Source organism: Musca vetustissima, unplaced genomic scaffold (genome assembly GCF_032173495.1).
Source record: "Musca vetustissima isolate MV318-11 ecotype Yass unplaced genomic scaffold, APGP_CSIRO_Mvet_v1 utg32568, whole genome shotgun sequence".
Taxonomy (NCBI): domain Eukaryota; kingdom Metazoa; phylum Arthropoda; class Insecta; order Diptera; family Muscidae; genus Musca; species Musca vetustissima.
In genome coordinates this window covers 44771-180644 of record NW_026879532.1, presented here as the reverse complement: position 1 = coordinate 180644, position 135874 = coordinate 44771, and the positions used below count along the sequence as shown (strand labels likewise).

At 32.9% G+C, this 135874-nt stretch overlaps 5 protein-coding genes across 5 annotated transcripts; 3 read left to right on the top strand and 2 right to left on the bottom strand.

Moving 5' to 3' along the window:
* Window positions 1-28413: 28413 nt before the first annotated feature.
* On the bottom strand, window positions 28414-30360 carry LOC133324444 (uncharacterized). Its single transcript, XM_061533286.1, has 2 exons — window positions 30282-30360; window positions 28414-29132 (listed from the first exon to the last, which is right to left on the bottom strand). Exons 1-2 carry the CDS (start codon window positions 30358-30360, stop codon window positions 28414-28416), a joined length of 798 nt encoding a protein of 265 aa, XP_061389270.1.
* A 5843-nt stretch (window positions 30361-36203) lies between these two features.
* LOC133324439 (uncharacterized) lies at window positions 36204-38149 on the bottom strand. Its single transcript, XM_061533282.1, has 2 exons — window positions 38046-38149; window positions 36204-36912 (listed from the first exon to the last, which is right to left on the bottom strand). The coding sequence occupies exons 1-2, from the start codon at window positions 38113-38115 to the stop codon at window positions 36206-36208; spliced, it is 777 nt and encodes a 258-aa protein (XP_061389266.1). The 5' UTR covers window positions 38116-38149; the 3' UTR covers window positions 36204-36205.
* A 19055-nt stretch (window positions 38150-57204) lies between these two features.
* Window positions 57205-63067, top strand: LOC133324443 (uncharacterized). Its single transcript, XM_061533285.1, has 3 exons — window positions 57205-57307; window positions 62238-62403; window positions 62488-63067. Exons 1-3 carry the CDS (start codon window positions 57205-57207, stop codon window positions 63065-63067), a joined length of 849 nt encoding a protein of 282 aa, XP_061389269.1.
* Window positions 63068-66003: 2936 nt separating this feature from the next.
* On the top strand, window positions 66004-68233 carry LOC133324441 (uncharacterized). Its single transcript, XM_061533284.1, has 3 exons — window positions 66004-66151; window positions 66213-66366; window positions 67639-68233. The coding sequence occupies exons 1-3, from the start codon at window positions 66004-66006 to the stop codon at window positions 68231-68233; spliced, it is 897 nt and encodes a 298-aa protein (XP_061389268.1).
* Window positions 68234-73281: 5048 nt separating this feature from the next.
* LOC133324438 (uncharacterized) lies at window positions 73282-74156 on the top strand. The gene is made up of 2 exons (XM_061533281.1): window positions 73282-73535; window positions 73601-74156. The coding sequence occupies exons 1-2, from the start codon at window positions 73282-73284 to the stop codon at window positions 74154-74156; spliced, it is 810 nt and encodes a 269-aa protein (XP_061389265.1).
* Window positions 74157-135874: the final 61718 nt, after the last annotated feature.

Below are 135874 nucleotides of genomic sequence, written 5' to 3'. Positions count from 1 at the left end.
TTTAAAAATCCACGCCTAATACGACCTTTGAAAAAATATTCCTTTAAAAATCCACGCCTAATACGACCTTTGAAAAAATATTCCTTTAAAAATCCACGCCAAATACGATTTTTAAAAAAATATTCCTTTAAAAATCCACGCTAAATACGACCTTTGAAAAAAATATTCCTTTAAAAATCCACGCCTACTACGACCTTTGAAAAAATATTCCTTTAAAAATCCACGCCTAATACGACCTTTGAAAAAATATTCCTTTAAAAATCTACGCCTAATATAGCCATTGAAAAAAATATTCCTTTAAAAATCCACGCCTAATATAGCCATTGAAAAAATATTCCTTTAAAAATCCACGCCTAATATTGCGCTTGAAAAAATATTGTTAGTCCTTGAAAAAAATTCCTTTAAAAATTCCTGACCAGACACATAGTTGGCGGTATTAACATTTAATGTACAATAAACTCCAATCGTCAGAAGAAAGGTGATATCAGAACGGATTTTTATGTGCTATGTACCATCTAAAGACATTAAAAACCAGTGAGCAGAGCAGTGTAGTCGGACGGGGCCGACCACGGATGTTCATTCCGAGTCTGGGCAATATATCGTGATATTTGCTAAATCTATTCGATCCGATATTCGGCCTATTATTGGCATCGACTCAAAAAACACAAAAATTAAGTTTTCGGTCCACTTCATCCCAATATTATAAGGCGTGGTCCTTGGCCATAACTGGAACCTCATGCAAAATTTAAAAGCGATCAGCGCTATATTTCCGCCCTCTAGTGTGGTAATGTGTTACTAAATAATATCTGAATACGCACATTTTTAAGTGTAACTCCCACATCCAAGAACATACGACAATATAATTGGTATCAATTTAAAGTTCAAGCACTCCTCATGGATATACTATCAACTTCTCGGGTCTATGTCCTTCAGGAGTAAATATATACGCTATATAATACAAATTTGTAATTGTTCACACAAAAGTTAGGGTCCTTACCTGTGGCCTGTACCGTGTTTACAAATTATAATGGACAGACGGACGGCGGACACACATGTCTAGATCGACTCAGCTAGTCGAGATATACGGTATACTTAAAGGTGGGTCTAGGGCCAATATTTCGCGGCGTTGCAAACTATTGGGCTCTTTGAAATATTACAGTCAGTTCGGATTGTAGTAACAATATAAATATCAATGACTTGATACATTAAAAAGGTTTAATGAATTCATCTCTATTCTAGTCAATTGCGAAAAAAATAATTCATTCTAGTACAATGGTGCGTATGAGAATGGTCAGCACGTATACGTCATTAACAAATATTGCCTATTTTTAGGAGTGAATATTGAAAAGTTTTGACGTACCATAGCAATTTTTTTCTTTGAATCGAAATAGACTAAGTTTTGGTTATAAAATATTTCTCGACGAATTGTTCATCTTATTCGGTATTCTGTTGACGTCTGAGAACATGAAATTGTCGCTGATGGCAAGTCTGAAATAATTCGGGGTCTAAATACGATTTTTGTATATTGTCCATCTTTTGAAATGGACTATTCATCGGCGTAGTCATAAAAGCCGAGTCCGACCTTTGTATCATTCAACGATAATCTACCAAAGTAAAGTAAAATGAGAAATTTCTTTGTGCTATACCACCATATATCACGATTAAAATGTTCCCTTAGGCAGATTCTGATTTTGCTCGTCCAGCTGACATTAGGGACCTACATAAAGTGTATCACGTAAACTAAAAAAAATACGTAAAGTGATGGGAGCTGCGAATCCATGTTTTAGGCATCCATCCTTCACAATGAACAAAGTCCTAGAAATTACATTATGGAAGCAATCCCAAAATAGCAGATAAAATTCTGCATAGAACCTGCAGACTTTTCATTGTAAGACGTATCAACCGGTCATTGAGGAAACAGGTATCCTCAGAGGCTGTCTGTTTGGCAGTACGCTTTCAACCGTTATAGAAACACTTCACTACTACTTCAACAAACAAGGCCTCAATTTCATCACGAGTAATGCGTATTTTAGAATAAATTCTAGCATACAGCAAAGAACTTCTAAAATTACAACCCATATGTAGAAGTTCATCCTATATAAGTCCTAAATAATGATATTTTTATTGAGAATCTCATGGAAATGATATGATACGTATGAGTGTGGTCATAACTCATACGCCCCATACCCATAAGGGAAAATTAATAATATTTCAATCCCCCCATCAAAGGAAGCACATTTTGTCTGCATTTTATACATTTCATAAAATATACATCAACTTCATTATATCTTCGTATTCATGTCTTAAGATCATTTGTAAAAGAAAAAAACTTAAAAAGGAAAACTTAGTAACATAATATACTGAAGACAATATTCTTACAAGACATACCACCTTCTCACACCGACTATACAAAAAATCGTCTTATTATCCATCAATATTGTAAGAAGACATTTTTATTTTCCGAAAAAAATAAATAAAAAAGAACGGCGAACACATCTGATAAAATGAACTGAACATTATCCATATAGAGATTATAGTGTCTACGGTATTGTACCATGGCTCAAATGCAAGAAGAAGACATATTCCTGCCCCAAAAAATAAAAAAGATCAACAAGACAGATGGTAAATAGAAAATCGTTGAATACACTTAAGCAAATAAAATTGTGTGTGTCTGTATATGTGTGTGAGTGTGTAATAGTCAATCACCGTTTACGTGATTTAAATTTGCTTTTCCATTATATCAACAACATATAGATACGGTATGTAGACAATGGAGTATAACACATAAGCTATACGCCTCCGCCACCACCACCACCTTCACCACAATCAAAGTGCAAATCTTTGCTCATCTCATAGCCATTTGTCAGAATTATTCATCATTCATATCCATTGAACAGATATTTAACAATTGTTGCTTGTGTGGGCGGCACACACACAGTAAAGTTTGCTGGTGCCTAAGTGAAGAGATTCAAAGGACTAGCCTCAAACAATAACATGCACACGTATGCGGTGTGTTTGTAGATGTGGAAGCATTAAGCAAATGAAATTGTTGCATATGTGTGTACGCTGGATTGAAGATAACGTATGCGATTTTATTAAATACTGATTTTGCATTGAGTGCACCGGAGTTGTGATGAATTCTTCTCCAAAATTTTGTGATATTTCTCAGTAATTCCTAAATATATGCAATATTTTATTAAGACGTATAAGTGTTGACAGTAGTCATACGCACCGATGCACTTTTGCCTTTAATAACTGTTCCTTCGATACCGATTTATAGAATGTTATTTTTTAAAGTATCTAAACCGCTGTGGATCGAAAATCCCGAACACAAGTAACTTTTAACCAGTGAAAAATTGTTAAGTTCGGCCGGGTCGAACTTTGGATACCCTCCACCATAGTTATACTGACAGATATATGCAATGAAAATATAGGGAACATACCAAAAAGTGGGCATATACCGATAATTCTACAAACCGATCTATGTAAACCATTATGTACACCAAATACAAACTTCAGCAATTTTTAATGGAGATTTTTCCTAAAATCTGTAAGATCCAAAAAGTGGACTGATACCGATAACGCATGGTAGAGCATAAAATCCTCAAACTACTGTAATTTAGATTACAAAGTTATATGAGGGTATGCCTACAGGGGGATCAATATTGATTACATGGTGTAGGAAATAGTAAATATTTGGGGATATCATTATATGAGGGCTATGCCTAATTAATGACCGGTATATGCCAATTTTGAACCCAATATTTTAATTGTTTATCTCAATTCTTTCCTTCAGGAGGTATCACTATATTGAGGAGTTGCCTGAATATCTGCCGATATATTTCATTATAGTCATGTTTGAGTTTTTTTTATCACAATATCTTTAGAAGGCGGAATGGTTACAACAGATGGCTAAATAGTCCTTGTAGGGTAAAAATTGACTATTCCCTGTAACGACTACCCAACCGCAATACACGGAACAAATTAGATAACTATTTTAAATATAAAAAAGGGGGTTATATGGGGGCTACTCCTAAAAACGGATGAATATTAATAATTTTTGGTCGGGAGATTTTTTACCATATACGACTGCAAAATACCAAATTTCAGCGAATTCGATTGAAAAACGCGCTCAAGAACCTAAAAATATCGAAAATTGGTGGTACCCTTATATGGGGGCTATCCGAAAATATGGACCTATATTTATAATTTTTTGTTGAGAGATTTGCTACCCAATAAGAACTCAAATTACTAAATTACAGCCAATTCAGTGAAAAAATCCGGTCAAAACCCCCCAAAAACTGGAAATTGGGAGGTACCCTTAAATGGGGGCTACCAGAAAAAGTGGACCTATATTTATAATTTTCAGTGGGGAAATTTGGTACCCAATACGAACCCCATGTACCAAATTTCAGTGAATTCGGTTGAAAACAGCGCTCAAGAACCCTAAAATACCGAAAATTGGGATGTACCCTTATATGGGGCTACCCGAAAAAATTGACTTATATTTATAATTTTTAGTATAGAGATTTGCTACTCAATAAGAACTCAAAGTACCGAATTTCAGCGAATTCGGTCGAAAAATACGATCAAACCCCGCAAAATACCGCAAAATTAGGGGTACCCTTATATGTGGGCTATCCGAAAATATGGACCCATATTTATAATTTTTAGTGGAGAGATTTGCTACCCAATAAGAACTCAATGTACCAAATTTCAGCGAATTCAGTTGAAAAACGCGCTCAAGAACCTTAAAATACCGAAAATTGGGGGATACCCTTATATGGGAGCCCATCCGATAAAGCCCATCTTCGAACTTGTCCTGCCTGCAGACAAAAGACAAATCTTTGCAAAATTTCAGCACCCTATCTCAATTCCTTCAGAAGATAGCGTGATTACAACAGACGGACAGGCGGACGGACGGACATAGCTAGATCGTCTTAGAATTTTACCCTGATCAAGAATATATATACTTTATAGGGTCGGAAATGGATATTTCGTTGAGTTACAAACGGAATGACAAAATTAATATACCCTCCATACTATGGTGGAGGGTATAAAAATATAATATCAGAAGGGTCCTATTCAAAATTAATGTATGTCTTCTGACGTATAAGTACGGATAACAATCATACGCTTCAGTGTACCTGTATGTATTAATATAGTATTCTGAATGTATTAATACAATTTGTGACAATCATATCAAGGTATACAAACTTTTGGAGCAAACAGTTGGTAACAAAAGTTACCTCATTTCCGCAGAAAAATTACCACAAATCGAACTCGTATCAAATGGGCATTATCCAGGTGAATGGCGCACATATTGGAATATAGCGAAATCTGGAGATGATCAAGGACAATCGCCGGTTTTTGCATTGAAATATAGCAAATAATAAAACATGACTTCAATCCTCAACTAAAAAGACAGTCAATCGATCCGATTTCGATTTCAAAAGAAGGAAAACGAAACATTCTGATCTATGTTGCCTGTATTCGGCAATGGGTATATGTCGTATTCGCTTTAAGAACGCACTTCCTAAATGGGTTTAACAAAATAGTGTTAGGGTTGTCGAAAAGGGGTATGTTTGTTCCATACCATGACAAATTCTAGAAGTGTTTAAATCCTACTACACAAATGGCATCGAAAAGCCCAGAGGGTCATGGACTCCCTTCGAAACGAAGAAAATTCGACATAAGCCGGAAATTTTTTTAATGCTACTGCTTCCTACACTAACAAATTTTTAACATTTTTAAAACAATGACTATTACCTGGCATTATTAAAATTCTTTTAACTCCCAAATATAGACAAATGTCGAGTATAAGTGCTGACCATAATCATTCGCACCATTGCACTTGTGTATTCGATTTTTTTCTTCCAAAGTGCTATATTTAGAACTTCTAATTCACTTTACCCAAATTGTAATAAAATCTGATTTATAGTTTTAAAACAATGACTATTATTTCTTATCACCTGGCATTATTAAAATTCTTTTAACTCCCAAATATAGACAAATGTCGCGTATAAGTGCTGGCCATACTCATACGCACCATTGCACTTGTGCATTGAATTTTTTATTCCAGTTTGCCATATTTAGAACTTCTAATTCACTCTACCCAAATTGTGATAAAATCTTTTTTAAATTTTTAAAATATATCCGCCATAAAGTATTCTATAGATAGAAGAAAAAGACTCCTAATAAAATCTTCTGAAGAATACGCGATATGGTTTTCTATAGACATTATGTGCTGATGGCAAAAATTAATGAATAGGAAATTAATTAATGAATCGAATTGTCTCCGCATTCATTGTATTCTCCAGATGTGACCTTCATTGATTACTTCCTGTTCGTAGGTTTTATAAAAGATTATTGTTTAAAAACATTTCATAACATTTCATTTTTAAAAAGTGAATTTTTCAGGTCTATCTATGCGTAATTTGCTAATAAAATATTCATATGGTCTGTCATAGTGCTTATTTATTAACCGTCCATTAAAGCGTGGTTTATAAGATTTCCCGAGGTATATTTTTCAAAGATCTGCATCATATTCGAGACTTCTCAGAGTTCTTCTATATATTAATTTCCTTTCAACTGGCCTTCTATACAAAAATTGTCTTTGGGTTTGGAGAAAAACTTCTAATATATCTTCAATAAATGGAAGGCCTGGTCTTCCAGAAATGGAATTTAAACTTTTTTATGTATTGAGGACCCTTTATGAAAACTTCTTATTTTTGGATAAGAATTTTTTGCTAACAAATTTAAAAAAAAGTATTGCCAATTTTTAGGTCCCTTATTATCTGTATCTTCCTATTACCTTCCCTTCATTTCGTTTTTGGGGTGTTAACATGCAAACTAATTTGCCGAAACGTCCATTAGCTGCTTGACCTCTTCAAGATAAGTTAAATATCCATGACATGTTGAAAATTTGTTACAATTAACACACACATACACACAATAAACTCAACGCCTAAATGTAGGCAACTAACTGTTGAAATTATAGTAAATTTGCACCGCTTTGTTTGGCAGGTAGCCAGCGCAACTAAACGAAATGAATATCAAATTAACAGAACCCAAAAATTGTGTTGAACATGCAAAAGTATGTTTGAATAGTAATTTAAAGGCCTAGAAGTACATGTTCGGTAGGTAAATAGGACTTTTTTATTTTTTATAGGTGGTCTATGTAATTTTTCTAACACCCACCCCCTTTTTTGTTGTTGGCAAACTTGTTGCGAACATTGAAACCTTTTTCGGGAAATTAATGCTGTGTTGGTGTGGGAAGAAAAACTAGTTGCCTAACATGTGTTTCGCTTTCTAAATGCCTAAAAATATGCAATGTTGTTTTTTTTTCACTTAGGGGTAAGTGCTAAAAAGCATGCTCGGCTTTTTTCGGTTTGTTTGATAAACAAAGTTGAAAAAGTGTGCCATCGAATAAAATGGATTTCCCAAAATCTCAACGAATATTTGGAAACTAAAAGCAAGCCATTTGCAGCTTAATTGGTGGAAATGTATTTTGTTTTCACAATTACCAGAAAAAAATCGAGTTTAAGGCGTCTATTTTTTAAAGAATATGTTTTCAATTGTCCAACAAAGGTGTGGAGTTTTAAATAAGTTTTTTTTAACTACCTATAAAGGGCGTGGATTTTTAAGAATATTTTTTCAAAGTTTTTTAAAGAATATTTTTTCAAAGGCCTCTACAAGGCGTGGATTTTTGATTTTTTAAACAATTTTTTTTTTTTAATTTATAAGGCGTGGATTTATTAAAGAATATTTTTCAAAGGCCTCTACAAGGCGTGGATTTATTAAAATTTTAAAATATTTTTTAAATAATATTTTTTGGAGGCCTATATAAGGCGTGCATTTTGTAAAGAATATTTATTGAAGACCTATATAAGGCGTGGATTTATTAAAGAATATTTTAGAATATTAAAGAATATTTTAGAATATTAAAGAATATTTTTCGTAGGCCTATATAAGGCGTGTTTTTTTAAAGAATATTTTTCGGGGGCCATTGTACGGCGTGGATTTTTAAAGAATATTTTTCGGAGGCCTATATAAGGCGTAGATTTTTATAGAATATTTTTCTGAGGCCTATATAAGGCGTGGATATATTAAAGAATATTTTTCGGAGGCCTATATAAGGCGTGTATTTTTTGAAAAATATTTTTTGGAGGCCTATATAAGACGTCTATTTTTTGAAAAATATTTTTTGGAGGCCTATATAAATCGTGGATTTTTTAAAGAACATTTTTTGGAGGCCAATATAAGGCGTGGATTTATAAAAGAATATTTTTCAAGGGCCAACTGAGGCGTGGATTTATTAAAGAATATTTATCGGAGGCCTATATGGGGCGTGGTTTTATTAAAGAATATTTTTCGGAGGCCTATGTAAGGCGTGGATTTATTAAAGAATATTTTTCGGAGGCCTATAAAGGTGTGGATCTTTTAAAGAATATTTTTCGGAGGCCTATAAAGGTGTGGATCTTTTAAAGAATATTTTTCGGAGGCCTATATAAATCGTGGATTTTTAAAGAACATTATTTGGAGGCCAATATAAGGCGTGGATTTATAAAAGAATATTTTTTGGAGGCCTGGATTTATTAAAAAATATTTTTCGGAGGCCTATATAAGGCGTGGATTTATTAAAGAATATTTTTCGGAGGCCTATATAAGGCGTGAATTTTTTAAAGAATATTTTTAGGAGACCTATATAAGGCGCGAATTTTTTAAAGATTATTTTTCTAAAGTCTATTTCTCTTTACGGGTCCAACAAGACGTGGATTTATTAAAGAATATTTTTCGGAGGCCTATATAAGGCGTGAATTTTTTAAAGAATATTTTTAGGAGACCTATATAAGGCGCGAATTTTTTAAAGATTATTTTTCTAAAGTCTATTTCTCTTTACGGGTCCAACAAGACGTGGATTTTTATTAAGAATATACTTTAATCCAATAGCTTGAACTTATGATTAAAAAAATCCCGCAAAACTTTCGTTCGCCTCCCTTGCGGACAACAGAAAGAGAAATCTGTCTTTCTTTCGAGCCATAAATTTAAATTAATATTATCACACAATGGCCTCGACTTAACTGTAACTATGGCCTCGTGGCCTAACGCACAGACCGATTTATAGGGGGAAAAAGTTTTGTGTTAAAAAAAGCTAACATGATCTCTGAGTTTTATTCTCAAATTTTTCTTAGAGGAGGGAGCGGGGTTTTGTTGAAATAAATATTCATTTTAGATACAATGTCGCTGAAAAGTTCAGCTTCGTCGTCTGCCACCAAACAAGACTATAACAATTGTATAACAACTTCTTCTCACAGCGGCGAGGACACCGTGTTGTGTGTGTTGAACGTTCTCCAACTTATATCCTTGAAGCAGACAATTTTAAGCGCCGGAAATCTGTCTGACTCATACACATGCAAAGTCCTGGTTTTTTGTTGTCCTGTTTGTTTCTGTTCTTATTTTGAGACAGGCGGCATTCATTCATATGCTCTGCCAACAGCTTCCTCTTCTTTTTCCCAGTTTTGTTCCCGATTTTGGGTGAATGGAAATCGTAGTCGTCGTATTTCTTTTGTTGGCTAGCGAGCGAACAAATGAAGGAAAAAAAAACATATTCTGGCAAATATTGTAGCATTGAGGCCAAGGAAAAGTGATATATAAAACTGAATGTAAACGAATCTTGGAGGGTAGAACCAGCTTAGTTTTCAATGTATTTCAAGGAACAAAAATTTGCAAAGAAAATGAGTAGGATGTATTCTACTTTGTTCAGATTTTATTTTCTCGAAAGATTATATTTTATATTTCGTTTTTATTATCATATCAAGGGATTATATTTCAAACCAAAGTCTACATTACGTAGAGAAAATAATAAATATTGGCGACTTTAAAATATATCAAATTTTATGGAAAGGAATTTAAAGAAACTTTGAAAATATCCTTTGAAAAATCTACGTCCTTATAGACCTTAGAATAACATTATTTTAAAAATAGACGCCTTTTATAGACATTAGAAAAATATTCTTTAAGACATTTTATAGACTTTAGAAAAATATTTTTAAGACATTTTATAGACCTTAGAAAAATATTTCTTTAAAAAATCCACGCCTCATTGGGGCCATAGAAAAATATTTCTTTAAAAAATCCACGCCTCATTGGGGCCATAGAAAAATATTTCTTTAAAAAATCCACGCCTCCTATAGAGCTTAGAAAAATCTTCTTTCAAAAATCCACGCCTCCTATAGACCTTAGAAAAATATTTCTTTAAAAAATCCACGCCTCCTATAGAGCTTAGAAAAATCTTCTTTCAAAAATCCAGGCCTCCTATAGACCTTAGAAAAATATTCTTTTAAAAATCTACGCCTCTTATAGACCTTAGACCTTAGAAAAATATTTCTTTAAAAAATCCACGCCTCCTATAGAGCTTAGAAAAGTATTATTTAAAAAAAACACGCCACTTATAGAACTTAGAAAAATATTCTTTAAAAAATCTACGCCTCTTATAGGCCTTAGAAAAATATTTCTTTAAAAAATCCACGCCTCTTATAGGCCTTAGAAAAATATTTCTTTAAAAAATCCACGCCTCTTAAGCCCCTAGAAAAATCCACGCCTTAGAAAAAATATTTCTTTAAAAAATCCACGCCTCTTATAGGCCTTAGAAAAATATTTCTTTAAAAAATCCACGCCTCTTATAGGCCTTAGAAAAATATTTCTTTAAAAAATCCACGCCTCTTATAGGCCTTAGAAAAATATTTCTTTAAACAATCCACGCCTCTTATAGGCCTTAGAAAAATATTTCTTTAAAAAATCCACGCCTCCTATAGAGCTTCGAAAAATCTTCTTTCAAAAATCCACGCCTCCTATAGACCTTAGAAAAATATTATTTTAAAAATCTACGCCTCTTATAGACCTTAGAAAAATATTTCTTTAAAAAATGCACGCCTCTTATAGGCCTTAGAAAAATATTTCTTTAAAAAATCCACGCCTCCTATAGAGCTTCGAAAAATCTTCTTTCAAAAATCCACGCCTCCTATAGACCTTAGAAAAATATTCTTTTAAAAATCTACGCCTCTTATAGACCTTAGAAAAATATTCTTTTAAAAATCTACGCCTCTTATAGGTTTTAGTAAAATATTCTATAAAAAATCCGCTCCTAAAAAATCCTTTGTATCAATTAAACTGCAAAAGGCTGCTTTTAGTTTCCGAATATTTTTTTTCATATTGTTGAAATCCGCTTTTCATTTGATGGACCATTTTCAACTTTGTTTATTAAAAAATCTGAAACACGCATTGCTTGCTTTACGGCACTTATCCGTAACTGAAAAAATAAGAGTGCATACTTTTAGGCACTTAGAAAAACGGAACACATGTTACGGAACTAGTTCTCACCTGCATCACCAAAAAACTACAATATACTCAGCATTAATTTCCTGAAAACTGGTTTCGATGTTCGCAACAATTTTGCCAACTACAAAAAATGGTTTGCGAAAAATTTACATGGACCACCAGCCTTAAATTGCAATATTAATCCAACTCACCCACCCAAAATGTACTTAGAGTCCTGTAAATTACTATTCAAACATACTTTTGCATATTCAACACCATTTTTGGAGGCTTTTTGGGTCCTGTTAATTTGATATTCATTTCGTTTAGTTCGCTGGCTACCTGCCAAACAAGAAAGGGGGTAAGTTTATTATAATTTATATAGTTCGTTGCCTACATTTAGGCGTTGAGTACATTTTCTTTCTATGTGTGTTTAAATTGTAACAAATTCCCAACATGTCACGGATATTTAACTTGTCTTGAAGAGGTCAAGCTGCTAATGGTCCTTTTAGTTTGCATTTTGAGAAATAAAAGAAGGGTCAAATCGATAAAAGATGACCTGACAACGTTAAAAGTATTTCGAATTCCGCTAAAAGCCTATTTTTAAATTAATGCTTCCTTACTTTATGACTGTCGGTGGGGCCAATAAATAATTCGGTTAATAAAAATCAGCAGAAAACAATAGGGGAGTATTAAAATAAAGGCTTTTTATTGCAAATAAATTTAGCGTATACGTTGTGACATAAATCATACGCCCTCAAAAAATACATTTGTACCAATTAAGCTGTAAATCGCTGCTTGCAGTTTTAAAATTTTTTTAGGTTTTTGTAATCCGCTTTCCATTTGATGGACCATTTTTCAAATTTGTTTATTAAAAAAATCTGAAACACATATTACTTGCTTTTTGGCACTTATCCGTAACTGAAAAAATAAGAGTACATACTTTTAGGCACTTAGAAAAACGGAACACATGTTACGGAACTAGTTCTCACCTGCATCGCCAAAAAAACTACAATATACTCAGCATTAATTTCCTGAAAATTGGTTTCGATGTTCGCAACAAGTTTGCCAACAACAAAAAAGGGGTGGGTGGGAAAATTTGTATGGACCACCTACCACCAGCCTTAAATTGCAATATAAATAACAAAAATCCAACTCACCTACCCAAAATGTACTTCGAGTCCTGTCCTATTCAAACATACTTTTGCATATTCGGAGGCTATTTGGGTCCTGTTAATTTAATATTCATTTTGTTTAGTTCGCTGGCTACCTGCCAAACAAGAAAACGGGTAAATTTACGTTGCCTAAATTTAGGCGTTGTGTTCATTTTCCTTTTATGTGTGTGTTAATTGTAACAAAATTTCAACATGTCATGGATATTTAACTTATCTTGAAGAGGTCAAGCTGCTGATGGTCCTTTCAGCAAATTAGTTTGCATTTTGAGAAATAAAAGAAGGGTCAAATCGATAAAAGATGACCTAAAGGTGAAAAAGCCACTTCCTTTTAACCCTGTAACTTCACTGACAAGGTTTCAAAGTATTTCCAATTCCGCTAAAAGGCTATTTTGAAATTCATGGTTCCTTACTTTATGACTGTCGGTGGGGCCAAAAAATAATTCGGTTAATAAAAATCAGCAGAAAATATTAAGAAAGTTCTGAAATAAAGCCGTTTCATTGAAAATAAATTTAGCGTATACGTTGTGACATCAATCATACGCCCTTGTGGTGGCAAGGGAATTAAATAATATCAATCATACGTTACGGGGTATGAAAGATATATTAATATTTAAAATGTATTTTTGAAGCTCTTACATGTCATACATTTTTTCAAGAAATATTTTTCAAGCTATCACAAGGCGTAGATTTTTTAAAGAAATATTTTTCAAGCTATCACAAGGCGTAGATACTTTAAGGAAATATTTTTGAAGCTATCAGAAGGCGTAGATTTTTTTAAAGAAATATCTTTCATGCTATCACAAGGCGTAGATTTTTTAAAGAAATATTTTTCATGCTATCACAAGGCGTAGATTTTTTAAAGAAATATCTTTCAAGCTATCACAAGGCGTAGATTTTTAAAAAAAATATTTTTGAAGCTATCACAAGGCGTAGATTTTTTTAAAGAAATATTTTTGAAGCTATCACAAGGCGTAGATTTTTTTAAAGAAATATTTTTCAAGCTATCACAAGGCGTAGATTTTTTAAAGAAATATTTTTCAAGCTATCACAAGGCGTAGATTTTTTAAAGATATATTTTTTAAGCTATCACAAGGCGTAGATTATGTAAAGATATATTTTTTAAGCTATCACAAGGCGTAGATTATGTAAAGATATATTTTTTAAGCTATCACAAGGCGTAGATTATGTAAAGATATATTTTTTAAGCTATCACAAGGCGTAGATTATGTAAAGATATATTTTTTAAGCTATCACAAGGCGTAGATTATGTAAAGATATATTTTTTAAGCTATCACAAGGCGTAGATTATGTAAAGATATATTTTTTAAGCTATCACAAGGCGTAGATTCTTTAAAGAAATATTTTTCAAGCTATCACAAGGCGTAGATTTTTTAAAGAAATATTTTTCAAGCTATCACAAGGCGTAGATTTTTTAAAGAAATATTTTTCAAGCTATCACAAGGCGTAGATTTTTTAAAGAAATATTTTTCAAGCTATCACAAGGCGTAGATTTTTTAAAGAAATATTTTTCAAGCTATCACAAGGCGTAGATTTTTTAAAGAAATATTTTTCAAGCTATCACAAGGCGTAGATTTTTTAAAGAAATATTTTTCAAGCTATCACAAGGCGTAGATTTTTTAAAGAAATATTTTTCAAGCTATCACAAGGCGTAGATTTTTTAAAGAAATATTTTTCAAGCTATCACAAGGCGTAGATTTTTTAAAAATCAGAAATATTTTTCAAAGCTATAAAGGCGTAGATTTTTTAAAGAAATATTTTTCAAGTATCACAAGGCGTAGATTTTTTAAAGAAATATTTTTCAAGCTATCACAAGGCGTAGATTTTTTAAAAATATTTTTCAAGCTATCACAAGGCGTAGATTTTTTAAAGAAATATTTTTCAAGCTATCACAAGGCGTAGATTTTTTAAAGAAATATTTTTCAAGCTATCACAAGGCGTAGATTTTTTAAAGAAATATTTTTCAAGCTATCACAAGGCGTAGATTTTTTAAAGAAATATTTTTCAAGCTATCACAAGGCGTAGATTTTTTAAAGAAATATTTTTCAAGCTATCACAAGGCGTATATTTTTTAAAGAATATTTTTTCAAGGACTATCACAAGGCGTATATTTTTTAAAGAAATATTTTTCAAGCTATCACAAGGCGTAGATTTTTTAAAGAAATATTTTTCAAGCTATCACAAGGCGTAGATTTTTTAAAGAAATATTTTTCAAGCTATCACAAGGCGTAGATTTTTTAAAGAAATATTTTTTAAGGTATCACAAGGCGAAGATTTTATAAAGAAATTTCTTTCAAGCCATCACAAGGCGTAGATTTTTTAAAGAAATATTTTTCAAGCCATCACAAGGCGTAGATTTTTTAAAGAAATATTTTTCAAGCTATCACAAGGCGTAGATTTTTTTAAAGAAATATTTTTCAAGCTATCACAAGGCGTAGATTTTTTAAAGAAATATTTTTCAAGCTATCACAAGGCGTAGATTTTTTAAAGAAATATTTTTCAAGCTATCACAAGGCGTAGATTTTTTAAAGAAATATTTTTCAAGCTATCACAAGGCGTAGATTTTTTAAAGAAATATTTTTCAAGCCACCACAAGGCGTAGATTTTTTTAAAGAAATATCTTTAAGTGAAAAATTAATTCAGTTAAAAAAGGAAATACAAAAATCAATAGGTTTGTATTGAAAATAAATTTGCGTATACGTTGTGTCATCAATCATACGCACTGGTGGTGAAAATAAATTAAAATAATTGAGACACCACAGTCTGCAAAGAAAAACTTAGTTTCGGTATATAAAAAAATATTTATGAAGTTTTTGTATTTTAAAAATATCTTTAAAGCCATCTTAAATTCCTACCTTTCGCACTCTCACCTACAGAAGGTCGAATTGCCTCTCCAGACAATTTTTTTCTGTTCATTCTGAAATTTATTACTGTATTTCCTTGACTCAACAAAGTCAAGTGCAATACTTAAGAAAAATTATATTTCTTAATGGGATATGTTGAGACTCAATGTGGATGCAGTTTTCTTTCTAGATTTTTCTTCTCTGCAATTTTTTCTTTTTTACGTCCAAAATAAGAAACAAATATTCCAAAAAACTGCCTTAAGTAGAATGAGTTTTTTGTTCTATAAAATTTATGAGATTTTTTTCTTCATACCTTACAAAGGTAGTTCTTTAGTTAGGCAAAGGCTAATATATTTTGACGTTTTATAGATACGTTCAAGCATAGTTTTGCTGATTTTGGCAGATAGTTTTTTTGCAATTTTTATTGTTGGCTCTCTTTTTTGGTCTCCTTAAAGTTTGTCAAATGATTTGTGAGTTGGTAATTTTTTTCCAGGAGTTGCTTGCTTCTTGCTGGCAATAAAAAATTGCAATTGACATTTCAATTGCTTTGTGCAGCCAATTGGCTGAAGACAGACGAGATAAGAACAAAGTATGTCTAAGGACATTGAAACAAATTCCAAGACGATGTCCAAACCAACAAAAGATGTAATGGAGAACCTTAAACACATAACTCAATGGCCTTGTAAAATATTTTCACATTAATTGAAATTTTGTAATTCACCTTTCAAAAATGTAAATAATTTCCGCAAAGCACTTTTACGCGTCGGTTCACTTCATTGGCAAGTGTGGAATGATTTTTTTTGCTGTTTCCGCCAAGAAGCCATTGTAATTCAATGATGCTAACTTTAATGGCTGTCAGTGGGACCAATAAATAATTCGGGTTATAAAGAGCATCAGAAAATGTTGATGAAGTATTAAAATAAGTGGTTTTTGTTGAAAATGGAATTTGACGTATACGTTGTGACATCAATTATACGCCCTTGTTGCTATATGGCAATTCAACTAATATCAATCATACGCTACGTGTTTGCAGGGAGATATTAATTTACATTTGATTTTGGCTCGAAACACAAAATGACAAATATTCTTTAAAATAATATATTTTTATATCACCCTTGAAAAAAATATTCCTTTAAAAATCCACGCCTTATATAGCCCTTGAAAAAAATATTCCTTTAAAAATCCACGCCTTATATAGCCCTTGAAAAAAATATTCCTTTAAAAATCCACGCCTTATATAGCCCTTGAAAAAAATATTCCTTTAAAAATCCACGCCTTATATAGCCCTTGAAAAAAATATTCCTTTAAAAATCCACGCCTTATATAGCCCTTGAAAAAAATATTCTTCTTTAAAAAATCCACGCCTTATATAGCCCTTTAAAAATCCACGCCTTGAAAAAAATATTCCTTTAAAAATCCACGCCTTATATAGCCCTTGAAAAAAAATATTCCTTTAAAAATCCACGCCTTTTATAGCCCTTGAAAAAAATATTCCTTTAAAAATCCGTCGGTTATAGACCTTGAAAAAATATTCCTTTAAAAATCCACGCCTAATATAGCCCTTAAGAAAATATTCGTTAAAAATCCACATAGCCCTTGAAAAAAAATATTCCTTTAAAAAGCCCAGGCCTTTTTGGTCCTTAGAACTTTTTTCTTTACTCCTTAAAGACCTTCCGAACTTTATTTTTCCCTTAAAGTATTTCAATATTGCTTTGGCAATACCATTTATTTTTATTTCCTGCGTGTATTTTGGACTAGAAATGGAAATTGTTGTTTGCATTTCACTTTCTTCGTTTGTCCCGGTCCCGGTTCGCTTGCTTCAATTGCCTGTGTCATATACCAAAGTGCGGATGGCGAACGTAGTGGTATGCTTTTCAATATCCGGCCTATATAAATTTCCGTTACTGCCCATCCGCCAACTGCTAACCAATTTTCATGGGTGGAGATTGTTTGTATTTTGCACTGGAATATTTTCCTGTTTTGTCTTATGTTAATGCTAATCAGAAATCCAATTGAATTTTATTGTAATGGTGGTGGTACTGGTCATTCGGTAAGTAGGTTGAAGGAGGTGGTGGATTAGAAATTGCAAAATAATCCTATAAATGGCGTCAATAGAAACGTAATGTCTTGTAAGATGGAGGAAAATTACCTCTTATGTGGGGTTATTCTGGTAAATAGGAAAACATATTGTGGGGTGTTTCGAAGGGTGGATGCTAGCTTCTTAAGAAACTTTTTTTTAGGTATTTGTACTAGATTTTTTTTTAATTTGTAAATGTGTACCAAGTCCAGGCCGGCCAAGGTAAATTTTTAACCCATACCCATTTTTTTCTTTATAAAATTCTCCCACGATTTTTTATTTTTAATATTTGTTCACCCACCACCTGCTGTCCAATGACTATTACATTATAATCACCTATTTGTAATTCAAACCACTTAAGAACTGTTAGCCAATTTGGCACGTTTTTGCCATATTATTATGGCTGATGGTGGCGGGTGGGGGACATTAAGCAATTCCAACCATGTCATTTTATCTACCTATCCATTCATGCAGTTAACTGTCAAGTTGATTGAATAAGTTTCCTTTCATGTGTTTTTTCTTGTCCTGCTGATTCCATTCGGGAGCTGTAGTTACAAATTCATTTTACAGCTTTTACATTATGCTTTAAGAACAGAATTTTTATGTAGTAACGGAATTTTATATTAGCCATATTGATGACTATTAACTGGCGCAAAATAAAAGGTAGCATCAATGAATTTTAAATTTCAAAAGAATACGTTTGTTTAAAGTGAGTTTTTAATGGTTATTTGAGAAAAGAGAATAATTCCCTTTAAATTTTGATTATAAGTTACCACAACTCTCCTTTTAAGTTCTTAAAAATATATTTTTTTAATGTTCTTAAAAATGTTCCCTTAAAACCTCTACTCATTTGAAATAACTTTAAAAAATTGTGTTTACCGATCTTCAAAAGTCCAAGAGTGCGGATGATTGTTATCAATTAATTGTAACCACAAGGGCGTATGATAGACATCACATCGTATACGTCATAAAGCTTACAAGAGTTTTTTAAAAGTATTTCTATACAAATCTTTGCCCTTTGAATGCCCTTAAAAATATATGTTAAGTTATCTTTTATCATTTCCAAATCTATCGGTTTCCAAAATATTTATATTATAAAATAAGGGAGATCTTCATAAATATATATATTTTTTTTTAATTTCTGTGTCATGTGGAACCTTCAAAAATATGTAAAATATTTTAAAAAACTTCTATGTCCATTTGATCCTTGCATTCCTACTACTCTTTTTGACGTCTTGAAACATATTTTTGAAAATATATACGTGTTAATGTGTTAATCACATTTTTTAATTCTTCGCTTTTATATGACCTTTAAAAATATTTTTAAAAAATGCAGCTTAAAAATAAAATATTAAAAATATTTTTTTTTAACAAATCTACAAACATAAAAATATATATTTTTAAAGTATAAAAATTGCCTTTAAAAGTAATTTTGTAAATCAGCCTGTGTTGCGTATGATTGATATTATTTGAATTTATTGTAACCGCAAGGGCGTATGATTGGTGTCAAAACGTATACGCTATGAAGAGACTCAATTTGTTTTTAAATCTAAGTTTTGCATAGGGACTAAAAAAATCATTTAAAAAAAAACTACGCTTTGCTGTTTAGAGGCTCAGGAAATATTTTTTCAGAGGCTATATTAGGCCTGAATTTTTAAAGGAATATTTTTTCAAAGGCTACATTGGTTGTAGATTATTTTCAAAGGCTTTATTAGGCGTGAATTTTTTAAATCATTACTTTGTCAGGGACTATATTAGGCGTGGATTTTTTAAAGGAATATTTTTTCAGGGGCTATATTGGGCGTGGATGTTAAAAGGAATATTTTTCAGGGGCTATATTAGGCGTGGATGTTAAAAGGAATATTTTTCAGGGGCTATATTAGGCGTGGATGTTAAAAGGAATATTTTTCAGGGGCTATATTAGGCGTGGATGTTAAAAGGAATATTTTTCAGGGGCTATATTAGGCGTGGATGTTAAAAGGAATATTTGTCAAGCCGCCATTAAGAAATAAATTTAATACGTGATATGCTATTAATAAAAAAATCTCATCATTCATTTCACTTTTTCTCCTGTATTTTTTATTGAATATGACATTAATTGAAATATAAATTATATCATTGCAATCTGCAATTAATCAAATGCAATTTTACTCTTATTAATAGTCAACAACAGCAACATCACTCATACGCCCAAATCGAATTTGTTTAATGAATACCCCAAACACACACTCATACATACATACGAACGACCCAGTGTCAACCATGGCATATAAATCATTAATTCTATATTGTGACACTCTCACAAAAACGACGATGTTCCATTCAATTAATTTTTCAAAATTCGTATTTAATTAATATTGAGTATGGTGAATATGAGCCGTGAAGAAGGAGGGAGCTTAATGGCCTGAAGTGGACGACGTGATGATTTGCTTTGTTCTGGGATAGCTTGGTTACTTAGAAATTGAATTCAATTAAAATGATAAAATCATAAGAGGCCATTCAATTTGATTATAAGGATGTATGCGAACGAAAATGGATATTAGTAATTTTAATTTGAATATGTGGTCGTTGTTGGAGGTGTTGTAAGGAAATATTTCGAAATATGCAATTAACTTAATTGAAATAATGACAACCGAATGGGGCAGTACTAAAGAATGGGAGAATGTTAAATAAATATAGAAAAATCATGTTAATTCACCACCTAAAAGTATGCATTAAGAATATTGTGGTGTATACTTTTAGGCGCCATAATAAACGAATTATGGATTTTTGACGACATAAGCTTTGCAAGTAGTATTTAATAGTATTTTTTTAAAGGGTTATCAGAGGCGTGGATTTTTAAATAGTATTTTTTTAAGGCTTATCAGAGGCGTGGATTTTTAAATAGTATTTTTTTAAAGGATTATCAGAGGCGTGGATTTTTAAATAGTATTTTTTTAAAGGATTATCAGAGGCGTGGATTTTTAAATAGTATTTTTTAAAGGATTATCAGAGGCGTGGATTTTTAAATAGTATTTTTTTAAAGGATTATCAGAGGCGTGGATTTTTAAATAGTATTTTTTTAAAGGATTATCAGAGGCGTGGATTTTTAAATAGTATTTTTTTAAAGGATTATCAGAGGCGTGGATTTTTAAATAGTATTTTTTTAAAGGATTATCAAAGGCGTGGATTTTTAATAGTATTTTCTTAAAGGATTATCAGAGGCGTGGATTTTTAAATAGTATTTTTTTAAAGGATTATCAGAGGCGTGGATTTTTAAATAGTATTTTTTTAAAGGATTATCAGAGGCGTGGATTTTTAAATAGTATTTTTTTAAAGGATTATCAGAGGCGTGGATTTTTAAATAGTATTTTTTTAAAGGATTATCAGAGGCGTGGATTTTTAAATAGTATTTTTTTAAAGGATTATCAGAGGCGTGGATTTTTAAATAGTATTTTTTTAAAGGATTATCAGAGGCGTGGATTTTTAAATAGTATTTTCTTAAAGGATTATCAGAGGCGTGGATTTTTAAATAGTATTTTCTTAAAGGATTATCAGAGGCGTGGATTTTTAAATAGTATTTTTTTAAAGGATTGATTGTCTGTTTTTTTGGTTTTTTAAATAGTATTTTTAAATCTCCATCGACTCCCATTTTGTGCTCCTGTCCAAAAAAATAGCGTTTTAATAATTTAAGGATACACCATTTAGGAGGTCACATTTAATGCATTCTGGCAGCTTGCATCAACGTTAATATTCTTCCGCGTTGTGGCCCTGATGTCTTTATAAAACTGTATAAGTGGTTTTTCTTATTTAATTGCAGTTAAGATAGAATTCCTTAACAGCATCAGAAAAATTTAGCGGGAATGCTGAGAAGACTACAAGTCAACAGTGTATTTTCTGTGTAAAGGGTGTAAAAATAACAACCGAACAGCAAAGACATTGTTGAGTTATTAAGGATGCATCTTCATTTTGGAAGGTAAACTAAATTTACCCTATGGCACTACCTCACTTCTCAGGATGCATCCACCCTGTCGTGTAGTTCCCAATTTAAATAATAAATTGCAAATTTTCGGTAGAACAAATTCTTATTTTTTTTCCTACTCGCTACTTCCTTTTAATGATATTGCTTAAAATGATATTATACTTGATTAAACATTTGCAAAGAATGTTTTTTTTATTTTATAAAAAATAACTTTTCTTTGTTGCCATTGTATTCTTTTGATGAAATTCTGTTGCTCTGGATATGTGTTTTTGGCATGTAAACAGAGAAAAAAATGTTTTTCTTTGTTACAATTTCTTATCTGCAATGATATTTTGTAGTTGTAGCATGTCCTAATTTTTTAGTTAGTTAAAATGATGTGAAGGGTCAAAGAAATGCAACTGATGTAGATTATTATAGAAATGAATGTTCAAGTACAATCAATGTAACTGATTGATGACATAACGTATACGCCATGAGTAGCAGATTGTCGGTAATAAACTGAAGGATAATTGTCATTATATTTGCAACACTCCGAATTGTTGGTACTCATATATAAAAAATTATATATTTTCTGAAAAATGTCCATGTAGAAAAGTGGATTTGTTCAATTAATATTTTTTTCGAAAAACTATCACTAATTCAAGCTTGGAATTTTATAGAACATGTTTGCAAGGAATTATGACTGATTTATGCGTAAATTTTGTGCATGGTTTATCAGTGATTATTATTTATTCTCTTGATTCATTCTTAAGGAATATTCTTCGAGGGACTATCATCAGGTTATGCCTGAATTTCTAAAGATATATTCTAGAAGAACTATAAATAATTACAGGGTAAAATTTTAAAGCAATATTTTCTTCAAGGATAAAGTCTACCATTGATTATAGCGTTATATTGAATACATGTATTTTATTCGCTTTTGTGGTCAGTTTTTTGTAATTAAAGAAATGTTCTTTTCTATGGCGGGCATGATTTCTGGCCACTGGAACTTCCGAATTCAAAAATTCTAACGGCATTCGAAAGAGTACATATTTGACTCTGGTATGAACTAGGATAATTAAAATCGCACAAAAACTCACAAAATGGCGGATCTATGAAATTTGATTTTTTGAAAATTCACTATTATTGACCACAAACCAAAATCTTCACCGATTACACGATAAATCGATAACTAATTAATCCGATCGAATTATTAGTTTTGAGCTTTCGTGCCACCATACGCAAAAACACTGTTTCAAGAAAAAAAAACGGTTAAAAATTTGAGAAGTCGTCTATATCTACAAGAGTTGTGGAGGGTTTCACTTTTTATAGGGACATTCTTGAATTAGTGCGGGATTGAAACAAATAAGAAACAAATTCAATTTTTTGGGGGAGAAGGGGTAATTTCCCATTAAGGAATATTTTTCGATCATCATATGTTTTACAGTTTGGGATGTTGTTCAAGACTGAAACCTCAATCAGGTGTTCCTTCGTGCTCTCGCTACCCAACGTTCACCTTCTAAGTCGATTTATGCATGTCCGTCCGTCAGTTTGTCCATGTTAAATTTTAAACAAATTACAGGTCGCATTTATGATCCGAATTGGATGAAAGTTGGCATAGGTCACTTATTTGGCCCAAGGACGAACCCTATTGAAATTGAGAAAAATCAGTTCAGATTTCGATATAGCTCCCATATATAGTTTCGTCCGATTTTCAGTAAATGATGCAACAAAGCTCCAAAATATTGCCTATTGAACCAAAATGTTGCATAACGTACTGAAGTTAGTATAACCTACTGTGTGGAAAGTTTCGCTGAAATCAGTTTATATTTAGATAAAGATGCCATATATAGTTTCGTCCGATTTTCAGTAAATGGGGCACCAAAGCTCCAAAATATGGCCGATTTGCACAAAATTTTGCAGAACGTTCTGAAGTTAGTATAACCTACGATTCCGATTTAGATATAGCTCCAATATATAGTATATATATATATATATATTATCGTCCGATTTTATGTCAATAATGAACCAAGGACCCAAAATATGGCCTGTAGGCATACAATTTTGAGCAACGTCCTAAAGATAGTTTAGCTTCCATATATATTTGTGTCCGATGTGGAGTAAATATTGCACCAAGGACTCAAAATATGGCCGATATGCTCAAAAGGTACTGATGTTAGTATAACATTCAACGTTCGGTTCGGATTTGGATATAGCTTTCATATATATTTTTGCCCGATTTAAAGCAAATGGTGCACCAAACTCCTCATTTTGTCAAATTGATAAAAAAATTGCACAAAGTACAAAAATGACTTTACTACTTTCCTTACTGGTTTTAAATTGACGAAGCTCTCAATTCCTTGATTGCTTTAATTTGATTTCATTCCAAGAGGAAACCCCCTCACTTCATGAATACCGCGACTCTGGATGGCGATGTACAATTTACTATATGTCACTCTCCTATGAAGACCATTAGATCAGACCATTTCCTTGGTACCATTGTGTAAGATTGCGTACACACACTATTTTTACTGTCCGATTCCGTATTGTCCGAATTTTCTGGATTTTTAAGCTATTGATAGCGGTTTAATATTCGAAAATTTGTGTTTTGCTAAATGATGTCTATATTATTATTGAGAATCGGTCGATTATTAGGTATAGCTTTAATAAATATTTGGACTGATTTCACGTAAAGTGAGAACCAAAGACGTTTGCATTGTATATTTAACTTTATCCGATTTCACGTAAATGGTATATATAACAGTCAAACTCCCGTTTTCCGAATGACACGAATTTTATTTAAGGGGACTCCCCCATTCTCGGGTTAAAAAATTTTAATTAATTTGAATCTAACTAATTCAAGAATGTCCCTACAAAATTTCAAGTGAAAATCTCAAGAACTCTCGAAGATATAGCCGATTTATTGTGTCAGCATCAAGTGACGGCTAAAGGGCTTCTCGAACTTTAAACGCGTTTTTCTCTTTTGCGAATGGCGGGCACGATAACTCAAAAACTAATAACCCAATCGATTCCAAAGTTTTACACGTTTCTCTGTGAGTGTATAGCTATCGTAAGAACTAGGATAAAGCCAATCGGTGAAGATCTTCCTTATTTTTTAACTTGGTTTTTGGTCAAAAATCGGCAATTTTCCAAAAATATTTTTTCAAAGGTCCGCTATTTTGTTAATTTTAGAGCGAAGTCAATAATCCTAGTTCATACGAGAGCCAGACATGTACTCTTTCTAACACCGTTGGAATTTTCGGATTCCGATGTTCCAGTGATTTTAGAGCGAAGTCAATAATCCTAGTTCATACGAGAGCCAGACATGTACTCTTTCTAACACCGATGTTCCAGTGAGGAGTTATCATGCCCGCCATAAAAATAAGGACTTTTCTTTAATTACAAAAAACAACAACAAAACAATAACAAAAAATTTTGTAAATTATTTTTCGTCCTTTTTAAATCTTCAAATATATATGTGCAAAGTTACAAACCCTAACAAGCATTGGTATTGATTTACCAGCCCATTCAAAATCTTGAAAAATTAAAATCAAGAAGGGGGGGGGGGGGGGTTCCCTTAAAGAGTATTTTTCAAGATAAGATAATCGCTTTGCAGGTCAAAGCGTCCTGCGTTACTCAAGCGGAACAGTTGTCTCATAACCATTTTTGCCCAAAAAAGCAAGCTTTTTGTCTACGAGAACCCACATGGTCGATTGTTGTTTATTTTCACGCTAATACTCATAGATCCATGATTCGTTAGCTGCGACCATCTCATAAATGCCCTTTGAAGGACGACGATAATATATTTTTTTAAAATTTTTTCGCACCAATTACGCGGTCTTTCTCAAACCTACGTTTTTGGCCGTCATAGAACGTCGGCCGCTATTTATTAAACCAGTCTTTCACATACAAAGACTTAAGTTTATCGATGTACTCTTACCCTGATAATCCACATCAATCCAGTTTTCCGGTAAACAGGTAATTTATTGTTGTAATCCCTTCCTGTTGCCGTTATCACCCATTAAGAAATGTTGACTAATTTATTAATTTTCTCTGTTTATTTCAGGTATGTACCCGCTTAAATCCATACTCTGTGAGATGCTCTAATTGCAGTAAGTAAATTTGAAAATTTTCGATTGGTGTACATCTATAAATTAAATTTCCACTATGTCCAACATTCCACAATAATAAACCAATATTTCTCACGGTGTACAAACTTATAGGATTTCCATATTAAATAATTTCGACGAACCCTGTCATTAGACTTTTCTTTCTCATCTTTCCTATCTACATCCTGTGTTTAATTGAAATTTTCGGGGTGTTTTTCAAATACCTTTTGGGAAAATTACATAATAAGGGAAATTTGGTTAGGCATTGTTTGCTACACTCTGTTTTGTAATACTGTGTGTGTTCGTGAATTAGGCAAACAAATCAACCACCATGTGTCACACCCTGTGTTTACGTCAAATCCGCCGTCTTAGTTACTGTAAATATATGTTTAATTCGGTTCGTGTCTATGATAATATAACATTTGTCATTCTTTTCTCGGCTACACCCTGTGTTTGCACGTGAATTTGTGTGGGTCATTGTTCACCTTCATCCTGTGTTTGTGTTTATAAACAATTCGACATAACACCCTGTTACAACTCGGTTCACAAAATGTCTACTTTGAAAATATGAAAAAGAAGAGCAAATGTGGTAAGTATCAAAATTATTATATAGATGGTAGTGCGGTATTAATTTTATTTATTATATCAACGATTTCATTTTAAATTTTCACATATTCTTTAAAAAAAGTTCGAAGACTTTGTGGTTATTTGAACAATTATTCTTTAAAAAAAAACATAGAATTGGTCCGTTAGAAAAAATATTTCTAACAAAATACTCACCATTTTATGGTCTTTTTAAAAAACATTCTTTGAAAAATCCAAGCCTTTTGTGGTCCTTAAAAATGAATTCTTTAACAAATGCATGCCTTGTTGGTCCTTTGAAAAAATAAACTTTAAAATCCACGCTTTAAAATATATTATTAAAAATCCACGCCTTTTTCGGCTCTAGAAAAAATATTCTTTAAAAAACACATGTCTTGATATACATCAGAAAAAAAGAATTCTTTATAAAATACACGTCTTGATAGGCCCATAGATCTTTCTGAGAATTTTTCTCTCAAACACTCCAAGAGCTGCCTCATCTGCTTGCGTAAGTACCCATGCTTCAGATCCATATAACAGCACGGGTAGTATCAGCGTCTTGTAGAATGTGAGTTTGGTCTGGCGAGAGGCGGCTTTACTTTTGAGTTGCCTGCTCAGACCAAAGTAGCATCAGTTGGTCGACACTATCCTTCTCCGAATTTCAAAACTGATGTCATTAATTTTATTTATGGTGGTACCAAGGTATATAAAATGATTGACTAACTCGATGCTGTAGTTCTCAAGTTCCACAGTTGGTCCGAGTCTACTGGACGTCTTGCGCGTTGATACCATCGGCTTGGTCTTCTCGCCGTTTACTGCCAGACCCACTTTGGCAGACTCCTTCTCAATTTGTTCAAAGGTAGCTGTTACCGCTCTCAATGTTTAACCCATTATGTCGATGTCATCGGCGTAGGCGAGTAACATGTGTTGCTTGGTGTACAGAGTGTCATTTCTGTTCAATTTTGCCTCTCGTATGACCTTTTCCAGCAGGATGTTAAAAAGATCACACGACAAACTATCACCTTGTCTGAATCCTCGTTCAGTATTAAAGGGCTCCGAGAGATCCTTTCCGACTTTAACTGCTGATCTTGTGCCTGTTAAAGTTATCCTGCAGAGCCGAATTAATTTTGCAGGACTGCCAAACGCAGACATTGCTTTATACACCTTTGAACGGATAGGGATGTCGAATGCGGCTTTATAGTCGACGAATAGGTGGAATGTGTCGATGTGTTTTTCGTAGGGCTTTCCAGGATTTGGCGCAGAGTGAAAAGCTGGTCAATGGTGGATTTGCCAGGTCTGAGGCCACATTGGTATGGTCCAATAACGTCATTGACCACTGGCTTCAGTCGTTCACACAGCACACTGGATATCGCTTTATATACGATGGGAAGGAGACTTATTCCTCTATAGTTGGCACATATCGTCTTGTCTCCTTTTTTGTGCACGGGACACAGGATGCTGAGGTTCCAATCATAGGGCATACATTCTTCTAGCCAAATTGTACTAATCAGCTGGTGCATGCTCCTTACCAGCATCTGACCACCAGTCTTGAATAGTTCGGCTTGTAACCCATCGGCACCTGCTGCTTTATTATCCACGCCTTCATAGGCCTTCGAAAAAATATTCTTTCGGCCCTAGAAAATATATTCTTTAAAAAATTCTCGACTTCTTTAAAAAAATTCACGCCTTCATAGGATTTAGAAAAAATATTCTTTCGGCCCCGAAAAAATATTCTTTGAAAAAAATCCACGCCTCCATAGGCCTTGGAAAACATTCTTTCGGCCCTAGAAAAAATATTCTTTAAAAAATCCACGTCTTGTAGAGATCTTTGATAAAATATTCTTTAAAAAATCCACGCCTTGTAGAGATCTTTGATAAAATATTCTTTAAAAAATCCACGCCTTGTAGAGATCTTTGATAAAATATTCTTTAAAAAATCCACGCCTTGTAGAGATCTTTGATAAAATATTCTTTAAAAAATCCACGTCCATGCCTTGATAGGCCTTAGAAAAAATATTCTTAAAAATATCAATCGTTATCGGATGGATGAATATTTTCTTATTTTTTTCACGTCATATTTTTCAAAGAATGTGATTTATTTTTGAGATTATTTTATTATCTTCGATTTGACATCCACTTGTAATTCCACTGTTTATCGATTGTTTTAATTTTTGGGTGGTACCACCCCGCAATGATTTAACTACCTTTATCAGAACATTGTTTGCTATTTTTAATAATCTGCATGATAATTCAAGTGATTTATTGAAAGACAATTCAATAGTTTTGGTTTTAACATTTATTTGTTATTTCAATTTTTTTTTTTTGATAATAAAACATTCCGAACAATTTAAATTTAATCTTCCTCTGGTGGAACACATGGTACCTTTTCAACGGATTCACCATTGCCACCGCTACCGCCGCCACCACCAACCATACCCAAAATATCACCCAAGGTCATATCAGCAATCATTTCGTTAACAGCTGGTACCAAATAGCCATTGGTCAAGAGGGCAACATTTTCGGTATTATCGTTGATGGCCAAATAGACCCACTCCTCAATGACTTGATTCAATTTCCTGTTGATAATAGGGATCTTGGAGAGACCGCTAATTTCAGACTTAACCTCACCAACAGAAATGTACAAATCGAAATAATTCAATTTGATGGAACCACCCAAAATGCCCATGGAGTATTTGAAGCCACCACGGATGTTGAGATCCTTCAAAGCGAATTTGGCCTTGCCTTTACGGGTCATTTTAACACCGCTAACTTTAGTGGTCATGACATAATCGGTTTCCAAATACACATGATTCCAGTTAAATTCAAAGGTACCCTTACGCAACAAGGCTTGGATTCTCAATTGCACAATGTCGAAATCATTCAAACCGTATAGACGGAAATCGTTAATTTCACCAATGGCCATCAGGGCATCGGAATCAATGTTCAATTCCTTGTGAGCAATTTTCAAGGGAGCCAATGGTGGAATACCCAAACCGGGGAAACCGCATGGCATTTGTTCTTTGGCAGCTTCAATGGCATCGACAATTTGACTGGAAATGGAACGATCTTGGGCTGAAAAGAGAAAAAAATTGAATTTTTAGTAGTAATTTTAAAAAATAATTTCAAAAAATATTTAAAAAAATATGTTTTAAAATCCAAGTCTGCATTTTTCAAAAAATATTTTTTGTAAGAATCATCAAGCGTGGATTAAAAAAAAAAATCTCAGTACAATCAAGCGTGAATTTAAAAAAAAAATATTTTTTCTAAGGACTATCAGGCATGAATTTATAAGAAAATAATTTTTCTTAGGACCACCAAATGTGGAGTTTTTGAAAGAATATTTTTTCTAAGAACCACCAGGTGTGGATATTTTGAAGAATATTTTTTCTAAGGACCACCCAGCGTGGATTTTTGAAAGAATATTTTTTCTAAGGACCACCAAGTGTGGATTTTTTGAAGAATATTTTTTCTAAGGACCACCAAGTGTGGATTTTTTGAAGAATATTTTATAAGGATACCCAGTGTGGATATTTTTAAGACAATTCAGAGGTTCACGCTTGTTGACATTTGAAAAAATATTCTTTCAAAAATCCAAGCCTTGTAGGACCTTTTAAAAAATATTCTTTAAAAAATCCACGCCTTGTTGGTCCCTTGAAAAAATATTCTTTAAAAAATCCACGCATTGTTGGACCTTTTAAAAATATTCTTTCAAAAATCCACGCCTTGTTGGACCTTTGAAAAAATATTCTTTAAGAAAGCCACGCCTTGTAGAGGCCTTAAAGATATTCTGCAATAAAGCCACGGCTTCTAGAGGCCTAAGAATTTTTTTTTTAAAAAGCCACGCCTTCTAGAGGCCTTAGAAGAAATATTCTTTAAAAATCCAATCCTTGAAGAGGCCTTAGAAAATATTATTTAATAAAACCACGCCTTGTTGGACCTTTAAAAATATTGTTTAAAAAATCCTCGGTTTAATGGGAATATACGCCATGCATGTCCTGAAGAAGGTATAAAGAGGTTCTGTTAACCTTTAAAAGACTTTAATTTCCCATAAAGCTTCGAATTTTCATATTTATATTTTCTTCGAAATATTTTTATTAACAACCACACCCACATTTCAATACAGCCTTCTTATAACGAGCCTCTTCTTGACTTTTTTTATTCCAAAAACCATTCACCCATTATATCACCATTTGTTATGCGATTATCCGATTAAACACTTACCAGCAACGGCTACTTCCAAAATTTCTTTTTGACCCAATGCCAAGGGCATTAAAGCCAATAACACCAAAAAGTACTTCATGTTTTTCTCGAAAAAATGTCAGGTGTTTACCTCACGAATTTAGTGAAAAAACTAAACTAGAAAATTAACTGCTGTTAGAATTTTATAAAAAAAAAAAATCAATACAAATTTCAAATCTATTGATGGATTAGCCAAAAAGGTATGGCAATAAATAAATAGTCAAAATAGTAAAAATGTCGATAATGTTTATGATAAGGAGTTAATTTTCCTTTCTTCGAATGTGATAAGATTAAAATTTCAAGAATGTATTTTACACTCTTATACGTGATGTATAATACTTAAAATATAAAAAGATGAGTGTTGGTAAAGGCAAATTTTTCAACAATTTATTAAACTATATTAATATTTATCCAAAAGTAATTGGAACCAGAACTATCAAGCTACATGCGTCAATTAATATTAATTACATTTACCTCATAGGTATAGCTACATCATGAAAGTGTATTTTATTTTGCGCCCCAAAGTATGCATACTATTTTTAATAATACAATCGTAAATTGAAATATAGATGGAGCTCGTCATAACGTATAATAAAATATTGGGTATTGTTTTATCCAAAGCTTTTCATATTAAATGTTATTAATTGGCATATTTGAGTCCCTAGATTATCTTATGACTTGATAATACAACTCATTCCGTCCCATACTAAAACTCCAAAATTCAGTTTCCATGCTTGCCCCTAAAAGTATGCCCTGTACACATAGAAATTAATAAGAAATATTTTACTGAACTATAGATGGAGCTCGTTATACGGAACAATACAATACTATAATTTTTTATAGCTTCGCAAATGACCTCTCTCGCATATACAAAACCTGAATATCAGAAACCTCTATGTAAAATATCAATATTACACATTCAGATATTTAAATTTGTTGCAGATAAACATGTCGGTTAATTTTTACGAGGCTCATCTTTAAAGATATATTTAGATGTCGTATTATTGATACTTCTTATTTGCTTCCTTACTTATTTTTAGTAAAATTTGTTGCTTTTTTCCAAACAATAAAACAATATTCTAGTTTTTAGTTCCCAAAAGTTTGCACTGAACGATTGTGGGAAAAAATGTTCTCGGAAAATGTAATTTGGGAAATCAGATGAATGATAATTGATTTTGATTAATTGCTTTTACGATATCTATAACTCTATATGAAAGATGTTCCGTAGATTTATATTGATTGCTTACGATGAATTAAAAATATCTACTGAAACATCCGACCTCTTAATTTTGTTTGGAATGAATTCCATTGTATACTTTATAATAGACTTTAAATATATAAAAAACATATACAAAGTTATAATTAAAATAATTTAAATAAATTTTAGCCGCCACTGCAACATGAAATTAAACAATCCATAATTTTGATCCTAGAAGTATGCACATAAACACTAATAAGGAATAGGAAGGAATTGAACTATAGATGGATATATGACATATAATAATGTATTGCGCATTCAAATTGTACTGAGTTTTAAATGGTATGTTATTATCTAGCACATTCCAGCGATGTATATAAAGAGAATGCACAAAGACATTATGTTTCTGTATATGAATAAGAACTTTTTATATTTTCTAAAATGTGCATAATTTGGACAAGGTAAACACGGTTTTACACGTACGCTCTGCGAAATTTAATATTAGGCTTTCTGATTTTGTCCAAATGTCCTTCCTATATTTACCCGTTAGAGTTTCCTTAGTTTTTGTTAGAAGCTATCTATTGTTTCATTATATAAAAAAAAAAACATTTATACACAAATGTCGTTTGTAACAAATGGAGATAAAAAACTGTAATCGGTTGTCAAAAACAACCCAGAGACTTCTATACTTCATTTGGCTGATAATAATTGTTCGTTTGGATTCGCTTTTTAAATGAAATGAAAATATATTTTAAAACGTTATCAATAAATTAAAGTCATCTATAAATCAATCACTATACTTTTGTAAAATATTTGTAGGGTATATTTTTAGGCGCTGTGGTTTTTACTTTGCTTAATACAACTGTAAAATTTGAGTTTTTTTTTTTTGAAAATGCACTATATATTCAAATATATTTTTATAAGGAGCGCCATCTATATCTCATTATTAAATCAAACTAATTCATATTGTTTTCACGTTATAACTAACGTCATCTATACTTCAATTACAATTATTGGGAAAAATACGTTTAAGCATATGGTGTATTTTTGAAATCAAGATTAATCCACCTGTGGATTTTAAATACAGTAAAAATTCGTTAATCCGGATAATTGATTGCAGACCCAAATCCGGATTACGGAGATTTCCGGATTATCGAGTTTTTTTCCAAATGTTTTAAATATGTATTAAATTAGTGTTATTTTAAATAGTTTTTTGTTTTTATTAAAAAAGAAATTCACCGCATTTATTGTTATTCTTTCATTACACATTTTTCTTCCAGGAGCATTTTTCATGAACTAATGTTTTTTTTCCGGAAGCATTTTATAAAACAGTGCTGATTCATCAGCATTATAAATTTGAGATGCAAGTAGTTCTTCTGATTGGATAATCTCTTTTAATTTTATGCGAAATGAGGGCAAATGATCTGGACGACTGGATAATTTTTCACCGCATATTTTAAGACCGCAGATTGAAAACCTTTTCTTAAAATTTTGAAACCAACCGGAGCTTGCCGAAAACCCCTTTTCTGCTCCATATTTTTCAACAAACATTGTCTTTGCCTTTTCGCAAATGATTTGTTTGGAAATGGGTAACTGTTTTTCCCGTTGCTTCTGAAACCAATAATATAGAAATTGTTCGAATTCTTCATATTCGCCATATTTAAGAGTTTTGCGTTTTTGTAATAACTTTCGATTAGAAGTCTTTGCAAATGTGAAAGGTGTTGTAAGTTTGAATAATATAAGAAACATTTACTCACTTTTTAATCTTTTCACTTTTCTTTTTAATATCTGAAATTGTAGAAGTGCCTATTCCAAATTTGTCAGCTAATATTTTTCCACTAACTTCTCTATTAAGTTCTTCAACAATTTTCACTTTATCTAAAATAGATAATGTTTTGTGTGACCTCTTTACTGAAGGCATCGTGCAAAACTACTGAACTGAAAGAAATATGCAACAACAAAACATTCGCTGCTCATAATTCTAACTGTATTTTCATGGCATGCTACGACTTCAATAAAAAAGCTAAATAAATAATGTTTGAACACAATCCGGATTATCAAGTTGCAAACAATCCGGATTATAGGATACGCAATGAATTGTGAAATGCAGTCCGGATTACCGAATAATCCGGATTAGCGAGGTCCGGATTATCGAGTTTATACTGTAATTAGTTTTTATGACTATCCCGACGTAGATTTTTTAATTAGTGTAACTTCGGATAATGTGGACCACCATTTTCTTTTTTTCATATTGTGGGCGTAACAACGGTAAAAATAAAAACAAATTGTTTTCACAACATAGTAGATTTGTTGGCTAAATATATTCCAGGTCAAACATTATATATATTTGTCTATAAAAATGTTGTTGCATTCTTTTTCAAAAAACTCTAAACTGCGAATAAAAATAACTTGGCGGGTAATGTGGACCAGTATGTGTGGGTATTGAGGATCAATAAGTTAAAGGTAGGTTGTGGTTTGGTTGTGATAAATTTCAATTTATAGCCCCAACTTAAGGTTACCGCCCCATTTGCGATATTTTGAAGGTTTCATTATCCTTCATAATTCATCCGAGGCACCTGTAATTTCGCATATCGAGTTTTCAGAGGATATAATAACTCCTCGCATATTAAAAGCGCCCATGTTTCGAAATCGTCCTCATAAAAAGGACCCATTGACATTGAATATTTTTATTTAAAAAAATATCTGCTTCAAAAATAAATGAAAATTAAAAATTGCCGTTTGTAATTGCAGGTAACCGTATATTTTTGTTAAAGAAAACAAAACCACATAACTTCTTTATATTCGAGAAAAACAAATTGTTCGGCTACTGTGCAAAAACGTTCGACTATTGTGCTAAAAAATGTTAAAATCACACTTTTACAGTCAGAGCTACATTTCCTACTACTACATTTTCAACATTGCAATTATTTATTAAAAATCAAGTTTGATGTTTGTTTTCACTAATTAGGAAAGGCGACATTTTCATATTTCAAGTATTTCCTTAGATATGGGGGGTGGCCCACATTTGACACATAGTCCACATTACCCGAAGTTACTCTAATATGATTTCTACTCATTTGGTGCAATCGAACTTTACATTTACAACATTTTTCTCCATGAATTGCCATGAGTTATTTTATTTTATTGTTACTGTTCCTTATTGCATCCTTCGAAATTACTCCGTTTAACTGAAAAACGGTACTGCCATCTATTTGTCAATAGCTCAATCGATTTCAAACACAAGTGGAAACACAATGACGTTAAGGACAATACATATATCTAATTTTTACTAAATATGTTAACATTTTATTTATTAAAATTCCCTAGATTGGTAAAGGCAAAGCCGAAGTATATGGTGCAAATTTATACAGTCGACTCCGCTTTGCTGTAATTCGCGAAATATGACATATTGAAACTCTTCTAATTTCTTTGTTTAATGATGTCAATATAATTATCAATATATCGTTTTATGTCTCCAATAGGTACTACAAATTTTAAAATCTGCAAAGTATTCTAGAATATTCGGTATATACAGAGTTGTATCCAAAACAGTAGTTGCAGCCGATGGTTCCAAGGTTTCAAACCCTATCGGAGAAGGAAAAATTCTTTCAAAGTCTTTTTGGATATTTCTAAAAAGAGGAATTAAAAAAATCGCTGACATTCTAAAAAACCCAACCTCAGTATCATCAACATGAGGATAATATTAAATAGGAAAGGCAGCAGATGTCAGGAGGCACCCAGAGGAAAATGGCAACACTAAATAAGTTAAGACCCAAATCACTGCATAAAACTAAAGGAGGCGTTGTTTCTAGGTTACGATAAGTGGCAATACCACTTAAAGTGCTGAATAAGTAAAGACCCAAGCCACTGCACAAAATACAAGGAGACGTTGTTTCTAGGCTACGATAGATGGCAGCCCCATCACTTAAGATAGGTTATAGTACATCAATTATCTAACTCAAAATAATAAATTTTTTACCAATACGTACCGTTGTACCGTATTAATTAAAAAGGCTTGTTAAACTATTTGTAAAATGTTACTAATGATTTTTCAATAATAAATCTTGAATTAATTTTTACTAAGAAACAAAAAGTACCAAAAATAGTACTGTTTCCATGGATTAAAGATTCGAGTGGGCACTTATTGATGCACATGTTTTTAGAAATGTAAAATAATAAGAAATCATTTCGAAATGGTTTTCCTTTTATTCCAAATGGTTTCAAAAATAGTACATTTTTTTAAATCCGGCAAAAAAAAAAAACATTTCGAATGAGTAATTTTCAAGAATTACAAACCGAATTCCTTTAGTAAAGATGTATTTTAAAAATTAAATTAATGATGGTACGAAAAATATCCATTTGGTGTCGTACCGGTGCAAATGGTACCAAAATAGTACTATTTATAAAATCTTATGTAAAAATTTAAAAAAAATTTAACATTTCCTAAGATTTTAAGTTTTGTAGGCCATATTTCGATATGAATTATTTTTTATTATTTTTCTAAATCTTTTGAGATTTTTTCATCAGTTTTTTTTTTTTATCCTTCAATAATCTCTTCTTCAATAAGTAAATTTATTTTCCAAAATATTAAGTTTTTTTTCGATTAATTTTTTTCAAGTCTTTTATTCATTTCTTCATCATTATTTCAATTCAAACAAAACAATAATGAAAAACACAAATATTTGTCTAACAAAGGAGGCAACAAAATTTAGTTATCAGCTGGGGGGATACATTCAACCTTTTCACCACCTTCACCACCACCAATACCACCAACCAAATCGGCCAATTTGACTTCTTCCAAAACACCGTTAACCATGGGCAAAGCCATAGCTTCAATGGTTTCGGTGATCAAATCTTCATTTTCGTTGATAGCCAATTCAACAGCTTCTTCCAAAATGTCGTTCATCTTGTGGTTGACAACACCTTCACCCAAAATACCTTCAATATCGGATTCAACTTCACCAATGTGGGTGCGGACTTCCAAGGTCTTCAACTTCAATTTGCCAGACAAAACACCCAAAGAGTATTTCATGGTACCCCAGATTTGCATATCCTTGATGGCGAATTTAGCTGGGCCAGCACCGACCATGTTAATGGTGAAACCGAATTTCTTCAACATAACGGAGAAATCGTACAAGGTATCAACATTGACATTGTTGAAGATGAAACGGAAGGTAACCTTGCTGGTAATGGCATTGACTTTCATTTCAGCGATATCGAAATCGTTCAAGCCATTCAAACGGAAGTTATCGACGGAACCGACCAAACGGAGAGCAGGGGTATCAATGTTGACATCTTGGTGGGCGATTTTCAAGGGAGCCAATGGTGGGATGCCCAAATCGGGGAAACCGCATGGCATTTGATCGCGGACACCTTCAATGACATCGACAACGGTGCTGGAAATGGAACGATCAGCTGGAATTGGGAGAAAGGGAAGGGAATTTTAATTAAATGGTGATTTACTTGAAAATTTTGACATATTTGGAGTTAATTTTTCAAAAAATTTCAGAGATTTTTTTGGTCCCGGGAACTTTGGGAACATTTTCCTGGAAATTTAATATTTTGTAATTGATCTAAATTATTTTTTTAAATACTTTATTTTAGACTTTTCGGAAAAAATAGGGGGAAAGGTGAAAATTTCTCACGAAAAAATTAGGGAAAAATTTCAAGATATAAAATACTTCGGGCAAGTAATCTTAATTTGAATCCAAATATTTTTTTTAGTTTATCATTCCCGAATTCCACCGCGAATTTTATTAAAATTCCCCAGGGATTTTTTATGAATTTCCCCGGAATGGAATTTCAATGAAAGTCGATAACCGATTGTTCCTAACTCGTGAATAAAATCCCTTCAATTTAGGGAAAACTTTCCCCTGAAAAAAATAGGAATTTTTGAAAATCTCTCAGTGTTATGAAATCGATTCGAATTCGAAGTAAATATCCGAAATTAAAGAAAATAATCGATTATTGAAATAATTTTACAAAAGAAAAAAAATGGGAGAAAATTTTCCAACGAAAAATATTTTTGGGACAATTTTCCCAAGAAGAATATTTTTGGGGAAATTTTTCCCAAGAAAAATATTTTTGGGAAAATATTCAAAAGAAAAATATTTTGCGAAAAAAAATAATTTGGGAATTAAAACCCGAAGAAAAATGTTAAACTGCTGTGAGAAAAAAAATGTTTGTGAAAAAATTCCCGAGGAAAATATTTATTGGGGAAACAATTCCCCGGGGGAAAAAATTGGGAAAAATTGCCTAAGACTTTTTTCTATATTATGACACAGAATGTGGATATTTTGAGTTTTAAAGAATCAGTTTACAATTTCACAAAATATTTCACATGGGAAAAATTCTTAGGAATTTTTGTCATAAAAACAAAAATCATTTTTCATAAATCGGATATTGTTTTTTCTTTTGAGAAGTTTGTGAGATAAATCTCGAAGTTTTCGCGGGAAAAATCTGGAGAATTTCGCGGAGAAAAATCTCGGGAAAATGTATTTTCTCTTGTTACCAAAAAATTTATTTAATTTTTTCGCTCTCAAACTTACCGAAGGGATCGGCCACTTGAGCGGCAGCAGCAAAGGCAACTAAGGCCAAGAAAGCAACAGCGGTTTTCATTCTGAATGAATTTCTATATTTTGTATGAACTGTTCGTGAAACTTACAGTTAGAATACTGCTTTATTACCAATCAGCTACTGGGCTTTTATAGAATGCCATCTAAAAAAACAAGAAGCCAATACCAATTTAGATAAGAAAAATTGCACGGCTAACCAAAAATAAGTCAAACGAAATTTTTAATTCAGCTAAAATCTTATCTATCGAATGTTATTTTCCTTCTTCAATACTTTTTTCGTTCTTACATTTTTTTTTTTTTTTTTGATTTTGTTATTTTAAATACGATCAACGATCATTCTCCTCACTATCTCTGCCGATTGCCTGAACGATAGAATTATTAATTGTTTTACATTTTTACCAGCAATTCAAAAAAGAAATCATAAATCTCTTGTATGCGGACAATAAGTGCCTTAAGTGGGGGGTATTGTTTTTTGATTATATGGTGGCAAAGATTTTATTGGCCCCCTATTTTGTTTTTGTCGCTTTGTGATTGTTCTGTTATACTTGACAATTTTACTGTGATGTTTTGAAAATTGCACAGGAATTGTTGTTATCGATGTTGTATGTGTTATTATTCTAATAACGTTGACGCATTTTTATTATTATTTTATAATCCTTGAGATTTTAATAATTCTTACCCCCCATATCACCAGAATATAGATTAACCATATTTTGATTTATTTTTACCAAAACACGCAGAAGAATTTATATTGACGTATTTAAATTTGTCAATATTTAATCAGATTTTAAAAAAGGGTTAGTAATTGCTTTACCCGATTTTTCTAGATTTTGTTGTAGAGATTTCCATGGACTTTCTATGGGTGATCTAAAGAAAGGGAATATCATAGATTCCATATAGATACAAAACCTTTTCGGAATAAAATGTTTTATGGAAAGACCATCTTTAGGCTTTCTATAGATAAATGACAATATTTAGGACTTCTGAGATAAGAAGAATTCTGTAGATCACCCACAGACAAAATGTTATTAAATTTATGGATTGAACCCCATCAGAAGAAGATCTTTCTGGAAAGGAGAACCTTCCAAAGATAGAAAACCTTCTATAATATTTCCACTTCTTCCAGAAAGCTATGAACAACGAACATTGTTAGAGTTCGGCTAGATTTCAAGAAGCGGCTCGATTTTATTTGTTCCTTTTTGGAACTAGTTCTCTCACTGCATATAGTTACGACCCATAGATAGTTCATTTGAGTATCTCTCTCATAGTCCTTTTTTTAATCACACAAATATTATAAAAATAGTGGTGTGTATAAATATGTTAGCCACAGATCGCTTAATTTGGAGTAGGTTTGTCCTACGACAGCATTAATATGGTTGTTTCAGCTTAATGATTTGTTGAGGACTACTCCAAGATTTTTGGCCCAGTTCGATTTTTTCGTTGTTAAGAAGAATGTCAATATGCTGGAATGATATATTTCTGTTTTTGTAAATGATGAAACATTTTGATTTAAGCGGATTCAGCAATAGGCCATTAGCTTTAACCTACTCGCATAATCGTGAAAGATCATAATTAAGAATTTCTACACACTGACATACATATATTGTTTAGGGACCTACTCAATAATACTTGCACATCATCGGCGTACATGTGTGCTTGACTATGGTGAAGTTTATCAGGAAGATGGTTCGCGTATAAGGAGAAGAGGAGCGGACCTATGATGGATCCTTGGGGACTCTTTTTTTAAATGCCTAGGTTTAGAAGTCAAGGTTCCAGTGTAAACTGGCTGACATCTATTTGAAAGATAGAACATAATTAGTTCGGTAGAAGTAGTGGACAAATTAAAAAAGACGAAGTTAAAAACACAAGTTTTGTTGGTCGATGGTATCAAGATGGTATCAGCTTTTGAATGACCGATTAATACAAGGCAACCTATCTTATTTTCGTCAATATCGCATCTTATGGACTCTGAAAATTCTATAAGAGCAGTGGTGCAGCTGTGCCCCGCACGAAAACCAAATTGAACATTACTAAGCAGAGAGTATCTTTGAAGATACTCGGACATTTGTTTCTGCTCGATTTTTTCAAATATTTTTGAAAGGAAGCACAAAATTGCAATTGGACGAAATTCCGTATTTGACTTTTGTATAGGTATAATTTTTGCGACTTAGAAATGTGCTGAAAATGAGTATGGACTTAAAATATATGTTATGTATGGCAGTAAACAATAGAGCAGTATTCGTACAAACTTAGGGTCAATTCCATCGGGGCCAATGGCGTTAGATGTAACTTTTTTAAAGCTGTTAAGAACTTCATAATTCATAACGCTGTGGAATTCAAAATTCCCATCATTAACAAGGTCAACTAATGTCCCTGAGTTAAATCCATAGTAGGACGGGTCAGTGTCTAAGAAGAAGGTACGTTAATAAACTTTTCATTAAGTTAGTCCACATCGCCATGATACGTTTCAGGAGCCGAACATTTTCCTAGACCAATATCACTGATAACTTTCCATTTAGTTTTTGAGTCTGACCTAAATGTTGTGTAATAATATTAAATATTGCGACTATTTATTCATCTTCTGGCGGGACGGAAAACATCATAAAGCTCTGGCGTTTTAAATCGCTTCCACCTAGATTAAGCTGTATCCCTTGGCAAACTAGTTCAAGGATCGATGTTCTAGTTCCTTTTCTAGAATAGAACTAGTTCAGTCATTGTACATAGTTCATTTTCCTGGATAATTCATTTGCTCACAAAGTTCGCTCATAGTTTAGATATGTTTTTTAATCTCTCTCATTCGTCGTTCTCTTGGTTTCTTTGCTCACGTAGTTTCGATAGTCCTGGCGGGACGGAAAACTTCATAAGGCTCTGGCGTTTTAAATCGCTTCCACCTAGAGTAAGTTGCATCCCTTGGCTAACTAGTTCACGGGTCGATGTTCTAGTTACTTTCCTAGAATGGAACTAGTTCATTCATTGTACATAGTTCCTTTTCCTAGATAATGCATTTGCTCACACAGTTCGCTCATAGTTTAGATATGTTTTTTGAATCTCTCTCATTCGTCGTTCTCATGTTTTCTTTGTTCACGTAGTTTCGATAGTTCCGTAGTGATTGGTAAATGAACAACGTAAAGAAATTGGCAAGTGAATTGACGAGTTTTATATAATTAAAACTATTTTGTTCAATTGAATCTAACTCTTTCGTCGTTAATTTTTTTCTTGCTCTCATTGTTCCGAGTCTTAGTTGGTGAAATTTCTTCTCTTTCATTCGTAGTTCTTTCTCGCTCAAATAGTACCTTGTTGATTCGTTTGTTGAATAATGAAAAAGAAAGGAATGGAACTAGTTCTTTAATAGATTTGCTTCGCTTCATTCATTCCTAAATAGTCCATATTACAGTCTCTATTTCTAGCAAATTCATTGATGAACGTATGTATCGATTTATTTATCTTGTTCAAATTGGACAATTTTGTTCACAAAACGGATGTGGTTTCTTTCGTTACTTCTGCATTAAAGGAACTAGTTCTTTAATATAGCGCCTTCGCTCATACATTTTCTAGATAGTTAAATTGACTGTTCCAATAGTTCACGAAACAAATGCACAGTTCACGGAGCAGATCGATCTTTCTCCTTTTGTTTAGAAGGTAACTAGTTCCTAAATATAGTTCCTTTCTTCAGATTACCTTTATAAACTGGACCTAGTTCCGCTAGTTCCTTTTTCGGAATATATGCAATGAATTAGTTCGTTCTTTAGCGACTCAACTGTAAACCTTGTGAGGATTAAGGCATAATTACATAAAATAGAATTGGGCGATATTGTTAACGGAGCGTTTCGATCTTTATCGATCCTTTTCTTGAATGGAACTAGTTCCGAAATAGGAACGAGATAAAATAAAAGAACTACATAAAGAAAGGAAACTATTCCAGTCGTTCCTTTCACGGTATAGTTTGAAGGAACTAGTCCCTTCCGAAACGTCCCAACTTAAGGCTTTGTACAGATTAAATATTTGACGAAGTAATCGATAAATTACAATTTTTTTGCTTCACAATAGATCTTAATTTCAAAGAAAATTTCTTAGCAGCTAAATTTCATATCCCAGATTACGAAGAAATAATATCAGAGAGCAACTTCTTTAAAAAAAAATACTTAGAAAATCTGTGCCATTTTAAAGTAAAAGGGTAATATTGGATTCATCGAGGAAAAAATTAAATTTCATTTTGGCATTTGTTACAGGTTCTACAAGGTTAAGACACTAATAAGACATCGCAGATAATTTTAAATATTCCAGATTTGTCAGACTGAGAAATCCATTTGTAAGTTAAAGGATTATTGTGGATTCGTCCAGGAAAAAGTTAAACTTCATGTCATTCGTTACAGGTTATACAACGCTAACTCTCAAATACGACTTCGCAGATAATTTTAAATGTTCTAGATTCCGAACAAATAATAACAGATAAGTGACTACAAAGAGCAAGATTCTGAAGAAATTGCTTAGTAAGTTTTACATATTTTTAATTTGAAGGGTAATAATGGATTTATCTAGAGCGCCAACCACTGCACAAAATTCAAGGACCCGTTGTTTCTAGGTAACCATAGATGGCAGCCCATCACCTGGGACATTATCTACTTAACTAGAATAAAATATAATATTCTAATAACATATTTTTATTGATTCTTTGATTGATTTGTAAGGGTTTTTGGTTTCTTTATGGTGAAGGATATACAAATTTTAATCCAATCGAATTAAACGACTTTTTCATTTGTATTAGATACGAATAAATTGAAATATTTTAATAATCATGAAGTTATCGTCAGTACCTCCTTAGATGCATGTTATCATCATCGTATTCAATAACAAGCAGACAAAAAGACATTTGGTTGTCCAAAAACATTTCTTTTCAATTACCAGATTAGTATTTTTGTTTTAATTTCCTCTATCTTTGGAAAGCTATTTAAAATACCAAGTCAGCAAGAATATTTTTTTAAAATATAAGTATCCTCTTCAAAATAATCAGCTTCAAAAAACATGTTTCATTTATAGATAATGGCAATTCTTTTGTCATATAATAAGTAATTAAATTGGAGATTATCAAAATATATGAATTTGTTATTATTTTATTTAAACGGAACAACAATAGTTATGTTTGACATTAATATTCTAAAAATATACCACATTTTTCAAATTGGTAACCAGGAATGGAATATTGGGAATTTCCAAAAGATATAAGAATTGGAAATCATTCCATAGTTTCCACTACTATCAGAAACATTATTGTGGATTCTTTTAAAGTTCGTCATCGATATTTTTCAAACTGAAGTAGATTTTAACAAATAGATTTTATGAATATTTTCATAAACAATCATAAGCGTGGACTTTCAATTTTCATAAATAAATATGAGCATGGATTATTTTCAAGAATATTTTTCATAAAGAAAATCATTATCGTAAATTTCTAAGAATTTATGAATGCATAGGAATTTCCTACTTATGCAATCATGAATTAAATTTTTCAGGAATATTTATCATAAATAGTCCGTAGCGTGGAATATTTAGGAATAATTTTCATTGAAAAAAGCCAATCGGCTGTCTTCAGAGTATTTTTAAAAGACAATCATGAGCAATGATTCCTATGAGTATTTTTCATAGAATCTCAGGATTGTGGACTTTTTATGAATATTATTGATAAAAAATCGTTCACTAGATGTTAAAGAATAAATTGTATAGTCTATTAACATTATAAGAATATTATTCATTGCAAATTATGAACGTGAATTTTATAAGAACTTTTTTATATAAATTTCCATATTTCAAATATTTTTTCATATAAAATCATGATCTTTGATTATTTTAAGAATATTTTTCGTAGACAATCATGAACATTGTTTTTTTTCAGGAATATTTTTCGTAGACAGTCCTGAGCGTGGATTATTTAGGAATACTTTTCATAGACTATATTAATAAGAATTTAAGATTTATACGAATATTTTTATAAGAATTTATGCTTTATACGAATATTTTTCATAGACTATTGTGAGTGTGGACTTTTTAGGAATATTGTTCATAGACAATTGTGAGCGTACATTGACAATACTTTTCATAGACAATCATTAGCTAGATTTTGTGTAAGAATATTATTCATGGATAATCATGAGCGTGGATTATTTTATGAATATGTGTCATAAACAATAGGAATATTGATCTTTAAGGATATTATTTGTAGACACTAGTGAGTTTGATTATGAATATTTTTCATAGACAAGCGTGAGCGTGTATTTTTTTAAGAATATTTTCATATACATTAATTTTTATACCCTCCACCATAGTATGGAGGATATTAATTTTGTCCTTCCGTTTGTAACTCATCGAAATATTCATTTCCGACCCAGTATATATATTCTTGATTAGGGTAAAAGTCTAAGACGATCTAGCCCTGTCCGTCCGTCTGTTGTAATCACGCTATCTCCTGAAGGAAGTGAGATAGGGTGCATAGGTTTGTCTTTTGTCTGCAGGCAGGTCAAGTTCGAAGATGGGATATATCGGTCCACGTTTAGGCATAGCTCCCAAATAACAGAGGATTTTGATCGTATTTTCCCACCGAATTGGCTGTAATTTTGTATTTTGAGTTCTTAATACCAGAAGCAGTGGACCGATATTCCCCATTTTCGAACTTGAACTAATTTTGGAAGAAATAAAAAGATGGGCAAAGTTTGGATAAAATCAAAATTTTTCGAAACAAATTTGGTCCAAAGAAATATGGTGTTCAGGACCAATATTTAGAACCATAATCGGTTTGTAGAAATGTCAGTATAGGTAACTTTTTGGTATGTTGGCTATATTTTTATTTCAAGTACCTGTCAGTATATCTATGGTGGAGGGTATCCAAAGTTCGGCCCGGCCGAACTTAACGCTTGTTCACTTGTTTATGAATACTTTTCATAGACTATTAAGAGCATGGGTTATATTTAATAGTTTTCATAAACAATCCTAACCGTGGTTTTTTTTAGGAATGTTTTTAGTGGACCACCATAGGCGTGGATTTTTTAAAACATATTTTTAATGACCTTTTTTTGTACTTCGACTTTTTAAAGAAATTTTTTTTTCAAGGACTATCACAGACATGGATTTTTTAAAGCATATTTCGTCATGGACTGGTAATCCATAGCCTTGGATTTTTTAAAGAATATTTTTTTATGGACCAAAGTTGGGACTTTAAAAAAATATTTTTTTATGGACTAAAATGGGTCTGAATTTTTTAAGGATTTTTTTCACGGCCTAAAATAAGTCTGGATTTTTTTGTGAATATTTTTTCACGGAGTAAAATTAGTCTGGTTACTTTTTCACGGACTAAATTTTTTTAATGAATATTTTTTTTTAATTCCTAGATAATCAAGGACATCAACCATTGTACAAAATTCAGGGAGGAGGTAACGATAGATGGCAGCCCTATGTCCTAAAAGAGACCACTAGTGTGGATTCTTAAAAAATATGTATATATATATTTTATTCATGGTCTAACATGAGTCGGGATTTTTAAAAATATTTTTTCATGAATTAAAATAAGTTTGAATTTGTTAAAAATTGTTTTTTTCATGGACTATTTTGAAAACGAAAAATATGTCAATGTGATTTTCGAATATTTGTGAAATGGGGTTTACAACCCTCTTCAGATGAAATGAATCCGAAGACCTCTGACATTCTAATAACCAACATTAAAATAACAAAAATAGGAATGCGAGGATATAGCGCCCCCTAGAGGAAAATGACAACGGACGAAAACACTACATAAAATTAAAAAATATATTTTTTGTGTCTGGAATTTTTAAAAAATAATTTTCCAAACTCGCCGTCTTGGCATGATAATAAAAAAGTTAGGATTTTGTAAATTTAGCGCGACCCAGAGGAGAATGACAACACTAACTAAGCTAGAACGACAACCACCCACAAAATTTAAGGAGACGTTGTTTCTAGGCCACGGTAGATGGCAGCCATATCTTCTAGGAAATACTACAACAGATCGCCTACATAAGCGATGAATTTTTTTAAGAATATTTTTCATGGAATGCTATAATTGTGGATATTTTTAAATAATATATTTTTCATGAACCACATAAAGCGCGGATTTAAAATAGGAATACAAAGATTTAGTGGATACGAGGAAAATGACAACACTGAATAAGCATGATTATAGAAAGTAATACAATAACCGGGAACGATGGCAATCCATTGTGCAAAACTTTTGCTTCCAAGAGGAGAGAACAGAAAAAAACCTAAATAGTAGGCTATGTGACCTTTCAATATCACCGAGTTTTATACAGTGAGTGTAATAAATATTTTGCCTCAATAAAAATTTGAAAAAATTCCAATTTATACGCCTAAAGCCAGCAAACTAAAGATGTAAAATGAATTATGTATAATGGAGTACATTTGTGGACATATTTAGATAGTACTTCTGCAAGAATCACAGCGAAAGACCTATTGGTCTCGAAGATATCGGCCGAAATATATAACAATCCAAAAATGTTTATCACAAAAAAGTATTTTGCTTTTTAATATTATCTTAGAAAACATTTTTACATAGAACACGTTTGGTCTTTTTGTGGTTACCATTGCTGGTAACGACATACTATAAGCGATTTGGCAACGATTCCAATAAACCACGGCATTTTTTCGCGAGTATTTTCTCACATTTACGTTCAATACATTCTCCAGCAACATTTCATTCAATATTTGGTAATTTCTCGTCCTAATCTCAAAATCAGAGTATTAAATATAGTCGTCGCGGCTTCAAAACATCCCAAATATGTTAAGAATAATAAAAAGGAGTTTTTACAAAATATATCGCGAGGACAGGACCGTAAAAACTATTAAAACCAAAATCCGACAAACAAATTATTTAAAAAAATATCGCGAGACCCCATTTTTCTAACTTCGAAAACTTTATGGCTCATTTTTACTGATCTAGGAAGCAAAATATACGATGAAATTAGCAATAAGGAGGTCAGATTCAAATATATGGACGGTTTCCTGGGAATAGAAATACATCTTATTTCGAAAATAAATACATCGACCCGTTTATTCCCTACTGCATTTTATTCGCAACTGATGGTGTTAATCGGAGATAAAATATAGAATGCGTATTCGCCACCAGCAACCACAGTTTTTCAAAAGACAATAGGATTTGACGAATAATGATGTTTTCTCCCAACTTCATGTATTGGTTTTTATTACTATTGCTTTAGAGCTGTTCATATCTTTGAATCTGACCCCCTTATTGGTATTTACATTGCATATATTGGTTCCTAGATCAATATTACTGGACCATACAAATTTCGAAGTCAGAAAAATTGGGTTTCGCGAATTTTTTTTTAAATAATTTGTTTGTCGGATTTTGGTTTTTATAGTTTTTAAGGTTCTGTCTCGCGTTATATTTTGCAAAAACTCTTCTCTATTATTCTAAACATATTTGGGCTGTTTTGAAGCGGCAATGACTATGTTTAATACTCTCATCTTAAGATTAGGACGAGAAAATACCAAATATTAAATGAAATACTGATGGAGAATGTATTGAATGTAAATGTGAGAAAATACCCACGAAAAAATGCCGTGATGTAATGGAATCGTGGTTAAATCGCTTATAGTATGTGGTTAACCGCAATTGTAACTATAAAAAAACCAAACGTGTTCAATGTAAAAATTTTTTCTAAAATAATAATAAAAAGCAAAATACTTTTTTGTGATAAACATTTTTGGATTATTATATATTTCGGCCGATATCTTCGAATCCAATAGGTTTTTCGCTGTGATTCTTGCAGAAATACGATCTAAATATGTCCACAAATGTACTCCATCACACATAATTCATTTTACATCTTTAGTTTGCTGGCTTCAGACGTATATATTGGATTTTTTTCAAATTTTTATTGAGGCAAAATACTTTTTACACTCACTGTATATATATTTTTTCAACTTTTTATATTTTGATTTCAAACTATTGCCACCTGCAACTGTCACCTGCAAAATAAAATATCGTCCTACATTTTGTTTGATTGTTTGATTGATTTGTAACACGTTCTAGAAAACCAATTAACACCCACTTGAAATTGTCCAGGTGTTACTTCTACCAAAATTTATATCACGCCAGAAAAACATCAGATAAAATCATAAATCACCGAACTTCAAACATTCGATGATGGCAATACTTCTAAATACATTTGCCGATGGTGTATCGGGCAATTTATTGATAACTATTTAATTGACCCATAAAAATGGATGGTAAAATATTTTTGAAAATAAAAATCTTATCAATTTTACAAGTCAATGTAACGCCATTGTCCAAAAAATCACAGCAATACAAACATATGGAAAAATTTGTAAACGATAATTTTGACATTAATTGAAGGCTAATTGTAGTATGATGGGTGGTCTGTTTTTGGAACAGTGAACAGATTGACTAATTTATTTTATTGAATTCTGTAGCGTTGTAGTGTTTTGAAACTTAGGAATTTTATTAAATTCATTTGAAACCCTTATCCATTTTATTGTTCGTTTCTATTTTTCGTATTTTTAGAAACCTCTTTAAGATTTCTAAATTTACTGCGAAATATGTGCAATCGTGTGGTTGAAATATTTATTATTTTATTACCAACTTTAAAACTGCTACTCGATTTTTGAATTTTACTGCAGCTCCATATCTCACCCCGTCACAACACCAATAAAGATTTTAGCATTCTAGACGTTTCGTCTGGACTTATTTCATAAAAAATGCTTCTGCATGTAGGCAATTGACCCTTAAAAATCGGCTAAGGTACAGGCAAACTTTTGACATATATTTCAAAGAGTTATGAGGTTTAAAGTTTACAGATATTTCTGTCAAATGTAAATAGGATACGAGGAGGGACAATATCGTTTCTCTTCTACTACACGAAACACAAATTGAGGCAGTCCTAGTTGATTTTTTTAAGAATATTTTATTCGTGGTCTAAAGTCTGGACTTTTGCATGAACCATGGTTTAGTGCTGTGGATTGTATGCCAATTTTTTGAAAAGGGTTTGTGGGCCTGACATTCTTCTAATCAAGGTCGGCTTCAATACATAAGGATAACCCAAAATATAAATATCAGGAGAAGGCGCTACCCAGTGGAAAATGGCAACACTAAATAATCAAGGTCAGCAACCACTGCAAAGCATTTGCGGAGCGTGGTTTCCATGTAACGGCAGATGACAGCCCCATCACCTGGAATATTCTACAGAATACTAATCATATATATTGTATGCCAATTTTTTGAAAATGGGTTTCGGGCCTGACATTCTTCTAACCAAGATCGGCTTCAACACGTAAGGATAATAAATATCAAGAGAAGGCGCTACCCAGTGGAAAATGCCAACACTAAATAATCAAGGTCAGCAACCACTGCAAATCATTTGTAGAGCGTGGTTTCCATGTAACGGCCCCATCATATGAAATATACTACAGAATACTAATCATCTACTTTGCCGTGAAAATTATTCGAATTCTGAAGACAGACTTATTTAATAAATAATATTTTTGAATAATTATTTTTTTAATATCGTATATATACATACATGCCCTCATATATCTATTGCAAACATTATTATATATATTATATTTACGAAACAATTAAAATGCCTAACTATAATTAAAATCGACTTGTAGATATTTATATTTTAATATATTACAAGTCGTGAACAAGTTTCCTATATTTCTTTCTAAAGTCTGGACTTTTTCATGAACCATGGTTTAGTGCTGTGGATGATTGTATGCCAATTTTTTGAAAATGCTTTGCGGGCCTGACATTCTTCTGACCAAGATCGGCTTCAATACATAGGGATAACCCAAAATTTAAATATCAGGAGAAGGCGCTACCAAGTGGAAAATGGCAACACTAAATAATCAAGGTCAGCAACCACTGCAAATCACTTGTGGAGCGTGGTTTCCATGTAAAGGCAGATGGAAGCCCCATCATCTGGAATATACTACAGAATACTAATCATATACTTTGCGAGGAAATTATTCGAATTCTGAAGACAGACTTATTTAATAAATAATATTTTTGAATAATTATTTTTTTAATATCGTATATATATACATACATGCCCTCATATATTTATTGCAAAATTATTGTATCCGCATTTTACGAAACAATTAAAATGCCTACCTATAATTAAAATCGAATTGTAAATATTTATATTTTATATTTTAATATATTACATCGTGAACAAGTTTCCTATATTTTTTCGACATAATTACATATTTACTGCATTAAAGCACACTTAGTTGTCAGTGGTAACACAATTATATTAACATGTTCAATAAAAATTGTATAATATTTTTCCTATGCGGTAAGTATTTAATATAATCAAACAATACCATAAAAAATATTACTTTCATCACATAAGACTTTCTGAGGAAATATATTTAAAAAAATGAATAAAAATAAAAATAAATGTGTTTGTTTAAATATTTCATAATCTTTTTAGGAAATTAGACTTGTTAAAATTCGTAGAAAAAAAAATTGAAATTTAGCTTTGAAATTTCTTTAAAGAAATATATTTTCACAAAATTCTACATTTTAAAAATCCTTTATAATTCTTATACTGTGATATTTCATAAAAATATATATTTTTAAAAATTGAAATACATTTTTTAAACACGCTGTGATTATTATTAAAAAAATATTTTCTGGACAGTAGTATTTTTTGAAAAATTATATGATTCAACCAGTATAATCGAAAGTATAGGCGGACGGCGCCTACCATATTATTTTATACACAAACGAGCTTAAATTTAATATTAGTTGGGCAAATCCCGTTCCCCGTATTAAACTTATGATGTTCGGGTTTAATTGTGGTCTCTAGAAAACCAAAAAAAGCATCTGAACACCACAAAAAAATTATAGGCTTTGTCCTTGATAATCACCGGAACTTCATGTCAAAATTACAAAATGATCTGCGCGACTTTTCAGCCTCTCAACATTCTACTAGGGAGTTGTAACCAACTTGGCACCGCTTCCGCATTCATTCGATGTGGCTTTTTTGTGACTAGTTATGTTCAGCCTTTATAGCTTGCCCCCCAAGTCCGCAGTTTTTTTCTTTTTATCTGTGTAGATAATTTTGTTTTTCTTTTTTTTTTTTGTTAAATGGTCTGCTACACTTTTTCCCATATTCATTCCCTTTCCAAAAATTTGATTTTTTTATTTTTCTGCTTTTCCATTTTCCCAAATCCGGTATGAGCTATGTAGTCATCCTTCTCCAACTTCCTACCCATCAGTTCCAGAAAAGGTTCGTTTGTCACAAATTCTTTCACTATGATTTCTATGCGAATCATATCCGCTATTCACAGAACATCCGGCCCTAACATAGTGCGTTTGAGCTCACTCGAAAATACATATCCTAACTCCGTTTGTGCGTGGCTGATTCCAAACCATGAAACTGTAACCCGAATTTCGTATCATGGCATTACGAAGTCGACTCAGTGCCTCGTTTCTGCGTCTTGACTATATTACAGCAACTAGGAAAGTTTTACCCGGCTTATTCACCTTAAAGATACCGTAACGTAACTGATGTTCTATAAATCGGGACGGAGGATTGATTCATGCTCTCCCCCGGAAGTTACATGTACTCAACTGAAATCTAAGGATCTTCATTTCATATAGTGGAACATCAAAATCTTGACCTAATACCTTAAGCAAGCAGACTATTAAATTCGGTTTTCACGACAAGGATGTCATGGAAAACGATAAGTCTCCTCTATACACATTTTTTTCTCACTGACAGAACGAAATCAACCATTTCTTGAAATGCTGCCACTGTTGATTTCCCTGTACGGAATCCATACTTCGGCTTATAACTACAGTCGAAATTGTTTATAACGACAACATTTATAACAACATATTGGTTATACACAGAAAAACTGTTAATGAAAATTATCATAATATCATTCATAGTTTATTGTATTCATATTTTAGATGTACCTCGCTTAGAATACAAGTAAAAATGGTTATCATGAGAAAATTAATATTTTCTCCAAAAATTTCAAATATTTAATTAATATCAAAATGTTGTCCATACTTCGCTCTACTTTACCTCTATTTGCACTCTTTTTCCACTCTCTCTCTCTCTCTCTCTCTTGGCAATAAGAAATGTATTCCTCCCAAAATTATTATTCGGATGGATTTTGTTTTGGTGTCGTCACTTGATGGTTATTAGTTTCTCAACCATTTGTTTGTCTAGTTTAGCATTCGATTGTTCGTTTATTTCATACACTGCTACCTCTGCTTTGGTGTTATAAAATTCGCATATGTATTTTCCAAATTATTTCGATATAATTGCCAAACATAATATAACAAACAAATGTTGATATGAGCAACAAGCACTGTTGTAATGATGCAGTACAGGAACATGTAAGTTCTGCCTATTATTTGATATCGTTTATAACGACATTTTAGCTTATAGCAAAATTTACATTATAAAATATGTATTCCATATTTACTCCTGAAGAACATGGGCCGCAATCGACAGAGCCGCAATTTGACAGAGTTTAAATTGATACCATTATATGGCTGTATGTACTCGAATATAGGAGTTCGGATAATTTTTTGGTGTTCGGATAATATTTGGACCGAAAATGTAATATTGTCTGTTTTTGTAGTAGCTCATTTAGGAACGGCTGTTTTGATAATTATCGGCAAATATTCACCCGGTCAAATCAACCAATAACTTTCTGTGTAAACTTTCAAAATTTACTTTCTAAGCCATAAATGTTCACCACGGCATAAAGAGATTCGGAAAATATGTCAGGGTAAGAAAGAGGAGCTGTTGACCTCTAATCTGGCGAAATGTTGTCAGGATAGGAATATAAATCCGCAGAAAGTTATTGTTGCGTGGTAACCAATAACTTTCTGTGTAAAATTTCAAAATTTACTTTCTAAGCCATAAATGTTCACCACGGCATAACGAGATTCGGAAAATATGCCAGGGCAAGAAAGAGGAGCTGTTGACATCTAATCTGTCGAAATGTTGTCAGGATAGGAATATAAATCCGCAGAAAGTTGTAGTGGCGTGGTATTTGTGTAGGTTATAGTATGGTTGGCCCCGTCCGACTAGGCTGGTTTCCGCTTATTGAGAAAATAATAAATATTATTAACTAAATCGACTCCGAATTGTCTAAAACTAATTTGCTTCAAAGACCCTAGGACAATACCTTCTATTTAAAACATTGTTTAAATGCTCAAATATATATATTTTAAAATCTATGAAAAAAAAACGCTATGCCATGGTAAACTTTTGGCAGAAAGATTTAACATACAATGAGAACCAAATTGATACCAATTTGTTTCCAAAATTCCCTTATATATGGTCTATCCTAAAAAGTAGGCCCATATCGACAATTTTTGGCAATTTTTTCCTTAAACATGTCATTCGTTTGTTACAATGGAACAAAAGTATGTAAATCGACTTCAAACAAATATCAATAGGTCATCCGTTGGGATAGGTCTGTACTTCTAGAAAACCCAACTACGTTATTCTATGCTCAATTTTGTACGTTGTTCAAAATTTGATGTCTATCTAACAAATATGAGGAGTTTGATGCACAATTTACTTATATATGGATGCTATATACTTGTCACAGATTAGGTTATGCTAATTTCAGTACGTTTTGTTCCTATCAGCCATATATTGGTTCATTGGTGCGTCAATTAATTAAAATCAATCTATAATATAAAGGAGCTATATATAAATCTCAACCGATTTCCATTAAACTTGGCACACGCTATGCAACATAAGAACTTGGTACATTATTTAGATTAAATCGGACGAAAATCATTCCACACATCATTCCATCATCAATTCAGAACGTTATGCCAAATTTTGTGCAAATCGAAGGATACATGTGGTGCACCATTTACATTAAATCGGACGAAACTATATGGGAACTATATCTAAATCTGGACCGACTTTCATGAAACTTGGCAAACATCACTCTAGGCTCAATTCAGTACGTTATGCAAAATTTCGTGCAAATCGAAAGATATATAGGGACTTTGGTGCACAATTTACATGAAATCGGACGAAACTATATATAGGAGCTATATCTAAATCTGAACCGATTTTCACGAAACTTGGCCGACATCACTCTAGGCTCAATTCAGTACGTTATGCCAAATTTCGTACAAATCCAAAGATATAGGGATTTTGGTGCACCATTTACCTGAACTCGGATGAAACTATATATGGGAGCTATATCTAAATCTGGACCGATTTTCACGAAATTTTGCAGACATCATTCTAGGCCCAATTCAGTACGTTATACCAAATTTTGTGCAAATCGAAAGTTATTTAAGAACTTTGGTGCACCATTCACCTTAAATCGGACGAAAATATATATGGGAGCTATATCTAAATCTGAACCGATTTTTCCCAATTTCAATAGGGTTCGTCCTTGGGCCAAACAAATGAGCTGTGCCAAATTTCATACAATTCGGATCATAAATGCGACCTGTACTTTGCTCACAAAAATACATGGACAGACAGACGGACGGACGGACATGCTTAAATCGACTTAAAAAGTGATTCTATGCATATTCTCAAAAGGAACCATGGGTCTATCTCGTTTCCTTTTGCCTGTTACAAACATATGCCTGTTACAAACATATGCCCGAAGATAGATATTATAAAAATTTGGTTAATATTTGATAATTCTTGGTATAGATATTTGCTAACCAATGTGAATTCAAAATACTAAATAATAGGCAATTATATTGAAAAACGTGGCAAATACCGACTGGACCAATATTCATAATTTTTGTTAAAAAAATCAATAGAAACTCTAAGTACAATCAATTTGGTTAAAAATGTACCAAGTAGCCCCTAAAATACCGAACACTTGTCCGATTTTCAATAACAAACATCCTAGGCGTAATAAACATGTATATTCAAAATTTCAAAGCGATCTCTTCAGTATCACGAGCTCTATCGTGATTTCCATAGACGGATAGGCGGAGTGGTAGAAGAACATGACCAAATCGGCATAGATTTTGATTTTATGGGGATCGGAAGTGAATATTTCGTGGTGTGACAAAAGGAATGACAAATTTAATAGTATTTAATTTTGATAAAAGTATTCTTTAACCAGTGAGCGGAGCAGTATAGTCGGACAAGGCCGACCATACGATACCCTACACAACTACCACAGAACTTAAATTTTCTGCGGATGTTTATTCCGAGCCTGGGAAATATTTCGTGATATTTGCACCCTATTGCCCGATTAGAGGTAAACAGCTCCTCTTCCTCACACTGACATATTTTCCGAATATTACGAGTATTCAGTACAGCTATTGTCCAGATTCCCTTCACCGTGGGTTGTGTTGTGCTGTTCGGCTTTCATTTGTGATCTATAGATCGACTAGAAAATAACACAAAAAATTAAGTTTTCGGTCCACTTCATTCCAAAATTATTATCTCATCATCACCGAAAATTATAGTCGTTGTCCTTGACCATAACTGGAACCTCATGGAACATTTTAAAGCGATTAGCGATATAGTTCCGCTCTCTAGGGTGATAATGGGTTATTAAATAATATACGAATACGGAGATACCTGTAAATATTTAGATGTAACTACCACATCCGAGCACATACAACAATATAATTGGTATTAATGTAAAGGTCAACCACTTCTCTTGGATATAATATCAACTTCTCAGGTCTATGTCCTTCAGGGGTAAATATATACGCTATAGAATACAAATTTTGTAATTTTTCACACAAAAGTCAGGGTCCATTTAACCCGCTAAATATTGACCGAACAGGCATGCTTATTCTTTGGCCCGATCCCCTTCTCCATGCAAAATTTCACGATGTTCGGGACATTATTGTGGCCTCTGGAGCGCCCAGAAAAAAATGGCCAGAACCTATCCTACATGCAAAATTTCGTGAAGATTGGTCCATAACTGTGGCCTGTATCGTGTTTACAAATTATAATGGACAGACGGACGGACGGACACACATGTCTAGATCGACTCAGCTAGTCGAGATATGACGATCGGTATACTTAAAGGTGGGTCTAGGACCAATATTTCGCGGCGTTACAAACTTTTGGGCCTTCACAAAGCTATAATACCCTGACAACATAGTTGTGTAGGGTATAAAAACGGAAGCCTTGAAAAAGATATGTTATTATTGTTCAAGGCCTTGGATAATCCACGCTTGTAATGGTTTCATCTATCTTCCAAAAATGATATATTTTAAAACATCTCGGTATATGGCTGTTTCGAAAAATATACTTTAGAAAGTCCGCCCTTAATTTTTAAATTTAAAAAAATATTCCCTAATATTATTTTGTTACTACTTAAATATTTTTTTTACATCTTAGATAAATTGTTATTTTTAGTTATTAGTTTTTGAAATTAGATTAGTATTTTTCACAAATTAAAATGTATTCACTTGTTTCTGGATCCTTCAAGAAATAACTTGATATGCTGGCTGACGAGGGTGGAAAGTTTTAGCTGTTTTAAATGTGTTGTTAACTGCAACTATCTATTTCCTGGATCGGCGACGTGATAAAAATTCAAATTCAATAATCTATGACCCCCACAAAAACAACCTTCAAACTTGATCCGCAAATATTGTTTTTTTTTCGATTTATTTCTAAAATAAATAAAACAAAGTGCATTTTATCAGCAATATGAATATTTTTTACGCAGAGTCAATGCAAAATCCTTTATGATCCAGATTTTATAGTTGATTATCTGATTTTGATTATTCGCAAGAATTTAAAAAATAGAATCGAGCGTGCACAGATAAGCTTGTTTGTTGTACTCTTTTGGGCTAGAAGTCAACAAGTCTAAAATAAATCATTTAATCAAAATGCTTGTATTTTTATAGATCATAAATTTAAAAATAAATTGACTTTTATAATGTCTAAGTACACCAGCAGTTAGCGGGGGGTACTTCATTTGATGGATAAGAATATGTCAAAGTGGACACTAATCGCACAGCTGGCCGTCTACCGGGTATATAAACCATGCAATGCACCACAAATGACAGCTATCAAAATTGTAAATTTTTGGTGCGCACTTCTAACAAATTGTAATCCTTGTATTCTATTTCATTTCGAAAATGAAATTTTTTGTCGTCTTTGTGGCCTTGTTGGCCTGCGTTGCAGCCTACGAAGTCGAATTCTTAACCGAAGAACAATGGGACCAATTCATGAACGATGAGAGTGAGTAGTAGTAAATTTTCTGTGTGATTTGTGAATGAATATATTGTCAGATATTGATTTTTTAATTATATACCGAAAGAAAAACAAGAAGAAATGTGGCGACACTTGAAAATCGTAGTGCTGTAATAAATTTTTATTAAAAAAAAAACGTTTGAGATAATTGTTTTGGGAATCAAAAACTTTGTTAAGAAGTGTTAAAATAGTAAATAATAGTATGTTCAAGTTATTGTTTATTATTGAGTTAAGGAAGGTTTTCGAGAAAATGTCGAATGTTAAGTATGAGAGAATATTCATCAAAGTGCCTACCCATCCTGACTTTGAACATTTTTTTTTTGGTAGTACAGCCAAAAATATATAATTTGTATCTTTATTAAAACTCAAGATCTAAAACCTTGTTAGGGCTCATTTTTGCAAAAATATTCCGAAATAATCCCCTCCTTTCATCTAGCATAATTTTCGTCCTTCAGCTCGAATACAAGGTATACACCACCAAAGCGTCTATAAAGAATCCGTACATCCGTTATCTCATAAAGTGAAGGACATAGTGTCCTACACTCATCTAAAGAGACTATATTGCTTCAGCTCGTCGACTCATAATACGTTCATGACATTGCAGCTCGCCAGTAAGTCTTCTATAGAGACTCTCAATGTACCTATTTTCTGTCCTTAGCTCGAATGTACCTATTATATATCCTATTGCAGGAGGACTATATAGACTGAATTAAAAAAAAATCAATATCATCTCGCTTTGAAGTAATTACTATCATACATCTGTATATAAAGACTATATTATCTAATCTTGCCTATAAAGGTCGCCAGTCGAATATGCGTCGTATTTCCGATTTTCTATAGATACTCTCTTCAGCTTGTCTATAGAATTCCTGCTTAAGCTTACCTCACTTCTATTGTTCTCGCCTAGATATACTTTCTTTTTAACTATAAAGACTTACTGGTCCTTCAGATTATTCATAAATTCCTCTGACCCTGATCCTTAGCTCCCTTCAGCTCGTCGAAGGGTTTCCTACTTAAGTTCACCTATAAAAAACACTCCATTAATTTTTTGTATTCTGATCTCCATGGTACAATTAATCCTTGGCTTCAGCTCGTATTTTGATATCGAGTTCTTACTTAAGGTCACCTGTAAAAAATCACTGTATTTAACTTGGAAACTACCTTCTATTTTGGTCTCCTCTGATCCTTCACGTCATTTATAAATAGCTCTGACTCTTCTTCTCATCTACAAAGAATTTATAGCTCCCTTTAGAGATTGTCTTTGTCGTTCTATCGTCTATATCCTGCTTAAGTTCGCCCATTAAAAGTCACTGCATTCAGATCTTCTATAGAGACACCTTCCGATTCAGGTCCGGTTTCAACGCATATATAAATGTTCCCTTGCCCTTCACATAACTTGTAAATACTTCTTCTGTCCTATCAACTCATCTACAAAGAACCCTTAGCTACCTTCAGGGATCGTACATATAAACTTCCTGCTTTCAGTTTTTCAACAAATAATCTTTGGCTCCAGTTTTTATGTATATAGTATTTCTGCTTAAATTCGTCCATAACGAGTTACTGCCTTCGACTCTGCTATAGAAATTCCTTCCTATTCTGGTAGCTGGGATCGGTTCCCTTTTTTTACTCGTCTGTAAAGACTCCCTGGCTCTTCATATCTTTAGAAATATCTCTAAACATACCGCACATCTACAAAGGATACCTGGCTCCCGCCAGCTCACCAATGTAGACTTCCAGTTTTATGCAGATTTAAAAATAATCCTTTAAATATTTGTTTGGCCCAATTCGTCTATGAAGGTTTCCTGCCTTTATCTCGTTAATAATTTCAATCTATCTTGTGGCAACTTAAAGGTTCATTAGTCCTACAAATGTATCTCTAAAAAAAGTAGAAGCTTTGTCATGGAAAATAGACGCAAGAAATCACAATAAAGTTGAGTTGTTACGGAACAAATCTTATCGATTGTTCCTAGTTCCTTTTCGTTCACCTAGTTCCAATCGTTCATGTAGATCATCCAGTTCATTGGCCGAATTAACAGATGTGTATCAATGAGCGATGGAACTATGGAACTAAATGAATAAAGTAGTTCATTTTGCAGAAAGGAACTAAAAAAAACGGAACCGCTTCCTACAAATCGCTGCTTTTCGTCCTGACAATATTATGACGAATTTGTATTACCACTACTTTAAGATAATATTTAAAAATTATTCCATTCGTACAGACTGCCAAAAACATGTAGTTTATTAGAAATTAGTTGTTCCACAGACAACTAGTTCAAAGGGGCTATTCCGCAAAAGGAAATTTTAGTATCAAATCTGTTTTTTTTTCGCTCCTTTGCTCCACATTTTCTTTGAAATAGTTTCCTTCTTATGGTTTTGTTCAGTATAAATTAAATCAGCTGATATTTAATATTAGTTGGCAATTCGATCATATTGCCAACTATCAAATTATTTAATTTGTATTCCCAAAAATCCATTAACTTCAGCTCATTTTCGCAAATTCATGAGAAAAGTGTAATCCTTCAGATCTCTGTTTGATGCTTTAATTAGTTGGTAACGTGTTCGTATTGCCACCTATTCATATATTTAATTGGGGAATAAATCATGTTGCTCCACTTTGCCAACTCGTTATTAGTTTCTTAATACTTGCCAACTATCAACATAAATGGTGTTCGAGGATTGAGTTATATTTATTATCGACAGAAGTATACATGCTTCAAATTGTCTATTCTCAAATGTTTCCTTCTTCAAATTTCTATAAATTCAATTGCTAGATGTTATCCCTTGCATTTCTCTCTTACTGTTTATATAATGATCTGTAGACAGAAAATTAGTGAAGTTGGCAATACCATAATAAAGCATTTCTTTTTAAACACATTAATAGTTTCACAATATTTGCCAACTATCTACACAAGTTGTGTCCGGAAATTTTGTGTTATAAAGAAAAGTTTCTAGATAGAATAAAATCCTGTAACCTGTCCGAACCTTGACACGTTTGAATTTAGTTCGTAGATACAATTTCGCAACAATAGTCGACATAAATACAACTTATCAAGTACAACTTGATGAGCCGCTTAACCAACGGCGAAACGCGTCGCATAGTGGTGGGAATGTAGTATCTCTCTGGCTTTCCTTTTCATTGCAACTCCGATCATGTAGCTCATCTAGAAAGAGAAATCAATAAAAAACATTTACATGAATGATCCTTCGCCCTAAAAAGGCATAACAACAAAACTCAAAAAATTCAGCTTGAGCCCGGCTGGGATTTAAACCCTGGTTCCCATGGCATGGCATCTGTTGATGTCCGACGCCTTAGCGTTCAAAGCCACCTCCTTATCTTCCTAAGGTTGCACAATATGCAGTTGTATACCATTGAAGAAAAATATTGTAGTCGGTATGGAAAAAAGTCCGTCACTACAAGAAAAATCTGCTCTGAAAAGGAATGTTCTGGTGTGATACCAAATGTCCGAACCTTGACACGATTGAATTTAATTCGTAGATGCAATTTCGCAACAATAGTAGACATAAATACAACTTATCAAGTAAAGACATTTGTAAGCCACATTGCCCAATATGCCTGATGAGCCGCTTAACCAACGGCTAAACGCGTCGCATAGTGGTGGGAATGTAGTATCTCTCTGGTTTTCCTTTTCATTGCAACTCCGATCATCTAGCTCATCTCGAACGAGAAATTAATAAAATCCTGGATGTTATCTATCCAAATCATTTCGTAAAAAGATTTTCTGTGAATTGTTTGATCCGCAAAACTGTTGGCAATATCAAAGCTAAGCTTTAGGTTGCCAACTCTTTGCTATAACTCAAAAAATTAAGCTTGAGCCCGGTTGGCATCTGTTGATGTTTATCGTATGATAAACAAGATTAGCTTTCGAAAGGTAAAATAAAATGGAATGTGAATTCTATGTCGATATCAAAAATATATATTTAAATAAAGTCTAGGATTCGAATATATATGATTTTAGTTATGTGTTTAATTAAGGGAACACTTTGGCTTAGCTTACTAAAAACTGTAACTAAAAAAATTAATTTTAATTTAATTTTTCCCAAAAAATTATTGAAATTGATCGGTAACGCATAGTATGAAAATATCTAATTTAGTTGGTAACGCAATTCAAGGCTTGCCAACTAACTTTTCAAAACTATAGTTTCCTTACAATCAATATGTATCTACAACATAAACTTCGTCTTGCCAACTTCTTAGTAATAATTGAATTCGATTTACCAACCTAAAACATATTCATATTGGTCTAAAACAGGGATGCACACGGTGAGAGGATGGCAATTTGTAAATGTATTTGTTAGACTAGTACACAAAGCTAAAGCGGTCCACACACGTCAAACATGTGCTTTCCATCGGTGTGAATGAAATTAAAAGAATTTAATTAAATTACAAAGTTCGGTCTTTTTTACGTCGTCACCATCGCTGTCCATCTTCAATCTTTAAAAATCAAATTCGAAAGGAAGTTTTATTGATTCTTTTGTGGTCTAGGAGCACACCACCATAGACATGTTTACTCGTTGAAGTCTCAACGACGACTAAACAAATGAGAATCCGTGTGAGTTGAGCTGACCGCTAGAGTGCAAGGACGTGCATCCCTGGTCTAAAAGCTGAATATTTAAGGATTTGGAATTATATTGAGCAAAATGCGACTTGTTGTCACGAATATAAAGTTAGGTTGGGAATACCATTTCATTTAGCGCCAATCCCGTAGTTTGTTTGTGAGACGGCTGATGGCTCTCTAACCTACAAACTGAGAATTGACAATCAGTACAATATCTACGAGAAAAATTTTCCGAAGTTATTTCAATGGTCGCCCATTTTCCCGTTTGACAATATTCTTCACTTCGTAGCTTCATTACCTAACCATTAGTTCCATCTACTAATACCATATTATTCCTATAGCCATTGATGTCGAAACCAAAGGTTTAATCTTAAACTCTCAAGCCAAGAAGGCCGTTAGGAATTTCGTGAATCAAATGCCCTGCGGTTGGCCTGAATATGGTATTCCTCCATTGGCTCCCTATACCAATCCCGATTTGGAAATCCATGTTGTTCAATCCTTTGTTGAGTAAGTCAAAACTTTAAGGGATTTCTTTAATCACTACTAATATTTTTTCTTCTTTCTCTCTCTTTCCCTCTCTCTTGTCTATAGTTCCATTGTTCAAGCCCTTAAATTCCGTTTCGATGGTTTGGATGATATGGAAATCAAAAAATTGAAGGTCTCCTACACTTTCAATAAGAAAGTCAAGTTCCATTTCAATTTCAAGGAATTGAAGGCTAAGGCTTCCGTCCTCAACACCGACACCTTTGTTGATTTGATGAGAGAATTGGGTATCTCGGTGCGTTATGAAGGTTCCGGTCCCATGGAATTCGCTTTGGAAAATCTATCGCTTCAGGGTCAATTCAAATATAAGATGCCCTTCATTTTCGGTTCGATTAAAATTTACAAATTCGAATGTACTGTGACGTTGGGTGGTGTCCGCTCCAACATTGGTGGCATTTTGGGTAATGGCCGTATCAATGAATTTGTCAATGACCAAATCGATTATTTGGTTCCCGCAATTATTAACGGTAACCAGCGCAAGATTAGCGATACCATTGAACAGGTTATTGTACCACGTGTCAATCAAATGATGAAGGGTAAGAAAATCTGGAGCATGCTCGGTATGTTGTCCAACAGCAAGAGGAAGTGTAATCCAACTCCAGCTCCATTCTTGGAAGAGAATTATTAAAAGGTCAATAGACACAACAAATGTTAAAAAATGGATTTTAATAAAGATGTGATATAACGAAAAAAAACTTTGCTGAATTGTGTTAATAAATTTAGTTATTGGGTATTTTTATTGAAAAAATATTTTTATAGGGCGAGTTTTTAAAACTACTTGACTGAATTGAGTACTTTTATATAATTAAATTTGCAGAACTTATTTATAGCTTTTTTTATAAAATACTTAGCTGAATTGATTTTTTCCAAATTCCTGCTATTCCTAAATTTAAATTTCATATTAATGAGATGGCTTAATCGATATTTTGCATAGAAATATGTAGCTGAATTAATATTTTCTAAAGAAAATGTTAGCTGAATTAAAATATATTTAAAGAAATTCGATACTTTTGATAGCAAATGTTAGCTGAATTTGTTTAACTCACAGAAATGTTAGCTAAAAATGAAAAAATTAATTTTCCATAAAAAAAGTTTGCTGAACTCAGTAATTTCAAAGCTGAATTGGTTATTTCCACAGCAAAACCTTGTTGTTGAATACTTTTTCCTAGAGAATCATTTGCTAAATTTAATTTTGTAAATACTTACGTTTGCTGAATACAAATGTTCCACACAAATTTTGCTAAATTTGATATTTTTCTTTGGCGAATATTTGCTGAATTGTCTTTTCTATATATAAGGAATTCTAAAAAAAACATTTTGCTGAATTGATTTTTATTAATGATGGTTTGCTGAATTGACAGAAACTTTTGGTTAAATCGCTGAATTGTCGTTATATATGATTAAAGTGTGCTGAATTCACTTTTTTCGAATTATATTTTAGGTTATATTGCTGAATTGTCTTTTTGAAGTGGGTTATTTTAGAAAAATTTAGCTGAATTAACATTTTTCTCAAAAGAATGCCTGCTGAATTGTGTGTATATGTGGAAAAATATCAATTCGTTCTACCAAATTATTTAAAAGAAAATGTTTGCTGATTTTATATTTTTTCGAAAGAAATGCTAGGTTATGCTGCTGAATTGTCTTTATCTAATATATACGTATGCTGAATTAAATTTATTCTATAGAAAAAAAATTTCTGAAGTAGTTTATTTAAAAAAAAAATTGGCTGAATTTATTTTTTTTTAATAGAACGCCTTCCGGTTTGAGTTTATATGTGAAAAAATATCAATTCGTTCTACCAAATAGTTATTTCATAATTTAAAATTTTGTCTGAATTGATGTTTTTCAATAAAAAAAATACTTGCTGAATTATCATTTTCGATATATCAGGTTGTTTTATTTATGAAAACCTTTGGCTGAATTGCTTTTTTAAAATAAAATTATTGCTGAATTTATATTTTTTGGAAATTTTCAGATAAAATTACTTTTCACATAAAAACTTTATCTGAATAGAATTTTTTATGGATTCTTTTTCTTCGAAATATACATTTGTTACATTAACATATTTTAAAACTTGTTGAATTGAATTATAGTAAAGTAAAAAGCTAGCTGAATAGATTTTTTTAGAAAACATTTCAAAATTTGTATTTTTAGAAAAAAATAACTTTGCTGAATTGCTTTGAATTAATTTGTTCATACAATAAAATGTAAAAATTGAATTTTTGAAAGACAGAAATGTTGCTGAATTTAAATTTTACTACAAAATGTAGCTGGATTATTTTGAACTACAGAACGTGGTAGCTGAATAAGTAGAAAAACATGTAAACTAAAATAACTTTTCCACAAAAAAATAAAATAAATAAACGGTGAATTTCCTTTATGAAAATATTATTTTGCTGAATTTAACTTTGCAATTGATTTTTTTTCATTAGAAAAATTATATTATTATATAATTATATTATATAATGCAAAATCTGAATTGAATTTTTCTAACGAAAAAAATGTTGCTGAATCAAAATGTTTGTAGAAAAATTCTGCTGAATTATTTTGAACTGCTGAAAGTGTTGGCTGAATAAGTAGAAAAACATGTAAAATAAAATTATGTTAAAAATTAAATTTGCTGAATTGAATTACAGTACAGGAAACGTTAGCTGAATTGATTTTTTTCATTAGAAAAAAATATCTAAAGTTGTATTATTATAACACTAAATTTTCTGAATTGATTTATATTGACTTTTTCAATCAAAATATTTTTTTTTAGAAAAAGCTAACCGAATGATTTTTAGTAGATAATGGAAAAGAAATAGTTGGCATTGAAAATTTTCAAAGTAAATGTTTGCTGAACTGAAATTCTTCAAAGAAAAAGTTAGCTGAATTATTATTTTTGATATTGTATTGCTTAACGAATCCATAAAAAGTGGCTGAATTACACTTCTCTGCAGAATAACTGTTCGGAATTATTTAAAAAGGGATTTTTTTTTTATAAAAATTTTAGCTGAATTTCTCTTTACCCACAGTTTTCGAAATTCCAATCAAAATTATCAAGTAAACTTCAACTGTGAATTGTAGTTCCAAATCCTTAAAGAAAATAACTGAAAAAATCAGACCATCGTATTCAAATATTTCCAAAGATAAGACCTCTATACATCACGATTTATTTATTCTTTCCTCCATATAGCTAAGAAGGCATGTCATTCACCTACCAACAAAATGTTCGTTGCGGTTGTTTTTTTTTCAAACACTTGCTACCGAATAATAATGACCAATACAAATCAATAGATAAGCTACCACTTTTGCTATATCTTTCTGAACAACTTGATAATTTATTAGTACCCCCCTATATAATTTGCAATATTAATAGAAAAAAAGAAAAATCAAAACTTTTTTGTGACGATTGCAAAGCCGATAAGATTTGACTATTTTTTTCGGGCTCGAAGGTATGCCAGAGAAAAGAAATCGGTCGACCTCTTCTATAAAAGCCAATGTTATGGCCAAAAAGAAAACAGTTCTCGAGTAGCATTTCATTGGAAAAGTTACTATTAGAAAATAATTTAAATTTTAATCATGCGTTTCTTATTGGTTTTGGCTTTTGCCACGGTTGCCTTGGCCGGCACCGTATTGCCCCAACAGGGTCTACGCCCCTTGGCCGAGATGGCTGATAGTGATGGTGAAATTGATTTCTTGGCTGAGAATCAAGATGGTACCGTTGAAAGTAAGTTTTGAGGAAATTTTTGTTTGTGAAGATTTTTATATTAATGTTTTCCGAATTTTAGTCGCTCCCAGCTTCATTGTCTCCTGGCAAGTACGTCGCATGATCCGTAAAATCCAAAAGCAAATGCCTTGTGGCTGGCCCCAATACGGTATTCCCCCACTAGCTCCCTTGAAGGTTCGCGAAGCTGAAATTGAATTGAAAAAGGGTATCTTTGAGTAAGTATCACAAAAAAAAAAAAAAAAAAACAATCGGCATGAAAAGCTTAGAGGATAAAGAGAGAGAATATTTCAATAACCCACAAAGCTTTGAGGAGAATTTTGAATGCTTTTTGAGTGTGAAAAAATATCATAAGAAAAGAGAAATATTTTGAGTATAAGCAGAGCTTTGAAGTGAAAATTTTTTGAAAAGCTTTTTTTCAATTAAAAAGCTTTCTGAACTTTCAAGTGACAAAATTGAGTAAACACAATTAAAAAATTACAACTTTTTACAAATAGTATACATTCAAAGATTTTAATAATATTTTTAGTTTCCAATGCTTCAATACAGAATTGTTTTCAATGTCTCAGAACTTTTATCTAACCAAGCTTTCATGTGAAATTCAATATTGAATATTTAAAAGCTTTTTTGAACCGATCTAAATCTTCTTTTTGAGTAATTTTTGTTCCATCCGTTCACAAAGCTTTAATGCGATGTTTTCCCATGCTCTAGGCATTTTTGGTTAACTAAGCTTTTAATTAAAAATTCATTTTGATTTTGAATTGTGAATTTTAAAGCTTTTTAGACCAAAATTAACAAATATGAGAGATTTTTAATTCATAGCTTTATTAAGCTTTTTATACACTTTTTACGAATAACTTCCTCTTAGGATGATTTTTTAATCTTTCAGAACTTTTGATAGCCAAGCTTTCAAGGGATATTAAACTTTACATGTGTTCAAATTAGAGTTTTTTAAGCTAAGAGCTTTTATAAAGCTTTTTTTTAATTTTCTCTCCCAATCTGTTGTCAAAGCTCTTTTATGAAACAGTTTCCAAAATTTTATGTTAAATTTTTATAAAATAAAAAAGCCTCCATTATCTTTACGCTTAACAAGATTTCAAGCTTTAAAGTTTTTGTATCATCATACAAAAATTTAATCAATAAGAGCTTTATTAAGGAAATGCTTTTCTAAATATTGTTTATTAACACAATCCTTTTAAAAAGTTTTTAAAATATGTTTCCAACGACTTAATTCGGATTTTCCCAAGATTTCCGCACTGTGTTGCTAATAAGCTTTTTGGATAAATTATTTAATTTTCAAAGCTTAATTTGGCAATATTTTTTAAAAGTATGACTCAGATCATGAATAGCTCCTTTTAAGATTTTTTAAGATTTCTCTTAACTCCAATAGAAAAGCTTTCATTATACTAACTTTCTAACAGCTTTTTCAAACTATTTCCCCCCATCAACACCTGAACTAACTTCACTGCTTTTTATTTTTAACCCTTTAGAACTATCGATAAGGTCTTCAAATTCCGCATTGACGGTTTGGATAAATTCGTTATTCAACAATTCAAATTGAACGTCATCAAGTCCAAGATCACCTTCGATTTCTTGTTCAAGGATATTGTTACTTCCGCCTCGAAATATGATACCAACAGCATTTTGGATGCTATGCGTCAATTGGGTCTTTCCGTTCAATACGAAGGTGAAGGTACTTTGGACTTTGGTTTGAAGAATTTGCGTATTGCCGGTACCATCAAATACAAAATTCCAATCTTGTGGGGCTCCATCAAGATCACCTCCATGAAGACTCAAGTTTCTTTGGGCGCTTGCACTTCGGAAATTACCGGTTTCATGGGTAATGGCGCTGTCAACCGTATGATCAATCGTCAAATTGAAAATGTCGTCGAAATGGGCATCAATAACAACCAAGAAGCCATCTCCGATATGATCGAAGAAACCCTTGTCCCCAAGGTCAACAAGATGTTGAAGGGTAACGATTTCTGGACCATCATCGATATGATCTTCTCGAGCACCGAAGGCGAACAAGAAGATGATCCTATTGTTGTTAACTGTGTTCCTCCTCAAGATCCCTGGGCTTAAGCGTTACGACAATAATTTGGAATATTGAAGTGGATTTTTGTGGTATTTTTCTTTTCAATATTTGGAAGAGAGAAAAATTTACTATGAAATGAAATATAAAGTCCAGTATTAGTGAAAGAAAAAAGTTGTTAATGTGTTTTTATTTTATTAGTTCTTCTAATATTTATTTTCAATTGAACACAGGTTATAATTGCTCTGTTACCAAACCTGCAAGATTCTATTATTGACAGTCGATCTCAGAATTACATCAGATATTTTGCAGAACATTCGGAAAATAAACGGATAAAAACAAAACTAACATTTCTCAAACCTCATATAAATTGGACACATTTAGAAAACTGCGTAAAAAAATCCCAGAGGGAGGGGAGGACGAGGGAAAGAGAATGTAAATCGGCAATATTTAAAATGGTTTATTTCATTGGGGACCCTATATAAAAAATTATAAACAACATTTGGTGTAAAATATTTGGAGGTCAAAAAATATCGTATTGTGGACCCTAGATTGAAGGTTATGTTCTAGAAAAATATTCCACATTCCATGTGACATAAGAAACATTTCTCCCCCAGATAACGAGCTCGATTTTGTGTCACAGTGTAATCAACAATGTCATGTCTATGCTGATTTGGTCCTTGAAATACATGAAATGATCCGAACTGCAAGAATTTCATCCAGCATCATCGTTATTGATAAGGCTCATTTCCACCTTGGTGGCTCTGTCAAGAATCAAAATTGTCTTATTTGGGGCTCGGAAGTCTCTCCATCCTCGTCGTGGTATTGTTCTGCGTATTTTATCACCCGGCGGGGTCATTTTACCTTACTATCTTGGAAATAAGATTGGACTGGCAATAATGGAGTATGATTATTAATTTTTTATGGTCTGAAGTGGTTGGTATTGATCTGAACAGCGGCTACTTTCAACAAGATGCCGTTACATAGTACCCAAGCAACGAAAGCGTGACTATATTTATAGACTTTATATCTCGAAGAGGTGATCACAATTGACCACCTGTGAAATCCTTCAACCACTCTGTACAAAAAAGCACGGATGCTTGTAGATTACTACAATGCTTTATTGCCACAACTTTACTTTACCGACGGTTTCAATTCGCTATCTGATTTAAATCGAACTCACTGCCTTTTCATGCTCTCCTATTTATACTTTACGTTTCGGATGGTTTCAATTCGAGATCTGATTTACTACTAGATCACTGCCTTGCTATTCTCTCCTATGTATACTTCGTTGAATCTCGGCACCGAGATTTCTCGACGAACACGGATCCATACAGATTACGATTACAACAATGCTTTATTGGCACAATTTTATTGCACAGATTTACGTTTCGTATTCTTTCAATTCGCTCTCTGATTTACAACTACGTTCCATCTCGTCACAGATGTTTCTCGACAATCTAGTAAAATGTCGATTACTAAGAATTTACCAGTGCAACGTGATCATAGAGCGAATAACATGCCCATATTTTGACCAAGTTCCGAACATTTTACAACTAACTCACTCCCTTACCATGCTCTCCTATTTATACTTCGTTCCATCTCACCACAAATGTTTCTCGACAATCTAGTAAAATATCGATTACTAAGAATTTACCAGTGCAACGTGACCATGCCTATGTTTTAACATTTAAGGTATTTTCAAAGTTCTAGGCGCATTTTCTAACAGAAGTAGCTGTAATTGGGCATTCCGTGCTTTTTATAGGTTCTAGCTAAATTTATTCAGTAGACTTGATATATGTAAGCAGGTTAGATATCCTCCTGGTAGACAATTTACATTATTTAGCTTGTTTTGTTATTGTTTTTCTAATTTGAATGCTAACCTCATGGTGAGAAGGCTATATAAATTTGCACCGATCGAACTTGTCGACGTTTTAACTTGTTTTGAAGTCTTCTTTTGGTATCGCACTCCGCCTCTCCCCTCACTTGGTGGTTATTAGTTTTGCAACCGTTGACTACTGTTTCTCTTGCTGCACTCACACGGTTGTGGTTAATGTGGAGATAATGCATAATCTTTCTCCAGAATATAGAAAACAGTCTTAATGAAGGAATTCTGAAATGCATCGGTGAATTATATTCGATCAATACTTTTCCGGTGAGGGGGGGGGGTTAATATGATTTCCAAATCATATTACATTTATTGGTAAATATACACTTTTAATAAAATATCCTAATATCTCCGTAGTTTTTTTCTCGACATAAAATCCCATCGGATGATTATAACCACAATTCTGCCATAAAATTTCTAGTAAAGAGAGAGCACTCACAAAGATTTACCCATTCCAGAAATTTTAAAGAATCTATAGAGGTTTACTCTTTCTACAATTCAGGCCAATGGCAATGTGTCACAATGTGCAGAATATAGAAAAAATACGAGTTTCGGAAAGGCATCGATCAATACTATTCGACTAATTTTTTGAAGTAATTAGAAATGGATCGACAGACATTTTTAATTGCTGATGAGGACTATGGTTTCCAAATTAAATGTGTTGGTAAAAATACCCTCGTACCGAAATATCCAAAATTCTTCTTCAAAATTCTTTTTTCTTTTCGACTACATTCCCGTCGGATGATAATAAATAAAAAATTTTGTAATACCTGTTATAAAAATTATAGTGGACGGAGAATATCCACTAAGGTATTTACTTCCCACTTGAAAAAAATGTATGCCAATAACTCCGAATATTTGTTCTTCTCGATTATTATAATAAATAAAATTTTTGTTGCTCAAAATACTTTGAACAGAATTTTGTGTTACAGAAGATTTGATCATTATAAGATATGATTTTATGGCGCACACGATGTAAAAATTCTCCACAGATCAAATTCTAAGCAAGAGTTGTTTAAGTTGTACATAAGGATAAATATTTTACTATAAAATCAGTGCCTAACAACCATTCAACATGAATGGTCGGAAGAACCGTGTCTCATTTATTTCTTATACATATGACCTTCGGCTGTCTGTATATTTCTTTAACATTTTTGGTCCTTCGAATAACTGAATTTTCCCTCACGCATAGTAAGAGACTCAGTAGAATCAGCGAAGGAGTCATTTTAAGCTATTGGCTTAGAATAAAAAATACAATAGCAATTTTGAGAAAGGAGCTGAAGAATTGTTAGAGATTTTCTATTGCACAAGGTGAACAGTTTTTTTTTATTTATTAAAGTAAGATGGAGAAAGAGTTAGATTTTTTACATAGAGTCTTTGGAAAAAAACTTGATGAGAAGGAGAGGAAGTACTGGCGATTTAATCGAGACGCCTAGCAGTTAAAAGCCATATGTTCCTATTTAACGAAACAATACCCTTCCGGACAGTCTACCAACAAATGGGTAACTGTTATTAAAGACAAGTTGGAAGAAATGAAACATCTTGCATCTGATATTAAGGATGAAGAAATAAATTCGGAATTGAAGCGGGTTACTCAATGGCGTGAAAGGATTATAAAATAAAGTTGAGGGCATCATGCGGGATTATCTGGACTTCTTAAATCCGATCTTCACCAAGAACCCCAAAATATATGATTTTGTTTTGGAGGAAATCTACAATGAAGCCGTCTATGTAATTAGCCAATGTGACGACGCGAGACATGTTTTGTCTGGCATGACTAAAAACACAGCGCTAATTGAAATTGAGTTTTTGAAGAAATTGTATATATAGCTCACTCTATTGCTTCCAAAAGATGCAGCTGTGTAGTTATATTCAAATTAAATAGAATGTTCCAAATATATTTCGATATAAGAAAGGAGCTGAAGGAAGTAGAGGAAACCTTCCAATACCTGACATGAAATTTCTAGTAGAGGAATAGTACTAACAATTTGTTTATCCAAAGGTTTACACTTTCCAAAAATACCAAGAAAACTTCAAGACTTGATGAGAAGAAGATAAAGTACAGGGGAATTTAATCGAAACGCCCATGAGTATAAACGCCATATGGTCATATTTAAGGAAAAATGCCCTTCCGGCCAGAAGGTCTACTAAATGAATGGGTAAATATTAATAAAGATAAGTTGGAAGAAATGAAGCAACTTCCATCTGAGCTAGAGAATGAAGAAATAAATTCGGAACTAAAGCGGATTACTCAAAGGTTTGAAAGCATTATAAAAGAAAGTGGATGACATCAAGCGAGATTATATGGACTTCTATTTTCCGATCTTCGCCTAGAACGCCAAAATGTATGATTTTGCTATGGAGGAAATGTACAATGAAGCCGACTATATGATTAGCTGATGTGACGACAGTGCTAATTGAAATGGAGTCTTTGAAGAAGTCATAGATGGAGCTTACTCTATGGCTTCCAAAAGATGGAGGGGTGGAGTTCTCTGAAGATATATTTTTCAAATTAAATAGAATGCTCCAAATATATTTCGATATAAGGAAGGAGCTGAAGGAAGTAGTGGAAATCTTCCAATACCTGTCATAAAATTTCTAGTAGAGGAAGAATACCAGCAATTTGTTTATCCAAAGGTTTACACTTTCCAAAAATACCAAGAAAACTACAAGCAATTACATTTTTAGAAGAAGAATTAGTGTCCCCAAAAATTTCCTATATGCGAACTCTTTCACAGACTATTATTTTTTATTAAACTAAGTTTGAATCAATTCCAATTACAGGAAACTTCTATTAAGAGTCTTTCGAATTTCCAATAAATATTCTAATTGTAATATCTTTCAATTTTCCTACCATGAGTCCCGTTTTTCTACTAAGAGCACCATCAATATCCAGTTAAGTTTCCAATTGGAATTCCCTTCATTGTTCCAATAAATTAAATTTTCTGGCAGTAATCACATACCAAGTTATGTTGCCTACTTTTAGGCGTTTCGAAATTAAAAGCACAGTTTGAGAACGATTGCATATCTTTTGATTACTAATCCTTATCTGTTTAGTAAAAACAAAAATAACAAATAAATCTAATCATAAATAAAAAAACACCTGTATTGTCATAAAATCAATCAACTATTTTTAAGTTAATGCCAAAATTCACAGAAACAATTGTGTCTCGGTCGCATTAAATATCGTTTGTCCGAAAACAAGAAAGAATGTTGAACATTTCCAAATTTTTAATATTTGCCATTACGGTGGGCATCTGTCTAAACAATTGTCAAGCCTATCGTTTGATTGATGACACCAAATTAGCACCTGAGGGACGCACGAAATTCGATGATGATTTAAGAGAATTTATGGAATTTGTTAAATTGCAAATGCAATGTGGCTATGCACCAGCTGGAATACCACCCATGGCACCATATCAGCAAGAGTTTGCCGAGTTCGATATGCAGGGTGGGGGATGGAGGTGAGTGAGATAGGAAAAATAAAAATAATAATTCCAAATAAATAATTTAAAATTTAATTCTCCAGTCTCAAAGGCAACATGACAAATTTAAAAATATCTGGCCTCAATGAATTCGACATCATCGATCTGAATTGGAATAATGTGTTGCAAAAAATCAAATTTGATTTTAAATTCCCCTCAATTTTATTCCATAGTTCCGAGTATAAACTAAATGCTCGAACAAGTGCTTTGGGTCCATCAATGGGTTTCCATGGCAATGGCGTCTTCAGTTTGGAATTAATAAATCTGCGTGCCAGTGGTAGTTTTAAATTGCGCCCCAATTTATCTGGTGGAGTTAGTGTAAAAAGTTTTAACGTTAAACTTGAATTGGAATCATCCAAGTCGAAGACTACCGGCATCATGGGTGGCAGTTTGATTTATAATAAACTTTTCAATTCATGGGTTGAGGAATTTATCGCCTTGACATTTGAAGAAGATAATTCGGAAGGTGTTAGTAATTTTGTGGAGGGATTGGTGGTACCTCCTTTAAATGCTGCTTTGAAAAATATCTCATTGGTGGAATTGCTTGCATTGATTTCCGGGCTCGTTAAGGATGTTGTACCAACGGAACCTTTTTGTTAAAAAGTAAAAAAAAGTTATATATTTTTTGATTTAATAAATAAAAAAAAAACAACATGGAGTACGAAGTGTTTTTTTTTTAAATATGGTACCCCTTCTATTGGAGATCGGTTAGAGCTGAAGCTCTAAATATTTGTTTGTGATTTTTTATCGATAATGAATGGGATTTCTCTGTTAAAACTATTGTACAAAAAAGTGTATTAAATATAATAGTATTGGATTTTGTTGTGGATTGGTCTGTGATAAAGGAAATGCTGTATAAAATCAATTGTCAAAAACTTTAAACAATATAGTAGAAAATGGTCTTAAAAACACCACACACAAATGTACCAGTGGTTTAAGATATAGAATATTGCTGGAGAAAATTTTGGTATTGGGTTTTGTCCGTGATAAAGAAATTGCTGTAAAAGATAACAGTTTCTTCTTATATGTAGTACAAATAATTAAACAAGGAGGTAATTTCGGATAAACGGAATATTGTACACCCTCCACCATGATGTGGTATGCATTCAAAATTTTTTAAAATAGGTCGTGACCTTTATAAAAAAAACTAAATCATTGTAAATTGTCTGTTTATTTGGGAAAATTTAAGAATATCACGATTAGAAATCCACAAGGATCCAAAAATAAGAACATCTATATTCGAATTTTTGGGAAAAACGAACTTCTGATGAATTCCTACATTCCGTTTTTTTCGGAAACTCCCGAACAGGGGTCCCCTATAGGCTGACAATAATTCTTTCCTAAGTGATAGACTACACTTTGAGCTTTCCAAAATGGTGTTATTTGTGACATTATCTGTTTTGGATCCAATACAAATACTTGCAAGGAAATTCATAAATCGAAGGATTTAGATAACCCCATCACTCAATAGATGGGTATTTTTAATACCGTCTACCTATTTTGTATTAATCGGTTCGGTAGAACCGGGTACCCGGGTCAAATAACCGGGTAACCGGATAAGAGTAATAATACTTTTCTTTTAAAAAAATGTCAAAAAAAAAACCTGATCGATTTTACTAAACTAGTGTTGTTCCGTTCAATACTGAATATTTTCTACAAAGATCTTTGTTCACTCTCGAAGAACCCTTAATACCCAATTACATCCACTTCGATGGAAAACGCGACAAAAACCATCAATAATTTATCCATTGTCATACATCGAAATTATTTCGAAAAAAATTGTTCGTCCTCCCTACTTTCACTTTGATGAGAAAATGCTGCTAGAACATTGAAAATACTGAAAATGGGGATCTATACCGAACCGTGGACCGACATTCACAATTTTTAGACTAACCGATGATCAAAAATCCCCAAAATAACGAAGGTGGTTTCAAAAGAATACCCCGAAGTGATTTTTTTTTTTTAAATGTTTGTCTGAAATCAAAGTTTAGTTATAATTTTTTAGTCATATACTCGCAAATTTGGCCGAATTCGATTCACACATTCGATTCACACATTACGGTGTTATCCCCCATATAAAGGTACAGTCGTTTTTCAACCGAATTTGCCGAAATTTGGTACATTGTGTTCTTATTGGGTGCCAAATCTCTCCACTAAAAAATATAAATATACATCCACTTTTTCTGATAGCCCACTAAGTTTCGATATTTTGGGGTTCTTGAACGCGTTTTCAACCAAATTTCTCCACTAAAAATTATAAATATTGGTCCATTTTTTTCTGGTAGCCCCTATATAACAGTACCCCTAATTTACCAAATCTCGTCACTAAAAATTATAAATATTAGTCCATTTTTTCTGGTAGCCCCTATATAACGGTACATCCAATTTCGGTATTTCCGGGTTCTTGAGCGCGTTTTTCAACCGAATTCGCTGAATTGAGTACCAAATCTCTCCACAAAAAAAAAATATATAAGTATAGGCCGTATTTTCCTTGTAGCCCCCATATAAGGGCACCAATAATTTTCGGTATTTTGGGGTTTTTAAGTGCGTTTTCCAACCGAATGCGCTGAAATTTAGTATTTTGTAGTCGTACTTGGTAACAAATCTCGAACCCTATTGAAATTGGGAAAAATCGGTTCAGATTTAGATATTGCTCCCATATATATTTTCGTCCGATTTAATGTAAATAACCCACCAAAGTCCCTATATTTCATTCGATTTGCACGAAATTTGGCACAGCGTAATGAATTAGGTATAGAATGATGTGTGTTAAGTTTCCTGAAAATAGGTTCAGATTTAGCTATAGCTCCCATATATATTTTCGTCTGATTTAATGTAAATGGTGAACCAAAAGGTTCTATATATCTTTCGATTTGCACGAAATTTGGCACAGCGTAATGAATTAGGACTGGAATGATGTGTGTTAAGTTTCTTGAAAATCGCTTCAGCGTAATGAATCAGGTCTAGAATGATGTGTGTTAAGTTTCTTGAAAATCGGTTCAGATTTAGATATAGCTCCCATATATATTTTCGTCTGATTTAATGTAAATGGTCCACTAAAGTCCCTATATATCATTCGATTTGCACGAAATTTGGCACAGCGTAATGAGTTAGGTCTAGAACGATGTGTGTTAAGTTTTGCGAAAATTGGTTCAGATTTGCATATAGCTCCCATATATATATATATTCTCGTCCGTGTTCATTTTACTGGTCCTTTAAAAATGCGACGTCTGCTAGGATTCATCTGTTGAATATACCCAAAGTGGTGAAGGGTATCATTCCTTATTGGTTTATATTAAAATAGTTAACTGCTTTGTTCCGCATTTTGTGGTTGTCTATAGGCGCATTCTACCATATTATTCTACCATCTACCATATTCTGTACTCGAAATTGTCAGTTTATACCCTACAAAGTATGGAATTCTAAGTCGATTTAGCCATCTGATGTAATCACTCTACCTTCGAAGGATATCGAGATAAAAACCTAGAACGTTAGTTCCGAGAATGAACTATATCGAACTACCACAAATAACTTTGCCCTGTAAATGTCTGTATTTTGATTTTATACACATGTTGTCGGTATAGGTCACTTTTTGGTATGTTCCATATATCCTCCATATATTTTTGGCAGTAACATAATGTTTCTGGTCGTCAGTAGTTTACAATAAATCTCGTTTCTGGAGGTTAACATATTCCAAGATCATTCGAAATAGAATAGTTCCACGTGGGATTGGAACTGTAATTTCAAGTAACTGTCAACATACCTATGATGGAGGATAACCAAAGTTCGGCCCGGCCGAACTTAACAACTTTTCACGTTTACCTTATTTTCGAAAAATGGTTACATTTGTCTGATGCTAAAATATTTGAATATTTAAATTAACGTTAATTATAAAAGTGTTTATTTTGGTGGCTTGGATTAAAAAACATGGATGCCACTAAATCGAAAATTTGGGGAAAAAATTGTAATATATTCCTGATGTGTGTTCTGAAAATCTGATGAACTATAACTCCCTCTATTTTGGCTGCTGTTTATATGAAATCGCGACGTAGTGCGTCCCCATGATAGGAGGTATGAGAGTAAAACACTTCAAGCCTAAAAATAAAAATATGTATGCTATTATGATTAGACCTCGGATTTTTGCATATTTTTTATGCTTTATCCGATTGGACTCAAATTTTGTATTTAGGCGTTTCATGCTTTAATTGATCGATATTTGGGGTCATGTCAAAAATATGCAAAAAATATGCAAAAAATATGCAAAATATATGCAAAAAATATGCAAAATATATGCAAAAAATATGCAAAATATGCAAAAAATATGCAAAATATGCAAAATATGCAAAAAATATGCAAAATATGCAAAATATATGCAAAATATGCAAAAAATATGCAAAATATGCAAAATATATGCAAAATATGCAAAAAATATGCAAAATATGCTAGGTCGATATGCAATAAATATGCAAAATATATGCATAAAATATGCAAAATATATGCTAAAATATGCAAAATATGCAAAAAATATGCACGGTATGCTAGGTCGATATGCGATAAATATGCAAAATATATGCAAAAAAATATGCACGGTATGCTAGGTCGATATGCTATAAATATACAAAAATATGCAAAATATGCAAAAATATGCAAAATATATGCAAACATATGCAAAATATGCAAAATATGCAAAATATATGCAAAATATGCAAAAATATGCAAAATATGCAAAAATATGCAAAATATGCAAAAATATGCAAAATATATGCAAAATATGCAAAATATATGCAAAATATGCAAAATATGCAAAAATATGCAAAATATGCGAAATATGCAAAAATATGCAAAATATGCAAAATATGCAAAATATATGCAAAATATGCAAAAATATGCAAAATATATGCAAAATATATGCAAAATATGCAAAATATGCAAAATATGCAAAAATATGCAAAATATGCAAACATATGCAAAATATGCAAAAATATTCAAAATATATGCAAAATATGCACAAATATGCAAAATATATGCAAAATATGCAAAATATATGCAAAATATGCAAAATATGCAAAAATATGCAAAAATATGCAAAATATGCAAAATATGTGCAAATATGAGCAACATATTTCACATATGCAATCATTTTAATCAAAAAAAAAATTTCAGGTTAGTTTTCGAATTTGTGTGCTTTCTTTATTTTTAACCTATAGAAATCTAATTGTGTATGTATGCGTTTCATGGTTCAACTGTTAGATTTTTGGGGCATTATGAAAAATTTGCTAAATATATGTATAAAACATGCAAACATATATAACTATTATATGGCGATATACTAAAACGTGGACCGATATATCCCATTTCCAATACCAAACATCCTAGGAGTAATAATAATATATGTGCAAAATTTCAAAGTTCTATCTTTAATATTGCGACCTAGCATACCGTGCATATATTTTGCATATGTTTGCATATTTCTGCATATTTTGCATATATTTTGCATTTTTTGCATATTTTGCATATGATTGCATATTTTGCATATTTTTGCATATATTTTGCATATTTTTGCATATTTTGCATATATTTTGCATATTTTGCATACTTTGCATATATTTTGCATATATTTTGCATATTTTTCCATATTTTGCATATATTTTGCATATGTTTGCATATTTTGCATATATTTTGCATATTTTTGCATATGTTTGCATATATTTTGCATATTTTTGACTATTTTGCATATTTTTGCATATTTTGCATATTTTTGCATATTTATAGCATATCGACCTAGCATACCGTGCATATTTTTTGCATATATTTTGCATATTTATCGCATATCGACCTAGCATACCGTGCATATTTTTTGCATATTTTGCATATTTTTGCATATTTTAGCATATATTTTGCATATTTTATGCATATATTTTGCATATTTATTGCATATCGACCTAGCATATTTTGCATATTTTTTGCATATTTTGCATATATTTTGCATATTTTGCATATTTTTTGCATATTTTGCATATATTTTGCATATTTTGCATATTTTTTGCATATTTTGCATATTTTTTGCATATTTTGCATATTTTTTGCATATCTCGTGCATATGCAAAATATGCAAAAAATTAAAAAATATGAACCCTTCAAATAATTCTAAATCCTTTGAAACGAATTTGTGTCCAATCAGAATTTCGATATCTTCATTATTAAAAAATATGCAAATATGCAAAATCCGAGGTCTAATTATGATGTACCAAATGTATATGACAGCGGATTTTTCCATAACAATGTTAGAAACATTCTTTGTCCCTTGGGTCATTAGAAGTCAAATAAAATATTTGAAAATTTAATTATTTCAGAATTTTAATATAAATATATTTACCAAAAATTATTAATATCGGCACACAAGTTTAGGTATATCGTTACTTTCCTCAAATTTTTGATAGTTTAAGGTTTGAATAACATCATACCAATAATTCTCAATTTTGAATTATTGTACATAACACACATTTCCAAAGTAACGATAATATGCAAGTACTTCTTATATGGCAGTGATCGATCCTAAATAGCCGAACATAACACCAGATTTTAATAAAATAAATTAACATTCTTTTAAAATTTAAATAATAATTGGATATAAATACAAGTTATTAACATACGAACTTTGTAAAACAACATAGTCCAATATGCCTGATGACCAGCATAACCAACGGCGAAACGTGTCGCAATATGGTGGGTGCGTAAGTTCTTTCACTGGCTTTCCTTTGTATTACAAAACTTCGATCACTAAGCACGACCCAACTGACTTAAATAATAAAATTATTTTCAATGTATTTATCTATTTATGTCTTAATAATTTCGATTTTCTATTAATTTATTTTTCTTATTTTTCTTCCAGGTATGTAACCCGATTTTGTAAAAAAAATATTCAATTTTGTCCTTTGTAAGTACCAATCCAAAAAAATGTATTCACTTCCCTCCCTTTGGCATGTGTTTCAATTCCAGTGACTTTGTACCAAAACCAAAATAGATCTATCAAAATATTTTTGTAATAATTGACGAGCAAGAGAAAAAATAATAAAAAACAAAACAACAAAATTGATCCTTGGCGGTTGCCAATATTAAATCTCTACTTCCTGGCTAACAATCTATCTTCATTCAGGGCACCCCCAGCAACGAAACTCCGCTACATCATAAATCATAATTAAAAAGATTTAATCGGCTTAAAGCCAAACTGTGCGCTCGGTTATGGCATACGTTTTATGTTTTCATTTTTTTCAGATTTTTTTCTAACCTTGTCCAGGGTATTTGTATCCTTGCGGGCTGGGTGACTGGTAATATGTGGACACGAGCAAACAAAACAAAAAAATCTTGGCTTAGAAATCCACGCACATGCTCACATAGAGACAGTCACCCAGCCAGCCAGCAGAAGACTCAATTATTGTGTAGTGTAGCAAATAAGACAGACAGCAGCAGGACATCTTAATTTTAACACTCTTCAACAAGGACAACAGAAAAACAAACAACAGGCGAAAGAAAGACTGCAGGCCAGCAGAATATAGATTCCAACAAACACCAGACAAACAACGAAATCCTCACACTTAATATCGGCTTTTGGTTTAGAGTTAATAATTTTTTGCTAGATATGGTCCTAAACACACACACACCAACACACTCACAGATATGTGTGTACATTGCACACACTTTGCAATTCATAATCACACACACTCTCAAATACTCACACACATAATACCAACCATTGCCAGTCAATGACAATCAATATTGAGGCACGTCTCCTGCCCGGCAGGATACCTTATTGTAAGGCCGGTCATTGTGCCGTCTTTGTGTGTTAAACTCTAACACGAGCCCTTTTTATTCACAGCAGGACATCTACGGGTGGTCTGCAGTCAAGCGAAATGTCTATGTCCTAATGCTCGGCTATAGCCGATGAACAGACTAAACTCTGTGTGGATTCTTATGGCGGTGGTGGTGCTGTGACAGATTTGTGTGTGACAGTCTGCCATGATTATGTCCACATTTGACACTCTGAATGCCCTGAATGTCCTGGACGCTTTTTGTTTCCTTACTTTTTTGTTGATAACCGATTGTGTTGTTCCGTCCAGCATCATCATAATCAGCCACATGAGTTCTTCTTCTCTTCATATATTAGATGCCACACATAGTTGTTGTTTTAATTGCGATTGCTTGTTGTGCATTGCATTGTTAACCGGGGCGAACACATCTCGAATTTTATGTTGCACCAGAACTTCTCTAATGCGCTCATCTCGAAGCCTTTTGTGCAATTTTTTTTTGACATCTGTTACAGGCTTCTGCGAGGTATCGGCCTGGCTGGACATTTAGTTATACAAAATTTGTTTTTGCAATATTTTTTTTGTTGTTCATATGTACTTTTTGTTATCACCTATGGCGAGCCAATCAGTCCAGGTCTACGTAAATCCGTTCCTGGATGGCGAGAGTGACAATTTTTGCTGGAAATTTTCAAGCATTTAATAATGAGGTGTTAATGTGTGATTTTCATAAAATCCTCCTCGTGTGCTCAGATGTTGTCTATCTCTCCCTATTGACCACATGTGGTTGGGAAGGGGTTACTCCTACCATTAGCAGAGTGAAACTAATCGAAAAAAGATGATAACTAAGTATAATAACATTATGATGGAAATTAAAAAGAAATAGTTGAAAGGAATTACTCCAAAGTATCTTTAAAACATAATAATTTTGAGAAGAAATGTTTCGAAATGAAGTTTTAAGCAGTGAGATGTTAATGTTCCGATACTTTGAATTTAAATTCAGTCAATTTACGAAATTGATATTTTTGATAAAAAAATAGGTCTGCAAGAGTCGGGCGGAAAGATCACTTGATAACCTACATAACTACCTCGGGACAAATCAATGATTTTACAAAGCTCCTTGAAAAAAATTATGTTAAAAATCCAAACTTATGTGGGTCCTTGAAAACCTGTTGTATAAATATTGCATGCTTATTCACGTTTATGTAATTACTTAAACATATTTTTTTTTAAATCAACGTTTCTATGTTTAAAAAATTGAAGCTTTTGTGGGTCCTTAAAAGTTCTTTTTAAAAAATCGATGATTATGTGGGTCCTTAAAAAATTTGTTTAAAAAAATCCACCATATGAAAACATGTAGTTTGAAAAATCCACGCTTATGTGGGTCTTTGAAAATTTTTTATTTAAAAAATCCATGCTTATGTGGTCCCTGAGAATTTTTTATTTAAAAAATGCAAGCTGAAGTGGGTGCTTTCAAAAATCCAGGCTTATGTGAGTCCTTGAAACAATTTTGTTTAAAAAATCCAAGTTTATGTGCGTCCTTGAAAAAATCCTCGCAAGAATTTTTAAAAACACCAAGCTTAAGTGGGTCCTTGTACATTTTTGTTTAAAAAATCCAAGCTTATTTTGTTTATTGAAAACCCATTTTTTGTACGAAACCTGTATTCCCTCCACCATGTTGTCGTAGTCTGCAGTTATCTGCATGTGGGTTGTTGATGTTTGAAGAAAATCAAATACAACATTACAGACAATCAGAATAGGAAATTGGACTAGGAACTTCAATACAAAAAAATATGCGCGACCTTTTGGTGTGAAAATGCGACTAAAACCTTCAATATTCTACATCCATTTCGGTGGGGAAAACCGACTTAAACTTTCAAAATACCGAAGATAGTGGTCGAACATTTATTTTGGCCACAATGAACCCAAAATCTCAAATTACAGCCATTTTGTGGGTAAAATAGGGTTTAAATACCACCATCACAAAATTTCGGAAATTATACTTTTTATCATCTAGAAACCAAGATTGTCAAATTACAACCATGTGAATGGGAAAATGCGACAAATTCCTATAAAATAATAAAAATGTAGCGGAGAATATGCCAAAGCATTGACATAATTTTTTATGAACTATAGGACTTTATTTTATATAATGTCTCTCATTGAAGTCCTGTTCTGTATTTGCAAAAAATTCTAGTAGTCGATTTTCAAAATCCGCCCTTGATACCAATTTTTTTTTATCATAAAATAACATCGAAAAACTGGTAAGTATTCCCTCAACGAGAACCATTAATGTCAAACTACAGCCCCTTGATGCGGCTAAATTATTCCAAACGCCCGAAATGGGACGGAATTTTAATGTGGGACTATGCCAAACTTAGACAAATTTTAGTTACATTATTCACCCTCCAAAAAGTCTCGGTTTTCTTAAAATATTTTTATCACCCCCATAACACACTTGCACCCATTTTGGGAGGTTTCATAAAAAATGTTATCACTCCCATAACCCACCTGCACCCACTTTGGGAGGTTACATGGGGTCTGCCCCATATGTGGGAGCTCTGCTACATTTTATCTTCCACGAATCCATTATGACAATTTTCTACTGCTTATGATGGGACAACTTTAAATCGGAGGACATGGAGGCAGATTGTCAAAATTCGGAATACGAAATTACACTTAATTTGGTATGAAAATTCGGTTCAAAAAAAATATGAAAATTGGCCGGGGCCTTTATATGTAAATGGTACACTAAACTCCCAAAAATTGTCCGATCGAGGCAAGATTTTGCACAACGTACTGAATTCAGCCCAGTTTGATCTCCGTGAAGTTTCATTCATAAATAGAGATAAAATTGTGGACAGCGATCTGTGCTGCAGCATACAGATTTTCATATAGCCCCACATACATTATTTTGCTCGATTTCTTACAAAAGGTACACAAAAGAATCCGATTGACATGCAATTTTTCATAGATTTCCGAATGATATGTGCAAATATCTATGTAGATCACACATTTAGTTTCGCCCCAGTTCTGTTCTATCTACAGGATATTGTATATATTAGCATCTCTTGTATGTATCCAAAGTGGTGAAGGGTATCATATCCGTCTTTTGAACTTACCTTACTGGGTTTTTTAAGTCGAAAGGGGCTTCTTGTAGAAGACCATACATTCCACTGAAAAATTTTAAATTTGTGAAGATCACAAGAATTATCAAAAAGAAACCCAAGACTTCTTATGGAGACGTATGATTTTTTGTTAATAGACGACCAAAGTGTATTCCTCTAGAGGCCCAAAAGTCTTCTTGTAGAGGATTTCATGATATTCTTATAGAATATATTATTGTACAGGACCAACACATGAAAATACACTTTTATAGTAGATCAGATGTCTCCTTATAGAAAACCAATGCAACTTTTTATATGAGACAAGGGTTGTCTTATTAAAGGTATTGTATTAGATCATTTTGTCTTGTAATGAAGCTCAAAGGTTCTTCTTGTAAGACAAATTTAAAATATCGAAGGACCTTCCTATAAAATACCAAGAATATTGTTATTTAAGACAATTTCCGTATAGAATTACATAACTTCTTGCCGGACACCGAAAATGACTTCATATGGATTTATAAAATTTTTCACCTAGAAAATTAACCAAACCTCATAATCCCATTAATGATCAAAAATTTGTTATCATATGAGACCAACGATTTTTCCATAGATGACAAAATACTATCACATCCTTGATTTTCTTAAATTTTTATAGAAACTTAAAACTACATTTAAAAATGTAAAAGGCAAATGCGTTTACATTTTCCTTTCATTTTATATAACACACTTTCACCTTTAGTTAACACCATACATACACACACATCCTTCATGAAGAAGGACCATCTTTAGAAAAAAACTGTTTGTAAATATTTGTATGACATCATTCAATGGCTTTTTTGTTTTTTCTTCCTCTATAAAAAATGCTAATTACTGCCATCCTACATACAACAACTTCTTTAAGAATGACTATTTTTTTATTAGCAGACATATTTTTACAACAACTAATAAAAAAGGGTGTTAAAATTGAGGTTAAGACAAGCGGGTCATATGTAAAGAAAAACACAGTATTACAAGATGGACTCAATTTTAAGATATCACAACATCGTAAACTGAAAGGCTGTGGGGTGGTTGTGAGATTCCGCAGCCTCAACATAGGTATACACAAAATGCAAAATTTTCTATAGAATGCAAAGTAACAGCCAACCACCCAACCTACCATACAAAACTATTTATGAAGACATTAATGATGTCATAAATTTATTTTTCGGAAAATAATAAAATTTTCTTAGAAAATTTATGGACTATTTTGAATAGCAGGAGCAGCAGACCACACGTAAAATATAACTATTTTTGTTGATGATAGAAAATAAATATTAATAATTTCTGAATTGAAAACCCCAAACATAATGGAAATAAATAATAAAAGGACAATCGATAATAGTTGGAGATCAATACCACAAAGGATGTCCTTATGGGAAATGAAGGAAACAAAAGATATCCACTTAAGTTTTGGTTTATAAAACGGCATTTTGAAGGTTTCTTTGAGGTGCTGAGAAAGTCATAAACATTTATGAAAAATCCATTATTATTAATAGTGGCACATAAAAATTCATAAAACTGCAAACAAACAAAAGGACCTTGAAAATATCTCCTAACCAATTCCTCTTCAAAGAAAAAAATCTCTCACAAAAGTACTTGTCTTAGTTTGACACATCATAAAGAAACAAAACATGTTAATGAATATCACCACAGGATATTAGCAACAAGGTCACAAGGAAAAAATATGAATACAAAAAATTCGATTTTCTTGTTGCCATTCTTATAATTTTCCATAACATTTTGCAAGGTGTAATGGAATCACGTAACAATTCCATTTTTTGACTTTTACTCATAAATTGCAAATGAAATGTGGCAAAACGAATCCTTCTTCTTTTGAAATATTCTTTTCTGTGACCCAAAACAGACCTCCTGCATACTTTTCCCTTTCGTTAGAGTTTTAACTAAAAACAGGAGGATAATGGTTGGACAATACAGATGTCTTCTTCTAGTAGCCAGTTTTTGTTATAATTTCTAAAAGATGATATTATTTTTTCTAATAATCACAATTACACTGTGCTACAAAATAACAAAAATTTTTTTTCAGGGGTTCTATTGTACCAATTCAGTTTAGTTGGAGTCCCTGGATCACGAAAATACCTTTGGTTTTTCTGGGTCACTTCGAAAATTAATTTTATAACGGTAAATATGGAGAAAAACGTAGTTTCATGGATTTTCCATTTGAAACTTAAATAACTTATTTACTTTATAACGGATTTATACTATTCTTTTTTTCTTTCGAAGAGTACAATATGCATAGAATCAATACAAAAATGTGTATAAGTCATTCATTTTTTAACCGATTTTTTTGATTTTTATCATTTTCGAAAGCTAATTTAATTTCCCCGTAATATAATAAAACTTATATGACTTGATATCACTTTATGCGTATTTTTTCACATTTCAACCGCTGTAACTCAGCCAATCCTCAACCGATTTACCAAATATATATCTTGTTTGAAAGGAAAAATTGTACTCTTCGAAAGAAAAAAAAAAGAATAGTATAAATCCGTTATAAAGTAAATAAGTTATTTAAGTTTCAAATGGAAAATCCATGAAACCGCGTTTTTCTCTATATTTACCGTTATAAAATTAATTTTCGAAGTGACCCAGAAAAACCAAAGGTATTTTCGTGGTCCAGGGACTTCAACTAAACAGAATTGGTACATTAGAACCCCTGAAAAATTTTCGTGTCGCACAGTGTTATTAATCAATAGAATAGCTGTATAGACGATGTGTCCTGTAAGAGGATGTGATTACATTGTGTGATTGTGTTTCTTTTATATGTGGCAAAAGGATTCTTAAATTTATTGATCATAATTTAGTTAGGTTTCATTGTTTCGGGCCTATTGTCTTTATTTAGGTTTCTTTGAAGAATTTTTTGTAGAGTTTTGGAATGAGTCATCAAAAGTCCGGGTGGGGTTAAATTATTAACGGCTAGTTACTAAAATCGGTAACGTTTGGAGATTTTCTTTATACGAACTAGTTAAGTGTTTTATTAATCAGTTCTAGAAGTTAAGGAGATATGATTATTTCTTAGAAGTATATTTGGCTGTATTTATTCTCTTTGTAAAGCGGAAGCATTTCGGAATTCAGAAGAGCTTTAATACAGTTTTGATATTTTAATTTTTTTAATTTGATATTTTTATAGTGGTTAATCCTAGTAAATCCGAAATTTGTCCATCAAGGTCTGAAGAGTTTGAAATAAAATGTTGTCCCTCTTGATTAGAAAAGAAAATCTATGAAGTGGCCACTAGAAGAATTATAGTCAATTATGTCAGGCACTTATATATTCTTTATAAGAATATTTAACAGCTGTTAAATGAATGCCTTTACGAAATTCCCAACACATAGAATTTAACAACGAAACACACATTATCTCGACGGATTAAATACAGTATCATGTTTTGTTTGTATCAATGAAAAATATAATTACGACTTGATATAGGAACTATCACAACGGTTATCATAAAATTGGGTTATTAAATTAAATAGTCTAAAAAATATTCTATGGCTTATATATTTATTAATGAAGAACATAGACCCCACAAGTTGAGCAGTGGTTGACCATTGAATTGGGTCAAATCAATCAAGACCTTTCAATGTAAAACGCACATTATGACGTAGAATTCACCCCGGAAATTAAGACACGGAATATATACCAGGGTAAGAAAGAGGAGATGTTGACCTCTAATCGGACAAATACAGCGCAATAATTCCGGGGAAAGCGCAATCGATCCGCAGAAAATATGAGTTCTGTTGTAGTTGTGTAGCCTATCGGCCTCGACCGACTATACTGCCCCGATCACTGGTTGTAAATCATTTTGTAGATGCCCTGTGTGGTTACAAATAAACAACCAAAAGTCATTGAAAATTGTGGAATATTAAAAAGTTGGGCCTGACTGACTATATGATACCTACAGCAATTTGGGTATATATCTGAGGATCTAAATTGTACCCTACATGACATAGGACTGTAAATCAAAACTTTACACTCGTCATTGAAGCTCAATTTGCAATATGAACAATTTCGTGGAAATAGGACTAACTTTGAGTATTTGGTAAAAAAATTTTATGAAATTGGGAGAAAATATATGTAGAAGCTAAATATAAATAGGAACCGGTTAAAACGAATTTTTTTATCGCAAAATTTTTTAGATGAAATCGAACGAAAATATCTAAATCTGAACCGATTGCAATAAAACTTAAAACACACCATTCGAAACTCTATACGCGTAAATCGAAAATATATTTGGTCACCAAATCGGACGGAAATATATATGGGATCTATATCAAAATATGAACCAATTGCCACGAAACTAAACACATGTCATTTTAAACTCAATTTTGCAAAATTTTGTCTGAATCCTGGGAGTTTAGTGCATCATTACATCAAATCGTACAAAAATACATTGTGAGCTATTTTTAGATATAGCTAAACCGATTTATTCCAAACATCATATACGTCAATTTGTACTTAATTTTATCTCAATCGGTCAAACATTGTGACGTGGGTGAACAATCGGACAAACCTATATATGGGAGGAATTGGAAACACCTATATTTGGGAGCTATATTTCAATCTGAACCAATTTGCTCAATAGGTAATGTAATATGTAAGCAGTGTAGCCCATTTAGCATTTTTAGTTCTAGATTTAGCACTTTCTAAACTCGTTTAGCATCACTTTTTTAGCATTTTTATTTTTTCGGACATTTTTTTAAATTTTTGGTTTTATTCCAAAAAATTGTCGTTTTTGGATTACATATTGACGCATTGAAATTTCCTTAAGTTTCACGTTATGAGTTTGATTTTCCGATATTTAAAGTGTCAGTATATATGTAACCAAGTAAAAAATGATTAAAGTTCGCCGGGCACATGTCAAAAGTAAAATGAAATTTAAAAAATCGGTTCTAAAAGCTTTAAAGTACGTCAATAAGAAGTAACCTTTTTTATGGGGGATATCCCGAAACATAGAAACATTTTCTCGTACATTTGTTCTATCCTACAAGAATGCGTCTAAAACCTTTACAATACCGAAAATAGGGCGGCATTTTAATATAAGGGCTATTTGAAAATCGTAACCTAAATTGATAATTTACCCAAAACCTCTCAGTGTGAAATTATGGTGGGTAAATGTGGTTATAACTTTCAAGGTGCCGAAAATTGGGTGGTACCGTTATAACAAAATCGTATACTATTTTTTTATTTCAGAAGAAAATTCCCAAAATGCCGAATAATGGGGGCACCTATCTCTGGGGTCCACCCTGAAATATGGAGCAATATTAATAATTTTTTGTAAAGAGATTTTCGGCCAAATGAAAATCAAAAATATAAATATGGAGTCACTTCGTTTGAAAAACGTACCTAAAGTCACCAAAATACCGAATAATGGAGGTGGCGGTACTACTCTGAAATATGGACCCATAATACGAAATATTGGATCCATAATTTTTGCAAGGGATAAGATTTTCTCCTCATGAAGATTGCAAAATACCAAAATAATTAAAAAACGTGCAATAGATCTTTAAAACATCGACCATTGTTAATCTTTTGATTGTTAATATTATATTATAGGAATTTCGGTTGAAAATGTTTGTAATATCCTCAAAATATAAGATATGGGGTAACATTATATTGGAGCTATCTTAAAACTAAAGTAGACCAATCAGTTTACCAAATTACAGCCAATTCGTTCGAAAAAACGGGCCCAGACTGCCCAAAATGCTGAAAACTTTGGTGTACACCGAAAATGAGGCCAATATTTATAATTCTTTGAAGAGAGATTGGTTACCCAATCCAAAATGCCAATACCAAAATTTAGGGGTAATGCTATAAGGGTACTACACTGAATTTTGGATCAATGTTAATAATTATTGGTATATAGATTTGGTACTCAGTAGGAATTCAAAACCCTATTTCGGTTGAAAAATTTACTGAAAATTAGAAAAATATTAAAACGTGAACATATTTGGGCCACATTCGAACTTGACCTGTCTGCAGACAAAATATAACTATACAGGATCTTGTCGATTAATTCGTGATAACCCTAATGTCCATATTATGTTTAGGATCTCAAATGAGTTATGTCTTGAGGATTTTAGAAACGTTTTCCAATCAAATTGGTTGTAATTAGGCACTTTGTGTACGAAATCTCCACACTCAAAAGTATCAATAACTGTCCACCTTTTTGGGTATAATGGTACCGCCAAAATATGCGGTAGCCAATTAAATTCGGTACCAAATCTTCCTGCCAAAACTTATCAATAAGTGTCCAATTTAGGTAGCTTCTATAAATAACCCAAAATGTTCGGTATTTTGAGGGTTTGGGTGCACTTTTCACCCGAATTCGCTGTGATTTGGTATTTTGTAAAAAATTTGCCTACCAAAAATTATTAATATTAGCCTACTTTTGGGGATAGTCCGGGTTTTGGGGTTGCCCCCATATAGGCATATTTCTCCATAGTAGTCAGATTATACCCTACAAAGTATGGAATTCTAAGACCATTTAGCCCTCTGTTGTAATCATTCTACCTTCGGTATTTTTAATATTTAGATACAAAACTAATACATTTGGTTCGAAATTGAATTCGAATTTAAGTTTTTTGAACAAATTGTTTAAATTTGCACTTTGTGTACATTATGGCTTACAACAAGCGATAGATAAAATAGTCGGTATAGGTCCACTTTTTGGTAAGTTCCTTATATTTTCATTTGAAGTTACTGTCTGTATATCTATGATGGAGGGTATCCAAAGTTCGGCCCGACCGAACGTTTTGTGTTTGAAGATACAAATGTCCTGTTTATTTTTTGGTATCAAGTATTGAAGTTCCTACCAAATATTCCAATCTGAGTTTATATAATTTTGGACATTACTTTTGGAACATGAACCATTTACTACCACACAATGCAATAACATATTTCCCATGTAAAGGTACCGACCGTTTTAACGAATTTTTTAATGCAAACCATGTAGTGGAGGTTATAAAAAGTTTTGAATTGGACGAACAAATATTCTTTGCCTTAATAATTTTTGGAACGAAAATTGATTTTCCCACACATTAATCCAATACAAATTAATAACAAATTGCTCGAGTTATAATTTAAAGTTCGTGAAATATCAATAATTTGTCATGGCTAGCAAGCAATTTAATATATTTTCGCAATACCTATGATATTCTTGAGCAATAAATAAATCCTTTTGCGTTAACCGTGAAAAATTGAATTTTTATTCTCATAATTTTCGTCGAGGTAACATTTTATTTTAATTAGCGTGCAATTTTTTTGCAATAAAAGTTAATGTTTGGCAACAGGAAAAATATGTTTCACCTCCAATTTTTTATACAACAAAAAAGATAGTCGTGTAGGGTAGGTATCCTACCCCTCATATAAAAAGGGGTAGTATGTTTGCAAAAAATTAAAAAAAAAACAATATTTATGATAATGGCCAACCAAATTATAAATAAAAAATTTTATGACATACGCCAAGGGGGAAAATATCATAATGTGGTTTCAATTTATGAATGGTCACCCTGAGGAGCATGAATGAATGAAAGGAATTGTTGAATCAAAGCTAATGTGTTAAACATGAAATTTAACATAGATTACATACACATTTAACAAAGGACAACAAAAGGATAATAAAAAATTATTATGAATAAAAAGAAAATTCGAACATTATGCCAAAGGTTTTCAAAACAAATGTCGTAGTAAATCATCATAAGGAAATGAGAACAAATTATTACATACATGAATTATTTTAAATTACAAGACAAGGAAACTAATGTTTGAAACCCCTTTTTATAATTACAAAATTTGTTACAATTGTTAGGTAAAGATTTCGGCTTTTCATGTCCTATATGTCCTGTAGAATATTCGATTTTTTTCTGTTAATCCATTTTTAGTACAACTTAATTTTTCCAACATTATTTTTTGTCTTACCTTTATCACTCAACCCAAACGGTAATCATTTTTGACAGTTTTTTTTCTGAAACTGTTTTGAAGATGCTACCGCCACCGAAATCCTTACCTTTAAGGAATCCCAATCGAAAAAGAAGTAACTACCAACATCAATTTGTAGCACCCCACTCCCCCTTCATCCCTGCAAAGGAACAATCAAGCAACAGTATTCGTGATTCTATTTTTTTTTCTTTCATAAGATTTTCATTTTGACATGATTGCCTTTCCTTCCCTTTGGATCCTTAATAAAAGGGCACTGTGCTGCCAAAGGATATATGAAGTGATGCGTAATTTCCTTACATTTTTTCTCGATTCATTCATTCTTTCATCCATTCCTCCTCAACAACATTCAACAGCCGTTTTGTTCTTCTTTTTTGCGTTGTCTTAATTCCGAAACATATGCGCCACATCATTTCTTTGCGCAACGCATTTACTGCGAAATAAGTACGGTGGGTCTTTGTTTTTTTCACAGATCACTGATGCCGAAAAATTGCGCCATTTACAAGAAAATTGTCTTCGGAGTAGACACATGCAAAAAATAGAAAAGAGCAATTGTTATAAATCAGGCCAGTAAGCAAATGTTTCGCAAATCGAAGGATGAAAGTGTGTGAAAATCCGATGGAATAAGGAGGCAGAAAAGGGAAAATAAAATTTTAAGATTTGGCAGGAGGATACTCGAAATAGTTTAATAACGACAGTGTCCAAAATAGTAGAACATTTTCAGATCTTTTTTTTAATATTCCTTATATCGATAATGGTTTATAGTGCCCAATTTCATTAGTCCATTGGCCGTCTTTATAAGCGATTTCGTATATCTAACATTGTAATTAAAGTCCTACAGGCAAGAAATTTTTAATAAAGGTCCTTGTGGTAACTGGCATAGCCTCCAAAAAAAGCTCCACTCATTTTGAAAGTGTACAAAATTAGCTGTAATTTGACTTTTTCGTTCTCAGAGGATAAAAACCCTTCATCTGAGAAAATTGCAATATATGTCAAAATTTTGACATAGCTCATATAAGTTGCTGTCCCCATTTTTTTTTTTTTTTTTTTTTGTAGATTAAAGATTACGCCCATTTTCGGGGTTTCCAGAATTGACATTCCGGGTTTTTGAATGATGGATCTCTGCAGAGAATGTTCGAAATAGAACTACGTTTTGGTATAGCACTCAATCTTTGCCGAAAAAAGGTGCCACCCAATTGTCTGTACTTTGTAGATTTTAGCCGCATTTGTTCACCAACGTGACAGTAATTTGACGTTCCTGATTACTGATTCCTATTCCCAGAAAATTTTCAATACTGAACTGTTCGGCCGGCAGGTACTTTAAATGAAAATATGGGGAACGCAACAAAAAGTGGACTTATACCAAAAATTCTACAAACCGATTTAAGTAAACCATAAGGTACACCAAATACCAATTCCAGCTATTTTTTTAAATGGAGATTTTTCATAAAAACCCCAAAAGTGGACCTATATTGACGACGAATTGGAACAAGTGTATAAAATCCCAAAAATACTGCAATTTAGAGGGCATAGTTATGTGAAGCCATCACCGTACGAAGGTTTTCTGGGGGTTGCTCATTCAATATCTAAACTGTCATTGCTGAAAAAAATTGTATCAGTTCGTCCCTGGAGGCTATATCTAAAACGGGACCGATATTGATTACATATGGAATTACCCAATATTTGTAGTTGTCATTATAAGAGGTGCTATGCCTAATTGAAGACTGTTATATCTCAATTTCGAAACTAACATTTTTGGGTCGCAATACCTTCCTTTACGTTAAATATTAAAAATACCGAAAATCGGTAGGTATCGGTATTATATAAGGACTGTTCCAAAATGCGGGACGATATAGTTCATTCTCAAACCTTAGAACCAAACGCAAAACGCTGAACAAATCAGTTAACTATCTTAATATAAACAAGTGAAAAAGCCTCATGTTCGGCCGGGCCGAACTTTGGATACCCTCCACCATAGATATACTGACAGGTACTTGAAATGAAAATATAGGAAAAAATACCAAAAAGTGGACCTATACCGACATTTCTACAAACCCATTTGGTAACCATAATACAAATTTCAGAAATTTTTAATGGATAATTATACCCTCAGCCTTATGACTAATAAGGGTGTATACACTTTGACACGATGAAAATGTGCATCATCGAAATATTGGTTCTAGACCCCATGTTTCTTTGGACCAAATCCGTTTCAGAAAATTTTAATTTCATCCAAATTTTGCCCATCTTATTATTTCTTCTATACTTAGTTCAAGTTCGAAGATGGGGAATGTCGGTCCATTCCTCTGGTACCTCACACACAGGGACTAGGCTTAAATGCGGTTTATAGTTCATTATCGAACCTTACGTTCTAATTTTTATCTCGCTATCCTCCGAAGGTGAAATGATTGCAACAGAGTCTTAGAACCAAACTCAAAACGCGGAACAAATCAGACAACTATTTTAATATAAAAAGGGGGTTATATGGGGACTATCCCTAAAAGGGGGGTGAATATTAATAATTTTTGGTAGGAAAATTTGTTACCATATACGACTACAAATTTCCTCGAATTCGGTGGAAAAACGTGCTCAAGAACCTCAAAATATCGAAAATTGGGGGTACCCTTATATGGAGGCTACCAGAAAAAATGGATATTTATAATTTTTAGTGGAGTTAATTAGTACCCAATAAGAGCCCAATTTACCAAATTTCAGCGAATTCGGTTGAAAAAAGCGCTCAAGAACCCCAAAATACCGAACATTGGGGGGTACCCTTATATGGGAGCTATGCCTAAACGTGGATCGATATAGCCCAACTTCGAACTTGACCTGCCTGAAGACAAAAGACGACTCTATGCAAAATTTTCGTGATCTATCTCAATTCGTTTTGACGCTAGAGCGATTACAACAGACGGACATGCTTAATCTTAGTCTTGGAATTTTACGCTGATCAATAATATATATACTTTATAGAGTCGGAAATAATTATTTCGATGAGTTAAAAACGGAAAAACAAAATTAATGTACCCTCCATACTTTGGTGGAGGGTATAAAAAGGGTTTATATGGGGAATACACATGAAAGGTGGCGAATATTAATAGTAATAATTTTTGGGAGGGAGATTGTTACCATATACGACTACAAAAAACCAACTTACAAAGAATTCGGTTAAAAAACGCACTCAAGAACCCCAAAATACCTTAAAATCAGACAACTATTTTAATATAAAAAGGGGGTTATATGGGGACTATCCCTAAAAGGGGGGTGAATATTAATAATTTTTGGTAGGAAAATTTGTTACCATATACGACTACAAATTTCCTCGAATTCGGTGGAAAAACGTGCTCAAGAACCTCAAAATATCGAAAATTGGGGGTACCCTTATATGGAGGCTACCAGAAAAAATGGATATTTATAATTTTTAGTGGAGTTAATTAGTACCCAATAAGAGCCCAATTTACCAAATTTCAGCGAATTCGGTTGAAAAAAGCGCTCAAGAACCCCAAAATACCGAACATTGGGGGGTACCCTTATATGGGAGCTATGCCTAAACGTGGATCGATATAGCCCAACTTCGAACTTGACCTGCCTGAAGACAAAAGACGACTCTATGCAAAATTTTCGTGATCTATCTCAATTCGTTTTGACGCTAGAGCGATTACAACAGACGGACATGCTTAATCTTAGTCTTGGAATTTTACGCTGATCAATAATATATATACTTTATAGAGTCGGAAATAATTATTTCGATGAGTTAAAAACGGAAAAACAAAATTAATGTACCCTCCATACTTTGGTGGAGGGTATAAAAAGGGTTTATATGGGGAATACACATGAAAGGTGGCGAATATTAATAGTAATAATTTTTGGGAGGGAGATTGTTACCATATACGACTACAAAAAACCAACTTACAAAGAATTCGGTTAAAAAACGCACTCAAGAACCCCAAAATACCTTAAAATCAGACAACTATTTTAATATAAAAAGGGGGTTATATGGGGACTATCCCTAAAAGGGGGGTGAATATTAATAATTTTTGGTAGGAAAATTTGTTACCATATACGACTACAAATTTCCTCGAATTCGGTGGAAAAACGTGCTCAAGAACCTCAAAATATCGAAAATTGGGGGTACCCTTATATGGAGGCTACCAGAAAAAATGGATATTTATAATTTTTAGTGGAGTTAATTAGTACCCAATAAGAGCCCAATTTACCAAATTTCAGCGAATTCGGTTGAAAAAAGCGCTCAAGAACCCCAAAATACCGAACATTGGGGGGTACCCTTATATGGGAGCTATGCCTAAACGTGGATCGATATAGCCCAACTTCGAACTTGACCTGCCTGAAGACAAAAGACGACTCTATGCAAAATTTTCGTGATCTATCTCAATTCGTTTTGACGCTAGAGCGATTACAACAGACGGACATGCTTAATCTTAGTCTTGGAATTTTACGCTGATCAATAATATATATACTTTATAGAGTCGGAAATAATTATTTCGATGAGTTAAAAACGGAAAAACAAAATTAATGTACCCTCCATACTTTGGTGGAGGGTATAAAAAGGGTTTATATGGGGAATACACATGAAAGGTGGCGAATATTAATAGTAATAATTTTTGGGAGGGAGATTGTTACCATATACGACTACAAAAAACCAACTTACAAAGAATTCGGTTAAAAAACGCACTCAAGAACCCCAAAATACCTTAAATTGGGGGATACCCTTATATGGGTGCTACCCGAAAAAATGAACTATATGTATAATTTTTAGTGGAGAGATTTGCTACCCAATAAGAACAAAAATGGGGCCAAAACCTCCCAAAAACTTTAATTTGGTGGTACTGTTATATGGGGGGATACCAGAAAAGGTGGACCTATATTTATGATTTTTAGTGGAGAGATTTGTTACTTAATAAGAATTCAATGTTCCAAATTTCAGCGAATTCGGTCGAAAATGCAATCAAAACCCACAAAATACTGAAAATTGGGTGCACCGTTATATGGAGGGGCTACCAGAAAAGGTCGACCCATTTTTATAATTTTTAGTGGAGAGATTTGCTACCCAATAAGAACCCAATTTCTCAAAATTTCGTTTGAAAAGCGCGCCTTCAATTCGTTTGAAAAACGCGCTCAAGAACACCAAAATACCGAAAATTGGATGGTACAATTATATGGGAGCTATGCGTAAACGTGGACCAACTTGACCTGCCTGCAGACAAACGACGACTCTAGGCCTCCTCTATCTCCATTCGTTTAGAGCCTAGAGACAGTCGAACATATCCGCTTATTCTATGACGATCAAGAATATATATAGGGTCGGAAATGATTATTTGGATGAGTTACAAATGGAAAACTAAAATTAATATACCCTCCATACTATGGTGGAGGGTATAAAAATAGATATTAATATCACCCTTTCAATGGTCATGCACAGTTTTCAATTCGGTGAATTTTTTCATCTGAGTGTCTGTTTTACGCCCTTCAGCATAAGGTCGAGTGTATATTAAGTTAGTTATTTCGTTTGAACACTTCGCTAGATTCGTTGGAGACCTCGCGAAGAGTATATATTCTTGATAAGAATAAAATTCTATGTTGATAGAGCAATGCCGTCTGTCGGTGGAAATCTCGGTAGAGCGCTCTATATTTTGCACAACCATTCCTATTATTCCTTCGATATTTGGTATCGCAAATGGGGTATAACATTTCTTTTTTATGAATGCATCCATATGTGGCTTTTGGGCATGTTTTTTAAGCTAATAAGCCATAATTTGGTATTTCTCACTGGGTAGAACATTTTACTATTAATATTTATCAATATTGATCCACTTTTTAGTGTAGCCCCGCGATTTTTTCGCCATTTTACGGAGTTTGAGTACGTGTTTGACTGTTATTTTATATTTTGTATTATCTTAGAGTAGAAAATCCTACCCAAAAAATTATAAATATTGGTCCATGTTTCGGGGTAGCCTTCATGGAGCCGTATCCTCCATTATACAGAATTTTGTGGACTTTCGGTGCGTTTTTCAAACAAATTGAATCTAATTTGACAGTTGGGATTATATTGGGGTAAAAAAACTTCCATCAATTCACACATTGATAGACAGAATTGAAGCATTTAATCTTGAAATATGAACGAAATGTTGGATAGTGTATGCCTGGGGGAAGCAAAAACATTTATCTAACACACTACACTATAATCCCTTCAGGAATCGTTTCTCAGATGTTCTTTTCTATTCCCGAGGGAGCAAATTTTACTTTGCGATTGATGGGCTAATTTTCATCTGTGCTATCCAAGTTCTTATTAAGAAATTTTAATAAATTAAAATATATAATTTGTCTTTAAGCTCTTTGGGTTCTTGCAACGACTCCTTTCTATAAAGAGAATAAATTTAACTACCTATACTTCTAACAAATAAAAATATTCCTCTAACTTCAAGAACTGATCAATGGAACACATAACTATTTTTGAAAAAAAGAAACACTGCTAAATCTGCCAAGTAACTAGCCGTTAATAATTTAACCCCACCCAGACTTTAGATAACTTTATCCTCGAAACAAAACACTGCGAAAGATTCTTCAAAGAAACCCAAATAAATACAATATAACCGATAACAAAGAAACCTAAATAAATTATGATCAATAAATTTAACAATCCATTTGCCACATAGCAAAGAAACACAACCACACAATGTAATCACATCCTCTTACAGGACACTTCGTCTATACAGCTATTCTATTGATTAACAATTGTGATTATTGGAAGAAATAATATCATCTTTTAAAAATTATAACAAAAACTGGCTACTAGAAGAAGACATCTGTATTGTCCAACCATTGTCCTGTTACTGTTGGTTCAAACTCTAACGAAAGGGAAAATTTGCAGGAGGTCTGTTTTGTTGTACCAGAAAAAGAAAATTTCAAAGGAAAAAGGATTCATTTTGCCACATTTCATTTGCAATTTATGATCAGAAATACTAAATGGAATTATTATGTGATTGCATTACACCTTGCAAAATGTTATGGGAAATTATGAGATTGACAAAAGTAAATATAATTTTTGGTATTCATATTTTTGACCTTGTTGCTGATATCCTGTGGTGATATTCATTTCCATGGTTTGTTATTTAACGATGTGTCAAACATTTGACAAGTACTTTATTGTGTAGGTCTGTGGCAAAATATGATGTACATGGTGTACAGTTATCTCCATTCATTGTGGGGTCTTTCGGAAGTCTTAAACATTTTTGAAAATTATTGTGAGAGATTGTTTTTCTTTGAAGAGGAATTGGTTAGGTGCTACTTTCAAGGCCCCATTGTTTGTTTGCAGTTTTATGTGTCACTAATAATAATGGATTTTTCATAAATTTTTATGACTTTCTCATCACCTCAAGGAAACCTCAAAAATGTATTTTCTGTCACACCAAATCTTAAGTGGATATCCTCTGGTTTCTTTTATTTACCCGAAGGATATCCTTTGTGGTATTGATCTCTAACTATTGATTGTTCTTTTATTATTTATTTCCTATGGGGGTTGTTTGGGGGTTTCATTTTGAAAATTATGAATATTTATTTTATATCGTAAACAAAATAATTATATTTTTTCGTGTGGGCTGCTGCTGCTTCTGCTTCTGCTATTCAAAATAGTCTATAAAATTTCTAAGAACATTTTATTATTTTTTGAAAAATAAATTTATGACATCATTAATGTCTTCATAAATAGTTTTGTATGTGGTTGGTTGGGTGGTTGGCTGTTACTTTGCATCTCATACGAAATTTTGCATTTTGTTTATACCCGTATTGTTGTTTCGGAATCTCACAACCACCCCACAGCCTTTCAGTCTATCATGTTGTGATGTCTTAAAATTGAATCCTTCTTGTAATTTTTTTGTTTTCTTTACATATGACCCGCTTGACTTAACCTCAATTTTAACACCCTTTTTATTAGTTGTTGTAAAAATATGTCTGCTAATAAAAAAACACAGTTCTTCTTAAAGAAGTTGTTCTATGGAGGATGGCTGTAATTAGCATTTTTTTGTATGGAAAAAGATGGACAAAGAAGTCATTGAATGATGTCATACAAATATTTACTATATATTTTGTTCTTAAGATGATTTATCCTCATTACATGAAGGATACATGTATGTATGTGTATGTGTGTGTGCGCGTATGTTGGTTGTCAACTAAAGGTGAAAGTGATACATGCGAAATGAAGTGTAAAAATCTGTAACGTTGGAAGATGAAAATTTTTTGTTCGAGACCAAATGGTCTTCTTATAAAACAAAACAAGAATGACGTTTATATACCGGATTTTTTCAATATGAGGTATTCATTTAGGATACAAAGAAAAATTTCATAGTTTGAGATAAATTATCGGAGGTTTATATCAAATTAGTATATAACATTATTAACATATGCGCCAAATTTTAGATTTTTTCATATTAATCTGGAAATTCTAAAAAAGTATTGCTAATTGGAGGCAACCTAAAAAATGTGGCAATATTTTCCATTTCTATTACATTTCTATCACTTAAATTCGATCTTCTTAAGAGCTTGTACCAATTTTTCCCACTAAATGTCATTTTAGAAAGATGGTATACAGGACAAAAACATTCTACGTCAAATAGAAATCGTTATATGTAATATATATACCGAATATATAGACGTCAATTTAAGACAAAAAATAGAATTTTTTCATAGAAATTTCTCCAATACCTTCTTCAACAAATTGAAAGTGAAACTTCATTTTTCAAAGAATAAAATATTTTAGGTCTACTCCACATCATTAATTTTTGAATAATACCAATTTTTAGCAAATGAGCGATAAGTCTTTTTCTAGTAGCCAAGATATGTTCCATATTTGAAAAAGTAATTTTTTCTAATAATCAATTTTGCTACTCAGTGGATAGCTGTACAGACGAAGTGTCCTGGGAGGATCTACATGATTACATTGTGTGGTTGTGTTTCTTTCTATGTGGTCAATGATGAGACATGAACGTCTCCTTATAGATTCCATAGGTGGTGTTCTTTAGAAGATTTCTTATATGAGACTATGTGGTATTCTCACAGAAATCAAAATGGTCTTCTTATAGAAGACCAAAGGGTCTACTCATCGAAGAGGGTCTTCTCATAAAAGACCAAAGGGTTTTCTCATAGAAGACCAAAGAGTCTTTTTATAGAAGTCCAAAGAATTTCCCGATAGAAGACCAAAGGGTTTTTTCATAGTAGATGAGACAGTATCCTTGAAAAAAATATTCTTTAAAAAAATCCACGCAACTTGATGGACTTTGAAAAAATATTCTTTAAAAATTTCTCCTATATTGATGTACCTTGAAAACATATTTTTGTTTAAGATTCTGTACATTGCAAAAACAGTGGATTCAAGAAAAATCTTCGCCATAAAAATGTTCAGAGGGTGTGCAATTTTTTTCTATAAAAAAACAGCAGTCCTGAGGGTATACCACTTTTTTTATAAAGGAAAAAAACGTACTGAGGGTCTGCAATCCAATAAAAAAATTATGAATCCTTAGGGTCAGAATTGTTTTTCTTTAGAAAAAAAACGGAAAAAATACCAGTGCTGAGAGTATGCAATTTTTTCTATAGTCCTGAGGTTCTGCAATTTTTTCTATAGACAAAAACAGCAGACTGAGGGTCTGCATTTTTTATAGAAAAAAAAACAGCTGTCCCGAGCTCTTGCATATAGGAGAAAACAGTCCTGACCGTTCTTTCCTGCAGTCCTGACTTCTGTGTAAAAATGCCTCTAAATACGAAAATGAGGCGTATACATCGATATATGATGGCTTTGTCAAAACATGATTGTACATCTGAAAAAATGGTTCTCATCATCCTAATACCAGCTGGTTTTCGAAAAAATATTTTAAACCTATGCTTGATAACTCTGTAAATGTCAACATTTGGTGTTAAAATGTGGCTAGCACCTTAGCGGATCCTACTATATATGTAGGGGCTTTGTCAAAACATGTTTCTACATCGAAAATCTTCTCTCAAGATGTGCTTTCACCATAAAAGAATTTCGAGTTTCAAATTACATACACTTAGATCTTAATCGAAATTGTTCTGTAGAACAAGGATGTTAAATGACAGCCACATTAGTGGGAAAATAGGAAATATAGACCTATATAGCAATTTTACTGCAAAAATGTCATCCACGAACACGAAATACTAAATAACATACACTTGTTGAAACCATAAAAATTCAGACAATAAACGGTGCTTTTACATGAGTAAAAGTAGCGGTTTGTAGTGACAAACCATGGACCCTCTAAGAACCAGGAAGACCAAATTACAGCCGCTTGGTTTCAAAAATGCGGTTAACGCCTTCAAAAATACCGACAATTGGGTGCCATCTTTATGTGGGGAATAAGTCAAAACATAGACCTATATTGATAATTTTCTGCAGAGATGTATGTCAGCCTCCAAACTCCAGAATAACAAATTTTGTTAACCGCGAAGAACCAGGAATGCCAAATTACAACCACATGGGTTGGAAAATGAATAAAAATACAGAAGATTCGGTGGGATCTTTATTGATAATTGTTTGCATAGATGTATGTCAACCTTGAACTTAGGGCAAGTTCTTCATGCAAAATGGCTTTAATTTTACATTTAAGGTTCTCATTAGGTAGAAAATCTCCCTACAAAAAGTTTCAATGTTAGTCCAAGTTTCGGGGTAGCTTCCACATAGCGTCATTCCTATCACTCGGATTTGATGGGTTAGTTTTTCAACCGAATGAGGTCTTATATGATATTTTGGATTCTTCAAAATATATGTTTTAAAGATATTTACAAGACGAGCATTCTTTTAGAGACAGTAACAACGCGAAGATTTTAAAAGGTATGTTAAAGGTCCTATTCGAATTTGTCCACCTCAGAGACTGTGTTTTAATATTTCCTTTTCTCCTGGCAACAACTTACCATGCCATAGCCCACATATAAAAGTCCCTATATATTTTAGGTATTTTGAATCTGCACCTCATAAGGGAGGCTATAACATGTTCGGCCAGAACTTACCGAAGTTTTTACTTGTTTTTGTTATCTTTGGCAATCCTATTCCAATCGTAATTAATGACTTATTTACAATTTCATCAAACGCATAGATGTGTATGTTCATTGTTTTCGAAATCATTAACCGCTAATCCACGTGTCCCCAATTTTTTTGTTGTGAAAACCATTAAATCTCCACATCAGAAGGTTCTAAAATTTAATACCACCTAATTAATGTTCAAACCATTAGAAAAATATCATTAATAATTAAATTCCCTATATCTCCCTCTATCTCTATCTCTAATGATGAAATGATTAATGACAGCCGAAAATTGAAATCAAAACGACGACGACGAACAGTGATTAACTGTCACAATTTGAAATCTGATCGACAGTAGAAATTTCATTTCAAAACATCCATATAAATTAACACTAAACCACTACAAATAATGTCAATAAAATCGTTATGGGGTGGGGGAAGTCATTAGCAAAAAATACAGAATGTTTGGCACAAATACACAAACACACACACACACAAACAAAGTTGACACATTTTGCACCATAACCCGCAGCAGCTTCCCTCTACACTTCAATCACTTTGGCAGGAACATTAACAACAATGACACAATACAACAACAACAGTGAGTGGTAAACAGCATCCAAACGTATCAAAAGGTCCTTTGCAAATAATCGGAGCTGTCAATTGGCACAGTTGGTGTGTGTGTGCGTGTGTGTCACTCTGTCTCCTACAATTAATGACAATCATGTGCGTTTACCCCCGGCCAGCTCATTAGCAACAGCATTCACAAGTGATGTGAGGGGGTTATAGCTTGTATCACAAATATGGTAGCCGTATATACGGATGTGTGTGTTCGTGTTTGCAGCTTGTCGCACTTAACCTTTGTCACTGGGGTTGCTGATGGCGGTGCTGGTGTTGGTAGTGTAATTAGCTAAAAAAGGTTATTGTTCGACACAAAACTAATGGTGGCACTTTTTGTGTCATTAATTGGGCCAATTTTGTTTTTCGCAATAATTAAAGTCCTTGTGTTTTTGGGAAAAAATTGCCGATTTTTACAGGGAAAATAGTCTATGTTTTATTTATTTTATTTTAAATATGCTGGTGTTTGAAGTCAGGTACCGAGTGCTCTTGAAATATTTAATATAGGACAGCTGCTAAATTCGAGGGTATAAAAATGCTGGTAGTTAATTTTTAATAGTCATGTCCTAAAGCTCACAATGTAGAACAGGACCGAGGTACTTCATAATAAACCAGTAAGGAAAGTAGTAAAGTTGGACTGGGCCGACTATATGATACCCTTCACCACTTTGGGTATATTCAACAGATGGAATCCTAAAACACTTCGCATTTTTAAAGGACCATTAACATGAAATTAAACATGTCATTCTGCAACCTATACTAAATTTTGGTCAGATACTGAATTGCTTCTTACAATGGGACAAATTATGTAAATAAATTTTGAGTTCTTCATTTACTTATAAATCCAAATTTCGTGCAAATCGAAGGATATATAGGGTCTTTGGTGCACCATTTACATACAATCGGACGAAAATATATATGGGAGATATATCTAAATCTGAACCGATTTTCAACAATTTAACACACATCTTTCTAGACTTAATTCAGTACACTATGCCAAATTTCGTGCAAATCGTAATATATTTAGGGACTTTGGTGCACCATTTACCTTAAATCGGACGAAAATATATGGGAGCTACATCTAAATCGGAACCGATTTTCACAAAGCTTGACAAACATCATTCTAGGCTTAGTTCAGTACGCTATGCCAAATGTCGTGCAAATCGAAAGATATTTAGGACCTTTGGTTCACCATTTACTTTAAATCGGTCGAAAATATATATGAGAGCTATATCTAAATCTGAACCGATTTAAACAAAACTAGGCAAACAAAACTTGTTTCGGCTTAGTACGCTATGCCAAATTCCATGCAAATCGAAAGATATTTGGGGACTTTGGTGCACCATTTACCCTAAATTGGACGAAAATATATATATAGGAGCTATATCTAAATCTGAACCGATGTTCATGAAATTTAACACACATCTTTCTAGACTTAATTCAGTACGCTGTGCCAAATTTCGTGCAAATCGCAAGATATTTAGGGACTTTGGTGCACCATTTACCTTAAATCGGACGAAAATATATATATGGAAGCTATATTTAAATCTTAACTGATTTTCACGAAACTTAGCGCACATTATTCTAGGCTTAGTTCAGTACACTGTGCCAAATTTCGTGCAAATCGAAGGATATTTAGGGATTTTGGTGCACCATTTACCTTAAATCGGACGAAAATGTATATGGGAGCTATAGCTAAATCTGAACCGATTTTTCCAAATTTCAATACGGTTCGTCCTTTGGCCAAATAAAGGAGCTGTGCCAAATTTCATCCAATTCGAATCATAAATGCGACCTATACTTTGTTTACAATATAACATGGACAGACAGACAGACGGACGGACGGACATCCATAAATCGACTTAGAAAGTGAATCTATGCATATTCTGAAAAGGAACCATGTGTCTATCTCGTTTCCTTTTGCCTGTTACAAACAAATGCACAAAGACATAATACCCACAGTGTTGTGAAGGGTATAAAAATGGCGCATGCAGTTCGAAGATGGGATATACCAGTCAAAGTTTTGACATAGCTCCCATATAAGGTACCACCCAATTCTTGTTCTTAAGCGCGTTTTTCATTGGGTTCTTATTGGGTACTAAATGTCTCCACAAACAATTATAAATATAGGTCCACTTTTTCTGGTAGCCCCATATAACGGCACCTCCTTATTTTCAGTATTTTGGGGGTTTTAGTCGTATTTTTCCACCGAATTGGCTGTAATTTTGTATTTTGAGTTCTTAATAGATTCCAAGTATCTCTCAAAAAAAAAAAAAAAAAAAAAAAAATATGAACATAGGTCCATTTTTTGGGGTAGCCACCATATAAGGCCAATTTTCGGTATTTTGGGGTTTTTGAGCACGTTTTTCAGAATTCGCTGCAATTTGATATTTTGTAGTTGTATATGGTAACAAATCTCTCCACCAAAAATTATTAATATTCGCCCCCTTTTTGGGGTAGTCCCCATATAACCCCATTTTTTTTACATTTTTTATATTAAAATGGTTATATAATGTGTTCCGTGATTTGGGTTTGGTTCTAAGACTCTGTTGTAATCTTTTCACCTGCGGAGGATATCGAGATAAAAAACTAGAACGAGATAAAAAAACTCAGACCTAGCCCCTGTGTGGGAGGTACCAGGAGGAGTGGATATTCCCCATTCCCCCAGTGGATATTCCCCATCTACGAACTTGAACTAAGTTTGGAAGAAATAATAAGATGGATTTCATCCAAATTTTCTGAAACTAATTTGGTCCAAAGAAACATGGGGTCTGAAACCAATATTTCGATGAGGCACATTTTCACCGTGTCAAAGTTATACACCCTCATTAGCCATAAGGTTGAGGGTATAATTATCTATTAAAAATTTTTGAAATTTGTATTATGGTTTACATAACCGGTTTATAGAAATGTCGGTATAGGTTCACTTTTTGATATTTTCCCCATATTTTCATTTGAAGTACCTGTCAGTATATCTATGGTGGAGGGTATCCAAAGTTCGGCCCGGCGAACTTAACGCTTTTCACTTGTTTTTTTTAAGACCTCCAAAATACTCTGCAAGGCTTGGATTTTAAAAAAAATATTTTTAAAAGTACCCCAACAAGTCACGAATTTAAAAAATATATTTTTTTAAAGTACCCTAACAAGGCATGGATTTAAAAAACATATTTTTTAAAGTATCCCATCAAACGTGCATAATTCTCATATACTGGGATTTATTTATCCCCTGGTATAACCATCACATTTTATCTTTGTAGGAGACTTTCGAATATAACAATGCTCTATGATTTTGTTAATAACGTATTTTTATTTCAAATAAGTAATGATTGATTAAATACAAAAAATGATTTTGGCGGTAATAGCATCTGCTGCTATATAATCCATATTTCCAATAAACCGTTACTTCTTTCCAAAAATATGCAAACATTTGCATATTTTCTCAATTAAATGAATTAGCAAAAGTCAACATATAATTAATAAGCTAAAAAAACATGACTATGCAAAAATTAAATATTACACATACTCACACACAAAAACTCATTTGCAAATTTTTTTTTCAAATAATTCCCATGTAAACCACTAAGCCATAACAAAACTGTGATTAGAATGAGAACACAGAAAACCACAACCCCATGTTCATAGGTAGGGAAATTAGAATATCGTGCGAAAAAGGATTGAATGCCAATAATCAATCAATCACAATGCCATTTGAATCATATTGACTTTACTTATCGTTTTAGGGGCTGACTCAACTAAAAAATTAAAATGCAAAATAAAGAATAAATGCAAATGACAATTATGAGATTAGAATATGTTTGACGTTTAGGTGGTTATTGTGTGTGTGTGAATATTTGAGGCAATGTTTGTCTCAATTGATTGACAGCTGTCAAAGGTTAATCAGTAATATTATTCATTTTGAAAACAAAAAATGTAGAACATGGTCATTTTACGAAGTTAGAATAAAGGGTTAACGGGTTTCGTTTAGAATTTATTGTGATTATGTTTTTAGTACTGTCTTACTTTTATAAAGAAACTGAATCTTGGCTAATTAAATTGTGTATTGTAATTTGCATATGTTCGTTATTTATTTTTTTTTTGTGGTTATAATTTTGCATCGGAAATTGAGAAATTGTAGTGAATGTATGTATACCTTTGTTATTAATTTTACACAAGTATATTTTTTGTAAATAGTCTGGAACAACGTCAGTTTGCTGTTTTTATAAAAGAAATCATCTTGTTAGTAGAGAAATTTTTGCATTGTTTCAAAGGGTGAGGTGGGATATATAAAAGTTTCGGATCTCGCCACAGTGCGTTCAAATGGGATACAATATTTTAGTGTGTAAAACACCTTGAAACAAACCCCATCGTTCAATATCCCCAGTAAAAATCAAAAAGGACCCACAATATTCACGGTGTCAGAAAGGTTTAAGAGAGAGAGAGAGTCGTATGTAGAAAATCTAATTGTACTACTGAAAATTTAAAAGTAATTTAATTATTTTAGTGCGAAATAGTCAGTCAATGGCGTTTTTTGAAAATTATGAAATATTTAATAATACTCATTTGTTTTTCAATTTCTTTACAGGTATGTAATTTTCCAAAATCCCTGTGGTTCCAAGAACGTAATTGTTTATATTAAAAATGTTGGATGCGCACCAGCCTGCCAGACAGACGGACGGTCACTTGTATATCGACTCAAAATTGTTTGAAACGAATTTAGTCCAAAAAACATGGGGTCGATGAGGCACATTTTTGATGTGACAAATAGTATAACCCTCATTAGCAATATAGCTAATGGTATAAATACAATAAATATATATAGTCCTTTTCCAGGTTTGCCCCTTATACCTATTTACACTAATCAAATTCGAATAAATTGCAGATTATGAAGAACTGTCGTAATCCTTAATTTTTTCAACCGAATTTGCGGATAATAAACCCGATTTTTTTGTGGTGTGGAATGTCCGATTTGAAGTCAAATATGTAAATGGTAATATTTCTTTCAAACTCAAATCAAGTTCGAAGATGGGGACAATCGGTCGACTTCTTCTGGTACATCTTACACAAAATTGTGAACATTTTGCTGAAAACTTATTTTATAATATCTTCCAAACGGACTGTCCGATTTGAACTAAACTTTGCACAACCTTTTGGGTCGGGGAAAAAGAAATTCATTTATTTTCGGCAGACTGATAGATTGCTCGTAAAGTATCGATCAAAGAATTTCAGGTTTATGCTCGTTGGAAGTAAAAATATTTTGCTGTTTTTTGTTCGGTGGATTCAGTTGAACGAACAGAAAATTCGGTACATTTTACAGTTTTTCTTTGACAAAGACGAAAATGCAAGCCAAGCGACTAAAATTGTGAATGGTTTGTATGGTTTTAATTATGACGATTAAAGATAGATCGAATTGCGATAGATCGCCAAAATTTAGCATTCAGTAGGCAGGTCATGTTCGAAGATGGGCTATATCGGTTCACGTTAGCCCCCATTGAAGCGTACCCCATATTTTCGGTATTCACGTTTTTCAACCGAATTCGTTGAATTTGTTTTTTGTAGTGGTATATAGTAACAAATCTCCTTCCCAAAAATGATTAATATTCGGGAAGTCTCCATATAACCCCTTTTTATACTCTTCACCACACTGTGGTACAGGGTATTATGTCTTTGTGCATATGTTTGTAACAGGTAAAAAAACGAGATAGACACATGGTTCCTTTTATGAATATGCTTAGAATCACTTACTGAGTCGATTTATGTATGTCCGTTCGTCCGTCTGTAGATGTTAAATTGTAATCAAAGTACAGGTCGCATTAATGATCCGATTGGATGAAATTTGGCACAAGTCACTTGAAATTTAAGAAAATCGAATCAGATTTAGATATATGTCCCGTATATAGTTTCGTCCGATTTTATGTAAATGGTGCACCAAAGTCCCTATGTATCTTTCGATTTCCACGAAATTTGGCATAGTGTACTGAATTAAGTTTTGAATGTCTTGTGTTAAATTTCGAGAAAATAGGTTCAGATTTAGATATAGCTCCCATGTATAGTTACGTCCGATTTTAATGTAAATGGTGCACTAAAGTCCCTAAATATCTTTCGATTTGCACGAAATTTGGCATAGGGTACTGAATTAGGTTCAGAATGATGTGTGCTAAGTTTCGTGAAAATTGTTCAGATATAAATATAACTCCCATATATAGTTACGTCCGATTTTATGTAAATGGTGCACTAAAGTCCCTATATAGCTTTTGATTTGCATGACATTTTCCATAGTGTACTAAATTGAGTTTAAAACTACCTGCGGAGAATATAGCGATAAATCACTAGAACGTAAGGTTCGGGAATAAACAATATCCGCCCGCATTTAGGCCTATCCCCCATATAATTATACCTACCGATTTTGGATATTTTTAATATTTAGAGTAAAGGAAGGTATTGTGATGCAAAAATATTAGTTTTGAAATGGAGCTATATCAGTCCTCAATTAGGCATAGCATGTCATATAATGGTAACTACAAATGGTCGGCATTTCCTACACGATGTAATCAATATTGGTCCCGCTCAAATCTTTTCTGCAATGACAATTTTCATATTGAACCATACTTCCTGCGACGAAACTTGTTGAACGCTCATACTTTTCTTGTGATGCAAGAATTAACATAAGTCAGGGATGTACGACGAATTACCTATCAATTCCACGTTTGCCCGTTCAAAAATGCGCTGTTTTGAGCCGATGTTTCGTATTGTCATGGTGATTTACGTTTATGCTGAAAAATTAGAGTAGACCTCACATGATAATTCCGCTTCCAAATCACTGTAAACAAAAACATGGTCATACGTTAAACAGTTCTGAGTACGTGTATGCCAAAAATATATAGTAGCGCTCGTATCCACATTTTTTTTGAGTCAAATTTATTGGCCACTATGGCGAGAAAATCTATTTCGAAGTCGGGAGATGTAGTTCCGAGAGTTCTCATAGAAAAAGAAAGAATTATTTTCCAAAACATGATGAGTTTCTAGGTACAAAAGAACAAGCATTCCAAGTCTTCCGAAAAATATACATATTCCTCAATTTGCCAAATTCATACCACCCCTTCCTTTGTCATATTCTAATACTTCGAGTGCAATAAATGTTTTTCCCAAAGGTGACATTTTATTAAAATTCCCTAAGAGAAACATATGTTCACATTTGTTTTTCCTTTTCTCAAAAAACAAATCAAATTTGATTTGTTACCATTTTTGGGAAGGAAAAACTAAATCGATTGATACTTTCTCTCGATCTCTGCATTCTATGATGAAATGTTTGCACCTTTGTTTACAAATGCAGTTTTGACATTTGTCGAAGTGACTCACAAATTTTTGGCATTGTGTGTCTTTCTAGAGAATGGTAATAAGAAGAAGGCAGACAGTCATGCAGACATTCTGTCTGTCTAGGAAATTCATTTGTGTTGCCTCTGACCCCTTTTAGGCTGTTTACCCCTTTGGCCTGTTATTATTTGTCCTTCTTTGTATTCTCCTGCAAATGACCCTTGAAGGCATCAACATACCACCTCATACATTGTTGCCATTACTGTTCTTGTTGTTGTTGTCTTCAAAATACGACGAGGACAGCATCATTTTGAAGACATAATGAGGGTAATAGTTTCCATATGACTAAAATTGTCTGAGAACAAGAAGAGTTCATTTCGAGATGAATGTATGTACTTATGTCTGTCCGTCTGTCCATGCATCTATTTGCCAGCCATCCAGCCTCCTCAATGTCTCTAATTAGTTGTATTTGTTTGAAATCTACATGAAATTTTAATTTTGTTGTTGTTTTTTGTATGTGTGTTATTTTTTCGTTCTTCTTTCTCCAAAGGGGGTATCACACATTTGAACAGATATTTGTTTATGTCGGATCTTCTTCAATGTTTATGTCTTTTCTTGGTTTATCGTTTCCACCTCTCTGCTACTCCTCCTTCGGCACATTTATGTTAAATTTTAAGTGTTTATTTAAATGCACTTTTATTTGTTTGAAAACACTCACCGCATTATTTCAAAATAGACACAATGTATTTGGTTCGGAACATTGCTTTCGATTTTGAATAGCAACATGTCTTTAAAATGTCGTTAAAAAATTTTATGGCTATAGACCATCTGAAGGTTTAGATTTTATTGCCCTTCTTTGCAAATTTTGAAAAGCAGCTGTATTGAAAAATGTGTGAAAAAACACGTCAAGGCCTTGGATGAGGTTTCCAGGGCCACTAGAAGGATTTGAGTTTTAAAAAAATATTTTTTCAGAGGATCACACAGTAGGTGAATTTTCGATTGAATATTTAAAATATATATTTTTTAAAAGAATTTTCAGGATCGAAGGTCTCTATGGATATTTTAAAGGCTTTACGAAGGCTTGAATTTAGTGAAGAATATTTTTTCAAAGGCTCTACAAGGCGTGGATTTTTTAAAGAATATTTTTTCAAAGCCTCTACAAGGCGTGAATTTTTTAAAGAATATTTTTTTTCATTTTTTCAAAGCCTATACAAGGCGTGGATTTTTTAATGAATATTTTTTCAAAGGCTCTACAAGGCGTGGATTTTTTAATGAATATTTTTTCAAAGGCTCTACAAGGCGTGGGGTTTTTAATGAATATTTTTTCAAAGGCTCTACAAGGCGTGGGGTTTTTAATGAATATTTTTTCAAAGGCTCTACAAGGCGTGGATTTTTTAATGAATATTTTTTCAAAGGCTCTACAAAGCGTGGATTTTTTAATGAATATTTTTTCAAAGGCTCTACAAGGCGTAGATTTTTTAATGAATATTTTTCAAAGGCCTAACCAAGGCGTGGATTTTATAAAGAATTTGTTTTCGAAGGCTTTACAAGGCGTGGATTTTTTAAAGAATTTGTTTTCGAAGGCTCTACAGGCGTGGATTTTTTAAAGAGTTTGTTTTCGAAGGCTCTACAAGTCGTGGATTAAAAAAAAAATAGTTTTAAAGGCTCTACATGGCGTGAATTTAAAAAAAAAATTTTTTTAAAGACTCTACATGGCGTGAAGTTTTCAAAAAATATTGTTCAAAGGATACAAATCTGTTTTAATAATTATACCCTTCACCAGACTGTGGTACAGGGTATTATGTCTTTGTGCATATGTTTGTAACAGGCAAAAATAATTGCGATAGACCCATGGTTCCTTTTGAGAATATGCATAGAATCACTTTCTGAGTCGATTTATGCATGTCCGTCCGTTCGTCTGTCCATGTTAAATTGAAAACAAAGTACATGTCGCATTTATGATACGATTTGAATGAAATTTGACACAGCTCACTTGTTTGGCTCAAGGACGAACCCTATTGAAATTGGGAAAAATTGGTTCTGATATAGCTTCCACATATACTTTCGTCCGATTTAAGGTAAATTGTGCACCAAAGTTCCTATATATCTTTCGATTTGTACAAATCACACTTTTACAATCAGAGCTACATTTTTACTACTACATTTTCAAAATTGCAATTATTTATTAAAAACCAAGTTTGATGTTTGTTTTCACTAATTAGGAAGACATCTATCAATGCGGCATTGATATATTTCAAGCATTTTCTTAGATATGGGGGGTGGTCCACATTACCCGAAGTTACTCTATGTATTTCTAACGATTGTCTGATTGAAATAAAATTTTTAACACCGAATAGCGTGTATCAATTTTGCTATAAATCGTTTTCCATAAATTTGTCCCATGGTCTAAATCTGCCCGAATGAAATTAAATTTATCATAGGTTGCAGAAAGACATGAGTATGTTTCATAGAGGGAACATTGACATGCAATTGTACGGATGCATATGTAGAATATACTCAAAGTGGTGAAGGTTTCATATAGTCAGCCAAGTCCGACTTCACTACTTTCCTTACTGGTTTTTAGAATTATGTTTGTAAATTTGGTTGGGATTATATGTCTGCAGCTAAACAAATTATTTGGGGTCTGTGGCGCCATTCGTGGTTATGAAATCTAAAACCTAATCCCTAGTCATAAACTATACAAATTAAGAATACATATTTTTAACACTTTGGGGTTTTACATTGCGAGATAACTTGTGGGGAGACCCCCTTCAAATAATTCAATTTTCGTGTTTTTGACGCCGATTCAAAAATGTTTTCTTTAATATTGGCCCACTTGTTATCAGTGTGTCAACAATCGAGTTTCTTTATTACATTTATTTTCACTCCTACGAAATATACCCCTTCAGAAATCAATGAGGGGGAGAGGGAAATATGTACATACGTATGTATGTATGTACAAAGTATAAAAGGGATTTTGTTACAACCTGTGTCTACTTAGCTGGGTAATCCCTCCAACAGACACCACCAGTGGTCTTATGAGGCAGACAATGTATAAACATTGCTTTCAATTCTATTTAAATATTGAACGTTTACTTTTTCACTCACCCTCCCCCCCTTTCAATGGATGAAATTGTTCTCATTGATAAAAATCTTTGGCAAAATGTCATTGTTTGTGTAGGAGTTAGTGTTTCATTTTCCCAAAGAATATCTCTACATACCGATACAATGTAGAACATTTCTTATCTTGATTGAAATGAGACGAGGAAGGAACAAAGTGGAGGGAATCGTGTCAGGAGCTGAAAACTCAGGCCAATAATACCGGAAAATGACAGGACATTTGCATGACAAATACTGATGGTGAGGAGAAAAGTTCTTTGCCCCTAAAGTGCAATCACGCAGCCAACGAACCAGCTAAATATATGGTAAAAGTGTATTTGTATCTGACAATAGGATCACTTGTAAAGTGTCAGTCACAAGGTGATTGCTCGCTCCTTATGCTCGTGTGTGAGATTGAGGACATTGTTAAGTGTTATTATAGGGTTTGTGGTGACACAGCAGGCAATCAATGGGAGAATATTTTTTGGTGCTATAGAATTCACACGGTCGGGGTAGGCGTTAAGCGCATATATGGTTTCTTTCGATAAGATCTCAATGGGAAATTAGGAGGAAGAGGAGGAACTAAAAATAATATCACATTGTAAATTTAAAAAAAAAAATCAAGGTTTAAAAGAAGTTACAGCCTTGTAGAGCCTTTAAAAGAAATATTCTTTAACAAATCCACGCCTTGTACAGCATTTGAAAGAAATATTCTTTAAAAAATCCACGCCTTTTAGAGGCTTTGAAAAAATATTCTTTAAAAAATCCACGCCTTTTAGAGGCTTTGAAAAAATATTCTTTAAAAAATCCACGCCTTTTAGAGGCTTTGAAAAAATATTCTTTAAAAAATCCACGCCTTTTAGAGGCTTTGAAAAAATATTCTTTAAAAAATCCACGCCTTTTAGAGGCTTTGAAAAAATATTCTTTAAAAAATCCACGCCTTTTAGAGGCTTTGAAAAAATATTCTTTAAAAAATCCACGCCTTTTAGAGGCTTTGAAAAAATATTCTTTAAAAAATCTACGCCTTTTAGAGGCTTTGAAAAAATATTCTTTAAAAAATCCACGCCTTTTAGAGGATTTGAAAAAATATTCTTTAAAAAATCCACGCCTTTTAGAGGCTTTGAAAAAATATTCTTTAAAAAATCCACGCCTTTTAGAGGCTTTGAAAAAATATTCTTTAAAAAATCCACGCCTTGTAGAGGCTTTGAAAAAATATTCTCTAAAAAATCCACGCCTTGTAGAGCCTTTGAAAGAAATGTTCTTTAAAAAATCCACACCTTGTAGAGCCTTTGAAAGAAATATTCTTTAAAAAATCCACGGCTTGTAGAGCCTTTGAAAGAAATATTCTTTAAAAAAGCCACGCCTTGTAGAGTCTTTAAAAGAGATATTCTTTAAAAAAGTCACGCCTTGTAGAGCCTTTAAAAAAATATTCTTTAATAAATCCAAGCCTTGGTTAGGCCTTTGAAAAAATATTCTTTAATAAATCCAAGCCTTGGTTAGGTCTTTGAAAAAATATTCTTTAAAACATCCACGCCTTGTAGAGCCTTTGAAAGAAATATTCTTTAAAAAATACGCGTCTTTTTGGATGAGTCCTTTTTTTTAATACAATACAATTGTCCTGACACTTCCCATCCACATTACAACTTCTTTGTATAAATTACACTCTTCTTAAAAGTTATTTTCCCAACATTTGATTAGTCACATCCAACAAAAAAAAAGGACTTACAGCGCATAACCTCAAAGATCCACAACATGACACAAAAAAACATACCCTCAAAACCGCCCAGTCATTCGATAGGAAGAAAAAAACATCACGGTGTGATTTGTGTGACATGATTGTCATGATCATCTGTATCCTTATGAGATTAAAAATGCAAATCAGTTTCCCAAAAAATTTAAAAAATCGGAAAATTAACGAAACAATAGCTCGCTTCAATGAAAACATGTCACTTGCATGTCATGTCATGTTCGGTTCATATTTTCCGTTTTTTTGATTGCTTTTCTCAAAATGAAACATTTTTTCTTGAAGTACCATCTGCGACTACCAGCCAAGCCACTCAGTCAACCATTCATTCATCCATCCATCCACCCAGCCTGTTTGTTTGCCTTGATGAACTGTTTGTTTGTTGTTATTGTTGCGGTGTTATCCTTGCAATTCATTCATTTAGGCTGATGCTAATGCACTCCTAGATGACATGGAAACCACAGTCAAATTTTCTTCGGAATTGTAACGTTTCCATTGTTTTTATAAGAATTTTTAATTGTGCGACTTTTTCAAGTAACTTCGAATTTGGTATGGTTTTCATTCTGGGTTTTAAAAAGGAGAGACATTAAATCAAGATTTTATTAAAAAAAAAATGATTTGACATAATTTCTAATTAATGTTTGAGGGAGAAGTGAACCTATACATTTCGTCCTTCAAAAAAATTTTGAATATTTTCCACAATTTTCTACACAAAAATAAACAACGAGAGGAAGAAGTGTACTTAAAAAGATGGGAGCCTAGACATTTCGTCCTTAAAAAAATTTAGATATTTTCTACAATTTTCTACACAAAAATAAATAACGAGAACAAACTTAACCGATGTCCTTTCTAGTACATTCTGAAGGCGCTGTCTTACCTCAAACGCATTCTATCCCTATTGAGGGAGACTTCTATAATTTCTACTCTTGTATCCTCATTCATCCTTTGCTAATTATTTAAAAACTGCAATTTTTTATTTTATTTCCAAATTACTACTACATACCTTACCATTGCTATGTAAACATCCAATTTTCACTTTCAGTTTTTATCCTCACAAAAGCCCTGTGTCGCCTTTAATTTCCTTTTTTTTCTCTCAAATGCCCCCTTTCATATTGCAATTTGACCAAGTAACCTGGTTATCCGGCTGCTAAGCAAGCAAACCGAACTACGTCAACAAACTTTCAATTTCATTGAATTTCATTTCATTGGCTAACACACCCATGTCCTGTAGTTTTTTTTGTTTCTGTCTTTTAGCATGGACATAATGTCCTTTTTTCTGAGTCTCTCTGTTTTTGTCGTTGTGTATTTTAGCAAAGTGTGTCATAGTAAGTCCAGGCGTTTCTTCATCTCTCTGTTAAAAAAGGAAATGTAATTTTTGTTTGATTATGAAGTAGAGTTGTGGGTGTGTTTGTGTCATGTCTTTGCAACTATAACTCCTGTGTACATTGGTTGGGTGAATAAAATTGTGTCACTTCTAGGCCAAAGGCTATTTGAAGTTTGTAAAGATACTTATTTTGTAATTTTTTCCGACGCTGATATCCTGAATATTCTTTGTAAAATGAGGCAAAATAATACTGACCACATGGAGACATTTTCAGTTGAGCTCCAGATGTATCTGAAGCAGGGGAAGATCGTGAGGTGTAAATACCTCTAACATATATTGCGGTTTTTATAATCGCTGATACTGAAAATATATGGAAGTAGGCGGAAAAAAACCTAATACCCTTTCTATAAAGAATAAGTGAAAAAGCGTTAAGTTCGGCCGTACTTAACCTTTGATACCCTGCACTATAGGTTTATTGACAGTTACGTGAAATGAAAATAAAGGGAACATAACAAAAAGGTGGACCTATACCGACAATTCAACAAAGCGATTTTTGTAAAGCATAATGTACACCTAATATAAATTTCAGAAATATTTAATAAATTTTTTTCTAAAATCGGCATTGTTATATAATGGACTATGTCTAATTAAGGAACAACAGGCTCAATTTCGAACCAAATAATTTAGTTTTATGATGATATATTTCATTGTCGAACCTGGTGTTGTAGATCCGGATATTTGTAGGGTACCCCCAACAAATTGGACAAATATTGATAATTTGTGATAGACAGATTTCGTAGCAAATGGGAATCCAAAATATCAAATTACAACCATTTCGGTTGAAAAATATACCCAAGCTCCCCAAAATACAGATAATGTTGGGGTACCGTTATATGGGGGCTACCCGAAAAAGTTCATCAACATTTATAATTATAAATTCCAGCTAATTTGGTTAAAACACGTGCCCAACATCCTTTAAATACCCTAAATTTGGAGGATCCGCTATATTGGGGCTGCCCTAAAACGTAGGCCGATATAGCGCATCTTTGAACTTTACCTGCCTACAGACAAAAGGCAATCCTATGCAAAATTTCAGCACCCTATATCAATACCCTCAGAGGGTAACGTGATTACAACAGACGGAAGAATGGACATGGTTAGATCGTCTTAACATTTTACTCTGATCAATAATATATATATATATATATATATATATACTTTATAGGGTCGGAAATTAATATTTCGATGAGCTACCAACGACGAAAAATTCGGAATATACGGTAGTCAATTCATATGCACGGTAGGCAATTCAATCAGACTTAATAGCTTAGAAGTAATTAATACCCTGTTATAGCATTTTTTGAGACTTTGAGATCATGGGTCGACCATATCATCTGTATTCCGAGCTTGGGCAATATTTCGAGATATTTTCACCCCATATATTCGACCATATTACTGGTCGAAAGTACCTCTTTTTGGAAAAAATTTTTCCTTGCGTGAACATTTTCTCCATATATTGAAATTTTGTTATTTTTGTTATTTGCCAGATCCCCTTGCCCGAGTAACATTTGTGATTCTCGCTTCATAATTGTGACCTTTAGAGTACAGTTCATCCCATAAATATCATCTGATCATCATCGAATGATAGGCGACCATAACAAGTACTTCATGTAAAAGTTCAAAGTTCACAACTCGAAATTTTCATCCTCTGGTGTGGTAACGTTTCTACTCAGCAATATTAAAATATGTAGACCCATTTAAATATTTACGTATAACACTCCCATCCGAGTACATACATAAAAATGATTGGTGTCGACACCCATCCCCTTTAATACACTGTCAAGTTTCCCGGTCTATGACCTTCAGGAGTAAATATATACGCCATAGAATGAACACTTTGCATTTAGCAAATCATATCTGGATCGATATTATTCGCTAAATATTGACCAATTATCATGAAAAGGCACATTGTTTTTCCATGGTCAGGACCACTTTCCTGACCAGAGAAACATAGAAAAATAAAGATATTAGTGCATCTCATTTCCTAAGTAATAACAGGTCAATTGCCGTTTTTTCTGTTGAGAACCGGACTGACGATTGGTCCATAACTGTGTCCTGTACTGTGTTCACAAATTACAATCTACATGTGTTCATCTAATTCCATTTGACGCAGTCCTTCATTTTTGACTTGGTTGCTTTTAGCTAGTTCCTTTTGATGTAATAGTTAATCAAGATATTTCCGATCATTGGCAGAATTAACTCATAATGAACGATTGAACTAAAATGAACTATGGAATGATATTGCCCAAATCTACTTCCTATAACCTCTACGTCCATATTCATCACCACAAGCATGACTGTGATTTTTGATGATATTAAATGAAATAAATAAATAGGTGGTTATTGCAGAGCTGGTAGACCTTCCACATAGACGAAAAGGGATTAAATTGAACCGCCTATTCTACACAATTCTTTTCCAAGAGGGATCCGGCTGACATCGATGGTATTCTGATTATATCGGTAATATTGTTATCATTCTCACGCATATTGTCAATACTACATAATGACACTTTTTATAACATGAAATATCTGCCAAAGCGGTTAAATTGTAGGATATGATGAATCAAATCCCTTGTTTGTATGCTAGTAGTCTTAACTTCGGCGAAAGCCCTTCTCACACGCGAAAATTTCTTTAGTAGGCGAAACTCGTCGTATTTGCCTTCGACACCGAATAACATGCATATGTTGATAGAAGTCAAGTCTTTCTCTTTTAATTCGTAATTTGCTACAATAAGATTAGGTCCTAATTTTGATTACAAAGCAGCCTAATATCACACAATCTTGATCTTAAAATCAGTCCTCGATCAAAACCGCATATGAACGAATTATATATTATTTATAGAACTGATTCCAGCATTATTCCTTGAGGCACCTCCTGCATTTTTTGATCGATGTTCAGACATCTTGTTCTCAACAATTATTGCAAAGACTCGATTATTGGAGACATTTTGGGCTATTCTGATCTAAGCCAAACGATTGCATTTTTTTAAAGAAAGTCATGTTTCCATATTTTATCAGTTTTTGGCGAAGTCCAAGCCAATAATGATGATTCCCTTTTGAGAAAACTGTCAGTAAATAATAGAGTTGAAATATTCCGGAACGAACTAGTTCAAAACAAAAACTATTCGGTAAAAGGAAGATCAGTACTATGTCTGGTTCTTTTGTTTATCTAGTTTTTTCAGTTGTTACTTTTGTTGTTCTCGTTGAACTATTTCATTATGATTAGATCCTTCAATGAACTAATAGGAACTAAAGAATGACCTAGTTCTTTTTGCGAAATGAATTGGAGAAGATTGAACAGCTTCTGAAACGAAATTGCCGAACTCTAATTCAGACAAAAACAAAATCCAAACTGGCAGTACCTCAGAATCTTTTCTCAGTAATTTTGTTGACAGCCTTCAAAAATCTAAAAAATCCCGGAAATGCTTGTAACAGAATGTTAACTTAATGGCAGATAAATGTAAAAAATTCCATATTGGACGGTACCTTCCAATGACAGTTGAATTCAAAAATTTAAATATGTATAATGCTTCTAAGCCCTCCCTCCCATTCTCGATTTTTTATTTTTAAGATTTTGAATGGGCTGGTAAATGAATACCATTGCTAGTTAAGGTTTGTAACTTGGCACATATATATTTGAAGATTTAACCAGTAAGGAAAGTAGTAAAGTCGGACGGGGCCGACTATATGATACCCTTCACCACTATGGGTATATTAAACAGGACTATTTACATGAAATTGGATGATATAAAATATGTGATATTTATCTAAATGTGAATCTACCTAGATCTATCCATAAGCATGTCATTCGTAGTTACAATGGGACAAAGGTATGTAAATCGACTTCAAACAAATATAAATAGGTCATCCATTGGGCTATGTCTGTACTTCTAGAAAACGCAACTACGTAATTCTATGCTCAATTTTGTACGCTGTGCAAAATTTTATGTCAATCTGACTAACATGAGGAGTTTGATGCCCAATTTACTTGAAATCGGTCGGAAATATATATGGAAGCTCTATCCAAATATAAAGCGGTTTCAAACAAACTTGTCACACGTTAGGTTATACTAATTTCAGAACGTTTTGTTCCTATCAGCCTATTGATTCCTTGGTGCGTCAATTACTTAAAATCAATCTATAATATAAATCTGGACCAATTTTCTCGAAACTTGGCAGACATCACTCTAGGCTCAATTCAGTACGTTATGCCAAATTTCGTGCAAATCTAAGGATATATAGGGACTTTGGTGCACTATTTACATAAAATCGGACGAAACTATTATGGGAGCTATATCTAAATCAGGACCGATTTTCTCGAAACTTGGCAGACATCATTCTAGGCTCAATTCAGTACGTTATGGCAAATTTCGTGCAAATCGAAGGATACATAGTGACTTTGGTGCACCATTTACATAAAATCGGACGAAACTATATATGGGAGCTATATCTAAATCTGGACCGATTTTCACGAAACTTGGCAGACATCATTCTAGGCTCAATTCAGTACGTTATGCCAAAATTCGTGCAAATAAAAGAAAAAATATAGGGACTTTGGTGCACCATTTACATGAAATCGGACGAAACTATATATTGGAGCTATATCTAAATCTTGGCAGATTTTCACGAAACTTGGCAGACATCATTCTAGGCTCAATTAAGTACGTTATGCCAAATTTCGTGCAAATCGAACGATATATAGGGACTTTGGGGCACCATTTACATGAAATCGGACGCAACTATATATGGGAGCTATATCTAAATATGGACCGATTTTCACGAAACTTGGCAGACATCATTCTAGGCTCAATTCAATACAATATGCCAAATTTCGTGCAAATCGAACGATATATAGGGACTTTGGGGCACCATTTACATGAAATCGGACGAAACTATATATGGGAACTATATCTAAATCTGGACCGATTTTCACGAAACTTGGCAGGCATCATTCTAGACCTAAATGATTAGGCTGTACCAAATTTCGTGCAAATCGAAAGTTATATAGGGACCGTTTACATTAAATCGGTTAAATATATATATGGGAGCTATATCTAAATCTGAACCGATTTTTCCCAATTTCAATAGGGTACGTCCTTGGGCCGAATAAGTGACTTGTGCCAAATTTCATCCAAATCGGATCATAAATGCGACCTGTACTTTGTTTACAATTTAACATCTACAGACGGACGGACAGACGGACAGACGGACGGACGGACGGACATGCATAAATCGACTCAGAAAGTGATTCTATGCATATTCTCAAAAGGAACCATGTGTCTATCTCGTTTCCTTTTGCCTGTTACAAACATATGCACAAAGACATAATACCCTGTACCACAGTGTGGTGAAGGGTATAAAAACGAAGAAAAATAACACTGTGCTACAAAATAACAAAAAAAAAATTTTCAGGGGTTCTAATGTACCAATTCTGTTTAGTTGGAGTCCCTGGATCACGAAAATACCTTTGGTTTTTCTGGGTCACTTCGAAAATTAATTTTATAACGGTAAATATAGAGAAAAACGTGGTTTCATGGATTTTCCATTTGAAACTTGAGTAACTTATTTGCTTTATAACGGATTTATATTATTCTTTTTTTCTTTCGACGAGTACAATTTTTCCTTTCAAACAAGATATATATTTGGTACATCGGTTGAGTATTGGCTGAGTTACAGCGGTTGAAATGTGAAAAAATACGCATAAAATGACAAAATTTATTTTTCTTCGGACTGTACGATGAAATTATGATATCAAGCCATATAAATTTTATTATATTACGGGGAAGAAAATTAAGTTAGCTTTCGAAAATGATAAAAATCAAAAAAAATCGGTTAAAAAATGGATGACTTATACACATTTTTGTATTGAATCTATGCATATTCTCTAAAGGAAATATGGGTCTGTATCGTTTCCTGTTACAAACCGTTATGATTGTAACAGGCAAAAAGAGACGAGATAGAACCATATTTCCTTTAGAGAATATGCATAGAATCAATACAAAAATGCGTATGTCATCCATTTTTTAACCGATTTTTTTGATTTTTATCATTTTCGAAAGCTAATTTAATTTTCTTCCCCGTAATATAATAAAATTTATATGGCTTGATATCATAATTTCATCGTACAGCCCGAAGAAAAATAAATTTTGTCATTTTATGCGTATTTTTTCACATTTCAACCGCTGTAACTCAGCCAATCCTCAACCGATTTACCAATTATATATCTTGTTTGAAAGGAAAAATTGTACTCTTCGAAAGAAAAAAAGAATAATATAAATCCGTTATAAAGCAAATAAGTTATTCAAGTTTCAAATGGAAAATCCATGAAACCACGTTTTTCTCTATATTTACCGTTATAAAATTAATTTTCGAAGTGACCCAGAAAAACCAAAGGTATTTTCGTGATCCAGGGACTCCAACTAAACAGAATTGGTACATTAGAACCCCTGAAAAATTTTCGTGTCGCACAGTGTAATTTACCAAAATTTGTTGTTGTTGTTTTTGGGTTCAAAGAGAAGTCCATATTTTCGATGGCGGGCATGATAACTCCTCACTGGAACATCGGAATCCGAAAATTCCAACGGTGTTAGAAAAAGGACATGTCTGGCTCTCGTATGAACTAGGATTATTGACTTCGCACAACAATTAACAAAATGGCGGAACTTTGAAATTTTTTTTTTTTTTTGAAAATCGCCTATTTTTTACCACAAACTAAGTTAAAAAATAAAGAAGATCTTCACCGATTGGCTTTATCATACGAGAGCTACACACTCCCAGAGAAATGTGTCAAAATTTGAAACCGATTGGATTATTAGTTTTTGAGTTATCGTGCCCGCCATTCGTTTTGAGAAAAATGCGTTTAAAGTTTGAGAATCACTCTTGCCGTCACTAGATGCTGACACAATAAATCGGCTATATCTTCAAGAGTTTTTGAGATTTTCACTTGAAATTTTGTAGGAACATTCTAGAATTATAGTAGATTCGAATTAGATAAAAAAATTTTTGACACCGAGAATGGGGGGGGTCCCCTTAAGTCCTAAATATAGCTCAGAATATGATAATAATCATTTATCCATTTTCTTCGTCATAGTTCAATGTCAATTAGAGATGAAATTCAGGCATGAATAATGCAGCTAAGTCCAAACTACTGTATTGTGATGAATCTTTGAGGAAAAATATGGGTCATATTTGTCCATCCAAAAATATTAGTCTTGTGTCGTTCGTGAACGACCTAGTTCAATTGAACGAGTCAGTCCACTGAACGAGTGAACGACATAGTTCAATATTTATTATTGTCGTTCATTGAACGATTTTGTTTACCAAACGTCGAACGACCTTGATCACTGAACGACACAGAATTATATTCTACATCTTCAGTGTAGGTCAGGGACTCTCTGGCTTTGACCAACAGAACGGCGTCAAACAAGATCAACTTCATGTAAAATCTGATAAAATGAAAAAAAAACACTCGGAAAATTAGTCCACTGCTAGTCCATTGTGGTGTTCAAAAGACCAAATGCAAATATTGCAGTAGTGTTTTAAGCATAGCTATGGGACAGTAAATAATTTGAAGCGATATTTAAAAGGATATCACCCATTTGATTTATTTGACTCCCAAAAACAACCGGTAGAAGGGACCTGGAAGTGACACAGGTGTCCGGAGCAACAACTGTAATGCAAACAAATCTTCATCCGAAAATAACGGAGTGCAGGAAATAGATAGTCAAGTTCTACGAATGATTGTGAAAGGTCATCATTCTTTGCGGTTGGTTGAACTGCCAGCTTAAATGCAATACCAATTGAACTGAGTGACCATTTGAACGATATAAGACAACTGAATGAGGTGAACGACCTAGTTCAATTTAAAAACATTACCTAGTTCGTTCGATCACTGTACTAAACGAGATTGCCCAAGACTAAAAAATATAGAACGAAATATACTTTTCGTTAAGGAAAACACATTTGGCAAACCTATGACATATAGAAACAAACCGCAGATATAAGAAATGCACCTAAGTATAAACTACTAAATGGTGAATATTGTTTTATTTAAACTTCAGTAGTGTTGGCGGTTTATTTTGGATACCATTTGTATTTTGTTATTGCAAAATATTCAGGCTGAATCCCAGTTAGATGTGTAAGGCAGGGAAGACTATAGTTTCAGTTTCCTTAGTTTTTGTTGGGATATTTTCCCCAAAAGCTATTTATAGTTTCTTTACAAAAATCATTTCATACTCAAATGTCTCTTGTAACTAATCGAAGTACTTACGTTACCAGCGCTACCACCTCAATGAGAAGTTCGTTAGTGCCTGATTTCGTGGTTAAGAAGGCAATTGCAGACAAAAAATTAGGAAATAGAATAGAATAACCAACATTCATAACTAAATTCAATCAACTGTTTTGTGAATATTTTAATATCTATGGGCAATAAAGACAATACGTTTTTATTCATTCTAATATCTCAAACTGAATATTGTAATAAATACTATGGCATTTAAATATAATAATGCAGTTATGTCCAAAGTATTGTTGACTGTATTTATTAGAATTACAAAATTGGCGACATTCGTTCATTCAAAGATGTATTACGGGACATGCTAAAAAAAAGTACCTTATCTGCTTACTTTATGGCAGCTAAATGTAAAAATGCAGATATGAGTAGTGCAGCTTAGTCCAATTTATAATTTTTTGAATATTATAATTATATAAACGTGGATTGTTAGACTTTTTACCAATTTAAAAAGAAAACTAAAACGGTATGGCATTTCAATGGCAGTTAAAGCCAAAACAGAGATTTATGTAGTGCAGCTAAGTGCAAATTACTGTTTTGTGAGGATGTCTTTTATTTAAACAATGGAATACATAATGCTTTCGTATATTCAACAAAATAGAACAGAATATGATAGTAACACGATGTCAGCTGACTGGCTGAAAGAAAAACTGAAATGGAAAAGGTCTAATTTACCTTTTTGCGAATGATGTCAGTTCTTCAACCAAAAAATGGAGCATTTTTGTTCATTCAGAAAATCTGGAACAGGATATGCTCTTAATGTATGCAATTTCTGTTTCCTTTCCAAATAAAGCAATTAATCATTGCGCCGATTTGTTTCCCATATTCAAATGTATGAAATGACCGCAAATCTAATTATGTCCAGAATAACCCAAAGAAAAAGGACATTTTACAAATGTTATCTGCTCCAGAAACAGTAGCAAACCTTAACCGCAAATGTGTGTCATCAAGGAAGATGAATGAAATATGATTTATATCTTACAAAACTCATTAGTCATTAAATAGTGGATAGATATTGCAGGATTGCGATCTTATCGATTCCAAGAGGAAATGTAATCTTAAATGTAACATTTTTTTTTTTTTTTTTTTTTTTGAATTACTCAATGACCGATCATGCTGCTTGGCATTGTTAGGGGAGTGGATGAAAAGAAGAAGAAGAAACTATGACATCGTGATTGTCATTGTTCTTGACATAATTTTTGTTGTTTGCCATCGCAGCGTTCGTTCTACCATAACTCATCTTGGCTTGAGGTTATTCTGTCTGTGCGATAGAACGAACAATAGATCACAATAGGCCATAAAAATGATTGATGATATCAAACATGAATTGATCTTAAGAACTCCGCTCTTTGGGAAGCAGATCCCAAGGCACGAGAACTCTGAGTGTGCGTGCGTGTTACTTGTAATACATACTCTTGTGGCTTCCCCACAAAGTAGTACCGCCTGCTTCAAATGGATGTTTTTGGGGGTATTTTTTCTGTCATTCAGCTAATGTTGCCCTCCCTCGATGGCATTGCATTGAATGAATCTTCTTTCACACACAATGTAATTGATCGTAATTTGATGATATTTTCTATTTTTTTTATGTTCCCTTTCTTCTTCTTCCTCTTTGGAATTGGCCATAAAAATTCTAAAGTTTTCAACGTGCCATTGTCTTTCTGATTTTATTTTTTGTTCTATGGCGATCAACATTTTTTCCCTGAATGAAGATTTTTATCGTTTCGATCGTTTGCGGTGTAATGAAGCGTGTTTCATTTCTAAGTTTTTTTATGACTGGTTTCTTTTACGCCTCTCCTTTTGAGAGAGTTTTTTTTTCAAAATTACCTATTGTTGAAAAAATAATAAAAAACATTGTAATAGTTTGACTAATTGCCCGGCTTTGTTACAATTAAGTGGATTTTTATTTTTTACGATCATCCTTTTGTAATTTTTTTATTTTTCTGATTTTGTTGGGGAGCAGCTTGAAGAAGATTCATGATGACATTATTTTATAGGCCCTCTTAAGTAAGTTATAAAATTTTGTCAGTAAAATGTCAACATTTGATTGAGTACCGTGGCGGAGGATCACTTACATAATACTGGTGAGATTTTTTTGGGAGGAAATTTTAATACAATTGACATTTTATTGGCATTTTTTAAGTAACGTATAGATACTCCATATGAATTCCGTCATCGGTTATATACAGACTTCATATCGTTCAGCCACAAATAAAATTCATTAATGGATTTTCGAATAGAAGAATTACTAATCAATATTATTTTAAAATATTTTTTTTATTTATTTTCAGGTATGTAACGTTTTTAAAAAAAAATATACTTGTTCGAAACTTCCATAGGCGTGGTTTAAAAAAAATATACTTTTTCGAAACTTTCATAGGCGTGATTTTGTTAAAAAATATTTTTTCGAAACTTCCATAGGCGTGGTTTTGTTAAAAAAATATTTTTTGGAAACTTCCATAGGCGTGGTTTTGTTAAAAAAATATTTTTTCGAAACTTCCATAGGCGTGGTTTTGTTAAAAAATATTTTTTCAGGGACTAGAAGAGGCGTGATTTGTTAAAAAATATTTTTTCGAAACTTCCATAGGCGTGGTTTTGTTAAAAAATATTTTTTCGAAACTTCCATAGGCGTGGTTTTGTTAAAAAATATTTTTTTCGAAACTTCCATAGGCGTGGTTTTGTTAAAAAATATTTTTTCGAAACTTCCATAGGCGTGGTTTTGTTAAAAAATATTTTTTCGAAACTTCCATAGGCGTGGTTTTGTTAAAAAATATTTTTTCGAAACTTCCATAGGCGTGGTTTTGTTAAAAAATATTTTTTCGAAACTTCCATAGGCGTGGTTTTGTTAAAAAATATTTTTTCGAAACTTCCATAGGCGTGGTTTTGTTAAAAAATATTTTTTTTAATATATACGCGTTTTTTCGAGACTTCCTTAGGCGTAGTTTTGAAAAAATATATTTTTTCATATCTTCCGTGGGCGTGGTTTTAAAAAAAATATATTTTTTCGAGACTTCCATAGGCGTGGTTTTAAAAAAGTATTTTTTCGAAACTTCCATAGGCGTGGTTTGGTAAAAAATATTTTTTCGAGACTTCCATAAGCGTGGTTTAAAAAAAATATTTTTTTTTCGAGACTTCCATGGGCGTGGATTTAAAAAAATATTTTTCAAGACTTTCATATGCGTGGTTTTAAAAAAAATGTAGTTTTTCAAGACTTCCATAGGAGTGGATTTAAAAAAAATATATATTTTTCGAGACTTCCATAGGCGTAGTTTTGAAAAAATATAATTTTTCAAGTCTTCCGTGGGGGTGGATTTTTTTGTAAAAATATATTTTTCAAGTCTTTCATGGGCGTGGATTTAAAAAAAAAAATTTTCGAGACTTCCATAGGCGTAGTTTTGAAAAAATATATTTTTTTAAGTCTTTCATGGGCGTGGATTAAAAAAAAAAAAAATCGAGACTTCCATAGGCGTAGTTTTGAAAAAATATACATGGGCGTGGATTTTAAAAAAAAAAAAAATTTCGAGACTTCCATAGGCGTAGTTTTGAAAAAATATATTTTTCAAGTCTTCCATGGGCGTGGATTTTTTAAAAAATATATTTTTTTCGAGACTTTCATAGGCGTAGTTTTGAAAATATATATTTTTTCAAGTCTTACATGGGCGTGGATTTTAAAAAAAATATTTTTTCGAGACTTTCATAGGCGTAGTTTTGAAAATATATATTTTTTCAAGTCTTCCATGGGCGTGGATTTTTTTAAAAAATAAATTTTTCAAGTCTTCCATGGGCGTGGATTTTTTTAAAAAAAAATTTTTCGAGACTTCCATAGGCGTGGTTTTAAAAAAATATATTTTTCAAGTCTTCCATGGGTGTGGATTTAAAAAATATATTTTTCAGGTCTTCCATGGGCGTGGATTTTTAAAATATATTTTTTGCTAGACTTTCATAGGCGTGATTAAAAAAAATCCATAGGAGTGGTTTTTTAAAAAAAATATATTTTTTAAGTCCTCCATGGGCGTGGCTTTAAAAAAATATATATTTTTTCAAGTCTTCCATGGGCGTGGATTTAAAAAAAAAATATTTTTTGCAAGACTTCCATAGGCGTGTTTTTTTAAAAAATAAATATTTTCAATAGACGTGTTTTTTTAAATATTTTTTTGTCGAGACTTCCATAGGCGTAGATTTTTTCGATGCGATTTTACTCTGTTGGATTTAGGAATCTACCACATACTGCGCTTGGTTTCCCAATACCCTTAACCTTGACTACTTATCCTAAATGTGAAAACAAATGTTGTTCCTCCAAAAATAATTTCCCAAAATGTTTTTAATGCCGTTAACCAAATACAGGTGTTCCATTGACCTTCAAACGACACTAATCCAGTCATCAAACCTTCGGATATTGTGACATTTTTTTAATGACAGCACTCAACCAAAACTAAGAATAAAATCACACACAAGTGATAAAGGCAAAAATTCGCACACACAATAGCATCAGGACATTCCCACATAAGAAGGTTACGATGGGCCCACAATTTAAGCTACCAAATCCCATTTTTCCGATTCATTGATGAATTACAACGACCAGCAAAGAATTAAGACCAAGAAAATGGATTAAAGAAAATGGATAAAGAAAAAAATAATAAAAATAAAAGAAAACAGGTAGCAGGAAAACAAACTCTATGGTCCTGCCCATCAACAAAAATACGCCTCGAGGCCATTGAAAAATAGAAAAAACAAAACTCAAAGAAGAAGTCCTTCTATCCTTTTTGTGGTTTATTTTTATTTTATTTGTTTAAATTTCAAATAAATAAAAAATAGTGTACTGGACTTTCAAGATGTGTTTGACATTTTCTCAAGCCTTGTGGGATACACAATTGTCACATATCGGTGATAAGGAAAAATTACAATGGCAACAACAACAGTATCTCCTTGAGGCATAAACAGGAAGTAAACACGAAGTGGAAGAAGAAGCACAGAAGATCTAAAATCTTTTTCCATGACATGACATCAAACGACAAATCCATGGTCATACATGGCAAGCTCTATAACCCCAGGCTTAAAAGGACATTGCAGAAAAATCCGTAGCCTGTAGGGGCCTTAGGATATGTTGATGACAGGCAATCTCCCAAAGAGGAATATTGTTTTTATTTTTGTTTTCTTAACTTTGTTTAAAGTGGTCTTCACAGGATATCTTTCGAAGAAAAACTTCTTCGTCCGTTTGTCGTTGCGATTGTTGTTGTTGCTTTGTATCCTTTTGGCCTGTTGTCCATACATTGTTGTGAAATTCCCCCTTTTCACACAGGATTTCCAAGATGTATGTTTGTGTGCGAGGTGGAAGAAAAGAGTTACGTTTTTAAGTGCCACTAATATGTGCTTACGCCTGCCTGCTGACGATGCTTTGCTTCTTCAGCAGCATGTCTTCCGGTTTCTTTGTAGGAAGCGGACGACAATGATGATGAAGATGACGTTGTTAGTTTTTATTTTTGCTTCTTCTCAATTTGGTAGCCGTAAATGTCATCGACACTTGTAGCGCACAGTCAGCTGCTAAAGGACGAAAAGGAAGTTAGGGGTTATGTTGTGATAATTTCCACTCCTCAACGCCTTTTCACCATTTTTGGCAACCGTGCGTGGAACTTTTTCTTCTCTTCCTTTTCACAGCACATAAGTGCTAATAATAATCCTTAAGGGTTCATTTTTCTGCTGTTGCTACTGCCATAAACGCAACGGGATATTTGTCTCAAGAAGAAGATGTTGTTAATTTGTGCGACATTTTTGTAGACTTGGCAGCAAGGGGGCAGAAATAAATTTAATTAAGAAAAATAAAAGACCCTTTGGGTTCGAAATAAATTGTTCGTTTACAAAAGCAAATAATTGTAACAGCAATTCGTACAATTGAATTGACCGAACGTTTTATTTTTTTTTTTTCGAACAATTGCAAATAGAGGAGAGTATTGACAACAAATGTAGACACATGTGTTCGACAATTGGAATTACAAGACATAAAAGGGTGATAAATGCAAAGGAGAACTGGATCGGGATTTCAATAATTGATAAATACAGATACACAAATGTCCTGGACTTTTTATGAGAAGATTGTCTGGTCTTTTATTGGGAAGACTTCCTTGCTTTGTATGGCGCATGGGCCGATAGAAATAACACATTCTGGTGTTCTAATTCAGGACTTCTATGAGAAGAACGGAGGGTGATTCCTCCTTGTTGTCTTCTATGATAATTGTTATAGTATGAATATTTTCAATGGTTTTCACTGAGAAGAAGATTTGTTATGAGAACAACATAAAAGAAAAAATAAGGAACTGGCCCATTCATGTTCATCCGATACAAGTTGGGCTATACCTAAATCATATTGACGATTTTTGTCCAGCCAAATTGACACCGTGCCTGAAATTAGGTAGGTTAGGTTTGGGAATGCGGATAGAAGGAGCAGTAGATGATGAGAGAGAAAAATAAATAGAAGACATTCAGATCTATTAAGAAGACCGTCAACTCTTATTTAACGAAGGCTCTCCGCTCTTTTATGAAGAAGACCTACTGCTCTTCTATGAATAAGAGATTAAGCTTATATGAAAAAGAAATGAAGCTCTTCAATTAAGAAGAACTAAAGCTCTTCTAAGAAGAAAAAAGAACGCTCTTCTCTGAAGAAAACCTGAGCTCTTCTATGCAGAATATCTTCTGCCCTTCTATGAAAAAAAGACCTTCTGCTCTTCTATCAAAAATAAGCCCTTTTGTTATTCTACGATGAAGACATTCTGCTCTTTAGTGAAAGAGAAAACCTGAAAAAGAAGACATCTGCCCTTCAATAAATAAGGCCTTCTACTCTTCTATGAAAAAATGCCTTTTTCATACTCTTTTATGAAGAAGACCCTCTGTTCTTCTATGAAGAAGACCCTATGTTATTCTATGAAGAAGACCTAAAGCTTTTCTATGAAGAAGAACAAAACAGATGTTTTAGATTAAGGGGACCCCCCCATTCTCGGGGTCAAAAATGATTTTGATTTAATTCGAATCTACATTAATTCAAGAATGTCCCTACAAAATTTCAAGTGAAAATCTCAAGAACTCTTGAAGATATAGCCGATTTATTGTGTCAGCATCAAGTGACGGCTAAAGGGCTCCTCAAACTTTAAACTCGTTTTTCTCTTTTGCGAATGGCGGGCACGGTAACTCAAAAACTAATAACCCAATCGATTCCTAATTTTTACACGTTTCTCTGTGGGTGTATAGCTATCATATGAACTAGGATAAAGCCAATCGGTGAAGATCTTCCTTATTTTTTAATTTGGTTTTTGGTCAAAAATGTTCCAAAAAAAAATTTCACAGGTCCGTCATTTTGTTAATTTTAGAGCGAAGTCAATAATCCTAGTTCATACGAGAGCCAGACATGTACTCTTTCTAACACCGTTGCCCGCCATAAAAAATAAGGAATTTTCTTTAATTACAAAAAACAACAACAAGACAACAACAACATTTTTCTCTAAATTATTTTTCTTCTCTTTTAAATCTTCAAATATATATGTGCAAAGTTACAAACCTAAACAAGCATTGGTATTGATTTACCAGCCCATTGAAAGTCTTGAAAAATTAAAATCGAGAATGGGGTTCCCTTAGGGCAGGCTTAATAGTAGAGTATACGGTTAGACGTGGCGGAAAGAGAAACCCACGAGTCTATTCCGTCTGCCGGCCAAAATCGGACGAGATGCTTGATCGATCGTCTTTGTTTCCTCCTCGTCCTCACAAGATTTTCAGTAGTCTGTAACATCATCGTGTCATTGGAATGTAAAGACCCTGATATAGCAATGCCCAGAAATTACTTCTATCGGTACTCTTATGAAGTCTTTGCTAATGTTTAACTGGAAGATAGTTCTTTTGGCTGACAAATGTGCCAAGATGGATCTTGACACATTGCAATTAGGTTCGTTGGGCTATATTTCACTCGAATAGGTGACAAATGTGTGGTTGTCAGGGATTCCTAGATCTGAAGATCTGTCATCGCCGTCGAGCTAGTTCGGAGTAGGACCTCCGCTAGAGATAACGACGTCTACATCATTGATTGATAATATATCAGCTTAGTTTCCCATGTTGATTCACGTTGATACCTGACTCGATCAGGATACATCCATGTCCACAATTTCGTTAAAGTGTTTGTTCCTGCAGCCTTAGAGCAGGACTTAAATTCAACATTGCTTTCAAAACACCTCCTTGCGGCTCCAGTTATGAGAAATGAGGCTGCTCTTTATACCTTGCCTATTTTGTCGGATGTCGACTTTTGGCGTAGGGATTGCCACCAGACAAGAGTTCTGTAGGATCACCACAGATTTATACAACCCGTGCACAATCGATAACTGAACCCCCAACTTTTCCCAATATAATTCTTGAATGAATAAAGTGCGCCCTCTCATCAGCATTCCTTTTCCATCGTAATTGATAGACCAGGATTGTACGAAGGTATTTAGGTTCGGGCGAGAGTTGGATCTGCACTCCATCCAATGGAGAGTATTTTGGAGAAAATATAATATGTTAATGGGTATGTAGTCTTTTGGTGCTTTGGGAATGTAAGTGACTTTTACCTTTTTCCGCAGATCCGGTATACACCAGAGAATCAGACACAACCTATAGATCTCCTCCACGATCTAATATGGCTTGCATGTGTTAACTTTAAATCACCTTAGTAATGGGATCCGAATTCACAGTTATTTGGATTTGGAAGTCGTCCCGCTCGTTGTTGACGGTATCCGCATCTTTGCAGTCTGGGAAGTGGGTTCCTGCCAGAAGGTTAAGGATTCATGCAGCAGTGTCCGCGCATCATCTTGTTTTTTGAATTTAGGGTCCTTGGAGAGTAATCTGCAAAACCTGGCTGTCTCGTTGATCCCTTCTATCGACTCGCAGAAATTAACCAAATAATATGCCCTCTGTCGTTTAGTCATTTTCCAAGGAACATGGAACTTGGCGAACATAGCCATGTTCCTTGTTGCACCTGTGCTGTAATGGTAATCAGAATAGGTAGATAGGTATAACTCAGGATTCATGATCTCAAGACTGCTTTTATAAAAAAAAATTTTTTTAGAAAAATTTTAGGCCTTCAGATCTTCTTTTAACGCCACCAGGACTGTTTTTTTTTAATAGGTCTTCATTTGGCGATCTCAGCGATTTTTTTCGATTTTCCTATTTCATATCTTTGTATTTAATATTCTATTAAGTAGGCCACAGAGTGACCATCTCTGCATGAGTTAAATAAATGTGTCATGCTTAAGCTACTCATGTTCTGCACACTTATAAAAGGAATCTTAATTATGTCCAGTTAAAAAATTACAACAACAAAAAACGTAACGTACAAAATTGTAATATGCTCTTGCGTTCCCGCTACTACAACAGCTAGCGTTAAGTAGTTGCGCATGCGCTCATGTAATAATAAAAAGATGTAAAATATTTGCTCGCATTGTTGTTGTTGTGTGTAATTTTTCATATATTATAGCACGCGATGTGAATGATGCCCAAAAGAGAAGGAGGATGGGAAATACACGACAACAACAAAAAAAGAACAACATGACTTTTTTATACTACGTCATTATGCACAATAAGTTCGACAGCAAAATTCAACCCCGTTCCGGAAAAAAAACTGACCATTCTAGAATAACACTTGGAAAATTGTATTTCAGAACGGCAAACAAAAAAATGTTGTGCTGCAGCTTGCATATTTATGATAAATGATATTAAGTCACAGCAGGACATGTGCCACAATTAAAAGCGACCAGAACGAGAACACGGTTAAGGCCAAGTGACCAAACACACTACCCACATGATAATAATTTTTCTAGCCACGGTTGCCGGGGACAAAACTAATTTTTTGATCAATTCTTTGGTGATTATCCCGAAATTTTTTGCAAATATTTTCCCGACTGACTACCACCCTA

Coding starts and splice junctions, on each gene's coding strand:
- LOC133324444 (XM_061533286.1), bottom strand. CDS start 30,360: ATGAAGTACTTTTTGGTGTTATTGGCTTTAATGCCCTTGGCATTGGGT. Junction 29,133..30,281: donor TTTGGAAGTAGCCGTTGCTG/GTAAGTGTTTAA, acceptor TTCTCTTTTCAG/CCCAAGATCGTTCCATTTCC.
- LOC133324441 (XM_061533284.1), top strand. CDS start 66,004: ATGCGTTTCTTATTGGTTTTGGCTTTTGCCACGGTTGCCTTGGCCGGC. Junction 66,152..66,212: donor TCAAGATGGTACCGTTGAAA/GTAAGTTTTGAG, acceptor TCCGAATTTTAG/TCGCTCCCAGCTTCATTGTC. Junction 66,367..67,638: donor TTGAAAAAGGGTATCTTTGA/GTAAGTATCACA, acceptor TTAACCCTTTAG/AACTATCGATAAGGTCTTCA.
- LOC133324439 (XM_061533282.1), bottom strand. CDS start 38,115: ATGAAAACCGCTGTTGCTTTCTTGGCCTTAGTTGCCTTTGCTGCTGCC. Junction 36,913..38,045: donor TCAAGTGGCCGATCCCTTCG/GTAAGTTTGAGA, acceptor TCCCAATTCCAG/CTGATCGTTCCATTTCCAGC.
- LOC133324438 (XM_061533281.1), top strand. CDS start 73,282: ATGTTGAACATTTCCAAATTTTTAATATTTGCCATTACGGTGGGCATC. Junction 73,536..73,600: donor ATGCAGGGTGGGGGATGGAG/GTGAGTGAGATA, acceptor TTAATTCTCCAG/TCTCAAAGGCAACATGACAA.
- LOC133324443 (XM_061533285.1), top strand. CDS start 57,205: ATGAAATTTTTTGTCGTCTTTGTGGCCTTGTTGGCCTGCGTTGCAGCC. Junction 57,308..62,237: donor CCAATTCATGAACGATGAGA/GTGAGTAGTAGT, acceptor TTATTCCTATAG/CCATTGATGTCGAAACCAAA. Junction 62,404..62,487: donor GTTGTTCAATCCTTTGTTGA/GTAAGTCAAAAC, acceptor TCTTGTCTATAG/TTCCATTGTTCAAGCCCTTA.